The 144179-nt window shown below is 33.4% G+C and overlaps 1 protein-coding gene across 1 annotated transcript; it reads left to right on the top strand.

Moving 5' to 3' along the window:
* Nucleotides 1-27102: 27102 nt before the first annotated feature.
* On the top strand, nucleotides 27103-132201 carry LOC139498900 (uncharacterized). Its single transcript, XM_071287490.1, has 22 exons — nucleotides 27103-27246; nucleotides 52130-52250; nucleotides 53237-53307; nucleotides 54077-54152; nucleotides 54496-54814; nucleotides 55536-55615; nucleotides 62484-62507; nucleotides 64130-64214; nucleotides 72802-72900; nucleotides 73242-73340; nucleotides 73967-74074; nucleotides 76605-76676; nucleotides 85781-85832; nucleotides 91152-91382; nucleotides 96258-96797; nucleotides 97990-98096; nucleotides 104933-105386; nucleotides 107103-107878; nucleotides 109861-109891; nucleotides 114240-114511; nucleotides 126528-126555; nucleotides 131662-132201. The coding sequence occupies exons 9-22, from the start codon at nucleotides 72823-72825 to the stop codon at nucleotides 132066-132068; spliced, it is 3255 nt and encodes a 1084-aa protein (XP_071143591.1). The 5' UTR covers nucleotides 27103-27246; nucleotides 52130-52250; nucleotides 53237-53307; nucleotides 54077-54152; nucleotides 54496-54814; nucleotides 55536-55615; nucleotides 62484-62507; nucleotides 64130-64214; nucleotides 72802-72822; the 3' UTR covers nucleotides 132069-132201.
* The last annotated feature ends 11978 nt before the right edge of the window (nucleotides 132202-144179 follow it).

Here is a 144179-nt window from a genome sequence, read left to right as displayed (position 1 = left end):
TAAAAAATTATTTTGTTTAAAGTATTTACAATAAGTTAAAACGGGTCTCATTAAAAAGTATTGTGCATGGTGAATTGTTTCAACAGCCCCCAGATAGCTTCAACTGGATGAAAAAGTTGTGTAATTTTAGAATTTATCCGGTATGGAATAAATAGCGATTAGGTGTATTGACATCCACGAAAAAATATAGAAAGTAAAATACATGTATAACTCCCCTTTAGGTTTTGATAAATATTGAATGACATTAAAAGTTATAAAACTTTATTCTTTGAATATGTTTCTAGCGTAACATGCACGCTTAGTACTGCTTTTTATACGTCCGTCAAAGACGTGACGTATTATGGTATACAAATGTCCGGTGTCCGTCTGTCTGTCCAGCGTAAACATGTGGCACCGTAACTTGAGAACGACTTATCCAAATTTCATGAAACTTAATATTGTTGTTTCTTATGATGGTCACATGATCTGTATACTTTTTGGTGAAAATAAGATTAAAACTTTTTGAGTTACGACACATTGCAACTTAAACAGGGGTGTGTTTTTTTCACATGTCATACCGTATCTCAAAACCAATTCTTGATTATGGCTTAAAACTTTAAACACTTCTTAGTTACATTAATCTTAATATCTGTATACTTTTTGGTGATGATTCAAAATTTCATTTTTGAGTTATTGAGTATTTATCATGTTTTTTCCAAGTCCGGATCCATAATTAGTATCAAAAACCGGAAGTGTGCCATTTGGCCACAGACCACAATTAATTTCTCTATCATTTCTTTAGAACATTTTGTATCATTAAAAAAATTGCACCATGCACTTTTGTCAAATTTTTTGTGTGTCTTATGTATAGCACTAGTCCAAAAATATATCCAAAATTCAGAAAGATTGAAGCAATCACTTTTACAAATTTAGCCAATATACATCCATACCCCTATGGACAAGTCAAGAGATGTTCCGAAAACTGTAAATATGACCTTTTTGCACTTGGCCTAATCACTCATTCCATATCAAAATCAGTTTAAATACAACATCCAAAAAATTATTTCACCTCTCATCTTTCATTTCCACCCAATAAAATCTAAGAAATGAGTGGGGAAGGGAAAGAAAAAAAATTAAGGAAAAATACACTCTAATTAAAAGGAACTACGAAAAGCGGGGTCATTAATTGTGGTCTTGGGCCATTTGCAATGTTTATGAAGCACCTGCTGTGCAAATTTCTTGGATTTTAACCTATTTGGAATACCTTTTGACATTAATAAAATGTTTTACTGCCTTTCTATGCAAGAGGAAGCAAGAGAGAAAAAAATATGTCATTTATCAGAAGCCTGTGTCAAAAACAGGGTCGATTGATAATTTTTTTTTAATTTTTTTTTTTGAAAGATCCAATAAAAAAGTTAGGGTCGGGGTTTAAAAACAGGGTCGGTCATGTTACCTGAAACAGGGATCTTTTTTTTCTCGGCCCAAGGAGAGTTGTTCAAATAATGTGAATACACAGAACCCCCATCCAATTACGGTTATTTTTGGAAAACAAATAGTGTGATTTGTCAAATTCAGCTGATTTTTTAATCGTCTGGAAAAAAGTGTACATTTTATGAGGGGGGATAATCCCAAGCTTAAAAACACCCGATCCCGGAGTCCCGATAAAGGTCCTATCCCCCCCTCTTTTATGGTCATGTCTAAGAATTACTGTTTAATCTTCATTTGGCAAGAATACTTCAGTAAAATACCCCCATTTCTACCCTCATACATGTATATGGACAGATCATATGTTATCCTATGTCATTTGAAATTGTGACGCTAGAATGCATTGAGGTCAAGGTGAATTCCGAGTATTGTCTGATAAGTTAAAGTCCGAGAAACTCGAAAAAAGTAAATAAACAAGAAGGAGGAAAATAAATCTTTCTATATATTTCTTTCGCCAAATTCTTAAGCAAATGACGAATTTTTATCGCCACAAGTATTATTTTTCGCAAATTTGGGAAAATGGCGACCGCCAGTGGAAACCCTGTGTGAGGACACCCTATCAAGCTTGCGCTCGTGTTGTGTTAAAACATTTTTAGTATGCTGAAAAATAAACAAATAATCGATATTGTAAAATATCATTGGTTGAAGAGCCAATGATTTACATACATGTATATACATAAATATATCAACCATAAAATACAACTAATTTAATTTACACCACAGTCCTGTTGGAAAAAACCTTTATGTCTATCATGTACATGTATATAACTTATCTCATTCTAGTCCATTCAACTGACAGAATCAGTGTAAATTTCATGAATTCTTTAATATCATGCAGAGCTCAGATAAGCTGCGTATTTGCGTGATCCCGCAATACAAATAATAGAAAACCCAATGCAATTGTCCATTGAAGGGTTCAACAACCCAATTAATTCAACGGAAAACCCAATTATGCCAAAACCATGAGTTCTCAACCCTTTTATTGGCTACCGTTTGTGTTATTTACCCTTATCTGTTTACAGTCGTCGCTTAAACTTTTTTTATTACCGTATGACCATGGTCATACGGTCTGATTAGTCAGAGGCTAAACGTCAGGTTCGGGTAAATCTGTTAACGATATTTCTGTTATTTCATTGGTTATAAATACTGCTTCGCGGATGTTTCCGGAATGATTTTTTGGGAAATGAAGGTCTTTTTAACGTCTGATTGGCTATTAATGAGTGGCATGCATTATATGTTCAACGCGTCCGTAAGTGGGGTCGGATTGAAATCATGATACTAGGTTATATGTACATATTATGATAAAGTGTTCATTTGCTATAGTGATTAGTTATGATGATAACTCACGACAAACTGTTAATTTGGTGCAGATTATATAATCTTGTGACAATGTGGTGATTTAATCTTGTAATTATGTTGCTATTTTGTTAAGAAACTGTACATTTATGTATTATTGCTATTCTCTAAAAATAGAACAGTAATGCGTATAATTTACACTTTAATCTGCGTATTAAAACGGTTAAATGATTGAGATCGACGAGCATTGAGATACTTTTGTGTTAGATTTCTTCGTAAGCTTAGATTTTAAATAGTAAATACATAAAACGTATGCTCTATGTATAAAAATAATAACGATTTATTTTTCATTGCTTGGACATATTGATTAGAAAATATTAGAATCATGGAATTTACCGAAGATGTAATTTCGTTTCCAGCATTCATCGCTTCATTGATTTCTGGTGTATCCAGGTGTAATGATAAGTCGTTATCCTAAGGCTAATTTTTTCTTATTTTTTTCTGTACACTTAGCTTTCATTTTTTATTACCATGCATTGTCAAGCTTGGTAACTCATAATTATTTGTCAGTAACTAAATGTACGATGCTGTCCCATACTGAACCTTCTGACCTTGTTTGTTTACATTTAAATTTCAATGGCGTCAAAATCACGTGATGTCAATTCGTTCTACCCAATCAAATTGCTCTACTGTCAATTAGGGGATTTTCCAGTCTACGGCAATTACGTTATTTCTTTGTGGGATATTGCTTCAAAATAGTTTGCAATAATTTTGGGTTTTATTCAACAGGAAAACTCTTTTTTTGCCATCCCTTTTGACATCAATGGAATTCTGTATGAATATTTATCTACAGTCATGATGGTCAGAATATCGATCTTTTTATAATGAATAAAAAGAAAATTCTATGAAAAATAAATGTAAATTATTTTTCATTAACCTACTCTATATTCCTGTACAAAATTATGGCACGGGCATCGTTTTTTCAATTAGTTTTCCTTTCATTTTGGTTGGGCTTTTTTCGCGGGAAAATCGCGAAAGACGTAAGGAGCATGTCATTTTAAAATTCCTAAAAATACGATTTGCTTGACCTGTATTGCCTGCCACAAGATTGATGACGCTGAATGGAATGTACACAAAACAATGGAGGCCGGAAGTGGGATTTTGTGAAGTTCTAGAATGTTTTTAGACATTCGGAAGTCGGGATTGAAACGGGCATTAGAAATTTGGCATTTTTTTAGCAATAATTGAGAACAACAATGAAAACTTACCTTCAGAAATGTTTTTTTATTCAAAAGTGCAGAAAAAACGTATTCTACATTGTTTTTCTACGCCGGAAGTAGCGTAGTGACGTCAATGCGGAGTTTCCCCGTGTGTTAAGTTCAAACACAAATACCTAACGAACTGACAAGATGAACGATTTTAGACTACGGTAGGATAAATAAACAAACCCGACGATACTTATTAGAAGAATATAAAAATTACAAGGTGAGCAATATGGTTTCTTATGTGCAAAGAAGCCTACACCAAGCACCACTGTATTGTTATTTGCAAGGGTTTCAGTGCACTATATGATACTATAGTGTCAGCTGTTGCAAATTATATAATTTATCTTTAGCTCTATATTTTGACAATGACCCCCAATGCAATCATTTATACGATCCTTCGAACCCCCAAAAAAAACTTGCAATACAGTGAACTCCCAAATAGATGTTTGCATGTGGGGTAGATAGTTTAATGATTTTTGATGTACTCGTACCTGATAATTTATTCTTTGTAGCTGTCAGGAGACTGATTTAGAAGGGGGCCAGGGGCATGCAATCCTTTTTGGGGAAATTTGGTGGGCCTGCACTCATGAAAATTTCTGGATCCGCCACTGGTTGTTGGACCATAATAGTCCCAGTATGAACACAGTGGTGATCAGCAGTCATTATAAAAAAAGAAGATGTGGTATGATTGCCCATGAGACAACTGTCTACAAGAGACCAAAATGACACAGACATGAACAACTATAGGTCAATGATGATCAAAATCTATACAACATAGTCAGCTATAAAGGCCCTGATATGACATGTAAAACAATTCAAACCAGAAAACCAACGGCCTTATTTATATACAAAAATGAACGAAAACAAATATGTAACACATAAACAAACAACAACCACTGAGTTGTAGGCTCCTGACTTGGGACAGACACATACATAAATAATGTGGCGTGGTAAACATGTTAGCGGGATTCTGATCCCCCCCAAACCTTGGACAGTGGTACATGTATAACAGTACAACATAAGAACGAACTATAAAAATCAGTCAAAAAAGTCTTAACTCATCAGATTGCCCATTGATATATCAAAAGCACTGAAAATTTTATTTGATATGTCTGATTTCAATTTATTCACATCATCAGGTCTTACACTTAGTATATTTTTTCGTAACAAACATTACTATTTGGTTGATTATCTAGGGAATCACTGAAGCATGACTGGAGAAGTCGTCCCCTTCCCCCTTATTGTCCCACCTGACCTAAGAATCTGTCCGTTCTTAAACCATTAACGTCATACATGTACAATAATTATCTTCATTGTGGCATCATATATTTTGTATTAAAACATCAAAATTTTACATGGAATATTTGTGATGTACATGTACAGTTTGTAATGGTGGACATATTCATATTGTAGCAATAAGGTGTATTCAAAGCAAAATAATTAATAATAAATCAACTCAATGGATAGAAGCATACTGTTTAGTCAATTTTTTTTCACACAGCATCTGCATAGAGTGATGAGATATAAATCAGGAGATCAATCACTGGTTTTGGAGGCAAGAATTTTCATATTTTACTTATTTGGATAGATACATGTAACACAACATTTATCTCGTCATTATACCTGTACGCTCAGTGTTCTTCATGAAAACTATCACACTGATTTTAAATCATTATAGGAAAGCAAAGTGTATAAGCAAACATTTCAGGAGGCTGACTGCAATAGTCTGTATATTATCTGAAAAAGCTTATTTCTTGTCAACTTTCTTATTATTTCAAACATTTTAATAGATGTCTCCCAAATTTGGTGTCTTTCTATAAGCTTTTTTCAAAGTCATTTTCATTTATTTTTCAACCCGGCCCAGAAATATGTGGTTACCTTTAATATAGCTGATTTAGGGAAAGGCGACCTGGGTGAAACAAAGGCTATATTTATTGTCAATGCAAACATTTTACCTGTTCAACACCAAATGCTGTCAAGTTTGGGGTCTGGCCATGCCATGACTTTTTTTTGATAATAATAATTCATGTTACATGTACTTGTACATCTCCTTTGAATTTGTTTGCTTATTTGTTCTATGGTCTCTTTATGCATATCTATCTATATACCCCATTTTCATGGTCCTACAAAAATGTTTAAAATGTATACATTTTACTTTTTTCTAGCTTCTCTCATGTGATAGCTGTACCTTTTTGGTCACTATTTATGTGTTGCGTTTAAATAGGAATTGTAACACTTTACAGTGACTGAACAGGTAAAAGAAATACTTCTCAAGAAACAGAAAAAAGAAAACTACTTGGAACAGCACCAGACTACATGTATGTATGAATAGAAACTAAGATCGGAATAGCATGGAGGATATTATATGTCCTTGTGAATAAGCAAGGAAAGCTTTTAATAATAGTGCCTATTTTTTAATTTACTCTATTTTTCATTCATTATCTGTCATGTCTGTGCAAATTTCAACATAATATGTCATAAATTCTTATCTAACTATACTCAAACTTTTAGTGGTGGATCCAGAAATTTTCATAAGCGAGAGCCCACTGACTGCCTAAGAAGGGGCCAACTCCAGTCATGCTTCAGTGATTCCCTATAAAAAAACAAAATTTTCCTACAAAAGGGATGGCCCAGGCCCCCTGAAAAACCCTCTTAATTCCACCCCTGACTTTAATTTAATATGACAAGTGTTTCATTTACCAAAATTCTGGTGCGTTTCTGTGATAGATATCATGCACAATTTTATAAATGAGAGGGGAAAGAAGATCCACATGTGGTGTACCTGCACATGACAATTGCAAACTGCCCCATTTTTTCTATCACAACCAATCAACTGATCATGCTGAAACTGACATTACCAGAGAGTACACATCAAATGAAAAATCACAAATAACTGATACATATTATCAGATATTATAGAAATAATTATCTTTTAAATTTATTACAAAAAAAATGTGTGCTCAATCTTGTAGATAGATATAACTGGATCTCATATACATGTATGTAAGTACCAAAGACAACTGTCTATCCAAGTCACAATTTATAAAAGTAAATTATTAAAGGTTGGAGTTTAGTCTTCAACGCAAAGCAGCACTTTTATATATTCAATCAATCATGACAATGGCATTTGGGGTTAAACATGTTCTCGTAGGTAAATAATATTGCCTCAGAATTTTTTCATGAGAGTGTTATAGTCTATAGAGTATTACTTCCTGTTCGGTGGAATAGTTAAATAGAAGTCAATACGTTCTTGCTCAATCCTATGTCGCTTTGAAGGTATCATGATTGTCATCCTCAGACTTAGCAATGTGTTACTGTAATTTGAATTTCAAAACAACTGAGTGACGTTTTTCGAAGCACTGGTCAACTCTACCATAGCGAATCACATTACTTTGACAATCAGTAAATTCCAGCCAAAAATATCTTTATAAGTAAGGAATTGTCACATAAATATAAAAAAATAGAGTACACAGGAAATCGCAAAGTTCACATAGTCTAGTATGATTAGTCATTTAAAAAAAAAATGAGCAAAAAGGGGGGGGGGGGAATGGGGTGTACGCCTTATACATCCCCCTCTGGATCCGCCACTTCCTTCTGTTGTTGTCCATTTTGTCAAGTAGTAATCCTCAAAAGTACTTGTAGGTTATATGCTATTTTTATCAAGTTGATTATAGACACAAAATACATTTTATTATAATATCATTCCCCATTTCCATTCTCAACTTTATAAAATCTCCTTCCATTATAACATGGGTAGACCAATAATACACCAAAAATGACAAATTAGTAGAAAAAAGCGCATGTTTTCATATTTCTTGAAGTGCAATATTCCAATAAAAATAAACTACTCACAAACCACTGATCTCAATATAATCAGCTAAAATACGGCAAGCTTTTTAGAAAAGCTATTACTTGTAATATTTATAATTGGAAATTTCCTGTCGTTCTAAAAATAGATCCCTGCATCAAGTAGCTGTAATGGGTCCCTGTTTGAGTTTTCCGTTGCTTGATAGGTACACGTGTTTTTGTAAATATTTCGATCTTCTCGTTATACGACCGCAAATTTTGAAAAAAATTTCGTCGTATATTGCTATCACGTTGGCGTCGTCGTCGTCGTCGTTGTCGTCGTCGTCGTCGTCGTCCGAATACTTTTAGTTTTCGCACTCTAACTTTAGTAAAAGTGAATAGAAATCTATGAAATTTTAACACAAGGTTTATGACCATAAAAGGAAGGTTGGTATTGATTTTGGGAGTTTGGGTCCCAACATTTTAGGAATTAGGGGCCAAAAAGGGCCCAAATAAGCATTTTCTTGGTTTTCGCACTATAACTTTAGTATAAGTTAATAGAAATCTATGAAATTTTGACACAAGGTTGATGACCACAAAAGAAAGGTTGGGATTGATTTTGGGAGTTTTGGTTTCAACAGTTAAGGAATTAGGGGCCAAAAAAGGGCCCAAATAAGCATTATTCTTGGTTTTCGCACAATAACTTTAGTTTAAGTCAATAGAAATCAATGAAATTTGAACATAATGTTTATGACCACAAAAGGAAGATTGGTATTGATTTTGGGAGTTGAGGTCCAAACAGTTTAGGAATAAGGGGCCAAAAAGGGACCCAAATAAGCATTTTTCTTGGTTTTCGCACCATAACGTTAGTATAAGTAAATAGAAATCTATGAAATTTAAACACAAGGTTAATGACCATAAAAGGAAGATTGGTATTGATTTTGGGAGTTTTGGTCCCAACAGTTTAGGAAAAAGGGGCCCAAAGGGTCCAAAATTAAACTTTGTTTGATTTCATCAAAATTGAATAATTGGGGTTCTTTGATATGCCGAATCTAACTGTGTATGTAGATTCTTAACTTTTGGTCATGTTTTCAAATTGGTCTACATTAATGATTAAGGTCCAAAGGGTCCAAAATTAAACTTAGTTTGATTTTGACAAAAAATGAATCGGTTGGGTTCTTTGATATGTTGAATCTAAAAATGTATATAGATTCTTGATTATTGGCCCAGTTTTCAAGTTGGTCCAAATCTGGGTCCAAAATTAAACTTTTTTGATTTCATCAAAAATTGAATAAATGGGGTTCTTTGATATGCCAAATCTAACTGTGTATGTAGATTCTTCATTTTTGGTCCCGTTTTCAAATTGGCCTACATTAAGGTCCAAAGGGTCCAAAATTAAACTAAGTTTGATTTTAACAAAAATTAAATTCTTTGGCCTCTTTGATATGCCGAATCTAAACATGTACTTAGATTTTTGATTATGGGCCCAGTTTTCAAGTTGGTCCAAATCAGGATCTAAAATTATTATATTAAGTATTGTGCAATAGCAAGTCTTTTCAATTGCACAGTATTGTGCAATGGCAAGAAATATCCAATTTCACAATATTGTGAAATAGCAATTTTTTTTTTAATTAGAGTTATCTTTCTTTGTCCAAAATAGTAAGCAAGAAATATCTTATTGCAAGAAATTTTTTTAATTGGAGTTATCTTTCTTTGTCCAGAATGAACTTAAATCTTTGTTATATACAATATACAATGTATATTCACTTTTTACTACCATTTTTACCATTCAGTGATAACAAGCAGTTATTTACATCTCAATATTTTATGATGTATTTAAATGAGTAGTTATTGTTGCAAACTCCATTAGAATATTTTAATTGAGATTAGTTTTGGAATAAAGGAAAGGGGGATGTGATTAAAAAATTGGGTTCAATTTTTCTCATTTGAAATTTCATAAATAAAAAGAAAATTTCTTCAAACATTTTTTTGAGAGGATTAATATTGAACAGCATAGTGAATTGCTCTAAGAGAAAACACAAATTTTAAGTTCATTAGAACACATTCATTCTGTGTCAGAAACCTATGCTGTGTCAACTATTTAATCACAATCCAAATTTAGAGCTGAATCCAGCTTGAATGTTGTGTCCAAACTTGCCCCAACCGTTCAGGGTTCAACCTCTGCGGTCGTATAAAGCTACGCCCTGCGAAGCATCTGGTTTATTCATTTTACGGTTAATTAATGAATACACACACCATGCACACAGCCACTGATCAGGCACTGGTCTCAGAATTTATCATATAAAGGTATAAGACGAGTGCCTGTGAATACACATATCCTTTTTTTGAAAAAAAACTGTTTGAACTGGACACAAATTTAACCTACAATTGCTTCTCAGTGAATAAACCAAATAAAACAGCTAGCAAATAACCCTAACCAAAACCCTAAACCAAATAAAAGAGCTAAACAAAGACAGAAACATATTAAATGTATTAATTTAAGATGGAAAAAAATTGGGGTTGATATTGCCTAAATATTCAATATTGTGTTGATGAAAAAACCCAATACATGAAGGAGCTTGGTGGTGAAAAACCCAATTTGATATTAACCTGAGGGGTGAATTGGAATTGATAATGCAATTAAAAAACTTTATCACCCAATTATATAAGAAAATGGTGGGTAAAAACCCCAATTTATGAATTCTTATCTGGAGCTCTGATCATGTACATGTATAATCATGGACTATTCTTTTATATAGCAATATCTGTTAGCCATTTAGAGGTCTTTTGCATTTAAAGTTCAGTTTAAGTGGGCTTATTTTGCGAAAACGAAGTCAATTTCCAGATCATAGTTTACATTTTCTTAATTATATTTTGCTGTGTCAAAATAACCTCAATATCAAGGACAATATATAGACCCAAAAACCATCTATCACATTCTACACATGAGATTTTTAATAGCAGGAAAGACTGTGATTGGAGTATTTAACCATTGCAACTTTTTAATTTGATCTCCTCCACTAATTGAAGTAGAATATTTAATGAAGGTGTGTCCACAATTTAGAATATGTTTATATATGTTTAGAAATGATGTTGAGCCTGTTTTATAAATTGAAAAGGTTACATTTTCCTCCTTATTTCAAAATCTAAGCTTGAACCTCTGCGGTCTTACAAAGTTGCCCCCTGCCGGGAATCTGGTTGTAACATGTACAACAATCAAAGATCAACCCACACTAAACTGAATGTAATTGAAAGACATCTAGAGGTTGATATCAGAGGCGGATTTAGGGGGGGGGCCTGCTTTTTGAGAAAAAATTTGTTTGCTTATATAGGGAATCACTGAATCATGACTTGAGCGAGCCCCCTCTTAGGTCAGTCAGTGGGCCCCCACTTGAGAAAATTTCTGGATCCGCCACTGGATATACAGTATCTAACAGAAGATGAAAAAGGGAACAATATGGTGAATTTTAGAGATTTATATTATTTCATGTACATGCATTTGAAATATATCAGATATATTGTTTCGATTTTTTTTAGTTCTAAGTTCCAAGGTGACCTAGCTTCCATTTTAGAAATCAGATTTAAATGCTAGTCTATCAGAGGGATTTTTCCTTTTAATTGGTTGTAGATATGGAATCTTATTTTACCATGAAGTCAGATTTGAAAATGACTTTGGGAATGAATGTCAGTTTTAGTCTTATATACAAACATGTATGTACTTTATAATTTTAGTCTTGCATGTATATAATTATGTGTACAATACATATATCACTGATTCAGTGGCAATGGTAAATAGACACTGACAAGTCTTAGATCTATAATATTTTATAGTTTTGAATGTTTTGTCCATTGACTAAAACTAGGTGGAGGTTTGTGTGTTCTTATTTCCAACAGAGGTACACTCAACATATATCAATATGTGCATTAAGCAAATTGATAGTTGCTAGATACGGAATGATTATACAACAAGAAAGTTTAAACCTGTGTTTATATACTTAAAATATGATAAAAAAAATCATGTCTTTTTCAGGACTTCAGAATCCAACCATGTAGTATGGAATGTTGATGAGATATGGTTTTGGTCAATGGATGTTAATGAAGGACCTGTAGTACAAAGTATATCACTGAATTTAGCTCTTTGTCTAAGTGTATTATTAAAGTACTTTGCTTTGAGCTCAGTTCATTGTTATGCAATTCATTCTTTGTGAAATAAAGATTTGACAGAAAACTCTCATGTACAAGGATTTGTCAAAGTAGTACCACCTCTATTTACAATGTAAGTATTAGGGAGATAAAAGCATTCTATTTTGATTTGAACCAAACATATTATAAAAAAAAAGAACAAATTTTCCCGAGAATGCTACTCCCACTACTAGCAATATGATGCTAGGTTGTTTTAATACATCTGTAGACTGTACTGCCTACTTATGACTCGGTCCTGAGTGTAAATGGTCCTTCAACTATGTGGGGGAAAATTATAAGGCCTATCTAGGCTTATCAATTTCTAAAACTCTATTTCATTGTACATATTTGAAATTTTTATACAACCACAGAAATTTTTGCAGTTGAAATACATGTAGGTATCCTGTCGTCGTCTTCCCAAGACGGATGGTTTCCAGATAATAACTTCAGTATAAGTAAAAAGGAAGCCATTTAATTATAACATAATATTTATAATCATAAAAGGAAGCTTGGGATTGTTTTGGGGCGGTTATATATATATATAGTCCCTAAGGTTTATGAATAAAGGTTCCAAAGGTGCCCAAAACAAGCATTAATCTTGTGTCAGTACAAAAAGTTGTGTATAAGTATTTCAATTGTTCTGAAACTGTACCATAATAATTAATACCATAAGTAGAAGTTTGGGGTCTATTTTGTGGGTTATGGGGCAAACAGTCGAGGAATTGAGGGCCAAAAACAAACATTTTTGTAGATTCAAGACAATAAATTGGAGTTATCTTTCTTTGTCCAGAATGGTTGTTGAATTAATATAACCTAAAACCATTGCTTTATGAAATCTTCTTTGAAAATTGGAGTTATCTTTCTCTGTCCAGAATAGTAGTTGAATCGACTAAAAATAATGCTATATATACAATATACAATGCAAAATTCACTTTACTACCAACTGATAAATTTAAGCAGTCTTTAATAGCCATTCGGTGATTACAAGCACTTTGATTATCATTCTAGGGTTATCCCCTTTCACAAATGGAAAAATTTCTCAAGTTTGTCTCAACTAAATTTAGTGAAATGTGTATATAATGCTTATTACCGGTACCTCAAAACTCGGTTTAAGTTCAATTTTTAGCAGCTTCACTTTTACAGTTCTTGATTTATGTACCTTTATAACGTTATATGCTAGCGGAGGCATCATCACCATGACTATGACATTTACACTTAAATACTTTATGATGTATTAAAATGAGTAGTTGAATAATTACTGTTGCAAACTCCATTAAAAATTTGATTTGAGATCATTTTTATACAACCGCAAAAATTGAAAACTTTTTGGTTGTACATTGGAATCACGTTGGCATCTTCGTCTTCATCCAAAGACATTGGGTTTTCGCACTCTAACTTCAGTAAAAGTAAAATAGATATATATGAAATTTAGACACAAGATTTATGACCATGAAAGGAAGGGTGGGATTGATTTGGGGTATTTTGGTCTCAACAGTTTAGGAATAAGGGGCCAAATAAGAATTGTTCTTGGTTTTTGCTCTATAACTTAAGTATTAGTAAACAGAAATCTATGATATTTTAACATAAGGTCTATGGCCACATAAGGAGGGTTGGGATAGATTTTGGTAATTTTAGTTCCAACAGACAGGCCCCAAATAAGCATTTTTCTTGGTTTTTGAACAATAACTTTAGTATAAGTTAATAGAAATCTACAAAGGTTTATGACCACAAAAGGAAGGTTTGGATTAATTTTGGAGTTTTGATCCCAAGGAATAAGGGGCCAAAATTAAACTTTGTTTGATTTCAGCAAAAAAATGAATTACGGTATTGTGCTTCTTTGATATGCCAAATCTAACCATGTCCAAATTTTTTATTTTAGGTCCTGTTTTCTAATTGGTCTACATTAAAGTCTAAAGGGTCCAAAATTAAAATAAGCTTGATTTTAATAAGAATTGAATTCTTGGGGTTCTTTGATATGGTGAGTCTTAACATGTACTTAGATTTTTGATTATGGGCCCAGTTTTCAAGTTGGTCCAAATCGGGGTCATAAATTATTATACTATATTGTGCAATAGCAAGAAATTTTCAATTGCGCAGTATTCTGCAATAGCAAGAAATCTTCAATTGCACAGTATTGCACAATAGCAAGAAATATCTAATTGCACAATATTGCGCAATAGCAAGAAATTTTCAATTGCACAGTATTGCCAATAGCCAGAAATATTCAATTGCACAGGATTGTCCCGTTTTCAAATTGGTCTACATTAAGATCCAAAGGGTAAAAAATTGAACTTTATTTCATTTCAACAAAAATTGAATTCTTAGGATTCAAACGCATTGATCTCAGCAATTTCTTCACTGTCGTTCCCTCAATAACTGCATTAAACAGTTTCTAATCATTATTCATTCAAAACCTTTTTATTATACCAATGTCTCACACACAACATATTATAGTATACTGTTGTCTATCAGTCCATCATCCACACTTCAGACAATAACTAGAAAACACTTCCCCTACTTTCAAGAAACTTTGTTGAAATGCTTATATCTATTGACATTAGCTCCACATCGATTTTATAAATTTTAGAATTTTCGTTTCCATGTTATGAAGAGAGATTTTATCCTTAAAAAAGAGAGAATTTTCCAATTTTGAACAATAACACAAAAATGCATCCATCACCTTTAATTAAACTTTGGTGAATTGTTTAAACTATTGACCTAAGGTCCCTTTTGATTGTAATAAATTTCAGATTATACATTTCTGTGTTATGAATTTTTATATATGCTTAAAAAAAGAAGGGATTTTATAGTTTTTGGACACCTATAAGTGCAGGAGTTTCTGGCTACATTGAAAACCCATTGGAGACATATCATGCGCTTACTGTGCAGCTATTTATTAACAAACTCCATATTCAAACACTCAAACAACTTATTCATAGAGAGGGGTGGAAGTTGAAGCCCCCTTTTTTATCAGTCAATGCATTTGAATGAAGACATGTACACATCAACTCAATTTGTTAATACACATTTCCAGTCTAGCTTTCAATACATTTGTAACGACTTTTAACCCCACTGACAATTTGTGTCTGTGTCCATACTTGTATCATATAAACATATAAATTGAGTGAATTGGACGATTTTCAAATGTATTTGACATTTTTTTCAATCTTACCGTCAAAGTATTTTACATTTCTAATATACATCACCAATAGTAAATTTTAACAAAAAATAGTGGAACAACCAATACTTAAGAAGTTTTTATATATAAAAGTTTGATAGAACATATAAATCAACTTTTACGAGCAATTTTATAAAAGCAGTATTATTACTCAATTTTCACCTCAATAAGTCATGTAACGTTCCCCTTTCCTATTTTCCCCTGTCATACGAAACGCAATGTTTTTTATGCATTTTCTTAAGTTTTATAAACAAGAATATATAATTGTATCAATAGTTGTGTATAGATGTTTGAATAAGTACAGATGCTAAGGTTTAATAACTTTTGAGGTGCTTTTTTTCTTGTTTTTCGAAACTACTAATTTTAAACCACATTGGAACACATCCGAAAAATTCCGGAAAATTATTGTCAGTGCTAATTCCATTAAATAAGAACGAGTAAAGTAGCTTAGATCGTGTAATTAAGCCTTTACATGTCCAAGAAGAAAACATGATCACCGATTGAATGAGCGAGAGAGAAAACAACATGCGTGTAAGGCAGCACTAGGGGGGGGGGGGGGGGGGGGGGGGGGGGGGGGGGGGGGGGGGGGGCTATGGTTTTTTTGGAAAAAAAGTTTGTTTCCATTTTTTGGAGAAAAAAATAATTTGTTTTTGATTCTGAGAAAAAAAAATTGTTTGTTTCACCCTCAGCTGCCACTATATGTAATGCTAAAATTGAAAGAAAAAAATTGTTTTCGACTTGTCGCGAAAAAAATTTGTCCAGAAAAAAAACCCAATAGCCCCCCCCCCCCCCAGAAAATCAAATGGTTGCTGCCTAACGATGAATCAACTTTCCTTAAAACACGCTTCATGGCATTACCATGACTGGTATAAAATGTCTATTCTGGAGACAAAAGTCATACAACAAGCTAAGCAATTAAGGCCTATCGAGTCATTTGAGTGTGCCGATATTGTTTTAAATGACGCAAATTACCAGGTAGCCATCTAGTGGTGAGTTTACTCGTTACAAATAACTTCAAGGACAAGGCGCTTCAACATTTAGCATGCATTGCTAACTATTTGATGAAATTAAAAAAAAATGCTTCTGATGCTTCATATTAATGGTATGATTGCCAATTAGACCAATCGCTACAAAAGACCAAAAATTACACATACATTTACAACTATAGGTCACCGTACGGCCTTCAACAATAGGCAAAACCCTTACCGCATACCGGTAGTAAGCAATAAAGGGGCCGAATTGACAAATGTAAAACTATTCAAACGAGAAAAAACGGCCTAATTAATGTACAAAATAATAAACGAACAACAAAAATGTAACAGCAACAAATGACAACCACTGAATAACAGGTCCTGACTTGGGACAGCCACATACAGAATTTTGCGAGGTTAAACATGTCAGCGGACGCCCAACCCTCCCCTTACATCAGACATTGTGTTTATAAAGAGAAGATGTGGTAGGAATAAATCTTCACATGAAACAAAATTACACAGATATTTACAACTTTAGGTTACCGAACGACCTTTACAATGAGCAAATCCCATACCACAAAGTCAGCTATTAAAGGCGTCAAAGGGACAATAAGGTTTAATTCAAATGGTGGTAGGTCCAAATTGTTCTTCAAGTCATTGAATGCAGATCAATTAGAGATTGTAAGAAATTTCTTTGCATCTGAAAATAAACATGGATTGATAAGATGTGTAGGTACACTGTAACTATGCACTATCGTACTTCAATGATTTTGATTTGCAAGAACATGACGGAATATTTTCAGCGGAATCTTTTCAAAATCTATAGACTGTGAAGCAATTTTGTGTAGGATTTGTAAGTGACTGAAGTGACAGATATAAGAATTATTCTGTCGCCTTTTTTTGCCATAATACTGAAAAGTTATTCCAGGGGTTGCATCCTATTAAAATCATGGCAGTTATGCCGATCCTTCCGCCTAAGTTCGGTCATGAGTTGGTCATTTAGACCAAAACTGCGTCGTCTTTGTGGACAAAGCTATGATCTTGTCCACCATCTCCTTTGTCTTCTCCTTCTTCTCCTTTCAACAGCTAGTAGGTTTATATTTGCAATATTCAATTTCAGTCTTGCCTGAATCAGAGCTGCTTGATAGTGAAGATGTGTCTTACTCCAAGAATAATAAACATTCATGACACTAAAGAAATCTGATGTGAAATTTTCAATTGGCATTTATCCGTTTTTATTCGGTACGTATCCGTTTTAAACGTTATCCTTCTGTTCATGTCCTTTTCATATCCGTTCATCATTCGTTTTATCCGTTAAACGTCAGGCAGAAAGTCCGTTGGTTAATTGGTCTATCGGACCTCCAATGGATGAATAACGGACAAGTAACGGATACAAAACGGAAACGATTTTCGATTTAAAAAAAAACAAACCTTTTTACCTTTGAATGCAGTTTTCAAAAATCTGCACCACATTGGCACTCTACGACATGCCTTAATCAAAGGATATTATATGTATCTACAAAATATGACCAAAATTAGCCGTGAGGTATGTCGGTCCATTAAATTTTCAAATTTACCTTATTTGTCACCGTACTATGTAAGATATATAATTTCTTATACTTCATTCTAAAATACTGGTTTGTAATACAATGGTTACGTTCATCTCTAACAGATGGCTCGGTGGGTGACTATTTCTGTTACCATCTCGTTTAAAATAACAGAAACCAGAAACTGGGAAAACTAAATTATTAATGTTAAAGATAAAAACCATTCAGTGTACTAAATTAAACTAGAGGTTGGCTGTAAGAAAAACTCACAGAATCATAATAAAGAATTGTCAAACACGTGATCTATTTTGGAATTCTAAAAAATAATTCGGATTAAAAAACATAAATTAGAACATACATAATAGTATTTAATGCAACAAAAGTTTCGACAAATTCTAACAAGGGGTTTTGGATGATAAGTTGCGGGTACAATATCGGTACCCCATAAACAAGTCAGTAAAGACAAACTTCGGGATTTGCTAAGGATAATCCATAATATGATTTGAATGAATAAAGAAAACAGGAGATTCAAAGTACATATGAGTAAGATTATTTAACGGTTTACAAGATTCTGTCGAGCGGTTAAGGAGCGGATACAAAAAAGTGACAGAATGACGAACGGAGGAACATAATGGACGGACGGACAAACTATGTACCGCCGGAGAGAAAATAACAAATAACTGAGAGGGTACATAAGACTGCTAACTTCCCTTGCATGAAAAAATTGCCAGCATCGGCTTTGCCTCAATTTGGAAATGTTTTTTCTCTAGTGGAAACGACCTACTCTATTACCCTATCATCTTTTTTTGTTCAGCTTTGCCTAGGTTTGACAATGTTTTTTTTTAACCGGGACCGGTAACTTCCTGTTCTATTACCCTAACATCTGTTATTGTGTTACATTAAGCTGTGGTCACACCTTACCGGATAGCTCAAACGGACGCCGAACGGATGAAAAACAATGTTTTCCGTTGACAAAATGCTTATCCGTTGTTGTACTGACTAAATAAAACGGACGCGTAATGAACGCCAAACGGACACACACAGGATATGCAGCGTACGAGAAACGAAAACGTACCGGACAGAACGGATATCGAACGTACATCCATCGGACGAGTACCGCATAAAACGGATACCTAACGGAAGCGTACCGGATAAAACGGATAAACAAGATAAGAGCAAAATTAAAGGCAGCAATAATAATACATATAAATCACATACCCGTGCCCTTAAAATAATTTAAAAGTTTCCTTGTAACTGTTTTTAGTGGGGCCAGTAGGACAAAGTTCAAGGTCACACGTACCAAACAAATAGAACAACTCATCCGATTCACCTTGGTGCACTTGTTTAGTTGATTTTATTTTTGTATTCTGTTTTGTTTTGCATGACATGTGTGCAAATATAGCGCTACTCTGATTCGAAAATTTTTGAAGCAATGTAGTAATTCATTCTTTTAAAGTTGAAGTTGATATTTTAAATCTGTTAATATCATGTAGCTCTAGTATGAAAACGGATATGGTGTTATGCGAAACTCTCCATCCTTACTGCATGCTACGATATTTTGCTCCAGAAGGAAGATGTCTAAGTGTAATTGCTAACTTGAGTCCTGGTTCTAGTGGATTTCTGTAAAATGTGTTCTGCTTTGCTATGCGAAGGCCGACACGCTGCAATATCTCGTCAAACATCTCTGGGGCATTCGAAGAAAGTGAACAAATGACTGCCGATCCTTCCGCATAAGTTCGGTCATGAGTTGGTCATTTAGACCAAAACTGCGTCGTCTTTGAGGACAAAGCAATGATCTTGTCCGCCATCTCCTTTATCTTCTCATTCTTCTCTTTTCAACAGCTAGTAGTTTTATATTTGCAACATTCAATTTCAGTCTTGCCTGAATCAGAGCTGCTTGATAGTGAAGATGTGCCTCACTCCAAGAATAATAAATATTCATGACACTAAAGAAATCTGATGTGAAATTTTCAATTGGCATTTATCCGTTTTTATTCGGTACGTATCCGTTTTAAAAGTTATCCTTCTGTTCATATCCTGCTCACATCCGTTCATCATTTGTTTTATCCGTTAAACGTCAGGTAGAAGTCCGTTGGTTAATTGGTCTATCGGACCTCCAATGGATGAATAACGGACAAGTAACGGATACAAAACGGAAACGGAACAGACAAGTACGGCAAAAACGGACGCCTACCGGACGTTCAACAGACACTTCATCCGTTGGACATCCGTTCAAAGTTTTGAACATGCTCTAAATTTTCCACCAGACAGAACGGACGTCGACGGATAAAAACAACACTGAACGGACATGAAACGGATAAGAACGAACGTCTAACGGACATGAATGTATTGAAAAAAGGTTATCCGTTCGGCGTCCGTTCGCGCTATCCGGTAAGGTGTGACCGGGGCTTAACATTAATACAAAAGGGTCTCAATATTATGATGGTAACTTTTGGTTTTCGTACTCTTTTATGTTTTATATGAAATGGGTTATTTTCATTTTGTCTATCTTAATCATACATTCGGTCATCCCTACGAGAAGTACTTATCAAGTATGAATCACGAAGTGTTGAGTATATGTTTTAAGACAGCAACCCAACTACTAAAAAAAACATCTAAAGGTCAATATACGACGTTTACGATGATAGCCAAGTGGCGAAACAATATGCCAAAGACTACAGAATTTGTAATTTGTGGTATCAGCATAAGTAAAATTTTGTTCAACTTTTATGAAATATAATGCTTTCTGAATACATTTGCATATTAATGTCACACATATCTGTCACAATTTTTTTCTTCTTCAGACAAAGGAAAAAGAAAACTAGAAGAAAACGACACTGTATACATTTAAAACGAATATTTCAAAAATATTTTATCTATGAGACTGCATTAAGAATAATAAATGTGTAAATAAAATGTAAAGGACTTAGAAGGTTCGCCGCCAGCTAACATGCTGAACCCCGCCAAATTCTTTTTGTACCTGTCCAATGTCAGAAGCCTGTACTTCGGTTTGTTTTTTGCTTCTGTATATCATGTATATTTTTCGTTTGTTGTCAGTTTGTACAAAAATCAGCCCGTTAGTTTTCTAGCTTGAATTATTCTATATGTGTCATATCGGGGCCTTTTATAACTTCTTTGAGGTATGAGTTTTGCTCATTGTTGACTTACTATAATGGCTAACTTCTACGTAATTTTGTCTCTGGTGGAGAGTTGTCTCATAGGCTATCCTACCACTTCTTTTTTTTCATATTGTCTGTGCTTTTTTTTTATGTTGTTTGATAAATAAATTGCTTTAATTTTACGTTTCTATGATTTTCTTTTCCGCTATAATAAGAGCTATTTTTCATGGAAAACATGATTGCTTCTAAATGCATTGTTCTTTTGGGTGCTATAATTTGTATAAATAAAAGGAATACTTCAATAAGACAGCAACCCAACGACACAACAACCAAAAGACATCTATAGGTCAACATTGGGGTCGTCTTCAAAAATAGAAAGTTGTCTTTACAGTTTGGTATAAAATAACCAATAAACGTACTGGAAGTGTTGCATCCTGTTCTGGAAACAGATAACATTTCTAAGGGTACTATGTATTGTATAGTAAAACGAATCGGTCAACATTTTCCCGGTTTTTTTTTCAAAACTAGTTATGCATGGATCTGTTTAGTAATTACCAATAAAATTACTCAGCTTTTCCATTTGACGATTTATTTTCCACAGCTCTATTATTTTACGAAACCACAAAAATTAGTAAAATACAAACGATTACAAAGATGGATGTGGTTTATTAGTTCATCATGTTAATGAGAAAGCAACCGAACGACACAAATATACAAAAATACATCTATAGAGCCAGAAGTCAGCATACAGTCTTCAACAAAACGTTTGTTGTTTTGTACATACATGTACATTAGGCCTTTGGTTTTCTCGTATGAATTGTTTTACATTTTGTCATGAAGGAGCCTTTTACATGTAGCTATAGCTTGCTATGCGGTATGGGGTTTGCACATCGTTGTAGGCCGTATGTTTGTATCTGTAGATAGAATATCATGTACTTAATATATTTTTAATCGTTATTTTAGGACACTGAGGAAGATTAGTTTTTATAAACGAGGTTATATCTTTCAAGTATTAAATAAAGATTATTCATTTATCTGTTTATTTATACAGTGTAAATAAAGTGCGAATCCAGTCAGTTCATTTTCACTGTTGTATGCGAGTATGTTCATTGTAGAATAAAGGATCATGGGAAAACTTTATTTGTTTACGTTTTGAAAATACCAAAATAATTGATTTGAAACTAAATTTTAACATATTTTCATTATGATGTGTCTTTCAAGTTAATGTAAAATAACAGTATTAAAGTTCAAATATGTGTTATAAAAGCAACATAACATAGAATATCAGAACATTATGAAAAGCGGTCCATTTTCACTATAGATGCGATGAACTACCACTGTATGGCATTCATTTCTGATGTAGAATTTTCAAAAATGCGATGAATTTTTATTGTAGATTAATGTAATCAATAAATTAGACTTGCAACAAATGAAAAACTTATTTGATTACTTTAATATTTATATCTATTTATAACTTGTATATGTCTATAGAAACTGGCTGGCCATTTATACGTTTTCCCACAGTATTGACATGTGTGAACTGTAAACTGAAATGTTTCCCCGCAATGTTTTTTTTCTGGTTCGTATATTGCTATGATGTCGTGATCGTCTGCGTCGTCCGAAGACCCATTTGGTTTCCGGACAACTTTAATTTAAGTAAATGGATCTATATAAATTTTAAAGAAGGTTCAATACCACAAAAGGAAGGTTGGGATAATATTGTGGATGATGGTTCCAACCGTTTACGAAAAAGGGGCATAAAAGAAGCATGTTTTTAGTTTCAGGATAATTACTTGTGTATAAGAATTTTGATTGTTCTGAAATTGTACCACAGTGTTCAATACTACAAGTAGAATGTTAGGTTTCATTCATTTTGGGGTTATGGTACTAACAGTTAGGAATGAAGGAACAAAAAGGGACAAAAAACAATCATGTTTGTAGTTTCCGGATAATTACTTGTATGTACGTTTTTGGATCATTTCGCATTATCAAAAATGGAAGACTGGGAATAATTGCCCCAAACATACAGAAATTAGGGGCAAAATAAATGGCAAAGCAACCATTTTTCTAGTTTCCAGACAATATCTTGTGTTCAAGTGAATGGACCTCTCTAAAATTGTACTACAAGGTTCATTACCAGAAAGGAAAGACTGGGATTTGGTTTGATGGTTATTTATCCTAGAAGGAAAACAAAATGTTATGGGCGGGAAGAAACCTTCAGTTGCACAGTATTGCACATACGATTTAAGATCTTCGACCACATTTACCTTGTGTCAGAAACCTATATTACGTCATAAATTTGATCACAATCCAAATTCAGATAGTATCAAGCTTTAATATTATGTCCAAATTTGCCCCAACTGTTCAGGTTTCGATCTCTGCGGTCAGCGAAGCATTTTTAATGTTTTACTATAAAACGAGCAGATGTGATTAAAAGTTCCTGTTGCTTTCTTCATATGTAAGCTATGCCAGCATAGGCGTATCCAGGGGGGTCTTGGAAAAATTTGTTTGATTATATAGAGAATCACTGAAGCATTTCTTAGCCCCCCCCCCCTTTTAGGTCAGCCATCGGGCCCGCCTTACAAAAAGTTCTGGATCCGCCACTGCCCAGTTCTGCTTTTGAAGTGTTTGGAACAATGGGTACAAATCAGGCTTTCTCCATGCTATCAGTTGTTATGCTTATTGAGAAGTCTTAAAACTTTAATTCACACTTGTCACATTTGTTTAACCCATCAGTGTGGATGTTCTTATTCCTGGGAAAACTAGCTACCCATTTTGTCTTGAAAGGACAATACGTGCATTGGTATGAAGACCCCTCCTTAACTTTAGTTCTTTTTTTCTGTGATTCATCTTCACTTGCCTCCCCTATTGTTGAGCCCCCAAATGCATCAACATCCATATTCTGAAGGAAAGATAGTTTTTAGCGACAATGTGACATATAATTATCCAAAGTCATTAAAGCTTGAAATGCAAGTCAAGTTGTGTAGGGCAAACTTTATCTGTCAAAAACATATACTGATCAAGTTGCATTGGAACATAATGTACGTGATGTAGAGCACCCTTGATACTACCGCAGAGGTCGAACCCTGAACAGTTTGGGGTAAGTATGTACACAACATTCAGGCTAGACTTCATGATTTTTGATGAAATAAAAAAAAATGTTGAATTTCGGACCCTTTGGGCCTCAATGCGGACCATTTCGATAACTTGGCCCAAAATCCTAAAATCCCAAATTTAAAAACACGGTAAGATTCAGCATTCCAAAGTACCCCAAATATTCAACTGTTGTTGAAATCCAAAAGAATTTATTTCTTGACAGTTTGGACCCCACAAACTTGTTAAATGGACCAAAAATTAAAAAAAAAAATAAACACAATCATGTATGGATTCAGCCTACCAAAGAACCTCAAATTTTATTTTAGACCCTATGGGTCAGTTTAAAACCGAACCCAAAATCAAAAATCTTACTTCAAAACCTCATTGAAATTGGTCAAGAAGTGATTTATAAAAAAATATTAGAAAGTATTGTTGTTTTTATCCCTTTTTATCCCATTCTATTTCGATAGACATGCGAGATGTACGTATTCAGTGATGAAGTTTCAATGCATTGGATAAATATAACTACACTTTAAATAAAGATTCTGATGAATTATAAAAAAATTCTATGACATGCTTCTTCTGATTGGTAAATAGACCCATACTCGAAATCCAATGATAAAATTTGTTTGCACATGCATATAATGACTACTGCAGAAACATGAATTTTATCAAATTGGCATGCATTTGAAAATATTTAGCATTAATCTAAGAACACTTTCAACTCTGAAATGATCCACATATTGTTATATTATGACAACGATGTGTTTTATTTGAAATAAATATTAATTCTATTGAATTTATTGGAATGTTCAATCAAACTTTTCATCTCAAAGTCAGCACTATCAAATCCTTTTCTTACTTTAATTATTGTTTGTGCAAGTCAGCTGAATTTGGAATTTAATGCATAAAATTTTTTAAAAATTCATACAGTGAAAATGCACCGCATATACAATACTAATGAATCGCTCTACAGTGAAAATGAAAATAAAGTATCATTATTCAACAGTAAACATAACTCGCATAAAGATGGCATCATAGTGGAATTCAATACAATATGGGCAAACTGAATAACAAAAGCTATTCTACGTTATACAACGTTAATAATTGTGTTGTCATGCATATTTTTTTGCAATTACATCTTTCCTGCTAGTTTTTAATCACCTGCACGATTTGTTCGTAAAACGTCTTAAATATTCACCTATTTCGGTATATATTTCACGTATGGATGGCTCTCGGCGCGATAAAAACCCGTTCCCATCTCTTACTTTGTATAAATTGTATTATTTATTACTAAATATAATACATGTGAACAATTTTTTTCATTTTCTTCAAAAATCATATTTTTTTTCGTCTGTTTATTTATCATTCTACATCAGAAATGCATGGCATATACAGTGAAAATGATATTTTTGGATCCGCACTTTACATACACTGAAGTTCGAAAATGTATTGCATATACAGATTCCGCGATGTCTGTGTATGATTGTCTTGGATTATTAAAATTTATTTGTTTATCTATCTTGGTTATTTGTTATATGATCGAATGCATGTCTTTACGTATTGGTCACCTCGTGTCATTTCTAGGTTTCTAACTCGGCCATCAGTTTTTTCTGTGTTATAATTAGTTCCGAGGATTGACAGTAGGTTGTTCCAAGAAATGGAGCGAAATCACCTAGTAACAGTAACGTAAATGGCTGAGCTACCGTGGTATAAATACATGTACCGGCGGACCACTTAAGAAGTTGTTTCCAGGTCGGTGAGTTCACGTGCAGAGAGCCAATGTTCTTTCTCTATAAGAGGCATCGAATGTAACGTTATAATTCTAACCGGACATGGCTATGTATTTATACATTTGCACAGCCAAACGGATACCTCACTTTCGCAAGGGTTTGAGTTTCTGCCGGAATTGGAGAAGTTAAGGTGACCATATTTCTATTCCTCAGTCAACATGATCATCCCTTGAGAAGTTCTTAGTTATGTCTCAGTACTATGTGCAATAAGTTTAAGTAATCATACACTATGCGTAGTGATTGAATAACACAGTGGTTTTATTGCAATGTCGTTGCATCGGTATCGCAGACCCCCCTTTTTGAAATTCATGACTACGGGACTTACTGAATGATTGTAATGCAATAAAGGACAATGTTGGTGCCTGTTCTTTAAGACTTGTACAAATTGTAGTTTGTCAAGTATGAATTTTACCGTATAATACAAGTCGTAGCTTGTAGGATACTAAAATGTACCATTAGGACAAGTCGTCGTAGCTTGTAGGGTACTAAATTGTACCATTATGACAAGTTTGACCAAGGACAAATTGGTACATGTACAAATTTGTGTATAATTTGTATAAAATATGATTAATAAAATTGAGAATGGAAATGGGAAATATGTCAAAGAGACAACAACCCGACCAAAGAGCAGACAACAGCCGAAGGCTATCAACCCCGGAGGTGGTCCTCAGCTGGCCCCTAAATAAAATTGAGTACTAGTTTAGTGAAAATGGACGTCCCACTAAACTCCAAAACACATAAATGAACTAAAATTAAAAAAAAATACAAGGCTTACAAAGGCCAGAAGCTCCTGATTTTGGACAGTCGCATAAATGCGTTGGGGTTCAACATATTTTGTGAGACCTCAACCCTCCCCCTATACCTCTAGCCAATGTAGAATAAAGACAAACATAGCAATACGCAGAGTAAAACTCAGTTTAAAAGAAGTCCGAGTCCGATGTCAGGATAGGTAACAAAAGAACCTAAGCAAAATGACTGCATGATACATAAATTAACAAAGGACTGTCACTACCAGCAGTTACTGACATGCCAGCTCCAGACCTCAATTAAACTGAATGAAAGATTATGTCTTCATCATATGAAAATCAAGTACAATCCATCACGTTATGTATAGATAAATTGAACTGTTAAAGCAAGAGCATTTGTATATATTTTAGTTTGTTTACATAATTTGATGAATATAACTTATTTGGTGAATAATTCATATATACTTTGTAAATAGAACATTTCGTATCCAGTATCAAACTGGTTACGAACCTGGTATTTTAAAGTAGAAATAGACACGCTTACCCAAACTCCGAAACAGTGGTGACATCTGGCTACGCTTCTTTGTAGAGAAAGGGAAGTATGACCCGAACGATAACGCTGTATGGAGTTTGACGCTTACCCTGTGTACACGTTACACATTTGAATGGTATTTTATTGCAAACTAGAGACCCGTATGTAAAAATGACTTCGCGACAATCGGTTATGTCTGTGTGATTATATATGAAACAAAAGTGGAAATTCTTTTTAACAAACAGGACACTATTTTTAAAACATTTAAAAGGTAATTTTAACTAATTCTGTTATGTATATTTATATATAATGATAAAATATCCAGACAGTAATTGAATTATCGTATATTCTTTATTGTTTTTATTTAACGTTATATGATACAGATTCGTTAACATGGGCGTTTCCGTTATCAGAGTCGGATTTAGAGGGTTATTCAGGGGGCCCGCCCCCCCCCTTTTGTGGGAAAAATTTGGTTGATTATATAGGAAATCACTGAAGCATGACCCCTCTTATGCAGTCAGCGCCTTCCCCCCCCCCCTTTTATGAAAATTTCTGGATCCGCCACTGGTTAAAGTAAAAAATTGTCTTTCTAGTATTTTTTTTAATTTTTAGCTGCCGGGAACCCTGCTGTTATATGAGTCTCTCTGAACCCCCACCCTTTTCGAAAGTCTTGGATCCGGATCCAGAAATTTTCAAGAGTAGGGGCCCACTGACTGCCTTCGAGGGAACCCGCTCAAGTCATGCGTCAGTGATTCCCAATACAATCAACAATTTTTTCCAATAGAAGGGAGGCGACCTCCCTGGCCCCTCTAAATCCGCCTCTGTGCCACTGGTGAACGGTCTCATATGTTACACATAGATGCCACACCTTTTTCAGACCTCGTTAGGAAATTAATAGTAATGCATTGTTAATCGCATTTGTAACAAGTAAGCATACTCTTTTGACCAATTTTTATACGTTTCGAGTGATTATTTTACTAAGTTATTTAACTCAATTCACAATAAATCAAATAAAAAAGATGGACTTCTTAATACAACCTGTTTTGCAAGATGCACACATTTATTCGTTTAAAGAAACTTATTTATAAACTAGTTTAACAGGTTTTTCAATCGTGTTTGGTTACCGTCTCGTTTAAAAAATGATTCGATTGGTTAGTACATGTAGTAATAGCTATTAATTTAGTATTCTTTCAATCGGTATTGCTTACAAACTGAGGTAATTTGATGGTCCATCTAACAAAGAAGTAAACATAACTTCCTTCTGTATTGTAATGTACACGCACAGGTATCTATTGATTATAACATAATTATAAAAATGATCCAGTCAGGTGAACTAGTAAGACACAAGTTATTGGTTTATTTCTATATGACAAAAGTTAAACACCTATTAAAATTACACAAGAAGTAAAACTTTCGACACAGGTAATTATTCGTTTCCTAGCTTAGGAAGGACAATGACAAAACAAAACTTAAATTTTTGCCGAGCGTATCGAGGCAAGGACGTATAACTAACTAATATACGTCCTTGATCGAGGTGAAAAAAAAATTGAGGTAAAATTATCGAAATATTCTCTATTAAGCTGAGGACAACCCATGCTTTGCAAATTTAAGGGGGTGCGCACGCCGGCCACGCCCGCCTGAATCCGTCCTAGGTCTTTTGTCTCATTTTTTGGTAAAATTGGGTCAAAAACTGAGTTTAGAAAAAAAGTGTGTTTGTAAACGTTACATTAATTTCTGGACCTATGGCCGGTCTAGCTATGAAAATACGGACAGTCAAACTCATCATAGATACCAGGATTGAAATTTCATATTTACGCCAGACGCGCGTTTCCTTTACAAAAGACTCATAATGGACGCTCGAATAAAAAAATGTTAAAAAGGCCAAATAAAGTACGAAGTTGAAGAGCATTGAGGACCAAAATTCCTAAAAGTTTTGCCAAATATAGCGAATGTAATCTATTCCTGAGGTAGAAAAGCCTTATTATTTCAAAAATTCAAAATTTTGTTAACAGTAAATTTATAATTATGAACGTATCAATGATAACTCAAGTCAACACAGAAGTGCTGACTACTAGGCTGGTGGTTCCCTCGGGGAAATAAATCTCCACCAGCAGTGGCATTGACCCATCATAGATACCAGGATTGAAATTTCATAATTTACGCCAGACGCGCGTTTCGTCTACAAAAGACTCACCAGTGACGCTCGAATAAAAAAATGTTAAAAAGGCCAAATAAAGTACATATTTGAAGAGCATTGAGGACCAAAATTCCTAAAAGTTTTGTCAAATACAGCTAAGGTAATCTATTCCTGAGGTAGAAAAGCCTTAGTATTTCAAAAATTCAAAATTTTGTTAACAGTAAATTTATAATTATGAACATATCAATGATAACTCAGGTCAACACGGACGAACAGACGGACGAATGGACGGACTAACGGACGAACTAACGATCGGATGCACAGACCAGAAAAAATAATGTCCCTCTACTTGGGCACAAAAAATACATGTGTTTGGAAAAGGCGGGAGGGTAAAAAAAAATGCCCAATGATATTCCGGAATTCGCCTACTAATACCACTTTGATTGCTGATTAAAAAACTCTTTTGTAACATACACATTTAGGAGTGTGGTTTCGCATTTTGGTCCCTGTGGATTTTTCAAATATATATGGAAGTTAGTGTGCAATAAAATTCATTTTTAGACAGCTGAGTAGTAATTTAGCCTTCAAAGTTGGTTTATAAGAACATCAAGAATATGTTTTAGATTTATTTCCCCGAGGGTATCACTAGCCCAGTAGTCAGCACTTCTGTCTGTCCCGCTTCAAGTTTAAGTTTTTGGTCAAGGTAGTTTTGATGAAGTTGAAGTCCAATCAACTTGAAACTTAGTACACATGTTCCCTATGATATGATATTTCTAATTTAAATGCCAAATTAGATTTTTGACCCCAATTTCACGTCCAACTGAACATAGAAAATGATAGTGCGAGTCGGGCATTCGTGTACTATGGACTCATTCTTGCTTTTCTTTTAATTTAAATTACTTTCGTGTTTTTATGTGTTATACTTGCATAGGTATACTAGAAACAACGTTCGTTCAGGAGCCTGTAATTCTGTGGTTACCGTTGTCGTTTGTTTATGTATGTACCTGTCCCAAGTCAGAAGCCTGTATTTCTGTGGTTGTCGTTTGTTTATGTATGTGCCTGTCCCAAGTAAGGAGCCTGTAATTGTGTGGTTGTCGTTTGTTTATGTATCAGGAGCCTGTCATTCTGTGGTTGTCGTTTGTTTATGTACCAGGAGCCTGTAATTCTGTGGTTGTCGTTTGTTTATGTCTGAGCCTGTACCAAGTCAGGAGCCGGTAATTCTGTGGTTGTCGTTTGTTAATGTATGTGCCTGTACCAAGTCAGGAGCCGGTAATTCTGTGGTTGTCGTTTGTTGATGTATGTACCTGTACCAAGTCAGGAGCCGGTAATTCTGTGGTTGTCGTCTGTTTATGTCTGTACCTGTACCAAGTCAGGAGCCGGTAATTCTGTGGTTGTCGTCTGTTTATGTATGTGCCTGTACCAAGTCAGGAGCCGGTAATTCTGTGGTTGTCGTCTGTTTATGTCTGTACCTGTACCAAGTCAGGAGCCGGTAATTCTGTGGTTGTCGTCTGTTTATGTCTGTACCTGTACCAAGTCAGGAGCCGGTAATTCTGTGGTTGTCGTTTGTTGATGTATGTGTCTGTCCAAAGTCAGGAGCCTGTTATTCTGTGGTTGTCGTTTGTTTATGTATGTGCCTGTCCCAATTCAGGAGCATGCAGTTCTGTGGTTGTCTTTGTTTATGCATATGTATGTGCCTGTACCAGTCAGGAGCCTGTAATTCTATGGTTGTCGTTTGTTTATGTATGTGCCTGTCCCAAGTCAGGAGCCTGTAATTCTTTGGTTGTCGTTTGTATATGTATTTGCCTGTACCAAGTCAGGAGCCTGTAATTCTGTGATTATCGTTTGTTTATGTATGTGCCTGTCCCAATTCAGGAGCCTGTAGTTCTGTGGTTGTCTTTGTTTATGTATATGTATGTGCCTGTACCAGTCAGGAGCCTGTAATTCTGTGGTTTTCGTTTGTTTATGTATGTGCCTGTCCCAAGTCAAGAGCCTGTAATTCTTTGGTTGTCGTTTGTTTATGTATATGTATGTGCCTGTACCAAGTCAGGGGCCTGTAATTCTGTGTTTGTCGTTTGTTAATGTATGTGCCTGTTCCAAGTCAGGAGCCTGTAATTCTGTGGTTGTTTGTTTATGTATGTGTCTGTCTCAAGTCAGGAGCCTGTAATTCTGTGGTTGTCGTCTGTTTATGTATGTGCCTGTCCCAATTCAGGAGCCTGCAGTTCTGTGGTTGTCTTTGTTTATGCATATGTATGTGCCTGTACCAGTCAGGAGCCTGTAATTCTATGGTTGTCGTTTGTTTATGCATGTGCCTGTCCCAAGTCAGGAGCCTGTAATTCTTTGGTTGTCGTTTGTATATGTATGTGCCTGTACTAAGTCAGGAGCCTGTAATTCTGTGATTGTCGTTTGTTTATGTATGTGCCTGTCCCAATTCAGGAGCCTGTAGTTCTGTGGTTGTCTTTGTTTATGTACATGTATGTGCCTGTACCAGTCAGGAGCCTGTAATTCTGTGGTTGTCGTTTGTTTATGTTTGTGTATGTGTCTGTACCAAGTCAGGAGCCTGTAATTCTGTGGTTGTCGTTTGTTAATGTATGTGCCTGTTCCAAGTCAGGTGCCTGTAATTCTGTGGTTGTTTGTTTATGTATGTGTCTGTCTCAAGTCAGGAGCCTGTAATGCTGTGGTTGTCGTCTGTTTATGTATGTGCCTGTCCCAAGTCAGAAGCCTGTTATTCTGTGGTTGTCGTTTGTATATGTATATGCCTGTACCAAGCCAGGAGCCTGTAATTCTGTGGTTGTCGTCTGTTTATGTATATGCCTGTCCCAAGTCAGGAGCCTGTAATTCTGTGGTTGTCGTCTGTTTATGAATGTGCCTGTCCCAAGTCAGGAGCCTGTAATTCTGTGGTTGTGCGAGTCGGGCATTCGTGTACTATGGACTCATTCTTGCTTTTCTTTTAATTTAAATTACTTTCGTGTTTTTATGTGTTATACTTGCATAGGTATACTAGAAACAACGTTCGTTCAGGAGCCTGTCATTCTGTGGTTACCGTTGTCGTTTGTTTATGTATGTACCTGTCCGAAGTCAGGAGCCTGTATTTCTGTGGTTGTCGTTTGTTTATGTATGTGCCTGTCCCAAGTAAGGAGCCTGTAATTCTGTGGTTGTCGTTTGTTTATGTATGTGCCTGTCCCAAGTCAGGAGCCTGTATTTCTGTGGTTGTCGTTTGTTTATGTATGTGCCTGTCCCAAGTAAGGAGCCTGTAATTCTGTGGTTGTCGTTTGTTTATGTATGTGCCTGTCCCAATTCAGGAGCCTGTAATTCTGTGGTTGTCGTTTGTTTATGTATCAGGAGCCTGTAATTCTGTGGTTGTCGTTTGTTTATGTCTGAGCCTGTACCAAGTCAGGAGCCGGTAATTCTGTGGTTGTCGTTTGTTTATGTCTGTACCTGTACCAAGTCAGGAGCCGGTAATTCTGTGGTTGTCGTTTGTTGATGTATGTGTCTGTCCAAAGTCAGGAGCCTGTTATTCTGTGGTTGTCGTTTGCTTATGTATGTGCCTGTCCCAATTCAGAAGCCTGCAGTTCTGTGGTTGTCTTTGTTTATGCATATGTATATGCCTGTACCAGTCAGGAGCCTGTAATTCTATGGTTGTCGTTTGTTTATGTATGTGCCTGTCCCAAGTCAGGAGCCTGTAATTCTTTGGTTGTCGTTTGTATTTGTATGTGCCTGTACCAAGTCAGGAGCCTGTAATTATGTGATTGTCGTTTGTTTATGTATGTGCCTGTCCCAATTCAGGAGCCTGTAGTTATGTGGTTGTCTTTGTTTATGTATATGTATGTGCCTGTACCAGTCAGGAGCCTGTAATTCTGTGGTTGTCGTTTGTTTATGTATGTGCCTGTCCCAAGTCAGGAGCCTGTAATTCTTTGGTTGTCGTCTGTTTATGTATATGTATGTGCCTGTACCAAGTCAGGAGCCTGTAATTCTGTGGTTGTCGTTTGTTTATGTATGTGCCTGTTCCAAGTCAGGAGCCTGTAATTCTGTGGTTGTTTGTTTATGTATGTGTCTGTCTCAAGTCAGGAGCCTGTAATTCTGTGGTTGTCGTCTGTTTATGTATGTGCCTGTCCCAAGTCAGAAGCCTGTAATTCTGTGGTTGTCGTTTGTATATGTATGTGCCTGTACCAAGTCAGGAGCCTGTAATTCTGTGGTTGTCGTCTGTTTATGTATGTGCCTGTCCCAAGTCAGGAGCCTGTAATTCTGTGGTTGTCGTCTGTTTATGTATGTGCCTGTCCCAAGTCAGGAGCCTGTAATTCTGTGGTTGTCGTTTGTTTATGTATGTGCCTGTCCCAAGTCAGGAGCCTGTATTTCTGTGGTTGTCGTTTGTTTATGTATGTGTCTGTCCCAAGTAAGGAGCCTGTAATTCTGTGGTTGTCGTTTGTTTATGTATGTGCCTGTCCCAATTCAGGAGCCTGTAATTCTGTGGTTGTCGTTTGTTTATGTCTGAGCCTGTACCAAGTCAGGAGCCTGTAATTCTGTGGTTGTCGTTTGTTTATGTATGTGCCTGTACCAAGTCAGAAGCCGGTAATTCTGTGGTTGTCGTCTGTTTATGTCTGTACCTGTACCAAGTCAGGAGCCGGTAATTCTGTGGTTGTCGTTTGTTGATGTATGTGTCTGTCCAAAGTCAGGAGCCTGTTATTCTGTGGTTGTCGTTTGTTTATGTATGTGCCTGTCCCAAGTAAGGAGCCTGTAATTCTGTGGTTGTTGTTTGTTTATGTATGTGTATGTGCCTGTACCAGTCAGGAGCCTGTAATTCTGTGGTTGTCGTTTGTTTATGTCTGAGCCTGTACCAAGTCAGGAGCCTGTAATTCTGTGGTTGTCGTTTGTGTATGTATGTGCCTGTACCAAGTCAGGAGCCGGTAATTCTGTGGTTGTCGTCTGTTTATGTCTGTACCTGTACCAAGTCAGGAGCCGGTAATTCTGTGGTTGTCGTTTGTTGATGTATGTGTCTGTCCAAAGTCAGGAGCCTGTTATTCTGTGGTTGTCGTTTGTTTATGTATGTGCCTGTCCCAATTCAGGAGCATGCAGTTCTGTGGTTGTCTTTGTTTATGCATATGTATGTGCCTGTACCAGTCAGGAGCCTGTAATTCTATGGTTGTCGTTTGTTTATGTATGTGCCTGTCCCAAGTCAGGAGCCTGTAATTCTTTGGTTGTCGTTTGTATATGTATGTGCCTGTACTAAGTCAGGAGCCTGTAATTCTGTGATTGTCGTTTGTTTATGTATGTGCCTGTCCCAATTCAGGAGCCTGTAGTTCTGTGGTTGTCTTTGTTTATGTATATGTATGTGCCTGTACCAGTCAGGAGCCTGTAATTCTGTGGTTGTCGTTTGTTTATGTTTGTGTATGTGTCTGTACCAAGTCAGGAGCCTGTAATTCTGTGGTTGTCGTTTGTTAATGTATGTGCCTGTTCCAAGTCAGGAGCCTGTAATTCTGTGGTTGTTTGTTTATGTATGTGTCTGTCTCAAGTCAGGAGCCTGTAATGCTGTGGTTGTCGTCTGTTTATGTATGTGCCTGTCCCAAGTCAGAAGCCTGTAATTCTATGGTTGTCGTTTGTATATGTATGTGCCTGTACCAAGTCAGGAGCCGGTAATTCTGTGGTTGTCGTCTGTTATGTATGTGCCTGTCCGAAGTCAGGAGCCTGTAATTCTGTGGTTGTCGTCTGTTTATGTATGTGCCTGTACCAAGTCAGGAGCCTGTAATTCTGTGGTTGTCGTTTGTATATGTATGTGCCTGTACCAAGTCAGGAGCCTGTAATTCTGTCATTGTCATTGTATTATGTGCCTGTACCAAGGCAGGAGCCTGTAATTCTGAGGTTGTCGTTTGTTTATGTATGTGCCTGTACAAATTCAGGAGTCTGTAATTCTGTGGTTGTCGTTTGTTTGTGTATGTATGTGCCTGTTCCAAGTCAGGAGCCTGTAATTCTGTGGTTGTTTGTTTATGTATGTGTCTGTCTCAAGTCAGGAGCCTGTAATGCTGTGGTTGTCGTCTGTTTATGTATGTGCCTGTCCCAAGTCAGAAGCCTGTAATTCTGTTGTTGTCGTTTGTATATGTATGTGCCTGTACCAAGTCAGGAGCCGGTAATTCTGTGGTTGTCGTCTGTTTATGTATGTGCCTGTCCCAAGTCAGGAGCCTGTAATTCTGTGGTTGTCGTCTGTTTATGTATGTGCCTGTCCCAAGTCAGGAGCCTGTAATTCTGTGGTTGTCGTTTGTATATGTATGTGCCTGTACCAAGTCAGGAGCCTGTAATTCTGTCATTGTCATTGTATTATGTGCCTGTACCAAGGCAGGAGCCTGTAATTCTGAGGTTGTCGTTTGTTTATGTATGTGCCTGTACAAATTCAGGAGTCTGTAATTCTGTGGTTGTCGTTTGTTTGTGTATGTGCCTGTACCAAGGCAGGAGCCTGTAATTCTGTGGTTGTCGTTTGTTTATGTATGTGCCTGTACCAGTCAGGAGCCTGTAATTCTATGGTTGTCGTTTGTTTATGTATGTGCCTGTCCCAAATCAGGAGCCTGTATTTCTGTGGTTGTCGTTTGTTTATGTATGTGCCTGTCCAAAGTCAGGAGCCTGTAATTCTGTGGTTGTCTTTGTTTATGTATGTGCCTGTCCAAAGTCAGGAGCCTGTAATTCTGTGGTTGTCGTTTGTTGCTGTTTTACGTTTATTGTCTTGTACATAAATCCGTTAGTTTTCTCTTTTAAATTATCTTCTTAAATTTGTCATTCCAGGGCCTTTTAAAGATGACAGTGGATATTTTGCCGGCAGCGGCAAAATAGAAAACATTGTTTCTTTTTGACTCTGATTAAAATAATTCAAGCCGGCAAAATAGCATATTTTTTTTAGAAATGGCCATCTTACCGTCACTGGCAATATAGTGAATTTAAACTGAGACTACTATAACACAAATTTTTATAGTAGTCTCAGATTTAAAGAACTGACTATTATTTCAAAAGCAAATTTAAGTACTGAAACATTTTTGATTTTTGAAGCTTTGTGAATGATTTTGTTATATTGTACATTTAACCTTTTGTTTTGACCCCACTAGACAATATAACCAGACATAGCAATCCACACTCATTTAGGCAGATCTATACAAACATCTAAAGACAGTTATCAATATTCATTTTATCCACGTACAGTTATAGATCGGAATCGCCTGCGTCATGCAGTACAGTACAGGGATTCAAGAGTATGCATGATCCCAGGATCTTCTCTCATCCCTATTTTCTATCCTTATATAATTGTTATCAAATGTATATAAAGTTTGGCAGTGGCTATTTGACCGGCACCGGCCAAATAGCAAATTTGCTATTTAGACGACTCTGAATAAAACTGTTCATTGTTGTGATTAGTAGAGAATAAAAAGCCTAATAATAATAATTTAAAATCATTTTATCACAATATCAAGCATTAATAAAAATACAGTACAGTACAATCAAAAATAAGATATTAAAGATTTTCATAAATAAATAATTTATAACTTTATAATACTAGTTAAAAGCATGAAAACACATTTGTAAATACATTATTAAATATATTTTTTTCTAAAATATTTCTAAAATAGTTGATTTTCAAATCTATGTAAAATTTATGGTTTAAATATCCTGCCAGTGATAAAAATAGTGTTATGAAAAACTACATCATAAGACAGACATGACAGACAATATTAATAGTTGTTTGCTATGAATTTCAAATGGACACATAATTTAACATTTGCAATTGTTCAAAACCAATTATTTGCCTTTGGAAGATTGTTTTGGTCTAGCACAAGATAAATGCTGCCACTCAAAACAGGAACTACACATTACATTGGCTTCCTTTGAATCTACATCGTGTGTGCATATGTTACATATATGTAGATAGGGTTCTTTTTCTTCTCTTTTCATACATTCTAAATAGCCAGGGGTGTAGCTAGGCCATGTATCATACATACATAATGTGTACGCAAGTCCCAAGTCAGGAGCCTCTGGCCTTTGTTAGTCTTGTTTTATTTTAATTTTAGTTTCTTGTGTACAATTTGGAAATTAGTATGGCGTTCATTATCACTGAACTAGTATATATTTGTTTAGGGGCCAGTTGAAGGATACGGAAGCCGATAAGGGCCATTCAAAAAAAAAAAAATTATGTCGTAATTACGACATAGCATGTCGTAATTTCGACATAACATGTCGTTATTACGACATCGCTATGTCGTAATTTCGACATAACATGTCGTTATAACGACATCGCTATGTCGTAATTTCGACATAACATGTCGTTATAACGACATCACTATGTCGTTAAAACGATGTCGTTAAAACGACATAGCTATCGCTATATATAAAAGAATATGTATTATGATTGCCAAGAGACTAAATGACACAGAAATTAACAACTATAGGTCATCATAATGCCCCCAATAATTAGAAAAGCCCCACATAGTCAGCTATAAAAGAGGGAGGAAAGATACCAGAGGAAGAGCCCCCGAAATGCTGTGTGGCAGACAGTGTTATAATTAATTATTAGCTCCCTTGGTAAAACTCCAAATTTTATATTTAATGTATTTCATTGTTAAATAATTTACATGAAGCTTAATAAGTACATATTTGTGAATTGCATAGACTTTGCTATTTGAATTCATTGGTTAAAGATATTTATTTATATTGTAAAGTTTAATATTTGCATCGTCGCAAAATCTTTGGTTACCTTCTTTGAATAGATTCAGTGAGAAACTTATATATTTTATGGATCCCATGTCATTATTATTATACCGACCTGACCGTGTGTGTTAGGTCTAACGATCATTCCTACCAAGGCAAGTCAAGCTGTTCATCTCCCTACAAATAAGTGCAAACTTATAGGCTTTTTGTTAAAAGTTTGAATTGAAGTCTTGATTGCTCTATTTCTACTTTCAAACGTTGGGCACGATGTTCCTACAACGCCTAGGATTTAAAACAGAATCTTCGAAATTTCATTCGCAAAACAAAATAAAAATAAAAATGTTAGAAAACACGAAACAATATTGTAACAAATTCAGTATATGTTTTAAATTATGTTTTTACAGCTCTTGATCATATACTAAGTAATATCTAGTTTATTTGAGGATTAAAATAAGAAAGCTATGTGAAAAAACGGATGTCCAACGTTACATTTAAGAAAAACTGTTTTAACTCTTATGTATAGTGATCCTATTTCTTATTCTCTGATCTTCTTGATTCTTGGCAGGAACAACGACATGTGTTGGTTCTCTGTGCCGTTAAAGCCGTTATTTTGCCAAATTTCATTTGACTCGGTGGCTGCATATTAAGCTGGAATAAGAAAAATGTCCAACGACGTTTTTCATTAACTCAGCATCTGAAAGTGAATTTTATAAGTAGATATAGCAGAAAATGAATTAAAAGAGTAAGACAATAATAATATCTAACAAAAGTACAAATATTTGCCTCATGTGAGTTCAAATATTGCTGATTCAATAAAATCTTCTCTACACAGTCGTTTTTCAAACGGTAGCCATTTTGTCCAAGTTGATATTTCATTTTTCAAATCAGTTAACGCGTATTTTTTATAATTGAAAAGAACAAAAGTTAGATACACGAAGAGTAAAAAATGCCAAGATTCTTTTCTTATTACCTACATATTTGGGTCTTAAAGGAATAAAATGCTTCCACACATTACAAAACGGTAGCCAATTTGTCCAAACGTCTGAAAACGCCTAAAATCCTAAAGACGCTAATTTCCGACGTTACATGTGCTAAAGTTTCAATTAAATGTTCAGGATAATTAAAACAAATCATGTTATGAAATTTGGAAAAAGAGGTTGATGATTGCTGCCGAAAAAAAAAGAATAATGCATGTTGCTATAGACTCCGCCCGGGGACATAGGTTCGACACAGGTTAAATTTTGTAATTTTTATTAATCGTTTATAGCTTTTAACGATTTATTTAAAAGAATTGGGAAATGGGGAAAACATCCCATTACATGAACTTCGTCCAACTTTTGCAAAGACAAATTAGAGACACCAAGACAGTCTCTAAATGTAAAATGCGAATTGAAATTTATGTTACGGAAGTACTCCGAAATAGATCATTTAAAGTCGTCACTTCAGTAAGGTGCAATCACCAATATTAAAAGACTTAATACCAGTTCACGGAATGTTTTACTTCGCGATTTGTCCTGCTATTCATGTTATAACAGTCGTGATGAAAATAATTCCTGTACTAGCGAAGCCGGAACTTTTTGTCAATATAAACTTGTGCATGAAATGGAGGTAATTGAAAGACGAATCCCAAACAGCAACGAAAACCGTTTCATCGAATTGATAAAAACCCGGGATTATATTTGCCGTTTTCGCGGACGATCCAGGAGTAGATTACTATATTTTAGAATGTGTATCAGAAGTTAAACGCTATATATGACTTGGGAAATAATTCTCAAGCCAAGGTTCAAGTAATTGAAGGGGTGTATTTCGACAACTTATTTGCCAGGGAAAATACAAATTTAACCAAGGGTAAAAATGTTCGATTTACTTGCAGAGTGTCAGATATATTTGTATTGATTGAATTAAGATATAGAAATTTTACAATGACAGATGATATGCACCTTGAAAGTTAAACATCCTATGATAAAACAAAAATATGGAAAACCGTATACATGTACTTCCGTCCCATCTTTCCTTCCTACATTACTTGCGACAGTACTGCATTTTTAGTTGAAATAACTTAAAGGGTAAACATTATTAAATCGATTTCCACAACTCGAGGTAATGTTTTATAAAATGACATCACAAAACGAACAGAACCAGAATCAACCAACAATATGAAAAAACCGAATAAAACCGAATAAAAATTAGACGAAGTCACAAACCCTCTTCGACACCGCAATGTGAAAGTGTAACGTCGTGTTGTAGGAATGTCGTGCCCAACGTTTGAAAGTAGATATAGAGCTATCAATACTTCAATTCACCCTTATTACAAGAAGCCATGTAGTTTGCGCTTATATAAAGGGAGATGGAATGATTGGCATGCAATGTCAGTCCTCATATATTTCCACGTCTTATTTGTCTATTTCAAAGTTGTCAGACTGAAGAGCCCTTCCACGGCAGGTATCTTCTAAAACTTAAATGGGATTTTAAAAATATATAAGTTTCTCACTGAAGGTATCCAAAGAAGGTAACCAAAGATTTTGCGACGATGCAAATATTAAACTTTACAATATAAATAAAAAACCTTTAACCAATGAATTCAAATAGCAAAAGCTATGCAATTAACAAATATATACTTATTAAGCTTCATGTAAATTATTTAACAATGAAATACATTAAATATAAAATTTGGAGTTTTACCAAGGGAGCTAATAATTAATTATAACACTGTCTGCCACACAGCATTTCGGGGGCTCTTCCTCTGGTATCTTTCCTCCCTCTTTTATAGCTGACTATGTGGGGCTTTTCTAATTATTGGGGGCATTATGATGACCTATAGTTGTTAATTTCTGTGTCATTTAGTCTCTTGGCAATCATAATACATATTCTTTTATATATAGCGATAGCTATGTCGTTTTAACGACATAGTGATGTCGTTATTATGACATGATATGTCGAAATTACGACATAGCGATGTCGTTATAACGACATGTTATGTCGAAATTACGACATAGCGATGTCGTAATAACGACATGTTATGTCAAAATTACGACATAGCGATGTCGTTATAACGACATGTTATGTCGAAATTACGACATAGCGATGTCGTAATAACGACATGTTATGTCGAAATTACGACATGCTATGTCGTAATTACGACATAATTTATTTTTTTTGAATGGCCCTTATCGGCTTCCGTAGAAGGACGCCTCCGGGTGCGGGAATTTCTCGCTACATTGAAGACCTGTTGGTGACCTTCTGCTGTTGTTTTTCTATGGTCGGGTTGTTGTCTCTTTGGCACATTCCCCATTTCCATTCTCAATTTTACTCAAAGCCGGGTGTAAGTCATGCGTCGAGGGTTCTTTGGGCCGCTCAAGGCCCCCAGAAGCTCTGGTGTTAATAGTGAAAATTCCTGCGTTCTCGCGATTTCCTTGAACTTAACATGACCTCACAAAAATCATATTTTCAGCAGTTAAAAATCAACTTTTGAAACTTAATATATGATAAATAAATTTGAAGAATATTTTTTTTTAGAGAAACACAAACTTCTAATGTATATTGGGTTGAACTAGATTGGATAATAAAGAACAGCATCTGTGCAACTTACATGCTATTTTATAAATGAGAAAATACATAAATATAATTCTAAAAATCAAAAACCATTTCCTTTCCTTTCTTATACAGAAAAAATATGTGTCTGGTGATTTTTTGATTTTTTTACAGTTCATGTTCAAAAGACCAAACCAGATAATCGCTTGATTATAATTGTATTTCTCAAGTCTTCTCATGGTACTAAAAGACAATAATATTCTGCCATTGCATCGGCAACACAATCACATCTGGTTCTGTAAATGAAAAGAGTATACTAGTTTCCCGAATGTAGTATAGCTACAAAGTGACTATTATCATATTTGTAATTTTTTTTTTAAGTTTAAGTGTTTATATGAACAACAGTAACAAAAGTTTTTAAATAGAAAATTTTGATATTTAATTGTTATTCTTAAATTTTAATTCCAGTGAGATATAATAATTTAATCAGAGCCGGCTAAGTAGCAAATTTGCCATTTTGCCGGTGCCGGTCAAATAGCCACGGCCATATGTATATGTATGTATGTACTCGAGATTCCGTCAATTAAGACGCACCCCTTGATTGACTGCAAAGGTACAGCGGATCCATGTACACACCCTTAGGATTAATGGAGATGTGTTCTTTACAATATTATCCCACCACCCGAACAATCCCCACTCAACACCGTCCGCCCAAGGGAGCGTGTAGGACACCGGGAAGTCTATTATTATGGTGGAGGAAGCCGAAGTACTCGGAGAGAATAACCGGGCCACTCGTCGGAAACAGACAACCAGAGAGATATCAGAAGATCAAGTTGATCTCCAGGTCAAAGTAGGGGACAACTTTGACCAACCGAGGCCCCCAAAGTACCCATTCTAGTTTAAACTCCGGTCTGCCGGGGTACCACTGACTGGATGTGTGTGAGAGGGTGAAAATTACCCTTCTGATGTACTGATATTTTTAGCACCCCGAGTGAGAATCGAACTCGGGACCTTCAGCACTGTAGCCATCGGTCTTAACCACAAGACCACGAACTCACACAGAGTTTTATCTAAATGTTATTTTTCAAATATTACTTTATTTGTACATACATTATATATATATTTTGATTTTTGGTTTTGTTTGATTTTTTTCTGGTTACCTTGTAAATTATAGAAATTTGTATAGTCGACTCCCGGCGAATAATCTTCAATAATTGAAAAGGTGGGGCGCGCGAGACCATTTTCAGGACGCCGGGATTGGCCGATTTTAGCAACGGGAAATTGGGATTGCCTTGTTTAAAAGATCGGGAATTCGGGATAGAAAAACACCGGGATACGGAAAACCCGCTTTTTAGCCATGGGAAATCGGGATTTTTATGTTGAAATATAACGGGATTGACAAAAAACTGTACCTTGGACAGATAAAAGTGCCATTTTCATTATACTTCAATCAGAATCGCATCTAGAAACATAGTAGATCCCGATCTTATTGTTATTTTCTGCTCGTTTTTTTTTTTAAAGTAACCGTAGCAAGTGCCATATTTAATATCCACTGTACGCGAATGAAATGCTAATCAAAATTCATGATAAATGTCTAATCTCCTTGGTATTAGTGTCGCTCTGATTTAGAGGATCCGTATACCCAAAGAGGGTGGTCAGTAAAGTTTTTTTTTCGTGCAACATGTTTTGCCATTTTTAATTTCAACCTTCCGTAAAAAAAGTGCGTGCTTCACTGTGAAATTGGTAAAAACGGCAACGTGCAACGTGCAAGCATTTTTTTATTTTTCGTTCATCGTGAAATTGGAATTTTATTTCGCGTTTGTCCGTGAACATACTAATGCCTGTTTACAACCCTTCCCAAAAGTTACTTGATTTGGATATTTTCAATAAGAGTAAGATTATGTAAGACCTAAAAAAAAACACATGTGTTTCCGGTACCCCTATACTAGTATATACCTTCCCTACTTTTAAGTACCTATAATCTAACTCTACTCTTAAAAGGTTTTTGGATGTTATGTGGACAAGCACTTATAAAGTCAGAATTTTTCTCCCATATGAACCAGTCAAAAACGTTTGAAAAAAAAAACTATTTTGCTTTCCTACCGATCCTAATTTTTTAGGGGATGTTACCTGAAACACATGTATTTTTTTCTTGGTCTTACTACACAGATAATTTCACAGACACAGTCTTCTCTACACTACAAACCATTAAAAGTCTGAAATGGCCTATATCTGTACTCGACTGTACTGATTTTTACTCGACCAGTCTGAATTCGTCTGAGATTTACTTGATAATACTCGACTGTAGTCTGAACCATACTTAACAGTCTGAATGTGTACTTGACCAGTACTTAACCATTTTATACTAGTCTGAACCGTACTCGACCTAGTCTGAACCGTACTTGACCTAGTCTGAACCGTACTGGACCTAGTCTGAACCATACTCGACCAAGTCTGAACCATACTCGACCAAGTCTTAACCATACTCGACCTAGTCTGAACCATACTCGACCAAGTCTTAACCAACCTAGACCTATTCTTTGTATCTATCAACTGAATTTTATCAATTTAGGATTTTTTTAAAATAAAAATGAAATTTTAACAACAAATTGAAATTAAAATTTCAATAATCAATCATAATATAACGTCAACACAATATTAATCAACACTTATGTAAAAATATATATCAACTTTTAAAATATAACTAAAACAAGCTGATCACATAATCTAAAAAAATGAATTGTGACTTACAAATGACTAATATTTTCAATATTTATTCAAAATTTTATGAATACTTCGGAAGTATTTTATGGTAACTGGACTATTTTCACCATTAACTTAAACCTAGTAAAGATTTAGTTGAGTTGAATTAATAATGCAGTGAATGTTTTTTTTTATTAATATATATATAAAATAGTATATAAAACAACTTAATAAATTTAAAAAAAATGAGAGCTTAATTGTTTTGTTTTATTAAACCAAGAATTTAATGTAATCATGATAATAGAATTTCCATAGCAATCCTTGATAACCTTTTTAAAAAAAGAAATGTATTCCAAAGTAACAGTAAAAATTTATTTCAATTAATTTAAGTAATTTTTTTGTCAAATTAACATGGCATACAGAAAGTACTTTAATATGTTCTAATTACCTCAATACATGTGTGTTTTACAGGTAAATAGAAAGCCCTATTTTCTTAAATTCGTGTATTACTTTTCTAGTACATACATGTATATTTGAAAGGCCTTGTTATTTAACTTAAACAGGATGTTGCAATTTTGAATCAATGTTATTTAGAATTTAATACCTTTGACCAGGTGTGATCTTATTTATGAGTTTGCCACAAGCAGAGGTTATTCTTTATATTTCACCACTAATCAGAAAAACAATTTTATTCATTTATTTAATATTATCCCTTTTTGATATAAGTTTTATATAATATATTTTTTTCCATCCTAAATATAATCATAGATATATTTCTAATATAAGGTTAATTTTTTTTATAAATTTTGTTGGCTGTTGTTGTTGTATATGTCATTAAATAGAAATTTATTTTAACAGTTAAAAAAGTAGAGTTTTTTGGTCTAGTATGGTTCAGACTGGTCGAGTACTGTTCAGACCTTTGGTTAAGTATGGTTCAGACTGGAAAAATAGGTCGAGTACAAGTCGAGAATGGGTTAAGACTGTTTCAGACTGGTCTACTAATAGTTCAGACTATTTTCAACGGCAAAGATAAGGGTCAAGTACGATTCAGTACAGTCAAGTATGGTTCAGACTGGGGTCGAGTAATGTCAAGTAAAAGTCAGACCAATTCAGACTGGTCGAGTAAAAATCAGTACAGTCGAGTACAGATATAGGCCATTTCAGACTTTAATGGTTTGTAGTGCTATGATCGAATATCATATAAAAATATTGACGGCATTCTGCAATTTTGAAGAAAACAAATACCCCAACTTGACGTGTTTAAAATGTACGTACTGCATATATTGGTCAAAACGCACAAATTGAAAGCAAATAATTAAGAACAATATTACTCAGAGGGTTTAATTTTTAAAGTTTACCAGGACGGCCTCCTTTAAAAGTTGTGTCAGATGTGTCTATTCGTTACCTAAAATTGTGGAGGACCTCTTTAATAAATAAATGATGATTTCTTGTTTATCGGGATAGGGATTTTTAACAAAATATGTCCGGGATTTCGGGATTTTCTGATATTAAAACCGGGAAATCGGGATGAGACCCCCTCTAGCCCCCCCCCCCCTCATTGAAGGATCGCTAGAAACTGAAAGAAGAAGACTGCCATATCGTAAGAATTTCCGGAAACAAGTCCCGAAACGAGCTGTATATTATGCGCATTAGTTTTCGCGCCCCCTGTCACAAATATATGTTTCCTGTTACAAAATACGAAAGAAAGGACAACGGTTTGGTCAAATATACTCAAAGACATAACCATGATATTGCGACAACTCTAAGAAGTAGGTTTAAATAAGACGTGTATTTTGAAAATGGTCCCAGCAAGCAGTGGCGGATGCAGGAATTTTCGAAAGGGGGGGTGCTAGCCCAGGGCAAAGGGGGGATGGGGGGGGGGGGGTGCAAAACATATGTCCCGATTCAAATGCATTGATCGGCCAAAATAAAGGGGGGTGCGCTCCCCCGGAACCCCCCCCCCCCTCTGGATCCGCCACTGGCAAGGTCCCCACAAGTGTGGATAGGCCACTTCACGGTTTTTAAAATAGTGCAGCCATGTTGAATAATGGGTAGATTTTCATAAGATAAATCTGAGACTACTAGAGAAAAAAAAATGATTTGGAAAATACGGAAAACATCATTTAAACTGAACAGTTGGTTGGAAACATGCATAGGATTTTCTGTACTTCCATCTCAAGCTATCAGACTTGGGCATCTGGCAGTCATCTGAACTATTGTGGTTCATCATTACAAATGGACAAAAATAGCTGTATTTACACCTCAAAAACTACTCTTGAGTGCAGACTAACCTGTCCAGTTGGAAAAGTTGTAAGGCCTAGGCCAAGTAAAATAATATGTGTGTTTCCTGTTGCATCTTTGAATAAAATAGGGTACAAATTGGAAATTAGTATGGCGTTCATTATCACTGAACAGCAACTAGTATATATTTGTTTAGGGGCCAGCTGAAGGACGCCTCCGGGTACATGATATCGGGATCGTTCGCCCTGATTACATGTTCGCCCTAGTTTCGTTCGCACTGAGTTTGTTCGCCCTGGTAATCTGTTCGCCCTGGGTTCGTTCGCCCTATTTTCATTTATGATATGTACAATGTATACGTTACATTAATGAAAGAAATATATATTTTTATACTGCAATCAGCTATTTTACTATACAGAAAAAGCTATACGTATAAACGTTAGCTTTATACGTCAATGACCTCAACTAACCTATAATTAGCCCTGCCTTCTTACCAGAACTACTGTATTTCATCAACAACGTTACGTCACAACAATGACAACGTGTAGTAACAATGGTCAAACTTTTATGAATTTAAACTTGTTATGTCTTTTTTAATTAATCAAAGTTTTATTGCACTTTTGCTGTTAACAATTTACTCAATCTGCAGCTTCAATTAAGTATCCCTTAAATTAGTCATTGAATATTTAGGGAAAAATATTCAATAAGTATATCTATAAAGTTAGTTGTATTTATTACATACATAATAGCAGTTCTACATAGTATAATTTCATACCGGAATACGGTACGTTTCTTAACCTAAACTGTATATGATTTATTTATTGAAGCTTCACTGAACCGTAAAATTGATGATGATCGGATCATCCTTGATACTGACAGCATGACTTTTCAGCCGACAGTAGAATTTCGAAATTTTTTGTTAGTTTACTCCGTGTAATTATGAAAAGGAGTCTTAAATGATTAGGTAAGACCGTTGTTTTTTCCACACATTATTTGAACAACATATTTTTTTCAGTAAATGGTATTTTTTGCGATCAAACCAAAGATCAAGAGAAAAGATCAAAATTACACGTGGTATAATTAACGATACATGAATGCAGTATCCAAGCATTGTATTGTGTAAACTAATAACAGTATTAATTCAGTGTAGCTATAATAGATATGATAAATTATATATAAACATAATAAAAGAGTAGAATAGCGAATTTCATTTGATGCATAAATTGTATCACCTGACCGGACACATGCATGTCATGTGCAGTCATGAACTAACTAGGTCACAGCTTGAATTCATTCACAATTATAGAAATTCGAAATATTCCAAAGTTTTAAGTATGATTCTCTTATTTTTTTTTCCTCTAATTTTATTTATGTTAATTATGTCCCTGATTTCATTTTGGAATATTTTAAAAATATCAATGACCTTGTCTTTCTTGTCAGACATGTAATATGCTTTATAAATTGAAAAGTAAATTATAGTTAATAAATAGTTCATATCAAAATAATCTTCATCTTCAATTTTATAGCCAGTTACTAAACTTTCAAGACTGAATATATGCTTTTCAACTTTTAATAGTGCTAAAAGCTGTTCAACTTTGTGCCAATACTGAACATTATATGAACAGGAAAAAAAGAAGTGTTCATAATCATCATGTTGTTTACAATGGAAGCACAAACTACTCGGTACTATTTTCCATTTATAAAGTAATTCATTACAGGCTAATATATAATGCATTATTTTCCATTTAAACATTTTAAATTTGTTGTTTTCAAGGTAGTTAAAAATAAAGTTGAATGTGGATTTAAATTTTGTTGACATTTTTTTATGCAGAATTCTTTCCCATATTAAAAATCCTGTTGGTTTATCATTTGTAAATTGACTTTGTAGGGACGTGTATATTTCTTTGTTGCTCGAGTCTGGTGAAATTTCATGTTTTAGTAGGATATTTAAGTTTACTGATTTCTTTATATTGACATCAGTTTTATAAAAGCTTTCTTGTTTTAAAATATTTTGCCAGTGCTTTGGTATAGCATTTTTTACTAAAGAAAATTCTCTAATCCAATCTTGTTTATTCTTAAGATTTTTTAATACAGTTTTTGATGAGATGTGTCCGTTTTCGTCTATTATATTATTGATGTACAAAATATTACTGCTAATCCAATTTTTAAAAAACAGACATTTCCCATTTTCTTTGATAAGATTATTTGCCCATATAATTTGTTTTCTAACTTCAAGAAAGTTTTTAGGGGTGATAGTTTGACCTCCTTTTACTTCTACCTAAGTTTTAATTAATTGTTTATAGAATTCTGGCAAGAATATATACTCTATTTTATTAAGCAAATTTACATTTGTTAAATTCATTCTGAATAAAAGAAAATCTTTCCCAAATTTATTAAGATAAAATCTTGGAATAATTTTCCAGTTATCATTTTCGTTTTTTATTAGTTTTGAAACCCATCTAATTTGCAAGGATTTTATATAGGAGTCTAAATCAATCATTTTTAATCCTCCGTCAAGGTATGGCTTACATAATATAGAGCGTTTAATTCTGTCTTTTTTCCGCTCCATATAAAATTATATATTAAATTTTTGAACTTTTGTTTTATTTCATGTGTTATTATCATACATGATGCTGTGTATGTTAGGTTTGGTAAAATTAGGGACTTTACTACAGTAATTTTTCCTATTAATGTTAAGTTTCGTTTGTTCCATCCTTGAATCAATTTTTCACATTTATCTATTTGTTTCTCTGTGTTTAATTTTTGACATTCTTGATAATTGTATCCAAAGTATATTCCTAGACTTTTAATGTGGTCTTGTTTCCAGTTTATATTTTCAAATTTATCTTTTGACTTTTTAAATTTGCCAAGCCATAAGCCTTCTGTTTTGTTTCTATTCAGTTTGAGCCCAGAAAGGCTTCCAAAAGTTTCAATGATATTAAGGGCAATACTTATATCTTTGCGTGTTTTTAAAAACAATTGAGTGTCATCTGCCAGTTGACATATTTTTAGTGAGCAAGATTTTCCATCTAATTTGATTTCAAATCCTTTTAATTCTTTATTTTCTCTTAATTTTATTGCCATTATTTCAACACACAATACAAAAATTAACAAGGATAACGGACATCCTTGTCTAATTTCACGAAATGTATTGAAGGGGGCAGACACCCATCCATTATTTAAAATACATCCTTTTATGTCTGTATACATAGTTTCAACCCATTTTATGAATTCTTTTTTAAAACCAAATTTTTTTAAAGATTCAAACATAAAGCACCACTCAAGTGAGTCGAAAGCTTTAGTAAAGTCTAAAAATAAAATTGCACCATCTACATTAAATTTTTCAGAATAATCAATAATGTCTTGGATTTGTCTTATGTTAAAACCTATGTATCTGTTTTTTATGTAACATTTTTGATCAGAGTGAATAATTTTTGGTAGTACTGATTTTAATCGTTGCGCTAAGGCATAAGCTAGTAATTTAACGTCATAGTTTAATAATGTAATAGGTCTATAGTTATCAAGGGAGAGGGGATCATTTTTTTTAAACAAAAGAGATATGGCTCCAATTTTTTGGGAATTTGTTAATTCTCCTTTTTTATAGCAATAGTTGAAAACTTGTACTATGAAATCTTTAATCTGTTCCCAAAATTTTCTATAAAACTCCACGTTCAGTCCATCCAGCCCTGGGGCCTTGTTTAATTTCATCTTAAATATAGCCTCTGTGCATTCACTTATAGTAATTTTTCCCTCGCATGTATTACTTTCAGATTCATTTATTATTTTACTTTCTTTGATAGTTTCAAAGTATTGTTTTACCTTTTCTGTATCAGGTTTTGTTGAAGTATATAATTTAGTATAATAATTGACTTCCAAATTTAGTATTTTGTTTTGGTCATATGTTACTTGATTATTTTTATCATACAGTTGAGTTATAGTTTTTTTACTTTGTCGCGTTTTTTCTAGACCAAGAAAAAAATATGTGTTTTTCTCCCCTTCTTCTAGCCATTTTACGCGTGATCTAATTTGATTTCCTTTAATTTTTTCATTATATAAACTTGCTAATTGTTTTTCAATGTTTTTTTTTAGGTTGACTTTCTTCTTATTTATATAATTATCACAATCAATTTCTTCAGATAGGGTTTTTAATGTGTTTTCTAAGATTTCAATAGTATCTTTTTTTATATTCGCCTTTAATTTACAGTATTGGATGGTATAATCCCTTACCTCAACTTTAAAGTTATCCCATAAAATATCTAGGTTGAGAGATGTTTCTGATTTTATTTTATATTTATCAATCAATTTTGAAATAATTTTTTGGTACTGTTCATCATCCAGGATGCTGCTATTTAATTTCCAGTAACCTCGCCCTTTTGAGTTTCTATTTATGTTGATTTTTAATGAAACAGCGTAATGATCAGTGTGTTGTAGAACTATTGGTCTTATGTCGCATGTAATGCAATTTTTTTAACTTCATCACTTACTAAAAAGTAATCAATTCTTGTAGATTCTGATAAGTTTTTGCTTCTCCAGGTAAATTGGGTTTTATTTATGTTTTTTCTTCTCCAGACATCAGTGAGTTTAAGATTCTTGATTAACATTTTAAGGTTATAAACTTGTTATGTCTTCCAATTGGTAATTTATATACCATGTTTATTAAATGTTATTAATTAAGTTCTTTTTCCCTTTCTTATTCCTTAAAATGTCAATGTCTTTCCGCCGGGACTACGCTCATAGGGAAATAGTTAATACCCCAAAATGGTACCCCATGAGGGAAATTCCAAACACTTTTTTTTAACAACAATTTGTTACATATTTTTTTTATTTTTTAATTTTTTATCGATTTCAGTATATTAAGGACAATATACCTATAGTGTCTTGTAATATGAAATTAATTTGTTTTCGGCACGAAACGGGAAAATGCTCGGTACAACCTCGCATTTCCCCCGTTTCTAAGCCTCATACAAATAAATTTCATATTTCAAGACACTATACGTATATACATGTATATATATTGTCTAAATATATATATATAAAATTTATGTATATGGACCATAATTTGGTATTCGGCCTTTGGTTTCTTTTTGTATCCTTTTTTATAAGTTTTAAAACTTTAACTTTTATTCTGTGGGTTGTGTTGGTGTTAGAATAGTATTAATGGAACAATTGAGTTTTTCAAGAAAAAATTAATACATTTTGATTCACCGTTTACGTGACAGGAAACCACACAGGAAACCAATCTTTATTTTGTTTATTTTGCACAATATATTTCAAAAGACATAAATGAACACCATTACTAGTGTTACTTGCTTCATGTTAATATTTAAAATCTATTTTCAATGTTAAATTAAAGTTTTTTTTAAACGCGACAGGAAACCATAAGAAACCGAAAGCATTTTTTTACTATGAAATAGATTACGGAATATAATATCTGTAAAATATAAATGACTCATAATTATGATCAGGTATATATTAATTGCGAGTACCTTACATAGTAGAAAATGGGACTCTATTTCACAAGGTTCTGTGAAATATGAAACGGTAAATATATACTGGTAAACTCTATCCGCATAAGACAGATAGAATGTTACTCCTCTGGATAAAATCTACCTGTGAAATACCATGTCTGGAAAAGAATAACTGTGACAAATTATCCCCAGGAAATATAACAGAGGAAGAAATAAACTGTTACAAAAGCAAGTCTTATTTTCATGGTCCTGCAACTTGCGTTAATCTTCTTGACTTGAGACAGACACATGTCTAATGTGTTTGTAAAGGGGGCAACTATTTTATTTTAGATTGAAACTGAAACTAGATTTGTTATTTTTCAACACACAAAAAATATTATTTAGATACTCTTTTTTTTTAGGTCTAAAACATAGTGAATGCTGAAGAAAAGAGTACAGAAATATAAAAACAATAATGTCCTGTTAGATATATACATGTGGCCTACGTAGATCTGTTATATAGAAAGGAGGAAAGTGATTCAGGTAAATTGTGCAGTTAATTCAGAATATTATGAAACTTTAAAATTATATAAACACAGTCTGCACCAAAAACTTTTTCAACTACTAGTCAGAAGACCAATATTCTGACATTTTTCTTATTCAACTGGCCCGGTCAAACAAAGTTTTTTAAAAACTTACTAGTCCGAATGAAATTTTACTAGTCTGGGGCATCTGACTAGTGGCTAACCGTGCAGACTGTAAACAGTATTTATTTACATAAATAAATATATACATATAAGATATAATAGGGTTTTCTGTCTAGCATAAAGCAATACATTATTTCATATCCATGTTGTTGAAATATTCATACACTGTAGCTGTAAACTCATAGTAGAGAAACTGTAAATGTGATTAATTACTAAATGTAGTTTATCAGGCAATAAACAAAAATCATATTAAATGTGTTGAGTACATTCACTACAAACTAACAGCTCAGAGTCTGAAAAGTCCATTTTTTTGCTCAACCAGTAATGTTGAGTACAGATTTTAATTGACATGCTTGCCCAAACTTGTCAGGGTTCGACCTCTGCGGTCGTATAAAGTTAAGGTGACTTGTGTTTAAATGTGTCGATCTCTCTGAAATTGTACTGCAAGGTACCATAACAGGCAGGAATTGAGTTTGGGGGTAATTACTCCAAGGGGGGTTAAAAGAAAAAAAAATTGGGGGGGGGGGATTTTTTTCTTCATAATTTTTGGGTTTTTATACTGATATGGCAGGAGATACACACCAAACAGGATGTGTAAATTATTATATTAAGTATTGTGCAATAGCATAGGACACAAAATGACTTCATGCTATAATGAATATGTCCTAAAAACTTTTCCACTAATTAGCTTTGTATGGTACATGTACCTTTTCTTTTTTAATTCATGATCAGGTACATAAAAATTCAGGGAAAGTTTTACCAATATTTATATAAACGTGAAACAAATGAAATTGAGCTACATGTATTTTTTTATATTTTCAGTTTGAAGATCTACTATTAGCATGATTAGTATTTATTGTTTCAAGGTCCAGTCAAGTTATTACTATCTATAGGTCAGTGAACATTACATTGATATTATATTGGAACGTTTAATGATTTTTTTATCAAATGAAAATCAGAAATATATTGAATTGTAAATGTGAATTAAAGGGGAGATAATCCAGAGCTATAGGATTCATTCTAAATAGTACTAGACCAGTGTTTGTATTAAAGGGGAGATAATCCAGAGCTATAGGATTCATTCTTAATAGCACTAGACCAGTGTTTGTATTAAAGGGGAGATAATCCAGAGCTATAGGATTCATTCTATATAGCATTAGTCCAGTGTTTGTATTAAAGGAGAAATAATCCAGAGCTATAGGATTCATTCTAAATAGCATTAGTCCAGTGTTTTTTTTCAAAGGGGAGATAATCCAGAGCTATAGGATTCATTCTAAATAGCATTAGACCAGTGTTTGTATTAATTCTTTTAGAACAAGGTTAACATTTTGCACTTAGCAACTTTTGTGACGGGATACAAAAAATAAACTGACACAATAACAAAATTAATTGTACTTGGAAGTTGAAACTAATTAAACATTTGCAAGCATTACAAAAAGAGTTGTTAACTTAGAACATGTAGAAATCAAATTGTTCTTTATGATTGTAAGATGGGAGGTCTAAGTCAATGAGACAGCAACCAATCAACAAAAGAGGTCAACATTTTATTTAAAAATAGATTAGTGTCTGTAACGTGTTGTTTTTATTTCATTTATATTTTCAGTTTGAACATCTATAATGTCTATTATCATGATTATTGTTTTTTATTTGATAATTGTCCAGTCCTTGTGTTCAATGTCCAGTCCTTGTGACCATTGTCCAGTCAATGTGATCCTTGCCAGTTGAGTTCCTATTATAGGTAAGTTTAATTGTATGTGAACTAGATAGCATCATTTACTACTGAAATTTGTTTAAAAAAGATGTGAATGTAGAATTTTAACTCTGACAGGGGGAGAAAATTAACAGATATATTGTACATTCAAAATATCACAACACTAGTTTTCATTTATGTAAAAAACAAGACCCTAAAACATCTTGTAAAAGTGAAGGTTAAGAGGTCTATATCAATGAGACAGCAACCAATAAATGAAAGAGGTCAAATTTGTATCAAACAGTAGACAAGCATCTTTGTAATATGTTATAATTATATTCCAACCTGAAATAAAAACATTCATATTCTCATTTTAAACATATATCATCAGTATTTATTTGATCCCTGTCCAGTCAAGTCAATCCCTGTCCAGTCAAGTTGATCCCTGTCCAGTCAAGTTGATCCTTGTACAGTCAAGTTGATCCTTGTCCAGTGGAGTTGATCCCTGTCCAGTCAAATTGATCCTTGTCCAGTCAAGTTGATCCTTGTCCAGTGGAGTTGATCCCTGTCCAGTCAAGTTGATCCTTGTACAGTCAAGTTGATCCTTGTCCAGTGGAGTTGATCCCTGGCCAGTCAAGTTGATCCTTGTCCAGTCAATTTGAACCTTGTCCAGTGGATTTGATCCCTGTCCAGTCAGGCTGTTGTTATAGGTAAGTACATCATGTGTGAACTATATAGGATCATTTTAATACTGAAATTTGTTTCAAATGTAAAATATTCAAACTCTATAAGGGGAGATAATCAACAAAATAGTTTTTTAACATTCATAATACCAAGGACCAATATTTTATAGTAAACAATACACACACGAACATCTGAATGACATCACTGAAAAATTATTTTCCTTCAAAAATAGAAAGGTTAAACTTATGTGTGAACTTTGGGTAAAGGAAAGAAAAAAAATGAGTGCTAAGGCTACATTGTGTACATCACACTGATATCAACCCTATATTAAACAGATACATCACAACATTATAACTCCCGCAATATTTTAACAGTATATATCTATGAGAACGCAACCCAACAAAGCAAGAACTATATAAAGCAAGGAAATATGTAGAGGTCAATATATAGTCAATAAATACAAAATATCTTCAAATGACAAGGTCTAGTTTTTCATGACGCTGGCCATACAAGTAAGGGTTTATTCATGTTAATGAAATAATTAAAAAATATATCTTTTTATTGTTCATAGTTATTTTATTGAAACAGGAGATGACAGTAAACACACAAACATTGATATGTTTATAAGGAACATTCATATAGTTACAGAAAAATAAGAAGTACTAATAAAGTATTATTAAGTGATACATATATATTTAACATATATCATGGTTAAACAAGTAAATATGATTTATTAATATTTTTCAGAGATGCTTTAGATGATGGCATTTTATTTCTGATAAATTAAGCTGACCTCAGACGTACTCCCATCAGTTTTAATCAAATTAGTATGTATTGTATAATATATGTTTTTAACTTGCCTGGCTATTCTCATCACTTCACGTCCATCGTCCATTGTTGTCGTTGTTAACTTTTACAAAAATCTTCTCCGCTGAAACTATAAGGCCCAATTTAACCAAACTTGGCCACAATCATCATTAGAGTATCTAGTTTAAAAAAGATGTTAGATGACCCCGCCTGCCAGCCAACATGGCTGACACAGCTAAAAATAGAACATAGGTGTAAAATGCCTATTACGTGTCAGCGGCGTAAAATATTTGTATAAAGCTTTATATTTCAGAAGGTTCAATATTAAGTTTCAGTAGTAAAGTCCTTTTCTGAAATACTACTAGCAATATGTCAGCTGTAGTTGTATGGAATTAATTTAAGGTGTACACGTCGGTCAGGCAGGGTTCATCTGACCTTGAGCTCATTTTCATGGTTCTTTCGTCAATGATAAGTTTTCCTGGTTAGTTCTGTTTCTCAGATACTATAAGCAATAAGGTTTACTATATTTGATGTATAGATGATTGTAATGTGAACATGTCTGTCAGGCAGGGTTCATATGACCTTGAGCTCATTTTCACTGTTCATTGGTCAATGATAAGTTTTCCTGGTTAGTTCTGTTTCTCAGATACTATAAGCAATAAGGTTTACTATATTTGATGTATAGATGATTGTAATGTGAACATGTCTGTCAGGCAGGGTTCATATGACCTTGAGCTCATTTTCACTGTTCATTGGTCAATGATAAGTTTTCCTGGTTAGTTCTGTTTCTCAGATACTATAAGCAATAAGGTTTACTATATTTGATGTATAGATGATTGTAATGTGAACATGTCTGTCAGGCAGGGTTCATATGACCTTGAGCTCATTTTCATGGTTCTTTCGTCAATGATAAGTTTTCCTGGTTAGTTCTGTTTCTCAGATACTATAAGCAATAAGGTTTACTATATTTGATGTATAGATGATTGTAATGTGAACATGTCTGTCAGGCAGGGTTCATATGACCTTGAGCTCATTTTCATGGTTCTTTCGTCAATGATAAGTTTTCCTGGTTAGTTCTGTTTCTCAGATACTATAAGCAATAAGGTTTACTATATTTGATGTATAGATGATTGTAATGTGAACATGTCTGTCAGGCAGGGTTCATATGACCTTGAGCTCATTTTCACTGTTCATTGGTCAATGATAAGTTTTCCTGGTTAGTTCTGTTTCTCAGATACTATAAGCAATAAGGTTTACTATATTTGATGTATAGATGATTGTAATGTGAACATGTCTGTCAGGCAGGGTTCATCTGACTTTGACTTCATTTCCATGGTACATTTGTCAATATTTAGTTTTCATGGTTGTGTCTATTTCTTGTATACTATGGCAATAGTTCAACTATATTTGGTATATGTAATGAGTGTAGAATGTACATATGTCTGTCTGGTTTGGTTTTTCTGACCTTGACCTCATTTGCATGGATCATTGATAATGTTAAGTTTAAATCCAGTGATATTGTTTGCCTCAAATAACAGCAGAAATTCGGCCTTTTCTCCTAGAGAAAATTCCCAATTACTGAAAAAAATGGCTTAAAAATCTTCCCAAAAAGTTTTACATTTTCCCCAAACAGTGATGGCATTGGTAGTAATGTTTGTAAATATCGTATTCATGTTATTATTTTGATATTAGAAAGCACTTTTGAGATCTAGTTTTCTGATCAGAATCATCATGGTGTTTGTAACACAGGTAGTTTTCAATGCATTAAGGAGGCTCGAGGGTATAAAAATTTCAGAAAAAAATCAAACATTTGTTTTTCATTACAAATTTTATTTATTTCCTTTTGTAGTTGTTACTTTATCATATGGTACAAAAATCATTCAAAACAATCAATTCGTGTTGGCCCCAGATGACTTTCAAAATGTATACATCATTGAAAAAGTTCCAAATTATCTCCCTTTGGTGGAAAAATGCCATTTTTTGGCTCTAAAATTGAAATATCTTTTTCAACTCATCGGTGACCTATCTTTTTTAATATAATTTCCATATAAGCTGTACTTAAACTAAATTATTGTAAAATTTTAGCGATTTCTGTAATAAATTTCTTTTTTTTATTTCGATATTACTTTTATTTCTCCTATATTACTTCAACAGAAAAAAAACACCTTTACAAAAATGTATGCTTCTTTCGAAGGCAGATTGTGAGCGCAAATGAACGGTGACCCCACTTTTTTATTTTATTTTTCTATTAACTATAAGATAAAGTTCATTTATAGAAAAATATAGAGAAATCCTATATAAATGATTTAGACCCGCGAACCCCCTTAAGTACCATCATTGCTTTTGTTTCTTTCCCCTCTCCGAAAAGTATTTTTCAGGTTGAAAATGTCTGACAACCAAAATATACATGAAAAAACAGTGCAAAAAGGCAGCAAAGGTCAGCAAAAAATCGGAGATGTGTTCAGAATAAAATATACAAATTTCCCAATTTCAATAAAAAATTTGCATTTTTCCCAATAAAAAACGGTAGAGGTAGTTTTGAAAAAAGACAACAATATCACTGAAATCATATTTGTAGTAAAGCTTCGTTCATCTTTATGTCACTTATCAACATACAGTAAATCATAAAAAGTAAAGCAGGCAGGACATTTCAGCATGTGCATTCTTATTTTATTAACAGTAGCGTGTGTTTGAGGGGTCAGCAGGAGGATTCATATATGTTTTTGGAAAGTTTGCTATAGCTTGCTATTGCTACTTTCCTTAGGCGTCGGCCTCAAACTTCCGGTTGACAGATTATCGCAATATATTCTGCTCCTAGATAGTGTAGTACTAGTGTTTGAGTTCTGATTCTTGGAAGATTCTTTTAAAATTTTGAGTAACTACTGTTTTGACTGAAAAGATTACAGCTTGAATAAAACTGAGAAATGAATATTCACCGACGATGCAGATGAATTTAACTTCATTTTAAAAATGAGTATTACAAACACTACTTCGCGGATCTGCCATGCGCTGTAGAGAAAATCACAAGAAATCTACGCGAGATTGCCTTTTCATTCATTCATGAATCATTCATGAATATTTCATGAATGAACATTTCCCCGCTCTACTTTTACCTGTTTACTATATGTACGTACGTAAACGTGGTAAAATCCCGAGTGTATCGAAAGAATCGGGAATGACTGATTAAAATGTGAGAACAAGTTGACATTTTGACCAAGCCGTCGGATAATTGAAAAGTGATAATGGTTTGTTTAAACAAAACACAGGTGAAAGAATATAAAATAATCGATAATTATATTATATGTCTAACGTCTCACGCCAAGGACGAGTAAAGGTAAAAATGACCGGCTTTAATAAAAAAAAAAATTAAAAAAAAATGCATTGTTTTTGTCTAAACATCGATCGGAAGATTTTGATGCCAAAAATCATTTGAAAACTTAATTCCGTTATTTAAATACTAATTGTTTCACATTCCAATGTGGATATAAGGAACTTTACTCGTTCAGCATGCTCAAGTGGATCAAACTGACAGCAGAAAAACATTGACCCAACGTCAGTTCTTCTTCAGTCTTCTTCCAATAATTTACATCATACCACTTCTGGTGTGTTATTGTAAATTTGTATCATATAGCATCCGTATTAAAAGCAACCGAGTCAGCATCCACTTCTTCGAATATTATAGCTCAGGGTATCAAGACAAGTTCTATAGAAATGCATGATTATAAGGTTCATGATGTGTACCTTTTGGCTAAAATGGCTGCATTTTCACCTCAAAATTTAGATAGATTACAGACAAACAGCGGCCTGTGCATCTGGAAAAGTTTTAAGGCATACCATGCCCTATATTAATAGATTTCAATTGCTTTGTCACCCAAACACAGAGGCAATGATTACCGTAATATATCAAAGTATGGCTTAAAACAAAAATTCGCAAATGTTCTTAACTCACAAGACAATGCTTAATTTGACAACAGCAACTAAATGTGTTACAGGTTATAAGCACCTCTATGAATCTAGTGTATATAAATTTTTTATTCCTGTGGTCATACTGCTGTTGTTATGCTCCCACCGTATTGAGTTTTATCCTTGTTCTGCTGTAAGTATGTATGTCTTTCCCTAATTACTTGTACGTACATGTACCTCCGTACATCCCAAAATTCGTTTCTTTTCTCTTACTTTAGTTTGCCTGAACCAAATTGTATGAAACTTACACGCAATGCTTATAACCACAATTCACAAGTCAAGTTTGAATTTTAGTTGCGTCACTTTTACCATTCTAGCATTTTATGCTACTTTACAAAAAGGAAAGTTGCTTGAAATTTTAGTTTCTGTTCTATAACTTTAGTTTGTCGTAACCAAATGCTATGAATCTTATACACAATGCTCATTACCACAAACACTGATCAAGTTTGAATTTTGGTGGCGATAGTTATACCATTTTAGAGTTATGCCCCTTTACATATGTAAAAAATTGCTGACTATTTTCGTTTCAGTTATCTAACTTAAGTTCGCTCAACCAAATGTTATGAAATTTATACAGTGTTAATACTTTTAACAATAAAACAAAGATCAATCTTGAATTTTGGTGGAGTAATTTTTACTGCTCTAGGGTTGTGCCTCGTTACAAATGGAATCAGATGCTCCGCTGGGCACATCTTTATACGACCAAAGAGGTCTAAACCCTGAACAGTTCGGGCAAGTATGGACACAACATTCAAGCTTGATATAGCTCTGAATTTGGATTGCGATCAAATTTTTGACATAATATATAGGTTTCTGACACAAAACAAATGTCAAGATCTAACAAATCTATTGCGCAATATTGTGTAATTAGAATGTATACACAATGCTTATTACCCCATAACTTTAACTCAGATCAAGTACACATTTTGGTAGCCTCATGCACATTTACAGTTCTTGAGTTGTGACCCTTTATAACATTAATGCTAGCGGGGGCATCATTTGTGTCCCATGGACACGTTCCCTATTTTAGACAAAAGCCTTTAATATAAATTCACTTTCATTACATTTGTATTGATTTAAGTTACTGTAACTGTCTTATTTATAAAAAAGGATGTGGTATTTTTTGCAAAGAACCAATGCTATCCAAAAGAGTTCAAAGGAGGAAAATGTATTAATAACTATAGGCCCCCATATGGTCGTCAATAATGAGAAATATCTGTACCATATACATGCAGAAAGCTATAAAACTTAAAGGCCCCGATAGGAAACATGTAGAGCAATTCAAACAAAAAAACTTACGTGTTAATTTACTAAAAACAAATATGAAGGATCTAAACCAATAGAAAAATACTATATCACAGGCCCTTGATGTTGACATGGCATGGGTACTTAAAAAGAAATTATCAGAGCTTTCTGTATATTTCAATATTTTAGATCTACAGTTTTAGGTTGCAATAGAAAAATATCAAAACTTTTTATGACGAACATGAAAAAAGTGATTTTTGATAGTTACTGACAAGACAATGGTTTAGTTTAAAACATCCAAGCTGTGATGAAATACATTTTTGAAATAATACACGTCTATAACCTTTTTGGAATAATACACAGCTACAGTTGCGAAATTTCCAGAGGTGCTATCCAGCACTTTGATTTAATGTCCCCACTGTAGCAGAGGGGGCATTAAGTTTTACTCTTGTCCGTCTGTACATTCCGAAATCGGTTTCGGTTCTCTAATTTTAGTTTGCCTCAACTGAATGTTATGAAACATACACAATCCTTATTACCACAAAACACAGATCAAGTTTGAATTTTACTTGCGTCACTTTTACAATTCTTGAGTTATGTCCCTTATAACATTGTATGCAAGCAGGGGCATCATCTGTGTCCCATGGACACATTCCCCATTTATTTATTTTACTTATTCTTATAAATATAGATTAATGTTCAGTGCAATTACTAGTACCTATAGATATTAAACTTTTTCTTGCAATTGTTTAGTTTGAAAATTTATAAAGATTGGTTCAACAGATTTTATTTCACTTAATTTACATATTTAATGTCTTTTTTTATTTTAAGTAAGTAGGTTTAATTTAAGACTTAAATTATTTATTTAATAAGCAAAGCGGTGAAACATGTATTTTTACACTTCAGTGATCATGCTGGTTTGAACTAGAATTTTATTAGTATACTCTTGCATTGAAATCTATTCACTAGCTATTTTCACTCTTGTCATTGAATATGTAAATTTCCTTTGTTGTTAAATTCTTATTTATATTATTGCAAAGTTTTATCTTTACTTTTTGAATTGAATATTGATTCAAAAACAAGAATGTGTGGTATGATTACCAATTAGACAACTTTCTATCAGAAAAGTGAATGTCATGTATGATCTCTTGTCACCAAAATGAGGTAAACAATTCTCCTTGACAGGACTATGATAGTGAAAATAATAGCCATCAAATAAAACTGTGGTTGAAATGATTTATTGTACATTACAGTGCAGTGTTTTTGATGTATGTTAGGCTATGCTTCAAAGGTTCATATACAGCACCTTCATTATCATGATTATGTTAACATTGTAAGCATATTATAATGATGTAATTATGAATGTGAATGTCCAAAGTCAGTGTTATTCAGTTTTTCAGTGGTTGTCTATTGTTTCTGTATATCATATTTCTTCAATCTAATTAAAAACCAATCTCTCATCGCTCCCGTTTTCTGATATGTCGCGTTGGAGATCTAACAAAACCCTTTTTGAGGTCACATGTGAGTGAACTATAAGTTATGAATTTATAATTAATTATTATATTAGGTAAGTATTTACAAGATCAAAATTGACAAAAACAGTTTTTGTTTTTCAGTTGTATGTAACAGTAACAATAATTACTCTGACAACAGTTTATAAATTTTTTTTTTCTATTTTAGGAAATAATGGAAGATTGGAATCATGTAAGATTTTTTCTTCTTTCAAGTCAAAAAATTCTAGTGCTTTTTATACCCCCGCTTTGAAAAAAAGGGGGGTATACTGTTTTACCTCTGTCTGTCCTTCCGTCAGTCCATCAGTCTGTCAGTCAGTCCGTCCGTCCCATGAATATTTTTCGTCACATTTTTCTCAGGAACTACACTACCAAGATTTCTGAAATTTGGTTTCAGGCTTGATATAAGTCAGCTATACCGTGTGATGCGTTTTCAGATTCATCACTCGACAACTTCCTGTTTACCGAACACTTGTATCATTTTTACACCTGATAGCCAAGTTGAAAATTTTTCGTCACATTTTTCTCAGGAACTGCACTACCAGGATTTCTGATATTTGGTTTCAGACTTGATATTAGTCAGCTATACCGTGTGATGCGTTTTCAGATTCATCACTCGACAACTTCCTGTTTACCGAACACTTGCATATTTTTACACTATTAATATTATCCACTTGCGGCGGGGGTATCATCAGTGAGCAGTAGCTCGCAGTTTCACTTGTTGTTTATCTGATAGAAAATATAAGCATGTGATAATTTGTAGGGATATCAACTGGTACTCGAATACTCCAAAATGATACTCTATTAATCGGTTTCTTGGACCAGCACTTTTGGCTAATATAAAAATTTAAGAAGATGTGGTATGATTGCCAATGAGACAACTCTTCACAAGAGACCAATGACACAGAAATAACAACTATGGGTCACCATACCGCCTTCAACAATGAGAAAAGCCCATACCACATAGTCAGCTTGGAAGGCCAAAAAATTATAAAAGTAAAACAATTCAAACGAGAAAAATAACGACTTAAATTAATTTATGTACAAAAAAATTAACAAAACACAAATATGTAACAAACGCCAACCACTGAATTACAGGCTCCTGACTTGTGACAGGCACATACATACAGAATATGACTGGGTTAAACATACATCTGTTTTGTTCGTTTCCGCAGCAAAGGTTAAGTCAGAGCAAATAATTTCGGTTTGTATGGCTGTTAATTACAAAGTTGCAAAACAGAATTTCCCCTGAAAACTTTTTGAATACAAACAAATATGTTGCACTCTTCGATATCTCTCAGTGAATAATTGAAATATCATTGACCAGTCTTTTGTTTACATTGAAAGTATATGTATAACATCTATAAGATTCAGCAGTTTGGTGTTATTTCAAAAATTTCCTCTTCAAATTGTAAATTGAAAGTAATTAACTATGACGTCATATACATAACATCGTTACAGTTATTAGAAAAAACAACAAAAGTGAAGCAAGATGTCTTTTTGATGTTGACAGACTACAAAAAGGTGTGAGGTCGAAATGTAGAACTTGAGCATTATCTTTAAAATTATTTATGTAAATTCAGTTTTGTTTTTGTTTTAAATTATTGATGTTTGATTGGTCTGCACAAAAAAGTGACATTCAAAAAATGGTCTCCAGTTGAGCCATGGGATAGTGTAAAATGTCTCCCTTGTATTAACCAATAAAAATCTGTAATTTTAAAGTGTTTGATAATTATTATTGTCTGGTGTGAAAACCATTTCAGTTACTACACTCTTTACATTCTGTTAAATGTAAACTCTATTTCTTACTTACAGAAACTTATTGAAGCTGCTAAAAAAGGAAGAGTAGAAGAATTGAAGCTTTGCCTAGCGAACGGAGCTAACATTGATTACCAAGTAGGTAAACTTGTAACATTAAATATCAAATAGGTAAACTTGTAACATTGAATATCAAACAGGTAAACTTGTAACATTGAATTTTAAGTAGGTAAACTTGTAACATTGAGTATCAACAGGTAAACTTGTTACATTGAATATCAAGTAGGTAAACTTGTAACATTGACTATCAAGTAGGTAAACTTGTAACATTGACTATCAAGTAAAATGTAGGTAGACTTGTAACATTGACTATCAAGCAGGTAAACTTGTAACATTGACTATCAAGTAGGTAAACTTGTAACATTGACTATCAAGTAGGTAAACTTGTAACATTGACTATCAAGTAAAATAAAGGTAGACTTGTAACATTGACTATCAAGTAGGTAGACTTGTAACATTGACTATCAAGTAGGTAAACTTGTAACATTGACTATCAAATAGGTAAACTTGTAACATTGACTATCAAATAGGTAAACTTGTAACATTGACTATCAAATAGGTAAACTTGGAACATTGACTATCAAATAGGTAAACTTGTAACATTGACTATCAAATAGGTAAACTTGTTACATTGACTATCAAATAGGTAAACTTGTAACATTGACTATCAAGTAGGTAAACTTGTAACATTGACTATCAAGTAGGTAAACTTGTAACATTGACTATCAAGTAAAATGTAGGTAGACTTGTAACATTGACTATCAAGTAGGTAAACTTGTAACATTGACTATCAAATAGGTAGACTTGTAACATTGACTATCAAATAGGTCAACTTGTAACATTGACTATCAAATAGGTAGACTTGTAACATTGACTATCAAATAGGTAAACTTGTAACATTGACTATCAAATAGGTAAACTTGTAACATTGACTATCAAATAGGTAAACTTGTAACATTGACTATCAAATAGGTAAACTTGTAACATTGACTATCAAATAGGTAAACTTGTTACATTGACTGTCAAATAGGTAAACTTGTAACATTGACTATCAAATAGGTAAACTTGTTACATTGACTATCAAATAGGTAAACTTGTAACATTGACTGTCAAATATGTAAACTTGTAACATAGTAGGTTAACTTATCATGACACAAGAATGGTGTGCAACTCAATACATGAAACATTATGACTAAACACTGATTTTCAACACAGAACATGAGACACATCATGACACAACACTGGTGTAAAAAAACAGAGCATGTAACACATCAGGACACTACATTGATAAACATGTAACATAGAAGTTAACTTATCATGACACAACAATGTTGTTTAACACAAAACATGACATTATGATGAACCACTGATGCTCAACACAGAACACAAGACACATTATGACACAACACTGATGTTCAACACAGAACATGAGACACATTATGACACAACACTGATGTTCATCATAGAACACGAGACACATCATGATATAACATTGATGTTCAACACAGAACACGAGACACATTATGACACAACACTAATGTTCAACACAGAACACGAGACGCATCATGATACAACACTGATGTTCAACACAGAACATGAGACAAATCATGACACAACACTGATGTTCAACACAGAACATGAGACATATTATGACACAACACTGATGTTCAATACAGAACATGAGACACATCATGATATAACATTGATGTTCAACACAGAACACAAGACGCATCATGATACAACACTGATGTTCAACACAGAACATGAGAAACTTTATGACACAACACTGGTGTAAAACACAGAACACAAGACACATCATGACACAACACTGATGTTTAACACAGAACACAAGACACATTATTACACAACACTGATGTTCGACACAGAACACAAGATGCATCATGACACAACACTGATGTTCAACACAGAACATGAAACACATTATGACACAACACTGATGGTCGACACAAAACATGAGACATTTCATGATACAACACTAGTGTTCAATACAAAATAGGAGACACATGCAACAACACGAATGCATTTAAACACAACATGTGACAAATCATGACACAACACTGATGTTTAACACGGAACATGAATCACATGACACAACACTGGTGTTCAACACATGACATGAATCACATGACAGAACATTGATGTTCAACATAGAACATGACACATATCAGGACACAACACTGATGTTCAACACAGGACATATCATATCACAAAACATGAGACAAAACAGGACACAACACTGATGTTAAACACAGAATGTGACACATATCAGGACACAACACTGATGTTCAACACAGAAAATAAGACACAACACTGACACATACATGTAATCAGAGTACTGCACTAAATCTGAACAACATATGTTCTGCACCTGACAACTGAGAGTAAATAGACAAACAAATATAACAACAAACAACACATGGTCTGGACCTGACTAATCAGAGTAAATAGACATACTAATAAAACATCAGACAACACATGGTCTGGACCTGACCTGACTACTCAGAGTAAATAGACATACTAATATAACAACAAACAACACATGTTCTGAACCTGACCTGACTACTCAGAGTAAATAGACAAACAAATATAACAACAAACAACACACGGTCTGGACCTGACCTGACTACTCAGAGTAAATAGACAAACAAAAATAACAACACACAACACATGGTCTGGACCTGATTACTGAGAGTAAATAGACAAACAAATATAACAACTAACAACACATGGACTACTCAGAGTAAATAGACAAACAAATGTAACAACAAACAACACATGATCTGGACCTGACTACTCAGAGTAAATAGACAAACAAATACAACAACTAACAACACATGGTCTGGACCTGACTACTCAGAGTAAATAGACAATTAATATAACAACAAACAACACAGGGTCTGGACCAGACTACTCAAGAGGAAATAGACAAACAAATATGACAACACACAACACATGGTCTGGACCTGACTACTCAGAGTAAATAGACAAACAAATATAACAACTAACAACACATGGACTACTCAGAGTAAATAGACAAACAAATGTAACAACAAACAACACATGATCTGGACCTGACTACTCAGAGTAAATAGACAAACAAATACAACAACTAACAACACATGGTCTGGACCTGACTACTCAGAGTAAATAGACAAACAAATGTAACAACAAACAACACATGATCTGGACCTGACTACTAAAGAGGAAATATACAAACAAATGTAACAACACACAACACATGATCTGGACCTGACTACTCAGAGTAAATAGACAAACAAATATTACAACAAACAACACACGGTCTGGACCTGACCTGACTACTCAGAGTAAATAGACAAACAAATATAACAACACACAACACATGGTCTGGACCTGACTACTGAGAGTAAATAGACAAACAAATACAACAACTAACAACACATGGTCTGGACCTGACTACTCAGAGTAAATAGACAAACAAATATAACAACAAACAACACATGGTCTGGACCTGACTACTCAGAGTAAATAGACAAACAAATATGACAACACACAACACATGGTCTGGACCTGACCTGACTACTCAGAGTAAATAGACAAACAAATATGACAACACACAACACATGGTCTTGACCTGACCTGACTACTCAGAGTAAATAGACAAACAAATAAACAACTTACAACACATGGTCTGGACCTGACTTCTCAGAGTAAATAGACAAACAAATATAACAACACATAACACATGGTCTGGACCTGACTACTCAGAGTAAATAGACAAACAAATAAACAACTGACAACACATGGTCTGGACCTGACCTGACTACTCAGAGTAAATAGACAAACAAATAAACAACTTACAACACATGGTCTGGACCTGACTACTCAGAGTAAATAGACAAACAAATACAACAACTAACAACACACGGTCTGGACCTGACCTGACTACTCAAGAGTAAATAGACAAACAAATGTAACAACACACAACACATGGTCTGGACATGACTACTCAGAGTAAATAGACAAACAAATATAACAACTTACACCACATGGTCTGGACCTGACTACTCAGAGTAAATAGACAAACAAATATAACAACACACAACACATGGTCTGGACCTGACTACTCAGAGTAAATAGACAAACAAATATAACAACAAACAACACATGGCCTGAACCTGACCTGACTACTCGGAGTAAATATACAAACAAATATAACAACTTTCAACACATGGTCTGGACCTGACCTGACTACTCAGAGTAAATAGACAAACAAATACAACAACTAACAACACATGGTCTGGACATGACTTCTCAGAGTAAATAGACAAACAAATATAACAACACACAACACATGATCTGGACCTGACCTGACTACTCAGAGTAAATAGACAATTAATATAACAACACACAACACATGATCTGGACCTGACCTGACTACTCAGAGTAAATAGACAATTAATATAACAACACACAACACATGATCTGGACCTGACCTGACTACTCAGAGTAAATAGACAAACAAATATAACAACAAACAACACATGGTCTGTACCTGACTACTCACAGTAAATAGACAATAAATATAACAACAAACAACACATGGTCTGGACCTGACTTCTCAGAGTAAATAGACAAACAAATATAACAACACACAACACATGATCTGGACCTGACCTGACTACTCAGAGTAAATAGACAATTAATATAACAACACACAACAAATGATCTGGACCTGACCTGACTACTCAGAGTAAATAGACAAACAAATATAACAACAAACAACACATGGTCTGGACCTGACCTGACTACTCAGAGTAAATAGACAAACAAATATAACAACACACAACACATGGCCTCGACCTGACCTGACTACTCACAGTAAATAGACAATAAATATAACAACACACAACACATGGTCTGGTCTTGACCTGACTACTCAGAGTAAATAGACAAACAAATATAACAAACAACACATGGTCTTGACCTGACCTGACTACTCAGAGAAAATAGACAAACAAATACAACAACAAACAACACATGGTCTTGACCTGACCTGACTACTCAGAGTAAATAGACAAACAAATATAACAAACAACACATGGTCTTGACCTGATTACTCAGAGTAAATAGACAAACAAATATAACAACACACAACACATGGTCTGGACCTGACCTGACTACTCAGAGTAAATAGACAAACAAATATAACAACACACAACACATGGCCTCGACCTGACCTGGCTACGCAGAGTAAATAGACAAACAAATATAACAACACACAACACATGGCCTCGACCTGACCTGGCTACTCAATAAATAGACAAACAACACATGGTCCAGGTTGTCTGATTTGGTACGGGCACAAAATGTTGAGGGCTTAAACCATATTTGCTTTTGTACCATTCCCCCTTGGCCTATCTAGACCATTGGTATTAAAAATAAAACACATAATAATAAAACCTGCACTATTCAATTACCATTGGTCTGTATGTTAACTTATACTTAGTCTTTATACTGAGTCAAGATTAAATCAAAATTCTGAATTAAATTAGACAGTTTTAATGGAAAAATGCATGGATGGTTTGATTTTTAAATATTTCTCTTTTTGTTTGCGTTATGGATTGTGAAGTTCTTATTTTGCTTCTTGACATGAAACAATTTTTTACACTTATGTTTCACTTGATGTTGTGTTAACAACTTTGGTCAGGTAGTGATATGTGTAAAGATCTAATGTAGAAATATCTTGTAAAAAGGACAAATAGTCGTTAGATTCATATAAAATGTAATTCCGTTTTACTCCTATAATTGTTCTGAATCTGAAAATACTACTCTTTTTATGCCCCACCTACGATAGTAGAGGGGCATTATGTTTTCTGGTCTGTGCGTCCGTTCGTTCGTTCGTCCGTCCGTCTGTTCGTTCGTTCGTTCGTTCGTCCGTCTGTCCCGCTTCAGGTTAAAGTTTTTGGTCAAGGTAGTTTTTGATGAAGTTGAAGTCCAATCAACTTGAAACTTAGTACACATGTTCCTTATGATATGATCTTTCTAATTTAAATGCCAAATTAGAGTTTTGACCCCAATTTTACGGTTCACTGATAGAAAATGATAGTGCAAATTTCAGGTTAAAGTTTTTGGCTTCAGGTTAAAGTTTTTGGTCAAGGTAGTTTTTGTCGAGCCTTCGACTTTAGTCGAAAAAGCGAGACTAAGCGATCCTACATTCCGTCGTCGTCGGCGTCGTCGTCGGCGGCGTCCACAAATATTCACTCTGTGGTTAAAGTTTTTGAAATTTTAATAACTTTCTTAAACTATACTGAATTTCTACCAAACTTGGACAGAAGCTTGTTTATGATCATAAGAAAGTATACAGAAGTAAATTTTGTAAAAATAAAATTCCATTTTTTCCGTATTTTACTTATAAATGGACTTAGTTTTTCTGCGAGGAAACATTACATTCACTCTGTGGTTAAAGTTTTTAAAATTTTAATAACTTTCATAAACTATCCTTGATTTGTACCAAACTTGGACAGAAGCTTGTTTATGATCATAAGATAGTATCAAGAAGAAAATTTTGTAAAAATAAATTTCCACTTTTCCGTATTTTACTTATAAATGGACTTAGTTTTTCTGCGAGGAAACATTACATTCACTCTGTGGTTAAAGTTTTTAAAATTTTAATAACTTTCATAAACTATCCTTGATTTGTACCAAACTTGGACAGAAGCTTGTTTATGATCATAAGATAGTATCAAGAAGAAAATTTTGTAAAAATAAATTTCCACTTTTCCATATTTTACTTATAAATGGACTTAGTTTTTCTGCGAGGAAACATTACATTCACTCTGTGGTTAAAGTTTTTAAAATTTTAATAACTTTCATAAACTATCCTTGATTTGTACCAAACTTGGACAGAAGCTTGTTTATGATCATAAGATAGTATCAAGAAGAAAATTTTGTAAAAATAAATTTCCACTTTTCCGTATTTTACTTATAAATGGACTTAGTTTTTCTGCGAGGAAACATTACATTCACTCTGTGATTAAAGTTTTTAAAATTTTAATAACTTTCATAAACTATCCTTGATTTGTACCAAACTTGGACAGAAGCTTGTTTATGATCATAAGATAGTATCAAGAAGAAAATTTTGTAAAAATAAATTTCCACTTTTCCATATTTTACTTATAAATGGACTTATTTTTTTTGCCAGAAACAAAACATTCACTCTGTGGTTTAAGTTTTTAAAATTTTTATAATGTTCTTAAACTATCCTGGATTTCTACCAAACTAAGACAAAAGCTTGTTTCTGATCATAAGATATTATTCAGAAGTAAATTTTGTAAAAAAAAAATTCACTTTTTCCGTATTTTACTTATAAATGGACTTAGTTTTTCTTCCAGTTAACATTACATACAGTCTGCAGTTAAAGTTTATAAAACATTTATTAGATTCATAAACTATCCTGGATTTTTTACCAAACTTGGAAGCTTCTTTCAATCAAAAGACAGTATCGAGAGGGAAATTTTTATTGATGTTTTTCCTCAGTTTTGTTGAGTCTGCGATTAACAGCAAGTGTAGGCGAGACACTGGGTTCCGTGGAACCCTTACAAATTTTTGATGAAGTTGAAGTCCAATCAACTTGAAACTTAGTATACATGTGCCCTATGGTATGATCTTTCTAATTTAAATGCCAAATTAGAGTTTTGACCCCAATTTTACGGTTCACTGAACATAGAAAATGATAGTGCAAATTTCAGGTTAAAGTTTTTGGCTTCAGGTTAAAGTTTTTGGTCAAGGTAGTTTTTGATGAAGTTGAAGTCCAATCAACTTGAAACTTAGTATACATGTGCCCTATGATATGATCTTTCTAATTTAAATGCCAAATTAGAGTTTTGACCCCAATTTTACGGTTCACTGAACATAGAAAATGATAGTGCAAATTTCAGGTTAAAGTTTTTGGTCAAGGTAGTTTTTGATAAAGTAGAAGTCCAATCAACTTGAAACTTAGTATACATGTTCCCTTTGATAAGATCATTCTAATTTTAATGCCAAATTAGAGAATTTATTCCAATTTCACAGTCCTTTAAACATAGAAAATGATAGTGTGAGTGGGGCATCCGTGTACTGTGGACACATTCTTGTTCACTTTTCTTTGTTTTGTTTTTTTAGATTAATGATTATACTGAATCTGCACTAAATCCTGTTGTTAATTAGACATGTTTAATGGACAACAAATGCTTGTATGAATAATAATAATGATGATAATAATAATCTTTATTTAAACATGTTAAAGAGGATCTCAACTTCTTTATGTTGTACTAAATCAGGAAATAAAACTTTTTTCATGCTTTTATGAATAATTTATTATTAATGGAATCTACACTAAATCCTGTTGTTAATTATACAGGTTTAATGGACAACAAATATTTGTCAGAATCATATAAAGTGGGGTCTCATTTTACTTATAGTATTGTTCTGAATCAGAAAATAGAATTTTTTTCATTTTTCTTTGAAAAATTTACTTTTATAAAATTTATGATTTTACTGAATCTACACTAAATCCTGTTGTTAATTAGACAGTTTTAAATAATGTGACTATTTAATTTTGTTTATATTTATTACACAACATTGTCCAGTTTATCAGACAAGTTTTGATGTCAGTTGTATTATTCCAGGTTAATGGATGGACAGCATTTATGTTGGCAGCCTTGTATGGACATGTGGAAGTGTCTCGACTACTTCTGGAGAACAGATGTAACAAAGATATCACAAATGTATGTTATCTACTAAATCTGATTACATTACTTTTAATCAACACAAAATCATGTTGTTTTAAAATTAAACAGGTTTAATGGACAACTAATATTTGTAATAATTATATAAAGTGGGGTCTCATTTTACTCATAGTATTGTTCTGAATCAGAAAATACATATTTTTTTCATTTTTCTTTAAAAAAAATATTTTCTTTAAATTTATGATTTTACTGAATCTACACTAAATCCTGTTGTTAATCAGACAGTTTTAAATAATGTGACTATTTAATTTTGTTTATATTTATTACACAACATTGTCCAGTTTATCAGACAAGTTTTGATGTCAGTTGTATTATTCCAGGATGGTGGATACACAGCATTAATGTTGGCAGCCTTGTATGGACATGTGGAAGTGTCTCGACTACTTCTGGAGAACAGATGTAACAAAGATATCACAGATGTATGTTATCTACTAAATCTGATCACATTACTTTTAATCAACACAAAATCATGTTGTTAATCAGACAGTTTTAATGAACAACAAATATTATTTGTTAGAATCATATAAAGTGGGGTCTCATTTTACTTGTCTCCTTGTACTAAATCAGGAAATGTAACTTATTTTCATATTTCTTTCAAAAAGTTTTTTTTTTAAATTGATCATTATTCTGAACCATGTTAATCAGACAGATTTCATTATTATATCAACAAATACTTGCTATAATTATATAAAGTGAGATCTCATTTATCTCTGTGCATTTTACTGAATCCATTGATATAAATATTTTATGCATTTCTTGAAAAAAGGTTAACATGACATTTCTGATGGAAGTTCTGACATCCCACAAAAAAAAACTTGTTGTTTATTTGTTGTTTTTATGTACAATATGAATACACGTGTGACTGGTCATTTTGTTCAGTTTTGACCACTGATTCATGTGATATACATTTTGTTTTTATTTATTACACAACATTATTCAGTTTATCAGACAAGTTTTATATCAGTTGTAGGATATGTTGTATACTATTTATATTGGTAACAAAGTAGTATCCATAATATTTACATGTAATTTGGTATTATTATAGAGAGATGGTAAAACAGCTCTACATCTGGCTGCTGAGTATGGTGGTCTACATGTCACAAGATGTCTAGTAGAAGAAGGAGGCATCAGTCCCTTCGTTAAAACACATGAGGTAATATATTATAGTAAAGGCTCAGTATTCAACTAGTAAATAATGCATCACAACTTTATAGTTACATATATGTCATATGATACTTTAAATTGAACTAAAAATATGAAAGTGTTTTATAGACTTGTATAGCTTAGTTTTACTATAAAACACATGAACATAGATGATCATATAATAGAAATCCAGTATTTGTTTTCAAAATCTTCAAAAATAAAATGATTTTGTTTATAGACCACTAATACATTTTGGGTGATTAGTTATACTAAAAGGGAATAATTTTATTATTCCATAATTTGTAAGCCAAAGTATATGAATATCTCAGTTTTAGGGAAAAGAAGCAATAGTAATAACCTATAAGTAAATGGATAAAATAGTTTTTGATATCAAAAATAATAATTTGTATTGATTCAAAGTTAGACCTGGCAATATCATGAATATGGCACTTGTTGTCATTAAACAAAATGGAAACAAACAAACTGTCAAAAGACCCATACACCAATCCATTGTCCTAACAATGATAACAAAATTATTAGATAGTATCAAAATAGTCTTGAGCAATACATTAAATGAAGGCAACTGTTACAGTAGTATACCGCTGTTCGAAATTCATAAATCGATAGAGAAAAAAATAAATCCGGGCTACAAACTAAAACTGAGGGAAAAGCATCGAATATAAGAGAACTACGATACAACAGAAACACAATATTAAAATGTTGAGTATAACTCGAGTATAAGTCGATCCGCTTATAAGTCGGATGCCCTTTTCAGCTTTAAAGTCTTGACCCGCCTATAAGTCGGTTTAAATTGGGACTTTTTTTTGCAGCAGAAAGTAACTGATCATCGGCAAAATCAAGAAATTAAAGAGATTCATGTATTGAATGAATGTTTGTTTCTTTAAATAAGTACATGTAGAATAGTTATCAAAGGTACCAGGATTATAATTTAGTACGCCAGATGCGCATTTCGTCTACATAAGACTCATCAGTGACGCTCAAATCAAAATATTTATAAAACCAAACAAGTACAAAGTTGAAGAGCATTGAGGATCCAATATTCCAAAAAGTTGTGCCAAATACTTGATGTTCATCCTGATAATTTATTCTGTTGATAATAATAAAGATGTATTCAATTCTTGTTTCTTGTTTTGTTCACTGTTTTGCCTCATATTGTTTACGTAATGCATCAGTGATTTTGTAGTGTATGACCAAACACCTATTGTTTGAGAAAAACGAATATAAACCAACATAAACCTTAACAAAATAAAAGTCAAACGAAAAAAATAAATTAATCCAGTTAATCATTCATAACAGACCAGTCATAATAATAAATAAACTGAGACATAGGATAGACACCATCAATTAATGGATTATAAAAATCAAGGGACACTAACTAATTAACCTATTAACATGTCACTGATATTTTTCACACCTATAGTGAATACAACTCTTTGTCACTTAATTAGGGGTTATTCATGGATTAAATTGGCTTGTCAATCAATGTTGTAATTTTTAATAAAACAATAATAACACAATTAGTTGGTTAGATACATTCTTTTTAAATATTAAGTACATTATTATCTTCTTCTGATTTCTGGTTCTTGGCTCTTCCTTTGGGATGATACAAAAACCATGTGACCATGACAAGTCAATACTCAAAACGGAAACTGTGGGAAATTCAACACAAATGTTAACAGAGAGCAAATAAAACACAAAGACAGTTACTGTATTGTAGTCATTTATTTTCCACAAAACCTATTTATTTAGAAATTTATGTAGGTTTGGCTATCACAAAACATAGATTTAGTCAGGAAATTCACATCTGACCACCTTTCTTGAGCTTGGATTTTTCCTCTGGTCTTGGGATCTCGCTTATAATAAAATCGGTACCCTTCTCTGGATTCTGAATTTTACTCCAAAACTTCCAACTTATAAGCGAGTACTTACGGTAATTATGTATTTCCTTATTTATACAATGTCAGTGTTAACACTAAAAACTATGAAATCTGTAAAATAACAATAAACAGTTATAGGAGAGTATGGATAGGATATACAGAATAGAAAATCATGAATGATAGAAAAAAACTTCAGGAATAGAGAGAATTGGACAAAAAAGATGATGAATAGAAAATAATGGAGTGCTAAAATATATAAAAAAAAACTTGAGAATAATTTGTCCCAAAAAAAAACCAAATCCTACAACCCTCATCTAGACATAAGGATGCATTAACAGATTTAAAATAAAAAAAACGCGTAAAAAAAAAATACAAAGACTAAATGCTGACAGATTGAAATTCTTTCATAATTGCTTTTAAAAAAGTTAAAAGCCTTCTTAAAGGCTACAGAAAAAGTTATAAAAATAATCAGAATGTTGTTCATGAGTTATATTTTATAATTGAAAATAATATGGTTAGCACCTGTAAAAACAAAATAACACACCACTCAGCTGCTACTGGTCTTGTTTATTGTATGATATGTGTAACAAAAGTCTTCTTTGTAATAATCAGATAAAGGCAATATAAAGATTTGTATTTCAGGGTGAGACTCCATACGATCTGGCAGCAACAGGAGTATTCGGGCCGCATAAAGAAGTGATGGAATACTTACAGGTACACATACTTTTAATTACAAATGTTTACACTTAGAATAAATCAGGTACAAAACCAGAATACTCTAGGGGACATTCTTTATGTCTTGAAATAAAAAATTCAAATTCTAATGCAATTTATTTGTTATTACGATTTTGATTGGCCAAATTCATATATTTGAGACGTTAAATTCAACTCTTTACCAGCCTTTCACAAAGCTAAGCCACCATTTTGAATTCAGGAAATTATTGCTTTGTGATTTCGTCAATATTAAACAAAATTAGTAGATGTCTTTTATTTCATTCAAGAGTGTTAAGGCGAAAACAAGCTTTGCAAAATTCTATTTGAGATTCTTACACAGACAGTCTGTCTATAACCTCCTTTTCATGGTTAACTAGTCTCTTCTCAGATCAGGTTTGGGGTAAATGTAATTGTAATCATTAGTCAGCTATAATTGATTTTAATTTTTATGCCCCACCTACGATAGTAGAGGGGCATTATGTTTTCTGGTCTGTACCTCCGTTCGTCCGTCCGCTTCAGGTTAAAGTTTTTGGTCAAGGTAGTTTTTGAAGAAGTTGAAGTCCAATCAACTTGAAACTTAGTACACTTGTTCCCCATGATATGACCTTTCTAATTTTAATGCCAAATTATAGTTATAGTTTTGACCCCAATTTCATGGTCCTCTGAACATAGAAAATGATAGTGCGAAGTTCAGGTTAACATTTTTGGTCAAGGTAGTTTTTGATGAAGTTAAAGTTACATCAACTCGAAACTTAGTACACATGTTCCGTATGATATGATCTTTCTAATTTTAATTCCAAATTAAAGTTTTGACCTCAATTTCATGGTCCACTGAACATAGAAAATGATGGTGCGAGTGGGGCATTCGTTTACTATGAACACATTCTTGTTTAAGTAATCATTGTAATCATTAATCAACCAAAAATTACAAGTAATTGAATTCAATTACTTTTCAAAACATCTTTTAATCCTGATTTTTTTTACAGTATTACATTCTGATTAAATTGATGAAAAATTAAAAAAATTGCCTTTATTTTCAATATGAAAAAACAAAATATTTCATGTCTTGGATAAACCTTTTGTTATTCATTTTAAATAAATAGGATGACTTTATTTAGTATGTGCATACATGTACCTTGTAACGTCCCCATGCCTGTCAGACAGTTTTCATTTGGCCTCAATCTTATTTCATTGTTCAGTGATCAAGGTTAAGTTTTCATGGTCAAGTCCATATATCAGATACAATAATCAAAAATTATACTATAATTGGTGTATGAAATGATTGTAAGGTGTACATGTCCAACTGGCAGATGTCATCTGACCTTCACCTCATTTTCATGGTTCAGTGGAGTAATTTGATTTTTTATGTTGTTCTTTTTTTCTAATATTATACGCAATAGGTCAACTATATTATGTGTATGGAAGTAAATTACAATGTACATGTCAGTCTTGCAAGTGCATTTGACCTTGACCTCATTTTCATGGTTCATTGCTCATTGTTAAGTTTTTGTGTTTTGGTCTATTTCTCTTGAACTATAATTAATAGGTGTATCGAATGATTGTAAGTTGTATATGTCTGTTTTGTAGGTATCACCTGACCTTGACCTCATGTTCATGGTTTATTGGTCAATATTAAGTTTTCATGGTTAAGTTTCTTTCTTGGATTCTATAGGCAATAGGACAACTATATTTGGTGTATGGAATGATTGTAAGGTGTAAATGTCTGTCTGGCAGGTATGATCTGACCCTGACCTCATTTTCATGGTTAATTAGTAAATGGTAAGGTTCTTTCTTATATACAAAAAGTAATAGGTCAACTATATTGCATGCATATATCTATTGTAATGTGTACATCTCTTGTATTGTTTATCTGACCTTGATCTTCTTTTCATAGTTCATTGGTCATTGTTCAGTTTTCCTGGTTGATATGTTTCTTAGAAACTATAAGCAATAGGTCAACTATATTTTGTGCCTTAAACGATTGTGATTTGTACATGTATTTCTGGTTTGGTTTATCTGATCTTGACCACATTTTCTTGGATCATGTAAAGTTTATGTGATATTTGAAGTAAAGCTTTATATTTAGGAATAACAATATAAAATCAGTAGCCAGTAAAGGAGGTGAGACATGTCAGCGTGTGCCCTCTTGTAATGTTTTGGTCTGTTTTTCAATTACCAAAAATTGTAAGGTTTAAATGTCTATCTGATAGGATTTATCTGACCTTGACCTCAATTTCATAGATCTCTTAAAATGTTAAGTTTGTGTAATACTTTTAGTTAAATTTTATCTTTTAGACTTTCATTTAATCAATGGTCAGTAAAGGAGGCAAGACATTTCAGCGTGTGCACTCTTATTATGTTTTGGTCTGTTTTTCAAATACTTTCAACAATATGAGCAATATGTCAGCTATATTTTGTATATTGAATAATTGTAAGGTGTGCATGTCTGTTTCGTAGGTATAATCTGACCTTGACCTAATTTTCATGCATGGTTTATTGGTCAATGTTAAGTTTTTGTTTTGGTCTGTTTTTCAATAACCATAAGCCAAAAGTCAACTATATTTGGTGTATTAAAAAATGTAAGGTGTATATGTCTGTCTGTTAGAATTTATCTGACCTTGACCTCAATGTCAGATCTTTAATGTTTAATTTGTGTAATACTTATAGTTAAACCTTTATCTGTAAGACTTTCAAGAAATCAATGGTCAGTAAAGGAGGCGAGACATTTCAGCGTGTACACTCTTGTTGAAGACATTTGACCTTTTATTTTTGGACCTATTTTTGGCTTGGCGTCCGGTGTCCTGCGTCCGGCGTCGTCGTCGTCCTGCGTCCGTCGTCGTTAACTTTTACAAAAATCTTCTTCTCTGAAACTACTGGGCCAAATTAAACAAAACTTGACCACAATCATCATTGGGGTATTTAGTTTAAAAAATGTGTGGCGTGACTCGGCCAACCCACCAAGATGGCCGCCACAGCTAAAAATAGAACATAGGGGTAAAATTCAGTTTTTGGCTTATAACTCAAACACCAAAGCATTTAGAGCAAATCTGACGAGGTTGAATTGTTTATCAGGTCAAACCTATCTGCCCTGAAATTTTCAGATGAATCGGACAACCCGTTGTTGGGTTGCTGCCCCTGAATTGGTAATTTTAAGGAAATTTGCTGTTTTTTGTTATTATCTTAAATATTATTATAGATAGAGATAAACTGTAAAAAGCAATAAATGTCGGCAAAGTAAGATCTACAAATAAGTCAACATGACCGAAATGGTCAGTTGACCCCTTTAGGAGTTATTGCCCTTTATAGTCAATGTTTAACCATTTTTCGTAAATCTTGGTTATCTTTTACAAAAATTTTCTCCTCTGAAACTACTGGGCCAAGTTCATTATAGATAGAGATAATTGTAAGCAGCAAGAATGTTCAGTAAAGTAAGATAGTAAGATGTACAAACACATCACCATCACAAAACACAATTTTGTCATGAATCCATCTGCGTTCTTTGTTTAATATTCACATAGACCAAGGTGAGCGACACAGGCTCTTTAGAGCCTCTAGTTTTTATTCTCCGCTTGCGTAGATTTTGTCTTTCGTTTGTGCCGATTGTGTACAGGTTAGGTGAAAGTTTTTTTATGGCCGATTTATGGGCATTATGTTTTCTGGTCTGTGTGTCAGTTCGTGGAAAATTATTTCTAAATTATTTTTTGAATCAAAAACTTTTTGTATTTTATATTTTATGTCTCGTTTATTGAAAACACATGAGGTAGTAATAAGCATTCTGCATAAATTTCATAACATTTGGTTGAGGGAAACTAAAGTTACAGAACAGAAATGAAAAATTCAACAATTTTTATACGACCGCAAAATTTGAAAAATTTTTCATCGTATATTGCTATCACGTTGGCGTCGTCGGCGTCGTCGTCGTCCGAATACTTTTAGTTTTCGCACTCTAACTTTAGTAAAAGTGAATGGAAATCTATGAAATTTAAACACAAGGTTTATGACCACAAAAGGAAGGTTGGTATTGATTTTGGGAGTTTTGGTCCCAACATTTTAGGAATTAGGGGCCAAAAAGGGCCCAAATAAGCATTTTCTTGGTTTTCGCACTATAACTTTAGTTTAAGTTAATAGAAATCTATGAAATTTTGACACAAGGTTTATGACTACAAAAGGAAGGTTGGTATTGATTTTGGGAGTTTAGGTCCCAACAGTTTAGGAATTAGGGGCCAAAAAGGGACCCAAATAAGCATTTTTCTTGGTTTTTGCACCATAACGTTAGTATAAGTAAATAGAAATCTATGAAATTTAAACACAAGGTTTATGACCATAAAAGGAAGGTTGGTATTGATTTTGGGAGTTTTGGTCCCAACAGAATAAGGGGCCCAAAGGGTCCAAAATTAAACTTTGTTTGATTTCATCAAAATTTAATAATTGGGGTTCTTTGATATGCCGAATCTAACTGTCATGACTGTGTATGTAGATTCTTAACTTTTGGTCCCGTTTTCAAATTGGTCTACATTAAGGTCCAAAGGGTCCAAAATTAAACTTAGTTTGATTTTGACAAAAAATGAATCAGTTAGGTTCTTTGATATGCTGAATCTAAAAATGTACCTAGATTCTTGATTATTGGCCCAGTTTTCAAGTTGGTCCAAATCGGGGTCCAAAATTGAACTTTGTTTGATTTCATCAAAAATTGAATAAATGGGGTTCTTTGATATACCAAATCTAACTGTGTATGTAGATTCTTCATTTTTGGTCCTGTTTTCAAATTGGTCTACACTTAAGTCCAAAGGGTCCAAAATTAAACTTAGTCTGATTTTAACAAAAATTGAAATCTTGGGGTTCTTTGATATGCTGAATCCAAAAATGTACTTAGATTTTTTATTATGGGCCCAGTTTTCAAGTTGGTCCAAATCAGGATCTAAAATTATTATATTAAGTATTGTGCAATAGCAAGTCTTTTCAATTGCACAGTATTACGCAATGGCAAGAAATATCTAATTGCAAAATATTGTGCAAAAGCAAGATTTTTTTTTAATTGGAGTTATCTTTCTTTGTCCAGAATCAACTTAAATCTTTGTTTTATACAATATACAATGTATATTCACTTTTTACTACCAACTAATAAATTAAAATAATCTTTACCATTCAGTGATAACAAGCAGTTTTTTTACATCTTAATATTTTATGATGTATTTAAATGAGTAGTTATTGTTGCAAACTCCATTAGAAATTTTAATTGAGATTAGTTTTGGAATAAGGGAAAGGGGGATGTGATTAAAAAAATTGGGTTCAATTTTTCTCATTTGAAATTTCATAAATAAAAAAGAAAATTTCTTCAAACATTTTTTTGAGAGGATTAATATTCAACAGCATAGTGAATTGCTCTAAGAGAAAACAAAAAATTTAAGTTCATTAGAACACATTCATTCTGTGTCAGAAACCTATGTTGTGTCAACTATTTAATCACAATCCAAATTTAGAGCTGAATCCAGCTTGAATGTTGTGTCCATACTTGCCCCAACCGTTCAGGGTTCAACCTCTGCGGTCGTATAAAGCTACGCCCTGCAGAGCATCTGGTTCCATTTGTAAAGGGGTATAACTCTTAATGTGACGCCACCAAAATTCAAACTTGATCTGTATATATTTTGTAGTAATAAGCATTCTGCATAAATTTCATAACATTTGGTTGAGGCCGGAAACCAAATTTGGGATGTACGGGTGGACGCACGGACTGACGAACCGACAAATGAAAAGACGGACAAACGGACGAACCAACACACAGACAGATAAACACTAATATAAGTCAAAATTTGTCATTTTTAAATGTCAATAACTCCTGTCGTTTATTTCTTTTTGTCATATTGTCATATTTGTTACATTTTTGTAGATCATGTACAGCTGATAAGTTTATCAAGTGATTAGTAAGCACTTTTTGTTGACATGAATTATTATTGATATTATTATTATGGTCATAATTACAAATTAACTGTTTACAAAACTTTCAGTTTTTAGGAATACTAAGAATTTCCTACCACAGGAATATAATTTTAGCTGTATTTCCCAAAAACTCTCGGAATTATGGGTCCTCCATATACTTTTCAACTTTGTACTTTATTTGGCCCTTGTTATGCCCCTCTGTAGCAGAGGGGGCATTAAGTTTTAGCCTTGTCCGTCTGTATATACGTCCGTCTGTTTGTCCATTTGTTTCCTACTTCAGGTTAAAATTTTTGGTCAAGGTAGTTTTGATGAAGTTGAAATCCAATCAACTTGATACTTAGTACAAGTTCCCTATGATATGATCTTTCTAATTTTAATGCCAAATTAGAGTTTTGACATAGAAAATGATAGTGCGAGTTGGGCATCTGTGTACTATGGACACATTCTTGTTGTCTATTATCTTGAAAACTATTTTAGATAGATAGAAAATGTTATTTGAAAAAAAAATCAGACATGCAAGATCAACAAAAATGTCAATACTAACAAAACAATTGGATAACTCCTTAAGCAGTAATAGCCTTAAACAATATTTTTTTACCTATTGTCTTTGTCCATCTAACAATTTTTCAAAGATCATCTCCTCTGAAAAGAATGTCTATCATATTTATTTAAGTTAGGTTGTTAGTTTTCTCAATTGAATATTTCATATTTTTCATGTAATGGCCTTAATTATAGGTTGAACTTTGTAAATACAGCTGTTTCTCAAAATACGCCTCTTTTGGGGAGAACTTGAATATTCATAGACAATGAATTTTGTTTACATACTGGTTCCCAGTTATGCTCTCTGTGTTCCATCTCACAGAGACATAACTTGGGAATGTTACCAATAAATTTAAATGTGCATATTGTTTACATTGAAATCTGTGGTAACCTTTCATTCGAGGTAGGGGCAGTTAAGAAAATGAGTGTTAGTTTAAACTCAGAGAAGTTCAGGGCATATAAACGTTGAAAATATCCCGCACAGCCCTATATTTTAACCTTTGAAAAAAAAATGGGGTGCATATGTTAAACTTTCAATTCTAGGATAAGATTTTTTTCAAAACTTCATAGTAAAAGTGGTACAGTTTTAGTCGTAAAAGGGGTTCCTATGGGAAATTGCATTGTCCATATTTACAGAATTGCATCCTTTATAGCTCACTTCATCATGTTTATGGTACAGGTTTTTATACTACTGCATAAAATGGTTTCGTATAATACTATCATGTCCTGATGGTTGTCCAAAGACACATTTGGTTTCAGGACAATAACCTGAGGCCAATTTCAGGGGTGTGGAAATATTTGTTGCGAGCACTTGTCCCCGGGGAAGTGAAACCTAAAATTTTACTTTGTCCGGAAAAAAATTTACTTGCCCTGATGATCCCAATAAATATTGAAGTATTTCTTGTTAACTAATATATTATTCTTACTTAGCACTGTTGTGCATCACAAACAAATGAAATCTATTTGTTTATATGTGTAAAAAATTAGGAAAGTAGGAAATGGGTTGACATCAATGGGACAGAAACCTAATAGCAAACCAACCAAATAAATGACATGTAAAGGACAAATTTGCAGCAGTTTTTGAATAAAAATTGTAGCCAGTAGGTACATACTAAATTTGAGGACAGTGATTGAAGAAATGTAAACTAAATAATAGATAAACTATTGATTTTGTGGTGTTTCTCTCAACTGACGCACTTGTTTTTTTCTTGATTATCTATTATTGTCTTGATAGTCAATTTAAGCGTCCCTTTTATTTTCCACTTTGACAACAAATAATGTTGACCTTTTATTTATAAATAAGACAACAACTTAATTTATTTTCCGAATTTCCATAGATAGCCAGAGCCAATCTAATATCCACGATGTCTGAAATTCCCACTCCCGTTTTTTTTTAAATACTCTGTGTCCTCCATTTGCATTAAAGGTTTTCTACTCGACTCATGACTCTTTTTGTCTTGCTTGCCCATCTTTTTATTAAGTATTTATCAATCTGAATCACGATACAAAATTTAAAGAAATGACACTTCCAGTAAATGATGGACAAAACCTAATCGACGATCACGGGTCAATGGACAAAGCCAATGCAATGTTACGCGACTCGGGTTCGCATACTTATTTTTATTTATTTTGGTAATCGATCTATTTCCGGTATCATGTAATATTTATCGTCATGAACATTGATGTTTTTACTTGCTGAACATTGGTTTCTTTTACATAAATTAAACATCTTTATACGTTTTGAAATTAATTTTATGTTTTTGTTGGATTTGAACTTTGTCTTGTATATTTTTTTACTTGTCCACGGGCAACCAAGACAAACATTATTACTTGTCTGGTTGTTCAAATGTACGAGTCGGGCGAGTCAGGCATAGCATTTCAACAACCCTGGCCAATTTAGAGGAAGGCCTGGGGGCCCAGGCCCCCTTTTTTTTGGAAAATTTTGGTTGATTATATAGGGAAACACTGAAGCATGAGCGGATCGGGCCCCTTCTTAGGCAGTCAGTGGACCCCCAATTATGAAAATTTCTGGATCCACCACTGATAACTTTAGTTTAAGTTAATGGATCTATATGAAATTTTACCAGAAGGTTCAATTCCACAAAAGGAAGGTTGGGATTGATTTTGAGGTTATATTAGCTGGTTTATACCCTAAATACTACGTTAAAGGACAATTTTTTTATATGATGGAACATAGGTACTTGATTTACTCGATTTAACATATGCTTAAAATGGAGGTTATCCAAAAGTGGACGGATACATTGTATCAAGACAATTGATAAGTGTGAGATCACTGCGGAATATTGGAATATTCTACAGTTGGAACAATTTTCAATTTAAAGGTGCATTCAAAATGCATTTGCAAATCAACTTGAAGCAAGTTTATGTCTACAAGGGGATGTTCCAAATTCAAAAACCACCTTAAATACACTTTAAACTATATATCTCTATTAATGTCTCTGGGCTACCCTTTTTCCTGAAAAATTTGTTCGAAATGAATATTATATAATGTGAAACATTTGTTTTATAAAGTATATTTTGGGGGGGGGGGATATTTTAGAATTTTTATAGTGCAACAAGTGACATGAGTAAAGATATATTCACAGTGCATATTCCTAATTTTTTAGACTGTCATGTCAAAGAAATCTTCAGGCGTGACTGCTGGACTAGGAAAAGAAGGTAATTTTCTTTAACATTGTTTAACTTTATTTCATTATAAGTTTATTATTACTCTAGGAATTACAGAATAACAACATTTTTTTTTGTACGACGTCATGCAATTAACTGCAATGTATTGATGAGATTTATCACTATAAAATAGATAATAACAAACTATGGAGCTATATAGTGTTAGCAGCTTTCCAATATATGAAATACACCACATAGTAAGTACCATCACATGTATGGTCTTCTGTAGGAAGTTATAGTACATGTTTATCAGTACTTGCAGGCAATATTCTGCCTTTCTAGAATTATTTCCCCAAGAAAAGGGGAAGCCATTATAGACTACACTCTAGTCAGTATCTCAGCTGCTATAAACAGTAGATAAAGTATATTTGATTGATATAGTTGTTATAACGTGAACATGTCTGTCTAGCAGTTTTCATCTGACCTTGACCTGATTTTTATGTTGAATTGGTCAATGTTGAGTTTTTGTGTTTAGATATAAGAAGATGTGGTATGAGTGCCAATGAGACAACTCCCTACCAAAGTCACAATATGTAAAAGTAAACCGTTATAGGTCAATGTTTAGTTTTCATAGTAAGTGTTTGTTTCCCAGGTACTTGAAGCATTAAGTCATCTTGGTATTTAAAACGACTGCACGGCGTACATGTCTGTATTGCAGAGTTGGTGTAACCTTTTTATGTCGGGGAGACTTGTGGCCAAATATATGTTGTGGGTTTTTCTCATCATTAAAGGGGTTGCTATTACCTATTATTTCGTATGTCAAAGTATTTGAAACCTGCTGGATAGTTGTATCATCATGATCATTGAAAATCGTACATCACCGTAATTTTATTTTGACCTCAATTTCATAGTTCATTGGCATGATTGGTCAAAGTTAGTTTTTTGGTTATGTCTATTTCGCAGATACGATAAGCAAAATGTGAACTATATTTAGTTAATGGAATAAAAATAGGATGTTCATATATACAAAACAAACTCATCATAGATAACAGGACTAAATTTTGTATACAAAAGACTCATCAGTGACGCTCTCATCCAAAAAAGTTAAAAAAGCCTAAAAAAGGTACGAAGTTGACGAGCATTTAGGACCAAAATTTCTAAAAGTTTTGCCAAATACAGCTAAGGTAATCTATGCCTGAGGTAGAAAAGCCTTAGTGTTTCTAGAATTCAAATTTTTGTAAACAGTTAATTTATGAATACAACCATATCAATGATAATTCATGTCAGCACAAAAAAGTGCTAACTACTGGGCATAGGACATTTGAGCGAAAAAGAAAAAAGCACATAGGGTCATTTGAGCGCCGACTTCATAGGACATTTGAGCGCCGGGATATTAACCTTACCTGAGTTTTCAGACAGGACATTTGAGCGAAATTTTCCCTGATAATTTTACACGAATTAAGATTTTTTTTTAAAAGTAAGAAAAAAAAGTAAGATTTAGTTATAAATATTTTTTATTTTATTTCACACCCGAGTAATTCGACCGGTTCTGGCTGGTTTATGTAAGTGAAATCCTAAGTTGATCTCTATTTACCAATCAATTCTACTATAATTCATTGGCTATGCAAATTTTCTTTGTTCTAAAATTCTTATATATATATCTATTAAGTGAAATGTCCCTTGGCACTTGAAATCTTAATACTAATAATACATGTACGTGTTAAAATGGATATTATTTTGACCGAGACTAATAAGGGAAAAAGAAGCCTTGTTTGTGACAGTTTCCGATATAGAGTGGACAAAACACTAAAAGGAGAAGAAATATCCTGGAGATGTACAGTAAGTACCTTTTTTTACAAATTTAATGTTAATGTAAACTACTTGTTCGTCTGTTACGCTTCAACTTCCATAACTTCTTTTAATTTTGATTTATATCTATATCATTATATGTCTATCTTATACCTCCTTTAGATTAATTTTTTAACACATTTGAATATTGGGATTTTTATGTCAGAAGCCTGGGATATAAGTTCCAAGCCCGAACAGACTTGTAAATAATGCCGTTGCCGAGTTTTATGTTTTATGACAGTGCTTTGTTTTTAGTGCTTTGTTTACAATTAAAATATGTTTTAATCTTTTTGTTGGTAAACTCCTCATTTAATGAACTATATTCGTAAGAAAATGTGGTATGATTGCCAATAAGACAATTCTCTATCCAAGACTTGTTTTCGCTCAAATGTCCTACGCTTATTCTTATTTTCGCTCAAATGTCCTAAAATTTAGGCGCTCAAATGTCCTATACTTTGGCGCTCAAACGTCCTTTTTTTTTCGCTCAAATGTCCTGTCAATGCGCTCAAATGTCCATTGCCGTAACTACTGGGATAGTGATACCCTCGGGGAAATAAATCTCCACCAGCAGTGGCATCGACCCAGTGGTGCCCCTGAATTGGTAATTTTAAGAACATTTTACTGTTTTTGGTTATTATCTTTATTATAATGATCAGTTGACCCCTTAAGGAGTAATTGCCCTAAATAGTCATTTTTTACCAATTATTCGTAAATTTTTGTAATCTTTTACAAAAACCTTCACCTGAAAGACTACTGGAACAAATTTAACCAAAATTAGTCAGAATCGTTTTTAGGGTATCTAGTTTAAGAAATAAGTGCGGTGACCCAGCCAACCAACCAAGATGGCCGACATGGCTAAAAATAGAACATAGGGGAAACTGTTGGCTTATAAATCTGAAACAAAAGAATTTAGAGTTTATCATGGTGTTAAATTGTTTTTCTAATATGACGTTCTTCTTTAGCTTTGGGTACAAAGCCATGTTCTAATTCGAATAGAACATGGGCTGCACTTGATTGACGTCACAATTGAAATTGCCAAGGTCAGATGAATTTTGAACAAGGCCAGAGATCAAAATGGACATTTTTGTTGGTGTTGCTCGCTAGGAAATTAAATAAAAACATTCTAAAAGTAAGTTTAAATGTTTCTGTTCTTTTTTTATTGATAAACTGTTGATTTTTCTATAACGTTTTTGTTCATCAAATCAAAATGGCGACATTTCGAGCGTCTACTATAGGTCTGCTTCGAAGTACAAAAGTTCAAAATATTCCTATTAGAATCGAAATAATTCTATCATGCCATGCTCTATGTTCATTTTAACATGGGTAGGCATTATATTTGTAAACATTTAATACCTCCCTAACGCTCGGTATTAAGATATTAACAAATATAATGCCTACCCATGTTAAAATGAGCATAGAGCATGGCATGAAAGAATTATTTCTTAAATCAAGTCAATCTATACAAATGCTATATCTGCCGATAAATTTTCAGATGAATTAGACAATTGGTTGTTGGGTTGCTGCCCCCAATTGATATTTTTTGAAGAAAATTTTGCCAATTTTGGTTATTGTCTTAAATACTGTATAATCATAGATAGGGATAAACTGTAAACAGCAATAATGTTCAGCAAAATAAGATCTACAAATAAGTCAATGTGACCAAATGGTCAGTTGTCCCCTTAAGGAGTTATTGCCCTATATAATTTGGTAAATTTTCGTAAATTTGTACAAAATATTATCCTTCTTAACTATAGGGCCAAGTTTATTAATGATAGAGAAAATTGTAAGCAATGTTCAGTAAAGTAAGATCTACAAACATATCACCATCACCTAAAGACAATTTTGTCATAAATCCATCTGTGTCCTTTGTTTAATATGCATATAGACCAAATATGCATATAGACCAAGGTGAGCGACACAGGCTCTTAAGAGCCTCCAGTTTAGTTGACATTAGGCATTTTTGTTAGTAAATATTTTTGTTATATAATCATTGTATATAAATATTGAATATATATTTTTATTAAAGTATGCATAATTTTATCATGTTATCACTTTGCACTTTGACTGAATTTTGAATGAATGGCAAAAAATGAAGAGTAACACTTACAATCAAGCCACAGTAAAGAGCTAAACATCTAAAACTGCTTAACAAATTTGATACAAACTTCGAATGAAAAAATACTTAGTTTGCCAGAAAATAGATTGTTATTCAATTTTTTGTTGATCATCTAGCAAGCATGCCTGCTGAAGCTAAATTAAAACTGGAGTTAAATCAAATAGTTATCCAATATGTTTAAAACTGCAGTATGGTTGAAAAGTTAATTAAAATTGTCAAAAAGTTCCCTATTGAAATTATTTCCCTTTAATAATCAACAGTTTAACTTAAATACAGAATTTGTTTTTAAATGGAATAATACTATTTAGCCACTATCTATTTCTATGGTGTAGACACGAATAATACTATTTAGCCACTGTCTATTTCTATGGTGTAGGCACGAATAATACTATTTAGCCACTGTCTATTTCTATGGTGTAGGCACGGATAATACTATTTAGCCACTATCTATTTCTATGGTGTAGACACGGATAATACTATTTAGCCACTGTCTATTTCTATGGTGTAGACACGAATAATACTATTTAGCCACTGTCTATTTCTATGGTGTAGGCACGAATAATACTATTTAGCCACTGTCTATTTCTATGGTGTAGGCACGAATAATACTATTTAGCCACTGTCTATTTCTATGGTGTAGACACGAATAATACTATTTAGCCACTGTCTATTTCTATGGTGTAGACACGAATAATACTATTTAGCCACTATCTATTTCTATGGTGTAGACACGAATAATACTATTTAGCCACTGTCTATTTCTATGGTGTAGACACGAATAATACTATTTAGCCACTATCTATTTCTATGGTGTAGACACGAATAATACTATTTAGCCACTGTCTATTTCTATGGTGTATACACGAATAATACTATTTAGCCACTGTCTATTTCTATGGTGTAGACCAGAATAATACTATTTAGCCACTGTCTATTTCTATGGTGTAGACACGAATAATACTATTTAGCCACTATCTATTTCTATGGTGTAGACACGAATAATACTATTTAGCCACTGTCTATTTCTATGGTGTAGACACGAATAATACTATTTAGCCACTGTCTATTTCTATGGTGTAGACACGAATAATACTATTTAGCCACTGTCTATTTCTATGGTGTAGACACGAATAATACTATTTAGCCACTATCTATTTCTATGGTGTAGACACGAATAATACTATTTAGCCACTATCTTTTTCTATGGTGTAGGCACGAATAATACTATTTAGCCACTGTCTATTTCTATGGTGTAGACACGAATAATACTATTTAGCCACTGTCTATTTCTATGGTGTAGACACGAATAATACTATTTAGCCACTGTCTATTTCTATGGTGTAGATACAGATTTTTTGGACATCATCAGCAATACATTAATAATTGAAAAATTTGTATTTATACAGATTCCATCCGATCTACCATGTTGAACAAGTTGCTTGGCAGTGGAAGCTACGAATCATTTGACATGCGCTGTATGGTAACCGGCCAGTTTTCGGTTGGGAAATCAAGTTTAGTCAAGATTTTAGTTGGGGATAATGTTCCAGAAGGGCGACATGCAACTGATGGGATTACCCTCATTGAAGGTCGCTGTGGACTTGATATAGAGACAAGAAATTGGATCATGATTGATCCAGGTAGGAATACACATTTACATATATATGGATTTAACATTGTATTCATTTAAAGTATGCATTATAAGGTATTGTTTTACAGGTAATTGAGGTAGACAAGTTATATTTTGTGAAGAAATGGCCGTGGTCAGAAGTTTCAGTTGTATGCCAGTCAACCTTACCTCCATCATCTCTGTATGTTCCTGTTCCAAGTCTGAAATTCAGTGGTTGCTGTTGGTTTCTTTATGTTATTTCTGTTCAGCATTTAATTTAATGTTTTGTCATTAGTTTGGCTGTTGGTTTATTGTGCTCCATCTAGGGGCATTATATTTTTTGGTATGTGCGTCCATTCCTTCGTCTATCCATCGTCAGGTTAAATTTTTGGGTCAAGGTAGTTTTTGATAAATTAGATTATCTTTGCACTATGATTTACTAAGCATTTACTATATATGTAACACTCCCAAATTTGTCCATCCCCCAAATTTAAACGTGTCTGATAATTGTTTTTCGCCAAAACGTGTCCACTATTAAATGCTAGAATGTTATATGTTTTTTAGCGCTAATACATGTTTGTCGTTTACGAAGTGAATACATCACACTTCCATTAGGAAGTTTTATCAAGCACCAATTTTATATTTCAATGATGATATTCACCCCACATTTACCAAGTTTTAGAATAGTTTAATTGTTTTACAAGAAATTTCTTGGTGTTTCTAAACGTAAGGTCATACAGACAGAAGAAGTAATCGTATCTACAAAATGATTTTGAATTTACTTGACGTGTTTTACTTTGATAATACTAATGGCGTATATTTTTTTTTCAAAGCTGATGTTATTCTGAAATTGTTTAGCATTTCACAGGGGTATAATACTTTTACTATAATTATTCATCCCATTTTTTTTTAACTTTGTATTTACATTGTATCATAGATCAAATTTATTCGTTCAGTGTATGTTCATTTGGTCAATACATCTTTTGATTCAGTTAAGTCATTCAAATTGATATTTTATAGTGTGTCTTTCTATGTTGTGATGTTACACTATTGTTTCAGATAAAGGTGAAGGTATGGTACCATTAAAACGTTTAAACTTGCTGCAATTCTTTGCACCTGTCCTAAGTCAGCAATCTGATGTTCAGTAGTTGTCGTTTGTTTATGTGGTTCATATAAAGGTTTCTCATTTCTAATTTTTATGCCCCACCTACGATAGTAGAGGGGCATTATGTTTTCTGGTCTGTGGCTCCGTTCGTTCTTTCGTTCGTCCGTCCGTCCGTCCGTCCGTCCGTCCGTTCGTTCGTTTGTTCGTCCTGCTTCAGGTTAAAGTTTTTGGTCAAGGTAGTTTTTGAGGATTTTCTTACCCCAGGAGTAGATTACCTTAGCCGTATTTGGCACAACTTTTTGGAATTTTGGGTCTTCAATGCTCTTCAACTTTGTATTTGTTTGGCTTTTTAACTATTTTGATCTGAGCGTCACTGATGAGTCTTATGTAGACGAAACGCGCGTCTGGCGTATAAAATTATAATCCTGGTACTTTTGTTAACTATTTACACCACTGGGTCGATGCCACTGCTGGTGGACGTTTCGTCCCCGAGGGTATCACCAGCCCAGTAGTCAGCACTTCGGTGTTGACATGAATATCAATTATATGGTCATTTTTATAAATTTTCTGTTTACAAAACTTTGAATTATTCAAAAAACTAAGGATTTTCTTACCCCAGGAGTAGATTACCTTAGCCGTATTTGGCACAACTTTTTGGAATTTTGGGTCTTCAATGCTCTTCAACTTTGTATTTGTTTGGCTTTTTAACTATTTTGATCTGAGCGTCACTGATGAGTCTTATGTAGACGAAACGCGCGTCTGGCGTATAAAATTATAATCCTGGTACTTTTGATAACTATTTACACCACTGGGTCGATGCCACTGCTGGTGGACGTTTCGTCCCCGAGGGTATCACCAGCCCAGTAGTCAGCACTTCGGTGTTGACATGAATATCAATTATATGGTCATTTTTATAAATTTTCTGTTTACAAAACTTTGAATTATTCAAAAAACTAAGGATTTTCTTACCCCAGGAGTAGATTACCTTAGCCGTATTTGGCACAACTTTTTGGAATTTTGGGTCTTCAATGCTCTTCAACTTTGTATTTGTTTGGCTTTTTAACTATTTTGATCTGAGCGTCACTGATGAGTCTTATGTAGACGAAACGCGCGTCTGGCGTATAAAATTATAATCCTGGTACTTTTGATAACTATTTACACCACTGGGTCGATGCCACTGCTGGTGGACGTTTCGTACCCGAGGGTATCACCAGCCCAGTAGTCAGCACTTCGGTGTTTACATGAATATCAATTATATGGTCATTTTTATAAATTTTCTGTTTACAAAACTTTGAATTATTCAAAAAACTAAGGATTTTCTTACCCCAGGAGTAGATTACCTTAGCCGTATTTGGCACAACTTTTTGGAATTTTGGGTCTTCAATGCTCTTCAACTTTGTATTTGTTTGGCTTTTTAACTATTTTGATCTGAGCGTCACTGATGAGTCTTATGTAGACGAAACGCGCGTCTGGCGTATAAAATTATAATCCTGGTACTTTTGATAACTATTTACACCACTGGGTCGATGCCACTGCTGGTGGACGTTTCGTCCCCGAGGGTATCACCAGCCCAGTAGTCAGTACTTCGGTGTTGACATGAATATCAATTATATGGTCATTTTTATAAATTTTCTGTTTACAAAACTTTGAATTATTCAAAAAACTAAGGATTTTCTTACCCCAGGAGTAGATTACCTTAGCCGTATTTGGCACAACTTTTTGGAATTTTGGGTCTTCAATGCTCTTCAACTTTGTATTTGTTTGGCTTTTTAACTATTTTGATCTGAGCGTCACTGATGAGTCTTATGTAGACGAAACGCGCGTCTGGCGTATAAAATTATAATCCTGGTACTTTTGATAACTATTTACACCACTGGGTCGATGCCACTGCTGGTGGACGTTTCGTCCCCGAGGGTATCACCAGCCCAGTAGTCAGCACTTCGGTGTTTACATGAATATCAATTATATGGTCATTTTTATAAATTTTCTGTTTACAAAACTTTGAATTATTCAAAAAACTAAGGATTTTCTTACCCCAGGAGTAGATTACCTTAGCCGTATTTGGCACAACTTTTTGGAATTTTGGGTCTTCAATGCTCTTCAACTTTGTATTTGTTTGGCTTTTTAACTATTTTGATCTGAGCGTCACTGATGAGTCTTATGTAGACGAAACGCGCGTCTGGCGTATAAAATTATAATCCTGGTACTTTTGATAACTATTTACACCACTGGGTCGATGCCACTGCTGGTGGACGTTTCGTCCCCGAGGGTATCACCAGCCCAGTAGTCAGTACTTCGGTGTTGACATGAATATCAATTATATGGTCATTTTTATAAATTTTCTGTTTACAAAACTTTGAATTATTCAAAAAACTAAGGATTTTCTTACCCCAGGAGTAGATTACCTTAGCCGTATTTGGCACAACTTTTTGGAATTTTGGGTCTTCAATGCTCTTCAACTTTGTATTTGTTTGGCTTTTTAACTATTTTGATCTGAGCGTCACTGATGAGTCTTATGTAGACGAAACGCGCGTCTGGCGTATAAAATTATAATCCTGGTACTTTTGATAACTATTTGATGAAGCTGAAGTCCAATCAACTTATAACTTGATACACTTGTTGCTTATGATATGATCTTTCTAATTTTAAAGCCAAACTAGACTTTTGACCCCAATTTCACGGTCCATTGAAGATAGAAAATGAAAGTGGGAGTTTCAGGTTAAAGCTTTTGGTCAAGGTAGTTTTTGATGAAGCTGAAGTCCAATCAACATGAAACTTAGTACACTTGTTGCTTATGATATGATCTTTCTATTTTTAAAGCCAAACTAGACTTTTGATCCCAATTTCACGGTCCATTGAACATAGAAAATGAAAGTGGGAGGTTCAGGTTAAAGTTTTTGGTCAAGGTAGTTTTTGATGAAGCTGAAGTCCAATCAACATGAAACTTAGTACACTTGTTGCTTATGATATGATCTTTCTATTTTTAAAGCCAAACTAGACTTTTGATCCCAATTTCATGGTCCATTGAACATAGAAAATGAAAGTGGGAGGTTCAGGTTAAAGTTTTTGGTCAAGGTAGTTTTTGATGAAGCTGAAGTCCTATCAACTTGAAACTTAGTACACTTGTTGCTTATGATATGATCTTTCTAATTTTAGTGCCAAATTAAAGTTTTGACCCCAATTTCACGGTCCACTGCGAGGAAAATTTAGAAAGAGCAATTTTGTCCACAGTTGATAACATTTAATTAACTTTACCATTGGTATATAGGACTGTTGAAGTATGAAGAAGCAAATAAACAACATTAAAATTAATTTGAAGGTTCCTTTAAAGATTTTCTAGAACTTTGAGAGCCATCTTTCACATACAAATGTTTTTGAAATGTATGAATTGGGCCGTTGTTTTTTTCTGTAAATTGTTTCACTTTTTTTGTGTTTTTTGTGTGTTTTTGTGTCAATTATTTAACTTTTTGTCTTTTCATGACCTTTTATCATGTGTATAGCTGACAAAATGAAAGATATGTATGGGTTTTACTCAATGTTGAAGACTACAATGATATACAATTCATTAAAACCTGGTCAATTGGACTTTGTGCAATGAAGAGTTGTACTATTTGCAATTACACCACATCTTAATTTTCACAAAATAAGAAGAAATTAACTTTTTTCCCTGCTTCAATGATCAACTTCATTTTATGCTAAAGTAAGTTTTTTGTTACTTTGAGTGATTATGTCACTGTAAAGTCTTTACCAAAGTTTATCTATTTGTATGTAATAAATAACATCAATTTTGTTTTCATACAGCAACTTATAATGCCTTGGATGTTGTGTACAATAAGGTATTAATGACCTCAATAGAAGAAGATGAAAGTAAACAAGCAAAAACACCAGAAAATCAGGAACCAGATGCAAAACCTGTTGATAGTCAAAATACAGAAGATAATCCTTCTCAGAAGTCACAAGGTACCAAGTCAACATCCTGGCCTGTGAACGACTCGAGTGAACCCTCTACACAGCCACAGACAGCCCAATCTTTATCACCACAAACGTCCTCTAGTGAGTCTAAAAAACAGCAAATGAAAAAGAAAATGACAACTAAAATGACCAAAAAAGAAATCAGAAAGAGAATGGAGAAAGTCCTCAAAAGTGGGAAATATAAAATGAAAGTTGGCAGACTCATCTTCTGGGACTTTGGAGGACAGTATGTCTATTATACAACACACCAGACATTCATGACTTACAGAGCTTTATTTCTAGTAGTTTTTGATGGTAGTAAGAGATTGAATGAAGAAGTCCCTGATGTACTGTGTTTTCCAGGGCAGCACATGACTCCAACCCCTGCAGGTAATTAAATTGTCATAACCTTTTTAGCTAACTGGATGAATCTGTCAACATATATTTGTTCCACCTAACAGAAGTTCTAATGGAAACTTTGTTATAAACATTGTCATAATATCTATTCCTGTTGTAATAAATATTCTATACCATTTATTCTGTTAGGAACATATACTGTAATATTTATTCCTGTGGAAATAGTATTCCAGAATATCTTTTCCTTTTGGAACTTATATTAATGATTGAACTTCTATTCCGTGACAATCAAAATGTGCTAACAGGTGTTAATGAAATCGACAATTTCGTGGAATGTGAAAGGCACTCAAAGGGGATTTGTGTCTTTTTGTTGTCGGATGTACAAGTACCCCGCCACGTCCACTTGTATTTTTGTCCATCTTATGAGTTAAGCCTTTTTCATCTGATTTGTATAGTTCGTTCTTATGTTGTACTGTTATACCACTGTCCCAGGTTAGCATGGTTTAGGGGAGTGTTGGGATCTCGCTAGCATGTTTAACCCCGCCACATTGTTCATGTATGTGCATGTCCTGAGTCAGGAGCCTATAATTCAGTGGTTGTCGTTTGTTTATGTGTTGTATATTTGTTTTTCGTTCATTTTTTTATATAAATAAGACCGTTAGTTTTCTTGTTTACTTGTTTTAGATTGTTGAAGGCCGTACAGTGACATATAGTTGTTAATGTCTGTGTCATTTTGGTCTCTTGTGGATAGTTGTCTCATTGGCAATCATACCACATCTCCTTTTTTATATAGACATAAATGCAACATAACAACAAATGTTCACTTGTCTTGTTAAAAGTTTAACGATTGTTGCCAATATCAGTAACTGGTAACTGGTTAGGGGCATGCTAGTATGCACCCAGGTTTTGAGGGGTTCTCAATCTTTCGTGTTCCCTATAGTGTTTTGTTGACAGTTGTTAGATTTTTTTAATTTTGTATTTTTTTGTATTGCCTTTCCTTGGTCAAATGGTACAATTTATACAATTAAGCTTAATTAGTAAAATTATAAAAGAAAAATCTGTTGTTCTACGTGTTGCCATTTTCTTACAACGTGATGTTTTACTCTATTTCTAAGCTTCTGGTTTTTAATTGCCTTCCTTTTTTATGAAAGTGATAAAATTAAAATATATTTGAGACAAATTACACATCTGATTACATTGCATTTTAGTTTTATTATACTTTTAGTCTTCTTACTACACTGGGTGAACTCAATACTGACCTATTGTAAGGTGGTGTATGCTGGCATACCTAGGATCTTGTTTGTTGCCACCCATAAGGACAAGATACCAGTGGTAAGTGAAAAAGATATATGTAGGTCATTTATTGAGGTTTTCCTTAGATCTTGTTTGTATTCACTAAGAAGGACACAGTACCAGAGTGTTCTCATAGTAGCAACATGTAGAACCAAGCTTCATGGGAACATGTTATACTTGGTGATGCATCATCAGGTTCATAGATAAACCATTGTCTATTTTACAGGTACTTTATACATGTGTTATATGTTTAAACATAATGGCTTTTAAAAACACAGGGTGATATATTTTGTGAAATAAAATTGAGAAAGGAAATGGGGAATGTGTCAAAGCGACAACAACTCGACCATAGAGCAGACAACAGCCGAAGGCCACCAGTGGGTCTTCAATGTAGCGAGAATGCCCTCACCCCTAGGTGTCCTTCAGCTGGCCCCTAAAAATATGTTTACTAGTACAGTGATAATGGACGTCATACTAAACTCCAAATTATACACAAGAAACTAAAATTAAAAATCATACAAGACTAACAAAGGCCAGAGGCTCCTGACTTGGGACAGGTGCAAAATTGGGGCGGGTTAAACATGTTTATGAGATCTCAACCCTCCCCTATACCTCTAGCCAATGTAGAAAAGTAAACGCATAACAATACGCACATTAAAATTCAGTTCAAGAGAAGTCTGAGTCAAATGTCAAAAGATGTAACAAAAGAAAATAAATAAAATGACAATAATACATAAATAACAACAGACTACTAGCAGTTAACTGACATGCCAGCTCCAGACCTCAATTAAACTGATTGAAAGATTATGTCTTCATCATATGAATATCAGGCACAATCCCTCCCGTTAGGGTTTAGTATCATACTATCATAAAATATATGAAAAGAACATAACCCGTGTCATGCCAATAACTGTTTTTGTTGGTTTTTTTTTGTAAAAGCATACATTCCTTTACAAACTAGTTTGACTCCAGAAAATAACATACTAAAAGAAAGATGGTAATGCTGACTGTACTGATATTGCAAATATTGTGATTAAAAATAACTCTATTCCAATGGTCAAAAATAAGATAAAGAGGACAAATGTGATTTGCTAAACATATATGTTGATTTAATATCCACATGAAGAAATTTCATACCACACTGGTGTGTTTGTGTATTAATCCTTGATAATTTTGTTGACTTGAACAGTTGATGATGTGTCTTAATACTTTTTTTAATAATTTGACAATTAAAATGTCATTCCTATTTTTGTCCAAGAGGGAACCACCAGCTAAGTAGTCAGCACTTTGGTGTTGACCTGAATATCAATTATATGGAAATTTTTATTATCTTACTGTTTGCAAAACTATAACTTATTCGAAATACTAAGGATTTTTCTTATCCAAGGCAAAGCCATATTTGGCACAACTTTTTGGAATTTTGGATCCCCAATTTTCTTCAACTTTGTACTCCTTTGCTTTATAACTAGTTTGATTGGAGCGTCACTGGTGAGTCTTATGGAGACGAATCGCATGTTTGGCGTAACAAATAATAATTCTGGTACCTAAATTGATGATTTTGTCACAATCTTCATATTTTCCATGGTTTAATTAGACTTAGTGTAGGATATAAGCTCAAGAAATACCTGATAACTATAATCTATATATATGTTACAGTAAATAGGTGAAATAGGGAATTACAAGTAATTACATGTACTAAACAATTCAGTAAATACCTGAAATTACTACTTAATTTAGGAATTACATGCATATATATATATGTATTTACTGTTTGTTTCAGTGATTACAGGTATTCAATGATTTTTTTAGTAATTTTTACAGCTATTTACTAACTTAAGATATAAAATAAGGAAGTAACAGGGTAGGGATTGTTGGGATCAGTTAAGGGTTAGGGAATCAAAGCTCCTTCAACACTGCATGCTCTTTAGTTCTGCTTGAGAATTGAAACAAGAAAATGATTGTTATATAAGTTTTGAAACTCACTCAAAATCTTTGCAACATGCATGCCAATGATATAAATTTAAATATGAGAAATACATTTGTAAGAAGTTTTGAGGCAAATTCTGCTGTTCTTTTTGGTGATAGACATTTGATTATGCCAAATTTGGTTAAATGATCTTGATAATTCATAATAAAATTAAAATTTCCATTTGACAGACTTTGCATATCATTTAGAATAATTTTACATATGAGATGATTAAATTCCTTTTACAAAATAGGTTTAACTACAACTTCTTTTGTCAGAACTTTAGGATGAAGTGGACATTCGCCATAAATAAAATTATATTTTTATGCCCCACCTACGATAGTAGAGGGGCATTATGTTTTCTGGTCTGTGGCTCCGTTCGTCCGTCCGTCTGTGTGTCCTTTCTTCCGTCCAGGTTAAAGTTTTTGGTCAAGGTAGTTTTTGATAAAGCTAAAGTCCAATCAACTTGAAACTACATTAGTACACTTGTTGCTTATGAGATGATCTTTCTAATTTTTAAGCCAAATTAGACTTTTGACCCCAATTTCACGGGCCACTGAACATAGAAAATGAAAGTGGGAGTTTCAGGTTAAAGTTTTTGGTCAAGGTAGTTTTTGATGAAGCTGAAGTCCGATCAACTTGAAACTTAGTACACTTGTTGCTTATGATATGCTCTTTCTAATTTTAATGCCAAATTAGATAATTACCCAATTTCACGGTCCATGGAACATGGAAAAGGACAGTGCGAGTGGGGCATCCGTGTACTTTGGACACATTCTTGTTGTCTCTTTTTGATGACTTTCTCTAGACCTCCTAGAATCTGCAACAAAATTGTATTATACAAGTCATACAGCAGTTATCCCACCTTTTGTGTAGCAAATATAAATATCTATTTGAAATTGAAATACATGTATAAATAAGATAAGATAAGATAAGATATTACTCCAATTAAAGAGTCAATGAAGAGCATAGTAATTTATTAGAATGATTTTGGTAATTGACAAAATAATGTTGATATACATCATGTATAAATTTATTCCATATTTAGTGGCTATTGACATAATGATAGTGTCGCATAATAAGCAGAGAACACCTATCCTTACAAAGCACCTGGTCTTGATTTGCAAACAGACAGACACAGATGGACATTATTATTTCTGGGAAGGTTTGATGCTTTTTTGGTGGAGTTTTACAATGTTTTTACTGCTGAAGGAATGTCAAAACTAGTCAAAGACAAAAAAATGACAAGGACAGTTAAACGCCTTTTATGGAGACAAAAATTATATTGATAAAAATGCTTTGGGTTTTTTCAATTGAAATAATAGCACGCTAAACCTTAAAATATAATAAATAGAGATAAATCTCGACTGTACTAGCCAAATTTTACAAATTTAAAGTTGTTTATAAAAAATGATATCATGAATGGTGGTCAATTACGTTTTTTGGGTAATTAGGTGTACCGCATGGTTCTATTATAACCATACGAAATCACCCGAGATGTCCCAAAAATATATAGATGCTCCTGGCCCAAGACCACAATTAATGACCTCGCTTTTCGTTGTTCACGAATATAGTTCCCTTTAATTATAGTGTATTTTTTCTTTCCCTTTCTCATTCATTTCTTAGCTTTTCTGGGTAGGAAATGAAAGAAGAGAGCTGAAATAAACTTTTAGATGTTTTATTTTAACTGATTTTAATAAGGAAAGAGTTATTAGGCCAGGTGCAAAAAGGTAATATTTACACTTTTCGGATCATCTCTTGACTTGCCTATAGGGGTATGGATGTGTATTGGCCAAATTTGTATGATGTAAACATGCAATTTTTCTGAAAATTGCATATATTTTTGGACTTGTACTGTTCATTACAAACACAAAAAATTAGACAAAAAGAATAGGCAAAACTTTTTTAATGCGAAAAAACGTTATAAAGATATGATAGAGGAATTAATTGTGGTCTCGGGCCTAAGAGGTGCATTTCAGCAAATTTTGAATTTATACTTTGACAACTTCTCTGAATGATCTATTGGTATTAATTTGTCAAACTATATAAGAAGAAATGATTTCCACTTTTATTTGATAGAAATTTGTAAAAAAAAAGTCCCTTTTCAGCTGATATGCCCGAAAAGTAGCTTTTTCACTTTTTTCAATATTTTTGCAAAAGCAGCATCCTTAATTTTTCTCTGACATTTTTTTTTTTATATCTATTTGTATTTGTGGTATTTATTTCACGTGTTTTACTCATTTGTGAACTCTGAACACAAAGAAAAGTGGATAAAAGCATAAAAAGAATGCAAAATGTGCTGTTTTAATAGTCTAGGTCTAACGGTCCGTACGAAGCAAGTGAAATATGAAGTTCTATGCACTTAAAAATTGTATTCCTTTAACCAGATTGCACTGAATCTATGTCAAAAGCACTTAGTACTGGTTGTTTAAACTTGTCTGTTTCACAGAATACCTTTATTTTCTTCTGTTGGATGGCTGGTGGTTAAAATATTGGCATTTTAAGACTGAAATTTCATGCAGGTTTAAACAGAAAATTGAAAAAACTTTGCATCAGACCATACTGTCTACATATATAGTTAAAAGCAACAGTCTTGTTACATCCAGGCTTCATATTTGATCATATCTCAGCAAGGATTTGAGCAAAAAGAAGCATATTTCCATCTCGAATATCATTTATATGCAATTTTATACGGAGATATAGGGAACGGCCAAAATGGCAACTTGTTATTTTAAGCTTGACATTGCTTTAGACCATGTAAAACTCATTTGTTATGATATTTGGAACTTTTATTTACATGAAAAGAACATGTATGATATGTTAAATGTTTTGTTTTAACTCAACAACTTCAGAAAATTGTTGTAAGTGGAAAATATTACATTTCATATAAGGCCTCGCTTCATTTGAAAACCTCTATTTTTTGGCATAGGCACATATGAAATTAACTTTTGTCAAATATTTATAAGTCTCATACATCAAGTATGCTATAAATGACTTTAAATAGATAATATCTTATACATTGAGACATTAAAAAGTGCAATTTGGTGGGTTTTTTTTTTATTTTTGATGCCAAAATTTGAAAGTTGAAATTGTTGTATTTCAACGTCACAATTCAGCAACAAAAGTTGAGGTATAAAAAATGCCACATTTTCTATAATATATATCATATGGCTTTGAAATTTTGTAAACTGACTCTTAATCATGTTAATACACTAAGCTTAAATCATGCCAAGTTTTATTGGAATTGGTCAAGTTTTTGGCCCCTAATAGGCCCAAGACCACAATTAATGACCTCACTTTTCGTTGTTCACGAATATAGTTCCCTGTTATTATAGTGTATTTTTTCTTTATTTTTTTTCTTTCCCTTTCTCATTCATTTCTTAGCTTCTCTGGGGTGGAAACGAAAGAAGAGAGCTGAAATAAACTTTTAGATGTTTTATTTTAACTGATTTTAATAAGGAAAGAGTGATTAGGCCAGGTGCAAAAAGGTAATATTTACACTTTTCGGATCATCTCTTGACTTAATTGCCTATAGGGGTATGGATGTGTATTGGCCAAATTTGTATGATGTAAACATGCAATTTTTCTGAAAATTGCATATATTTTTGGACTTGTACTGTACATTACAAACACAAAAAATTAGACAAAAAGAATAGACAAAACTTTTTTAATGCGAAAAAACGTTATAAAGAAATGATAGAGGAATTAATTGTGGTCTCGGGCCTCCTAGCATTGGAGGAACATTACACAGTTGTGTACATATACATGGCGGCACACGATAAGAAATCCATTTGACGATATCTAAACGTTTCGAAATGAAGTGGAAAATATTGTGCGCCACATGGGCGCTTACATTTGATACTCTATACACCATTTCTGGACGATATGCGCTATAAGTCAGAGTGCATGTCCTTTCCGATCACTGCTATTCAATGGGGTCGAATTTTTCACTTACAAGTTAATAACTCATCAACCATGTTTTTTATAAAGTACCAAAAAAGGGAACTAAAATCTCATTCAACAACAAAAACTCATATCTAACTTTTTGTATTATAGAGCAAATGCCCCTTTAACAAAAAAGTATATTTAAGGATTATTTACTGAGTTTTGATCAGCTGACCGTGGGTATCACAAGCCCAGTAGTCAGCACTTTTTGTGCTGACATGAATTGTCATTGATATGGTTATATTTATAAATTTACTGTTTACAAATGTTTGAATTTTTTGAAATACTTAGGCTTTTCTACCTCAGGCATAGATTACCTTAGGTGTATTTGGCAAAACTTTTAGGAATTTTGGTCCTCAATGCTCTTCAACTTCGTACTTTATTTGGCATTTTTAACTTTTTGGGATTCGAGCGTCACTGATGAGTCTTTTGTAGACAAAACGCGCGTCTGGCATATACTAAATTTAGTCTTGGTATTTATGATGAGTTTATTTTGATCAGCTGACCATATTACATACAACATTGATTCACTGTTAGTAAATAGGTGAAAAAATTCATTTAAATATTAGTTATTATTGGTAATAACTAGGCAGTTTAAGGAATTACTTGTATTAACTAAGTGCATCAGGAATTATAATAAATTCCTAAATTTTAGTAATTACATTTAGTTCCTAATTTCAACTATTTACTGTAACATATACATTATTTTATTTACATGTATTTAGAAACAAAGTAACACAAGAATATGTTACCAGTGTAGTTCTGTTACTGTCAATGACAAATATCCATAAAAACAAAACAAAAAATAATTATACAACAGTCTTTTGTATTTAGCACTTAAACCAGTTCTTTGAAAAATAATTATATCATATTCCTCTACATAGACAAGTATGACGTCAATCATTTGCAACAGCATCCTATTCAGCCTTCACATGTGTACTTAAAGATGATTATTTTTTGACAGGAGGATGTGGAAACGAGACGTGCACTATTGTACAGCGAAGTAGAGGAATTATTTAAGGATCACGAGGGAAGAAATCATCTTGTCCTTGACAAACAAATATTTGTCAATGCAACTGATAAAAATGATCAAGAAATTGAATCCCTGAAGAAAGCCATCACAGAGCTTACTTTCGATCATCCATGTTGGGGGGAGAGGATGCCAAATGCTTGTGTCCCCCTAGAACTGGAGATTGCTGAATTGGTAGCTGCAGGAAAACAAATCCTGTCATTGGTAGAACTTAAAGAATTGAATTCAATCAGCAAGGTGTCCGTCCTGGATTCAGTACAACTTCATGACTTCCTACACTTCCAACATTCTCTTGGGAAGCTTATCTACTTTAATACTATTCAGCTCCAAAATTATGTGATAATTAACCCGCTACTCATGGTGGAGGTCATGAGATCCTTTGTGACAGGTATTAATCAATTACGTCTCTAATGTTGTTATAACTTGTGTCCAATCCCTTTTGCTACTTTTGCAAATAAAATATGTTTAAACTATTAATCAATTGAAAACTAAGAGTTACTGACTTATTTCATGCAGATGTCATTGTTGTACATAATGAGGCCATTGAGCAGAACTGATGTATGGCTTTTATTTTGTCTTCATGCTGTTTATTATTCTTTCTTTGATCTCCTTTTGCATTCTTTATGATCCTCCGACGTTGCCTAGCTATGTAAATGACAATTGACTCATCAGTGAGTGTATCTGTCCATTCGAAACACATCAGTATTCAGAGACTGTTTGCCATAATGATTTGTTATCACAAGCCCCGTAGTCAGCACTCTTTGTGCTGACATGAATTGTCATTGATATGGTTATATTTATAAATTTACTGTTAACAAATTTTTGAATTTTTGGAATTACTTAGGCTTTTCTACCTCAGGCATAAATCACCTTAGCTGTATTTGGCAAAACTTTTAGGAATTTTAGTTCTCAATGCTCTACAACTTCGTACTTTATTTGGCCTTTTTTACTTTTTTGGAATAGAGCGTCACTGATGAGTCTTTTGTAGACAAAACACCCGTCTGGCATATATACTAAATTTAGTTCTGGTATCTATAATGAGTTTATTTGACTTGTTAGGATTAGCTGTCGTAATATTCTCTCCATCCTGTTCTATTATCACTTTTATTGGACCATTTTTAGCTCACCTGACCTGAAAGGTCAAGTGAGCTTTTCTCATCACTTGGCGTCTGGCGTCCTTAAACTTTAACAAAAATCTTCTCCTCTGAAACTACTGGGTTAAATTTAACCAAAATTGGCCACAATCATCCTTGGGGTATCTAGTTTAAAAAATGTGTCCGATGACCTGGCCATCAAACCAAGATGGTCGCCATGGCTAAAAATAGAACACGGGGGTAAAATGTATATTTTGGTTTATATCTTCAAAACCAATGCATTCAGATCTATCTGCCCTGAAATTTGCAGACGAATCCAACAACCTGTTGTTGGGTTGCTGCCCCCTGAATTGGTAATTTTAAGGAAATTTTGCAGTCTTTGGTTATTATCTGGAATACTATTATAGATAGAGATAAACTGTAAACAGCAATGATGTTCAGCAAAATAAAACCTACAAATAAGTCAACATGACCAAAATTGTTAGAGAAACCCTTAAGGAGTTATTGTCCTTTATAGTCAATATTGAACTTTTCATTATTTTTGTAAATTTGTACAAAAATCTTCTTTTCTAAAACTATGGGCCAAATTTAACCAAACTTGGCCACAATCATTACTAGGGTATCTATTTCAAAAAAGTGTCTAATGACCCTGCCTACCAACCAAGATGGCCGACATCAGTAAATACAGTAACAGGTGAGCGACACAGGCTCTTGAGAGCCTCTAGTTTTACAGGAGCAAAGGGACTTTTACATAGTAAGATTAGTTGCTGTCATATTCTTTCCACCCTGCTTTATCATCAGTTTTATTTGACTAGTTTTACAGGAGTAATTAAAGGGACTTTTACCATTTATTTTAATAGCTTGACCTAAAACATTTCATCATATTGTGTGGGTATCATTCTTTTTGTTTAATTTGATGTTACACAGCAGATTGTTGTCCTATAGGAATTTTTTCAAATTAAAAAAATTATCAATGAGGGAAAATAAAAAAAAAAATTGTTTATTTTTAGATGAAGGATTTTGGCCAAAGAAAAGAAGAATACAGGAAACTTTCAGGAGAATGTCAGAAAGTGGGATCATACATCGAGAAGACTTGTATCAGATATGGAAACAGAAGGACTTCCGTGCAGTTTTACCATACAAAGAGTTTATATTCAACATACTCATTCATTTAGATATTCTGGCAGAACAACGGAGGTATGATACAGCTTCAGGAAGTCGGTTACCAGTAGAGATGTTCTTTGTTCCCTGTATGGTCACACAACGAAATACCACCAGCTTTATGGACAAAGAGTGTACACCAGTGAGAGCTATATGCTTAGCATTTGTTTTTAAAGGGACTGTCATACCACCAGCTTTGCCTAATCGTCTGATCAGTGCCTGTTTGAGCATGTGGACTCTGAAGCAATATGAAGGTAGAAAACTCCTCTTTTCAGGATTTGTTGTAGTCTCATTTGACAAGTCACATGATATTGTAGTTTGTGTTGAAGGCAACAAGATTCTTCTGTATATTGTCCATAAAACCTCGGCTGGACTTATAGTACGAGATATAGCTACTGTAGTTAAGGAATGTTTGGTTACAACACTGGAGAGAATTTCGGATTTCTATCAGTCCACAATCCATGTAAAACGCTGTCAACAATTACCGTTCCATCTTGAATATTCATGTTCTGAGATGAAATGCTTCATTGATGAAGAGGAAGCTTTACAGTCAAATGAATGGGTTTGTGACACACATAACATAACCCATAGAGCAGGAAACTCCACTATTTGGAACCAAGAAAAGGTATATATTAGATACATTGTATGGTCATTAAGAAAATCACTGATAAATTCAAAGGAAAAATAACACCAAGATTTAAATCTTAGGACAGATGATGTTAGATTTAAAAAAAAAGGTAAATACAAAAAAATAAATTGTAATCTTAAATAGGTAATGCTTGAACTTTGCAAAACTCATTTGGTTAATGAAAACAAACAATGAGAAGTGTTTTATTTTCTATTTTGTTTTGGGTAAGGTAGGCGCTGGTAAATGACACTACTTGAAAATTAACCTCTAGTAATTTATGTGTTAAATTATTTACTATTCAAAGTCTGTTTGCATAATTATAATTCCAATGAAATTTATTAACAAAGTATCAACTAAACAAAATCCCAGGAATACAATTTAACTTTAGCATTCTACCAAAAAGTATACCCCTTTTCTAAATAAGTAAATAGAATTATGAACTCAGTAAGTTATGAGAGTTACGGACAATACATTTCTCTTATGTTTATCATTTACTCAATCTGAATAAAATTTCATGGGTAACAGATTAAGTGTGTGTTTTTCTTTTGTATCGTTTACATGTTTTAAAAACAGAATGGCATCTGTTGATCAATTTTTTTGGCAGTCAGGAGGGTATAAGAACATTCGTTGTTCGACCTGCTAGTTATATGTGTTTTGTTTATAAGGGAAAAGTTGTCTGCTTAGTTTAAACATATTTATTTATAGTGGATTGGGAAACAAGTTTTGCAACTTAAATTACTCCCTTTCCACTTTGCGGGTGCAAGTGCTGCCTTAATTATAGGGGCATTAGCCTACACTTTTTCGAAATCTACAAGGGCGTCTTTAACGTGCAAGAGATATGGCTCTCTCTTAACACGGGTCAGCCATTTATCGTCTACTTCCGACGGACTATTATCGTGTCCTCAAGACCATACTCACAGATGGTGTCAAGGGAGAGCCGAAAATTGAGTTCCTGAAATTTTCATCCCAAACAGGAATCGAACCGCAAACCTTTGTGTTAGTAGTCCGATGCACTAACCACTACAAAACGGCTCTCTTGTCTGTTTAATTCAGATCCCTCTACAAATACATGTGTTTTGCATTCATATGTATAAAAAATGCGTTTTTTTAATTTTTTCGTTTGGGCTTGCATTATATTTGCCCTCTGGTTTAAATGAAATGTTCATCCTATGTCGACTCTTCAAAATTAAATAGTCTAAATTGAGTACTAAACTAGGGTAAATTGTATGGCCTTCTAAAAACGATAATAATTGTCCAAATCCCGATGTGGTGTACTCATATTTTTGCACCTTTTCATTGCGGTATAACATCTATTCCATAAGTTTATTGTTTTCTGTTTGGTATTAAATTAATAATCAAGATCCATTTTGTTACATCTAATGATCCTTTTATTTGGCATGATTGCCAAAAGCTGTCAGCAGAGGTTTATGCACATCCGCTGTTCGATATGCTAGTCAAATGCGTTTTACTAAATTAGACTCATCTACTTTTGTGGTATTTAGGAAAATGTTTATATAATCCAATTATCCTATTTCAAATCTTCAAAATTTAAGAGTCCATCCTAAATTGAGGTAGATAATATGGCCTTCCAAATACCGTGTCATTTTCTAACATCACTGACGAGACATTAATTGATGATATTAGGATATAGTGTACTTTTGCACCTTTTGTTTGCGGTATACCATCTTTTCTGCAAGTTTATTGTTTTCTGCCTTTTAGTATTACATTATTAGTTAAGATCCAACATCTGGTGGTCCGTGTATTTGACAATCGCCATTGACAGTCAGCAGGGTTTAAGAATATCCGTTGTACGACCTGCTGGTCAAATGCGGTTTTGTTTTTAAATATACATTTTCGCTTTTTTTTTGCCTTTAAAAAAATGTTGTTTGTGCTGTATTCAGACGCCTCTACCAAGAAATTTATTTTGCATACGTATTAAAATTGCGTTTTTTCATTATTTATATATATTATTTCTACAGGAGAAAGAACAGTGTGAGCCGAATTGTCCAGGTAAGAATTCTTTAACTATGTTAAGAATTTTCCAATCTGTGGTGTAAGAAGGAAATATGAGAATTATATTTAATACTGTAATTACACTGAATTTTGTCTTTTAATTTGTGACTTCTTTTTCAAATGTGACGCATAAACATACTGTTTAGTCTTTTAATTGTAATCATAGTAATAGTAAGGGAGTTTTCTATTTTGTTTCACAATAACAAGCTTTGAAAAAGATTGTAATAAATTGATTGTATATTATTAATGGAACTAAAATAATAGAAAAAAATTGAAGGGTCTGTTTCCTTGTTTTTGAGATATAAGCATTGAAAGATTGGCAGGAAATGATTCTTTCTAGATTATTCACACTTTTAACATAACAATGATAAGCAACTTTTTTTCTATCCAAAACTGAAAAAAACGGATTTATCGCTATTTTGTGCATTTTTCTTTTGATGTTTTTTTGTGATAATTTTCATATCATGCCTCTCGCTTGAGATGGAAAAATTATCGCTAGAAACTAAGGAGGCCACGTGGCGTTGCTAACGAAATTGACATGAAATTGACAACGTCGTCATAGATAAAATAGCGATAAACAGATTATCATTGGTCATCTCAACTCGATTGCTTTTCTCACTTTCGCTGTACCAGCTCAAGCGAGAAAATCAATCTCGTTGAGATGATCAACGATAATCTATGATTATAAGATTTTCAAATATGACTGTTAAACTATGTGTTAACCTATAGCTGTACACCAATGTAGATGTGCATCCATCGCTGTCGAAAAATCTTGTCCAACTGATGTTCCCGCTGTTTCAGAAGCCCTTGCTTATTTCAGAAAGTAGGCGGAGCTTAATGTGTAAGGTCCAAAAAGGGTAATTTGACTGATTCGTATTATAGTATTTTTAAAGTAAACTAACAAAAATATATGAAATACACATTTTTAAACAGCAATATATGCGATAGGTTAAAACAGATATTTCATATATTTTTGATAGTTTTGTGGTGTTTCATGAATTATACCATAGCTTTTGTTGAAACCTCTCGGCAACCTCACTCGACTTCGTCTCGTGAGGTTATTGCCGGGAATTTCAACAAAAGCTATGGTATAATTTATGAAACACCACAAAACTATCCAAAAGATATGAAATATCTATAACTTATACAACAATACACTGGTACTGCGTGGATAAAACCAGAGAACTTTGATTGCCTAACATAAGTTCAAGAACAAGTGACACTTAACTTATGTAAAACTATTTGTTAACCAACATTAATAAAATTAAATTGTTCTCTGAACAATTGAAGGCCTTTCCACATCAAAGAAATTTTGAAAAGAAGCTACTTTCTTCAGACTGATGCGATAAATAATGGTTTTGATATATTTGAACGTGAACTAAAGTAGATAATATGCTACTTCCGGTTTTAATATATATATATACTAGAACACACCCGCGAAATCGCGGTCATTCAGAGCGTAGTTTAAAGTATGTAAAGTGTTGTTTTCTGGTTTGAATTGTTTTACATTGTCAGTTCGGGGCCTTTTGAAGCTGAGTATGCGGTATGGGCTTTGCTCGTTGTTGAAGGTCGTACGGTGACCTATAGTTGTTAATTTCTGTGTCATATTGGTCTCTTTTGGAGAGTTGTCTCAACATGGAAATCATACCACATCTTCTTTTTTTTGTAATCAATGAATTTTGTAAAAGATTTAATGACTGGAGAATTTCAGAAAAGGTATCAAAAGTGTATCACATGAATATTTTTAGCGCTTATCTGTATATTATAAACATTCATTACTATATAAATATAGTGTATTTACTTTCAATTCTAAGTTTACTAATCGATCCATGGTGGTCATTGATATAGTATACAGACCCTCTCTATTTAATAAACTCTGTGACCGCCGTGGATAGTAAACTTGAAAGTGATAGCAGATAGAATTCTGAAAATACACTTTATTCTTTGTATATGTATGTTCAAAGTATACAGAAAAACGCAAACCGGAAGTCTAATCTGACTTAAAATTTTGTCCAATGACGGGACAATATCCGGATGCCTTTTTTCTCGTTTTTCTCCCAAAATAACTTAATCTGAATAATCATATGAATGGATGACAAATGCGACTATGCACTGTACCTATAGGACACAGAGGCGTGTTGATTAATTTATTGTGGAAAGAAGAGAAGCGACACCAAAAATGAGGTCTTCTCGTTTAATAGTATAGAAGTAAATGTTACTTTTGGTCTCATATGATAGCTTTTTTCACACTGATTCCAAAAATATATAGTTTCTATATACATGATATACTTTTGCCTGTAAACCGGGATGTAATTGACCACTTCCGGTTTACAGAAAGTCATTTCTAGTCTTTAGTGATTGATAAATGTATTTAAATTACAAAATGTATGGATTCTGAGCACTTTGATATGAAAAAAGTGCAAAAAAGCTACTTCCAGTTTTCTCGAGGTCACTTCCAGTTGTCATTTTTCAAGGTCATATGTCACCTAACCTTTTGTACAAGGTCATAATGGCTTTATAATGAACTTAGTTGAAGTTTATATCAAATAACTATATATTGAGATATTTCAGGGGCACTAACTCCTATAAGATGCACTTTAATTGTATTAGATCAAATGTAACATATCTTCATTACAATAAAGCAAACATTTTGCGCTTGTTTTTGTCGAGCCTGCAACTTTTGTTGCAGAAAGCTCAACATAGGGAAAGTGATCCGTCGGCGGCGGCGCCGTTAGCTTACTTCTTAAAAGCTTTATATTTTAGAAGGTAGAAGACCTGGATGCTTCATACTTTGTATATAGATGCCTCATGCTACGAGGTTTCCGTCAGTCACATGTCCAATATTCTTGACCTCATTTTCATGGTTCAGTGACCACTTGAAAAAAATGTTTGGATTTTTTGTATTAATGTTGAATTCTCTCTTATTATAGGTAGTAGGATAACTATATTTGATATGTGCGTACCTTGTAAGGTCCTCATGTCTGTCAGACAGTTTTCACTTGACCTCGACCTCACTTCATGGATCAGTGAACAAGGTTAAGTTTTGGTGGTCAAGTCCATATCTCAGATACTATAAGCAATAGGGCTAGTATATTCGGTGTATGGAAGGACTGTAAGGTGTACATGTCCAACTGGCAGGTGTCATTTGACCTTGACCTCGTTTTCATGGATCAGTGGTTATAGTTAAATTTTTGTGTTTTGGTCTGTTTTTCTCATATTATATGCAATAGGTCTACTATATTTGTTGTATGGAATGATTGTAAAGTGTACATGTCTAGCGGGCAGATGTCATGTGACCTTGACCTCATTTTCATGGTTCAGTGGTCAAAGTTAAGTTTTTTAGTTTTGGTCTTTTTATCTAATACTTATGCCATAGGTCAACTATATTTGGTGTATGGAAATATTTTATGATCTTTATGTCAGTTGCGCAGGTTTTATTTGACCTTGACCTCATTTTCACAGTTCATTGCACAGTGTTTTTTTGTGTTTTGGTCTATTTTCTTAAAATTAAAGTAATAGGTCAACTATATAGGTTGTATAGAAGCATTGTTAGCTGTACATGTCTGCCTGGCATGGTTCATCTGACCTTGACCTCATTTTCAAGGTCTTTGTTTAGTTATCTTGGTTAATGTTAAGTTTATGTGACAGTTGTATTAAAGCTTAGCTTTATACTTACGACTATCAACATAATATCAATGATTAGTATAGAAGGCGAGACATTTCAGCGTGTGCACTCTTGTGTTTTAGTCTGTTGTTCAAGTACTCTAAGCAATATATGTTGGTGTATGACATGCTTGTGTAAAGGTGTTAATGTTGTCTAGCAGATATCATCTGACGTTGAACTCATTGTCATGGTTCATTGATCAATGTTAAGTTTCATTTTAAGGTGGTCTGTTTTTCAATTATAAACAATAGATCAGTTATATTATGTGTATACAAATTGTAAGTTGTAAATGTCTGTTTGACATGATTTATCTGACCCGTGATGCTTTAAGTTAAACTATATCTTTAAGACTTTCAACATCTATGTAGATGTTTCGGTCTGTCACTCCAGATTTATGGAACATTAATTGTCAGATTTTTAACAAACTTTTACCAAAACCTTAGTCTACTTCGATTGATTTAGTAGAAACTTTAAATACTATTGAAATTGGTGAACATAACAAACTGGTTTAAACTGTATCATCTGGCATGCTTGTGTACATATCTATTTAATGTGCCTTCGAAATATCCAATATTAGCTTGCATGAATTTCAAAATGCACAACAAGGGTGTACTATGTTCTCCTAGTGTAACTTTGTGTTGTTTTCTGTAAGTGGGATGCTATTTGTATTATTATTTTCAGGTTTAAGTGATGATGCTTTAAACCAGAGACCAAGTGATATTGAACTGTTGCGTTTTTCAATCAAATGTGCATCAAGCCATATGCATGAGTTAGTGACATTTCTGGAAATGTCTGATCAATGGGATACTATCACAGAAAATTATCCCACAAATAAAGAAGTTGCGAAATTTGTTATTTTATTAAAATGGAAGGAGAAGAAAGAAAAGAACAATTTTAGAGCATTAGCAGAAGCTCTGACAAACATGGAAATATCATCACATGTTTTGTGTCAAGTAAGTGTATACCCGTACCTATTGTGTAATGACTAAAACCAATTTGAAAATTTGACATTGTGAACATGTTTAAAAGTTTTATATATGGACACTTTTAATATGTATTTATTTGTGTCATCAATCAACATGAATTCAACATATATTTAGATGACGTACTCACTTGTAAGGCTTGCTAGAGGCACTTGTCTGTTTTACACACTGTATTAGCTCTTATGTGTCCTCTGTGGTCTTTAGTCTCTTCTGCAATGAATGATATACATATTTAATATTCATATACAGTTGCACATATGACAACTTTTTGTTTAAGGCTTGATATTTCAAAGAAATGATTGTTTGGTGTAAATGTTGGTCTTCTAAGTATTGAACATGACCTATTCCCAAGTATAACTGTCTTGCTCAATGTTATTAGACGTGTCTCAGTATTTATACATCCAACATTAATGAATTCAGTTATGATGTCTCATTTGTAATTCTGGTTTGATGTTGTTTTATGTCTTATCTTTTGTGGTTTTAAATCCATTTTTATTTTCTTTATGTTTGTAAAAGTAAAGATATTAATCACCTAGATCATGTATATGATTTTTAGGTTTAAAGCAACTATATGCACAGGATGTATTCGTGTGTTTGAAAGTTTTAATTTAAAAGGAAATCAAGGTTATAACATACAAATAATTACACTCTTACTACACAATTTTATCTTAATATTCTTGTAATGTTTAGGAAATACATCCTTACAAACTGAAACCCAATTTCATATTTGGAAATTTAGCTGGGACGTCATTTTTTGTAACGTTGAAAAATTCATGTGAGGCACATTTCATTTATTTATATTCTGTTGTGCTTTATTTGTAATATGTCGTAAATTAGTTGTAGGTGTTTGTTGTTATTATGTGATTTACATGTTGAAATGGATTATTGTATTGTTTATTTATGTACTTGTGTGTACTGAATGTTCTTGCATGTATTTGTACTTTATTCATGTCACATACCGTAGTCAATTTAGCAGTATTTTTAACATTGCTGTATAAGCGGAAGGTTTTGTTCGTTAAAAAAAACAAATGCAACCTACCATTTTTATACGACCGCAAAAATTGAAAATTTTTGGTCGTATATTGGTATCATGTTGGCGTCGTCGTCGTCATTGTCCGAATACTTTTAGTTTTCGCACTCTAACTTTAGTAAAAGTGAATAGAAATCTATGAAATTTAACACAAAGTTGATGACCACAAAAGGAAGGTTGGGATTGATTTTGGGAGTTTTGGTCTCAATATTTAAGAATTAGGGGCCAAAAAGTGCCCAAATAAGCATTTTCGTGGTTTTCGCACTATAACTTTAGCTTAAGTAAATAGAAATCTATGAAATTTTGACACAAGGTTTATTACCACAAACGGCAGGTTGGGATTGATTTTGGGAGTTTTGGTTCCAACAGTTTAGGAAATAAGGGCCAAAAAAGGGCCCAAATAAGCATTATTCCTAGTTTTCGCACAATAACTTTAGTATAAGTAAATAGAAATCAATGAAATTTAAACACAAGGTTTATGACCACAAAAGGAAGGTTGGGATTGATTTTGGGAGTTGAGGTCCCAACAGTTTAGGAATTAGGGGCCAAAAAGGGATCCAGATAAGCATTATTCTTGGTTTTTGCACCATAACTTTAGTATAAGTAAATAGAAATATATGAAATTTAAACGCAAGGTTTATGACCATAAAAGGAAGGTTGGGTTTGATTTTGGGAGTTTTGGTCCCAACAGTTTAGGAATAAGGGGACCAAAGGGTCCAAAATTGAACTTTGTTTGATTTCATCAAAAATTGAATAATTTGGGTTCGTTGATATGCTGAATCTAACTGTGTATGTAGATTCTTAATTTTTGGTCCCGTTTTCAAATTGGTCTACATTAAGGTCCAAAGGTTCCAAAATTAAACTTAGTTTGATTTTAACAAAAAATGAATCCTTCGGGTTCTTTGATATGCTGAATTAGATTTTTTTTTCATTGGCTCAGTTTTCAAGTTGGTCCAAATCGGAGTCCAAAATTAAACTTTGTTTGGTTTCATCAAAAATTGAATAGTTGGGGCTCTTTGATATGCCAAATCTAACTGTGTATGTAGATTCTTTATTTTTGGTCCCGTTCTCAAATTGGTCTACATTAAAGTCCTAAGGGTCCAAAATTAAACTTAAGTTTGATTTTAACAAAATTAAATTCTTGGGCTTTTTTGATATGCTGAATCTAAACATGTACTTAGATTTTTGATTATGGACCCAGTTTTCAAGTTGGTTCAAATCAGGATCCAAAATTATTATATTAAGTATTGTGCAATAGCAAGAAATTTTCAATTGCACAGTATTCAGCAATAGCAAGAAATCTTCAATTGCACAGTATTGTGCAATAGCAAGAAATTTTCAATTGCACAGTATTGCGCAATAGCAAGAAATCTTCAATTGCACAGTATTGTGCAATAGCAAGAAATATCTAATTGCACAATATTGTGCAATAGCAAGAAATTTTCAAATGGAGTTATCTTTCTTTGTCCAGAATAGTAGTTGAATCAACTTAAATCATCGTTTTATACAATATGCAATGTATATTCACTTTTACTACCAACTGATAAATAAAAACAATCTTTACCATTCAGTGATATTTTACATTTTGATATTTAATGATGTATTTAAATGAGTAGTTATTGTTGCAAACTCCATTAGAAATTTGAATTGAGATCAGTTTTGGAAAAAGGGAAAGGGGGATGTGAAAAAAATGGGTGGGGGGGGGGGGGGTTTAAATTTTTCTCATTTCAGATTTCATAAATAAAAAGAAAATTTCTTCAAACATTTTTTTGAGAGGATTAATATTCAACAGCATAGTGAATTGCTCAAAGGCAAAACAAATATTTTAAGTTCATTAGACCACATTCATTCTGTGTCAGAAACCTATGCTGTGTCAATTAATTAATCACAATCCAACTTTAGAGCTGATCCAGCTTGAATGTTGTGTCCATACTTGCCCCAACCGTTCAGGGTTCAACCTCTGCGGTCGTATAAAGCTGTGCCCTGCAGAGCATCTGGTTTTAAATGTCCTGTACCAAGTCAGGAATATAGCAATTGTTATCACATAGTCTGTTTCTATATATATGGGCATTTGTTCTTGTATCAGTTCAGTGTTTCTGTTGTTTCATTTGGTTTCTTCTGTTTTTGCTTGTGACCCAATTTGTTTCATTTACATCAATTTTTGACTATTGAACAGCGGTATACTACTATTGCCTTTATTTACACCTCATTATCATTTCATCTGACCTTGACCTCATTTCAATGCTTCATTAAAAAGTCCTCATGAAATAATTATCCTTAAACCTTTCTTGAAAAAAATGATTGTTAATTTTTTTTCAAACATTTTAAAAGGCCCTATTGTTTATTGTTTAAAGTCAAACAAGGATAAATTTGGTAAATTGCCTATCTTTTCCAGCTTAATTTCTGACAAAATGTTTCGACAATTATCATTTACATCTAAAGTAGTCAGCAAAACAGAAGTACATTTAAGGGAACTGTTCGGTGAACATCCAAAAGAATCCGCCAGTCAAACTTTATGCTTTCAAGGCCATTTTTAGATCTTTTTTTTTAAATGGGTATGTGTTTTCTGAAAGCTTTTAAAACCATTTTTGTCATCAATAACCTTGTCAAACCTTCATGGAATTTTATAACATTTGGACTGAAGATTGATTTGTTTAATTTGCAGTATCTAAGACAAAATCTTGAAAGCTTTAATTTATGTTCTTTTCATGTTTAGAACACAAGGCCTGAAGGACACATGTGAGTTCATGCAATCACTCGGCGTCAGTCATCTGTCATCGTCGTCGTGAACTATTTCAAGAATCGTCACTCTAAAACTACTGTACCAAATATCTTTTAACTTTAACTTAATGTTTCTAAGGGTAGTTTCTGATGAACCGAACAACCAATTGTTGAGTTGCTGCTTCTTTATTGGTAAATGGTAATTTCTAAGGAAATTTTGCAGTTTTTTGTTATTATCTTAGTTAGTATGACCAAAATTGGCAATTGAGCCCTGAAGGAATCGTTACCCTTTAAAGACAATTTTAATCACTTTGTTCATCATGCTTGATAACATTAAAAACATATTCTTCTCTGAAACTACAAGACCCAAACACTTTTTAACTTTATTTGAATGTTCCTTATGGAAAATGGTTTATACATTGTATTCAAAGTTTTGATCATTTAACAAACATGGCCACCATGGCTAAAAATAGGACAAAAAATTAGGGGTCCACTGCTGTTTATATGAAAAAACACTATAGCAGTTAGAGCCAAGTGGTATGGAGTTAAAGTGATGAATAAGTCAAGATCTATCTGCTATGACATTTTAAACCAATTGAACCACCTTTTGTAGGTGAAATTCTAAATGGCTATAAATGTTCAACTAAGTTAAATCTACAAATAAGTCACAACGATAAAAATAGTCAATTCACCCTTTCAATAGTTGTTGCCCTTCAAACGTTTTACGTTTTACATTTTTTAGGTCTTTCCCCTATGTGAGGAAAGACCTTATTGTTTTTCTTATGTTTTTTTTTCTTCCAACATTTTTTTGACATGCCCTCCCCCGGTTTCTATTGAAGTCATCAAGACCAAATATTGACCATCGATAGATCTCATTATGACGTATTACCAGATGAGGCTGTGTAGGATTTCATCATCCCCTTTGAGAGTTATTTTCCCTTGAAGCATTTTTTTTATTTGCATTTTTCTTAAAAAGTATTAGAGATAGAATAGAATTGAAAATGGCAGCATGCACAGGAACAGATGGCAATGTTAATAAACATAAACGATTAGTAGGTTATTTACCCTGGTAAGGAGTTATTCCCCTTGAAAAATTATACATTTTGGAAAATTTTTATTTCGAGAACTGGAAGTCGTAGAGACTTGGGACCTGCACCAATATTCTTTAATTTGCACTCAAGGTCAATGGTCACTGAGTGCAAAAAAAAATATGCTGTAATTTCAAGCTTACATATTAAGAAAACGATAAGAGTTTGCTGCATACATACTGTGTATTAAATGTTCCTCTCGACGAGCTCTACATTTTATACACACGCTCAATAATGTCTGACCGTCTGTTCAAAAGTTGCATCAAGATAATTAAAAAAAGTATAGTATTGTGTGTATATCTTTGAAAAGGTAACAGATATCAACCTACTATAAGCTTCAAAAATGAACAGTATTTTAAGACCTTCAATTTGAGGTCAATGTCAGGTCATGATGAAATTTCACCTTGACCTTCAAAGAGTACTATGACCTTGACCTTGTGACATTTAACAGATCAAGTGGTCCTGAGTTGAATGGTAGTAGTCCAATGTCTCTACGACTTCCGGTTCTCAAGTTTGGTATTGCATCATATATTTGATGATTCATTGTGACCTTAATGAACTTTGAAATTGTCCCAATTTTTTTTTCTACAATGATGTCCTTTAAGTGCAGATCATTTATCATTTATCAGATTTGAGATATCTATTGTCGTTTTAGAGGTAATGCAGTTTGAAATTTTGCGAGGGGAGGCATGTATTTCTGAATCAACAACAGGTTACCACCTAAAATGTTTTAGAAATTGAAGAGGTTAACATTGTTATATGTTTGACCAAGTACAAAAAACTTTCCGTGGAAAAAAAACCCAAAAAATCAATTTCAAATTTTCATGTTTTGCATTGACTTTTTACGTTTCATAACTTCTATTTATATAGTTGATATTGCATCATTTTTGGCACTTTGTCAAATGAGGTCATTTGATATATCAAATTGAAGGTCTCAATAAACCCTACTCTAAAATGAAAATTTTAAACCCATTTTTCATCCCAGGGGTAAGGGTGGGGTCATTTAGTGCAAAAATTCAATTATTCAGATTGTAAGGTTGTCGCATACCAAATGAAAGAACATAAAGTCTACATTTCAAATTTTAGATTGAAGTCCCCCAAAAATTTGTTGGGTGGGGTCATTGAGTGCAAAAAAAATTTCTTTTAAGATAAGGTTGTTGTATATCAAATGAAAGGTCATGATGTACACATTTGAAATATTAAATTCCTGACCTCCAGAAATGAGTTGGATGGGGTTATTAAGTGCAAAAATCAAACTTTCTAGAACATTGCGTTGTCGCATATCAAATGAAAGATCATCAAGTCTATGTTACATTTATCATACTTCAGATCTCGAAAATGTAGGCGGATGAGGTCATTAAGGGTAAAAATCGAAAAGTTTCAGAAGGTATGCTTGTCGTTATCAAACGAAAGGTCGTACAAATTACATTACGAAAACATCACTTTTACAGGAAAGACCTTTCAGTTGTTTTACAAACAATTGAGATACTAGTTGTGAAAGTTTTTCTTTTTAAAAATTATCTTTTTCTGAAAATACTTAGCCAAATGCTTCAACAGTTTGATTTAATGGTTCTTAGGCTATTTAGTTTATATATTGTATTCGGGGATTTGATCCATTTAAAAGCATGGCGGCAGTTTTTGAAAATAGATCATAGAGGTCAAATGTATTTTTTGGCTTTCATCTCAAAAACTTAAGTAGGAATTGCAAAACTGACATAGGTGAAGAGTTTAACATATTTTGGCGTTAATATTGATTCACTTATAGGGTCTTTGCATCGTAACTAAACACATTTATTATTAATAAACCAGTTGTTGGCATGACACGGGTTATGTTCTTCTCATATTTGTTATGATGGTATGATACTAAACCCCTCAGGGGGAGGATTCTGCCTGATATTCATATGATGAAGACATAATTTGTAAATCAGTTTAATTGAGGTCCGGAGCTGGCATGTCAGTTAACTGCTATAGTAGTCTGATGTTATTTATGTATTATTGTCATTTTGTTTATTTTCTTTGGTTACATCTCCTAACATCAGACTTGGACTTCTCTTGAACTGAATTTTAATGTGCGTATTGTTATGCGTCTACTTTTCGGCATTGGCTAGAGGTATAGGGCAAGAGAAAATAAATCTGGAATTCCACTGGAATCCCGGCTGGAATTTTGATGGGATTCCAAGTGGGATCCCACCTAATTCCACCGGGATAAAATTTCGGGAATCCCGCCAAAAGTCCGGGATTCCCGAAATTTTATCCTGGTGGAATTAGGTGGGATCCCACTGGGATAAAATTTCGGGATTCCCGCTAAATAAGCGGGATCCCGATGTAAAGGTATTGGGATAAATTTCGGGATTCCCGTAAAAGAAGCGGGATCCCGATGTAAATCCCAGTGGAAATATACTGGGATTCCCGGAAAAAAAAGCGGGATCCCAAAAATAAATACCAGCAGGATATACATGCACCAATTTAAATTGCACTGCCACTGGGAATCCTGGGTTATTTATGCAAAAGGATACATGTCATGTTTTCCTTTCTGTTAATCAATTTGCTGTCTCTGTACTTCCAACTAGAATTGCCGAGTAAATTATGGTAACTGGAATATCTGCATGCAATCTGTTTCGTTGGAAGCTCCATTTAAAAAGATCAGTATATCCCCTAAAAGTATCAAAAAAATCCACAAAGAATCATTTGTTCAATACGTTTTGAAGCAACAAATTCAATAGAAATATTATTGCATGTTTAATGTTTATAGAATACAGTAGATTGGAAGCTAGTCCAAATAATTATGAAGTCTTGGAAGGTTATTTTAATTTTTTGGCAAATTAATTACCTTCCCCCTTTTTTATCCCCTGACGATAAATAACTATAGCGACTTATTATTTTCACCAAATAAACATACACACAACTGAATTAAATTTTGACATACCTACTATTTATGCCTGTTATGTGACAAGTTAACAAGTTTATTCATTGTAAATGTTAAAAATAAATATATTTTCAGTTTATGCTTTCAGACTTTCTGATGTTGATTTGCTCAGATAAAAACCATACAATTCATAGTTCCTCAATAAATTATTTTTATAATCATTATATGCACATGTACACATGTTAAAAATAAATTATTAATGCACTTATCTGAAAACATCTTCCTCTTCGTCCTGTCCATAATTCAGCGTAAACAAATTTTGATGACGTTTTTACCAGTACACAAACGTCGACGTGACAATCTCGCCCCAAATCATATCGGCCAGTTTTTACTAAATATAAGAAAATTATACTTTATTAATCGGCACATGGTGCATGCGGATAAGATAGTGGCCGCATTATTTAGGACAGTAGTCAGTATTTTCTAGGGTCGAACTGTCCCACGGCAGTACAGTTGAAAACAAAGCACGTGGTTATGATTTTTTTACAGTTTACATAAGTTGAGAAATCAAAGTTTTACGATGTCGATCATTATCTTATCATTGATGACGACAACTAATAGAAACGCACTTATGGGAACTTGGGGAACAACAGAAACGCCCAAGCTTTTCTGGCAAAACACTCGTTGACATTTCTCGGACGCCCTGCCATTTTTATCGCGAAAATCTCGGCATTTTTCTGACTTATTAATATCTGTCAAACTGAATATTAAGTGACACTTAAATGTGATTGGCTTCAACTGACAGCTTTGGTGTCATACGCATTGTTAATTAACACCAATAAAAATAAAATGGAAAATGGAAGTGGGGAATGTGCCAAAGAGACAACAATCCGACCACAGAAACACTTACATATTTTCAACAACATAATATATGGTTCATACAATTTCCCGTTTTAACTAGACTGGGATCCCAGCTTCAGACAGTCATCCCGATTGGGATCCCGGCTTTAAACAGTTCCGATTGGGATCCCAGCTTCAGACAGTTACCCCGATTGGGATCCCAGTGTCCGATATTTATCCCGTTTCATCTTGACTGGAATCCCGGATTCAGACAGTTATCCCGAATGGGATCCCAGTTTCAGATATTTATCCCGAATGGGATCCCGCCTCCGGATGCTTATCCCGGCTTATCCCGACAATTTCACCGGGATTGCATTGGGATCCCGGTGGATCCCGTTTTCGTTTTCTCTTGGGGAGGGTTGAGATTTCACAAACATGTTTAACTCAGCCGCTTTTTTGCGCCTGTCCCAAGTCAGGAGCCTCTGGCCTTTGTTAGTCTTGTATTATGTTAACTTTAGTTTCTTGTGTACAATTTGGAGTTTAGTATGGGGTTCATTATCACTGAATCGGTATATATTTGTTATGGTGCCAGCTGAAGGACGCCTCCGGGTGCGAGAATTTCTCGTTGCATTGAAGACCTGTTGGTAACCTTCTGCTATTGTCTGCTCTATGGTTGGGTTGTTGTCTCTTTGGCACATTCCCCATTTCCATTCTCAATTTTATTATACCCCCGCTTTAAAAAAGGGGGGGTATACTGTTTTACCTCTGTCTGTCCGTCCGTCCGTCAGTCAGTCCGTCCCATGAAACTTTCGTCACATTTTTCTCAGGAACTACACATCCACCCTTTCTGTAATTTGGTATCAACATTTATATATGTCAGCCATACCGTGTGATGCGTTTTCAGATTCATCACTTGACAACTTCCTGTTTACCGAACACTTGTCTGATTTTACACATGATAGCCAAGTTGAAAATTTTCGTCACATTTTTCTCAGGAACTACAATACAAGGATTTCTGAAATTTGTTTTCAGGATTTATATAAGTCAGCTATACCGTGTGATGCGTTTTCAGATTCATCACTCGACAACTTCCTGTTTACCGAACACTTGTATGATTTTACACATGAAAGCCAAGTTGAAAATTTTCGTCACATTTTTCTCAGGAACTACAATACAAGGATTTCTGAAATTTGGTTTCAGGATTTATATAATTCAGCTATACCGTGTGATGCGTTTTCAGATTCATCACTCGACTACTTCCTGTTTACCGAACACTTGTATGATTTTACACATGATAACCAAGTTAAAAATTTTCGTCACATTTTTCTCAGGAACTACAATACAAGGATTTCTGAAATTTGGTTTCAGGATTTTTATAAGTCAGCTATACCGTGTGATGCGTTTTCAGATTCATCACTCGACAACTTCCTGTTTACCGAACACTTGCATATTTTTACACTATTAATATTATCCACTTGCGGCGGGGGTATCATCAGTGAGCAGTAGCTCGCAGTTTCACTTGTTATATCTAACTGCCAGGGGTCTTTAGGCAAATATGGCACCTTATTGTCAGGTTACTGTTCAAAGATAGTTAGTTTTTAAGAAATTTTACAGTTTTGGGTTATTTAGTAATTTTAATATTATTAATTGTCAGACAAACCCCTTAAGGAGTTATTGCCTTTTATAGTCAATTTTAACAACTTTTTCGTCATTTTTTGTAACTCGTACAAAAATCTTATTCTCTGAAACTACTGGGCCAAATCTAAACTAACTTGGCCACAATCATAATTGTGGTATATAGTTTAACAAATGCACCTGATGACCTGCCCCACCTACCAAACAAAATGGCCGACATGGCTAAAATTAGAACATAATGGTAAAATGCAGTTTTTGCTTCATATCTTTGAAACTAAAACATTTAGAGCAAATTTTTTAAGATTTAAATGTCCATCAGAATAAGATCTATATCCTCAAAAATTTTCAGATGAATCCTACAACCCGTTGTTGGGTTGCTGCCCTAAAATTGGTAATTTTAAGGCAATTTTGCAGTTTCTGGTTATTATCTTGAATACTATTATAGATAGAGATAAACTGTAAACAGCAATAATATTCAGCAAAGTAAGATCTCTGGATAAGTCAACATAACCAAAATTGTCAGAGAACCCCTTAAGGAGATATTGTCCTTTATAATCAATATTGAACAACTTTTCTTCATTTTTGTAACTTGTACAAAAATCTTCTTTTCTAAAACTATGGGCCAAATTTAACCAAACTTGGCCACAATCATTACTAGGGTATCTATTTTAAAAAAATGTGTCTAATGACCCCGCCTACCAACCAAGATGGCCGACATCAGTAAATACAGTAACAGGTGAGCGACACAAGCTCTTGAAAGTTTCTATTTATAGAAAGAGAGAAAGTGTAAATAACAATTTTGTTCAACAAGTAAGATCTACAACTAGTCAAATTCCTTAAACTGAAATTACAGGTGAACGCTATTATGCTTTAATAGGATCTACAACTAGTCAAATTCCTTAAACTGAAATTACAGGTGAACGCTATTATGCTTTAATAGGATCTACAACTAGTCAAATTCCTTAAACTGAAATTACAGGTGAACGCTATTATGCTTTAATAGGATCTACAACTAGTCAAATTCCTTAAACTGAAATTACAGGTGAGCGCTATTATGCTTTAATAGGATCTACAACTAGTCAAATTCCTTAAACTGAAATTACAGGTGAACGCTATTATGCTTTAATAGGATCTACAACTAGTCAAATTCCTTAAACTGAAATTACAGGTGAACGCTATTATGCTTTAATAGGATCTACAACTAGTCAAATTCCTTAAACTGAAATTACAGGTGAACGCTATTATGCTTTAATAGGCGTCTTGTTTAATGATACATGAACTTAGTTTATTTCGGTTAAAAAGTAGAAACAGGATGGGGTTAAAATTTGTTACACTTCAAATACTTTGTCAAACCTTCATAGAAATTTATAAAAAAAATAATATTTAGAGATAACGTTTGATGCAAAGTTTTGAAAATATTTTTCTCATTAGATGGACTAATTATTTGTGTTTACAATTAGAATGTACAGACCGTCTGCGATTACATTGTTATGACATATAAAAAGGATGTAAACCGTCATGATGTGTTCTGAAACTTGGACAAGACCCAAATATAGCATCTCAAGGAAAAGTTTGATTTTTTTTAAATTCTGAATTCTTATGATAAGTGGACTCTTTGTTAAATCAACTTTAAATTATAAACCTGCCAGCAGCAATAATAGGTGATCAGCGGGGATACGTGGAACCCGGCCTTATGAATTTTTATGGTTCAGTGACTGCTTGAAAATAACTAGTTTTTGTAAATCCAGAAAAAAATTGTTTTTAAACACACAAACTTTATATAGTGTATAATTTTCATTTTTTCAGGTAAGAAGAATCAGAATAGCAGAAACAGGTATGTAATTAGCATCTGTAAATGACAAATATAGTAGATTCTTCTGAATAGATTCTGATGTAACTTGTTGGAAGTTTTAAACATAACTTAATAGCTGTAAATATTTTTGTTAACCTAATAGGTAAATACTGTAAATTCAGAAATTATCGCAAGGTTTTTATTAATGAGAATAGTGCGACTGGGTTAGTATTGCAACAATTGTAACTTGTATTCTGATATCTGATATATGGCAGATTCCAAAAAGAAAAGAAAATTTCCGTCAAAAAGAACAAATTAAGAAAAATAATACAACTGTTATTTGAATGATAATATGTGAATGTTTTATTGAATAGTAATGTTATATAAAGCAAGCAAACCAATTATTGGATATGATTGTTTCCATTAAAAGTAGAAATGATCAAAACAAGTTGAAAAATGTGAAATGTTTGTCGCAAATTACTTTCCATTTTTTGACACAAGGTTCATGTTTTACGAGGCTTTAAGTTGACACTGATATAATGGTTTTTGTCGAACCTGCAAATTTTGTTGCAGAAAGCTCGACATAGGGATAGTGATACGGCGGCGGCGGCTGTGTTAGCTAACTTCTTTAAAGCTTTATATTTTAGAAGGTGGAAGACCTGGATGCTTCATACTTTGTATATAGATGCCTCATGTTACGAAGTTTCTGTCAGTCACATGTCCAATGTCCTTGACCTCATTTTCATGGTTCAGTGACCACTTGAAAAAAAAGTTCAGATTTTTTGTAATGTTGAATTCTCTCTTATTATAAGTAATAGGATAACTATATTTGATATGTGCGTACCTTGCAAGGTCCTCATGTCTGTCAGACAGTTTTCACTTGACCTCGACCTCATTTCATGGATCAGTGAACAAGGTTAAGTTTTGGTGGTCAAGTCCGTATCTCAGATACTATAAGCAATAGGGCTTGTATATTCGGTGTATGGAAGGACTGTAAGGTGTACATGTCCAACTGGCAGGTGTCATCTGACCTTGACCTCATTTTCATGGTTCAGTGGTTATAGTTAAATTTTTGTGTTTTGGTCTGTTTTTTTCATACTATATGCAATAGGTCTACTGTATTTGTTGTATGGAATGATTGTAAGGTGTACATGTCTAGCGGGCAGATGTCATGTGACCTTGACCTCATTTTCATGGTTCAGTGGTTATAGTTAAATTTTTGTGTTTTGGTCTGTTTTTTTCATACTATACGCAATAGGTCTACTATATTTGGTGTATGGAATGATTGTAAGGTGTACATGTCTAGCGGGCAGATGTCATGTGACCTTGACCTCATTTTCATGGTTCAGTGGTTATAGTTAAATTTTTGTGTTTTGGTCTGTTTTTTTCATACTATACGCAATAGGTCTACTATATTTGGTGTATGGAATGATTGTAAGGTGTACATGTCTAGCGGGCAGATGTCATGTGACCTTGACCTCATTTTCATGGTTCAGTGGTCAAAGTTAAGTTTTTGAGTTTTGGTCTATTTATCTAATACTATATGCCATAGGTCAACTATATTTGGTGTATGGAAATATTTTATGATCTTTATGTCAGTAGCGCAGGTTTCTTTTGACCATGACCTCATTTTCACGGTTCATTGCACAGTGTTAATTTTTGTCGAGCCTGCAACTTTTGTTGCAGAAAGCTCGACATAGGGATAGTGATCCGGCGGCGGTGTTAGCTCACTTCTTAAAAGCTTTGTATTTTAGAAGGTAGAAGACCTGGATGCTTCATACTTTGTATATAGATGCTTCATGTTACGAAGTTTCCGTCAGTCACATGTCCAATGTCCTTGACCTCATTTTCATGGTTCAGTGACCACTTGAAAAAAAAGTTCAAATTTTTTGTAATGTTGAATTCTCTCTTATTATAAGTAATAGGATAACTATATTTGATATGTGCGTACCTTGCAAGGTCCTCATGTCTGTCAGACAGTTTTCACTTGACCTCGACCTCATTTCATGGATCAGTGAACAAGGTTAAGTTTTGGTGGTCAAGTCCATATCTCAGATACTATAAGCAATAGGGCTAGTATATTCGGTGTATGGAAGGAATGTAAGGTGTACATGTCCAACTGGCAGGTGTCATCTGACCTTGACCTCGTTTTCATGGTTTAGTGGTTTTAGTTAAATTTTTGTGTTTTGATCTGTTTTTCTCATACTATATGCAATAGGTCTACTATATTTGTTGTTTGGAATGATTGTAAGGTGTACATGTCTAGCGGGCAGATGTCATGTGACCTTGACCTCATTTTCATGGTTCAGTGGTCAAAGTTAAGTTTTTGAGTTTTGGTCTTTTTAACTAATACTATATATGCCATAGGTCAACTATATTTGGTGTATGGAAATATTTAATGATCTTTATGTCAGTCGCGCAGGTTTTATTTGACCGTGACCTCATTTTCACGGTTCATTGCTCAGTGTTAAGTTTTTGTGCTTTGGTCTATTTTTCTTAAACTATAAGTAATGGGTCAACTATATATGTTGTATAGAAGCATTGTTAGCTGTACATGTTTGCCTGGCATGGTTCATATGACCTTGACCTCATTTTCAAGGTGCATTGCTCTTTGTTTAGTTATCTGGTTAATGTTATGTTTATGTGACAGTTGTAAATAGCTTAGCTTGTAAAGTTTAGCTTTATACTTAGGACTATCAGCATAATATCAATGATTAGTATAGAAGGCGAGACATTTCAGCGTGTGCACTCTTGTTGATTATTGCTTAAAACGATTCAAAATTTCATTTTTGTCGAGCCTGCAACTTTTGTTGCAGAAAGCTCGACATAGGGATAGTGATCCGGTGGTTACGGCGGCGGTGGCGCCGGTGTTAGCTCACTTCTTAAAAGCTATATATTTTAGAAGGTGGAAGACCTAGATGCTTCATATTTTGTATATAGATGCCTCATGTTACGAAGTTTCCGTCAGTCACATGTCCAATGTCTTTGACCTCATTTTCATGGTTCAATGACCACTTGAAAAAAAAGTTCAGAATTTTAGTAACGCTGAATTCTCTCTTATTATAAGTAATAGGATAACTATATTTGGTATGTGCGTACCTTGCAAGGTCCTCATGCTCGTCAGACAGTTTTCACTTGACCTCGACCTCATTTCATGGATCAGTGAACAAGGTTAAGTTTTGGTGGTCAAGTCCATATCTCAGATACTATAAGCAATAGGGCTAGTATATTTGGTGTATGGAAGGACTGGAAGGTGTACATGTCCAACTAGCAGGTGTCATCTGACCTTGACCTCATTTTCATGGTTCAGTGGTTATAGTTAAGTTTTTGTGTTTTGGTCTGTTTTTCTCATACTTTATGCAATAGGTCTACTATATTTGTTGTATGGAATGATTGTAAGGTGTACATGTCTAGCGGGCAGATGTCATCTGACCTTGACCTCATTTTCATGGTTCAGTGGTCAAAGTTAAGTTTTTAAGTTTTGATCTTTTTATCTAATATTATATGCCAAAGGTCAACTATATTAATTTTGGTGTATGTAAATATATTAGGATCTATATGTCAGTCCCGCAGGTTTTATTTGATCATGACCTCAATTGCAAGGTTCATTGGACAGTGTTAAGTTTTTGTGTTTTGGTCTATTTTTCTTAAACTATAAGTAATAGGTCAACTATATTTGTTGTATGGAAGCATTGTTAGCTGTACATGTCTGCCTGGCATGGTTCATCTGACCTTGACTTCATTTTCATGGTTCGTTGGTCTTTGTTTAACTATCTTGTTTAATGTTAAGTTTATGTGACAGTTGTAATAATGCTTTATACTTAGGACTATCAACATAATATCAATGATTAGTAATGAAGGCGAGACATTTCAGTGTGTGCACTCTTGTTGAGTTATTCAGTATTTTGTAAAAAGGGGGAGGGTATTTTTTTACATGTCGCGCCGTATCTCAAAAACAATTTATGATTATTGCTTAAAACTTTACACACTTCTTTGTTATATTAATCTGAAGATCTGTATACTTTTTGGTTTTGATTCAAAATTTTATTTTAGTGATATTTAGTTTTTTGTATAAAAAAAAAAGGAGGGGTTTCACATGTCCTGCCGTATCTCAAATCCAATATATGGTTAATGCTTAAAACTTTCTCAGAAACCATTTATGATTTTATATAAAACTTCTACACAAGACGACGGGCGTATCATGCGCTCATGGGGCAGCTGTTTATTAACAATTTTCATAAAATTTGTAAATTTTTACTAACATTTTTCACTGAAACTACTGGGCCAATCATTACAGATAGAGATAATTGTAAGCAGCAAGAATGTTTAGTAAAGTAAGATCTACAATCTGAATCACAATCATTAAAACACAATTTTGTCATGAATCCATCTGTGCCCTTTGTTGAATATTCACATAGACCAAGGTGAGCGACACAGGCTTTTAAGAGCCTCTAGTTTATATAAATTAGACAGTTGGTTTTCTCGTTTGAAAGATTTTACACTTGGGGTAATTTATTACCTTGCTGTTTGTTGTGAGCCAAGGCTCCGTGTTGAAGGTCGTACCTTGACCTATAATGGTTTACTTTTATAAATTGTGACTTGGGTGAACAGTTGTCAAAGTTACCAGACATGGTTTGCACTGCGGTCGCCATTTTTGCATTTTGCAAGAAAAAAAAAGAAACAATCGTTGAACTTCGAGACACATTTACTCTAATTTCCATATCTCACAATATTCATATTAGTAGTCCAGTTGTCTTTGTAAACTCATATGATATTCTGCCATTAAGACAGTATCATCAGTGTTCAAAATGACACAGGTGCACGATCCTTTTATGTTATTATTCAGTAAAAACAATTTAAGATCATTAAGATAATAGAAAAAAGCAAATGGAAGAGGTGTTCTCCCTGTCTTACTCAAAAGGAAAGGAATAAAAGAAAAATCTGAACAATCTGATCAAAAGTGAATTAGAAATCTGTCCGTTAATCAAATGTTGTTAAAGTTTCAACCAGACACCAGGCAGCCAAACAGTTTTCTAAGGCGGCTATATATATTAGTTGGTCTATAATATATCATCAAACTACTGGTTTTCCTTATTTTTCAAATAGGCTATATTGAATTATTTGTGTTAATTTATACTGTCATTTCAGACATTCCGTCAGAATACCTAGATTGTATTCCAACAGATGAAATTTTAGATGCTTTAGCTCCAAAAATTGGTCAGGTATTTTTCCAACTTGGCACTGAAATGGGGCTCGCAACTGCAACACTAGAAAGTATTCAGTATAAATATCCACGACAGCTAATAGAACAGAACAGAGAAGTCTTGTTCACTTGGAGAGAAGACAGAACAGTGACACCTACAATACGGATACTTGTACAGGCATTAGCAAACATTGGAAAAGGAACACTTTTACAGAACGTTTTTGAGAATGTGGATCCTAATACCCTTAGAGGTTCAGAAAACGTGACAGGTATCGGTGCAAAACCAAAGAAAAAGTCAGAGCAAGTACCACTGAGTCAGCAAAAGATGTCAAAGAAATGTTCAATAGCTTAAAAGGCAGCACAAAGTATGGTCAGATCCTACTTGAGGAAATATAAACTGTAATAAAGACAAGAATTGAACATCATGAATTAATCCAGCCGCGTTCTGTCTAACATGAATATTGTTAAATAAATTGTATCTTTGTTTTGTATGTTATGTTTTTATGTGAATAGAGAAGGTTTGTTTCTTGTCACTACAGTTACCATTTAATTCCTATCTATTGTTCAGGTTTTTTTCAAATTATTGTTGTAACTGCATATAATAATTATAGTTTTATCTTTTTAAACCTATGTTTTTACCTAATGACTACATGTAAGTCATGATTCAAATATTTCGAAAAATGATATATGATTTAGATTGCAACTTGCATTATACTCTATACACGGCCAAATATTTCTATAATTTTGAATAAACATTGAATAAAATAAAAGTCAGAAGATGTAGTACGATTGCTAGTGAAACAAACATCCATCAAAGATCAAATGACTTGGATGAACCTGACTATTGGTCACTGTACGACCTTCTACAATGAGCTGAAGCAATACCATATACTGTAAACATGGAAGTTTTTGCGCAAGGGATTTTTTTGCTTAATTTGTCAAATATCCCAAGCATAAATAGTTTGAAAATAATGCAAAGAAATAATTCATATATCCCAAGCATAAATAGTTTGAAAAGAAAGCAAAGAATTAACTCATCATAAGAAGCTCTACCTTTCATTGAAATCCCAAAAATATCCATTGTAGTCGGCTATAAATGTGCCCGAAACAAAAAGTAACAAATAAAACTAACTACTTTTTATCTCACCTTTCAAAAGGAAATGTGAGCTTTTATCATCACTTGACGCCCTTCATCACTTGACGTCCTTCATCACTTGACGTCCTTCATCGTTTGTCCGTCGTCATCTCTCCTGTGTAAACTATTTTAAACATCTTCTTCTCTGAAACATTACTGAACTAATTCCAACCAAATGTAAGCTGAATTATCCTTAGAATATGTAGAATAACACTAGTTTTCTGATTCGGCAAAACATGGCCGCAACGGCTAAACATAGGACATAGGGGTAAAATGCAGTGTTTCAATTGGCGTATACGTGTATCTCAAAAACAGAAGTCTTCAAAGCAAACCAGACAAGAAGTTTAAGTTTTCATTAGGTCAAGTTCTATCTGCCCTGAAATAATCAGCCGAATCGGATTTTTAAGTTATCGCCCTCTGAATTGATGATTTTCAGGACATATTGCAGTTTTAGGTTATTATCTTGAATATAATTATAGATAAAGATAAACTGTAATCATCACAGATGTTTAGCAAAGTACCGAATTATACTACAGACCAGATTTGTTATAACATGAGCAACACGACAGGTGCCACATGTGGAGCAGGATCTGCTTACCCTTCTGGAGCACCTGAGATCACCCCATGTTTTTGGTGGGGTTCGTGATGCTTATTCTTTAGTTTTCTATGATGTGTCATGTGTACTATTGTTTGTCTTTTTCATTTCTAGCCATTGCGTTGTCAGTTTATTTTCGATTTATAAGTTTGACTGTCCCTATGCTATCTTTTGTCCCCCTTTTATCGTGTATGCCTCCTTTTGGTAAAATGGCACATTGTCGGGGCCATACGGTTTTAAAAAATGTTTTATTTTCCTTGAATAGTCTAGTATCCCTTGTTGTTCTGTTAATGAAACACTGGTTGAAATCAATTATATTCCTTCCTTGTCGTTCTGTTAATAAAACAAAGGTTGAAACCAATGGCATCCCTTCCTTGTAGTTCTGTTAATGAAGCAAAAGTTGAAACCAATGATATCCCTTCCTTGTCGTTCTTTTAATGAAACAAAGGTTGAAACCAATGATATCCCTTCCATGTTATTCTGTTAATACAACAAAGGTTGAAACCAATGATATCCCTTCCTTATCATTCTGTTTATGAAACCATGCCTCGACAATAACGCTTGTCCGATGGCCCGGTACCAGAGGGAAAAAAGGTCGGGCAAGTAAGAGCTGTATCAAGCTTGTCCGTTGGGACAAGTGAAATTATTCTAAAAAAAAAATATATATTCCAATTTTGATAAACAAATAATTATAAACAAAAAACAAGAAAACAAATATTAATTTGACATGTTTCTGTATTCTGTTCATTCAAATGCAAAACATTTTTCTTCAACATGTTTATCTTGCAGCCGATACTTTTTAACTGGTTCTTTGTCAAGTACTTTTTTAGCAGGTAAAAGGTATACTATTCTCAGAAACCAGTCTTACTAATCCGAATCAATGATGCGCTTTGTAGATCGGGTAACTTTACAGGACAGTAAGTTTGCCACCTCGGAAGATTCAGCTCCAAGTTTAATAGACAGTTTGGCACCGTAGGAAACATATTTAGTAGACATGATTGATGGACAGTTTGTCATCGTAGAAGACATATTTAGTAGACAGGATTGATAGACAGGGCGGGAGACATTTCGGGACCAAGACAAATCAGTACCGAGTCATTTCGTTACCTTATTCTGTTCCTTATAATAAATACCATACCCGTAATTTTTTCACAAAAATATTTTTTTTCATTTACCATAAAAATTCACAAAATCATATTTGATCATGAGAAGAAAAAAACAATATTTGCAATATGGTGACCTATAGTTGTTAATCAGATGGTGCCTCATGTTTAGAGTCTGATAAGACTGGCATTAATGAAAACTAGAAATCAATGGTGTCCCCTCGTTTTCCATTATTTATAAAAGTATTGAAGTTGTGAAGATTTGGCCTATTTTTTCTTTTAATTTGTTAATGGTGGGAAATAGTTGTGTAATGGATAGAGAAGTCAAATACGCTATAATGATAATTCACTTTTTAAGAGGCATGGGTTGCATTTACTTAGATCTTTGGAAATTTGAGTATCCACATCTGATTTACATGAAAATTAGAGGGTGTAAAACTGACTTTTCATTGGACGAGAAGAGGTGAGTCTGTTCTAACAATCGACTCCTTATATGAATTTTTGATTCATTCCAATGTTAATTTTGGGAGATCCTTCACTTCATGTTATGTGATGCGAGAACTGACATACAGAGAGATGACCTGACAATTAAAAACAAGTACACAGTAAACTGTAAACCAAGGCAAAACAGATGGTTCCAACATCTTAGTATACAAATATAAATTTTAGCTCATCTGGCCCGAAGGGCCACGTGAACTTTTCTCATCACTTGGCGTCCGCCGTCCGTCGTTGTCCATCGTCGTTAACTTATACAAAAATCTTCTCCTCTAAAACTGCTGGGCCAAATTTAACCAAACATGGCCAAAATCATCATTAGGGTATTTAGTTAAAAATTGTGTCCGGTGACCCGGCCAACCAACCAAGATGGCCGCCATGGCTAAAAATAAAACATAGGGGTAAAATGCAGTTTTTGGCTTATAACTCAAAAACCAAACCATTAAGAGCAAATATGACGGATAAAACTGTTAATCAGGTCAAGATCTATCTGCTCTAAAATTTTGAGATGAATCGGACAACCCGTTGATAGGTTGCTGCCCCTGAATATTAGTAATTTTAAGGAAATTTTGCTGTTTTTGGTTATTATCTTGAATATTATCATAGAGATAAACTGTACACAGCAAAAATGTTCAGTAAAGTAAGATCTACAAATAAGTCAACAGGGCTAAAATGGTCTGTTGATCCCTTTAAGAGTTATTGCCCTTTATAGTCAATTTTTAACCATTTTTCGTAAATCTTAGTCATCTTTTACAAAAATCTTCTCTGAAACTACTGGGCCAAATTAAACCAAACTTGGCCACAATCATCATTGGGATATCTTGGTTAAAAAATTGTGTCCGATGACCCGGCTAACCAACCAAGATGGCCGTCATGGCTAAAAATAGAACATAGGGGTAAAATGCAGTTTTTGGCTTATCACTAAAACCAAAGCATTTAGAGCAAATCTGACAAGGGTAAAATTGTTTATCAGGTCAATTTCTATCTGCCCTGAAATTTTGAGATGAATTGGACAACCCGTTGATAGGTTGCTGCCCCTGAATTGGTAATTTTAAGGAAATTTTGCTGTTTTTGGTTATCTTGAATATTATTATAGATAGAGATAAACTGTGTAAACAGCAAAAATGTTCAGCAAAGTAAGATCTACAAATAAGTGAACAAGACCAAAATGGTCTGTTGATCCCTTTAGGAGTTATTGCCCTTTATAGTCCATGTTTAATCATTTTTCGTAAATCTTAGTTATCTTTTACAAAAATCTTCTCCTCTGAAACTACTGGGCCAAATTAAACCAAACTTGGCCACAATCATCATTAGGATATTTAGTTAAAAAATTGTGTCCTGTGACCCGGCCACCCAACCAAGATGGCCGCCATGGCTAAAAATAGAACATAGAGGTGAAATGTAGATTTTGGCTTATAACTCTGAAACCGCAGCCCTTAGAACAAATCTGACACGGAGAAAATTGTTTATCAGGTCAAGATCCATCTGCCCTGAAATTTTCAGATGAATCTGACAACCCGTTGTTGGGTTGCTCTCCCTGAATTGGTAATTTTACGGAAATTTTGCTGTTTTTGGTTATTATCTTGAATATTATTATAGATAGAGATTAATTGTAAACATCAATAATGTTGAGCAAAGTAAGATTTACAAATAAGTCAACATGACGGAAATGGTCAATTGACCCCTAAGGAGTTATTGTCCTTTATAGTCAATTTTTAACAATTTTCATAAAATTTGTAAATTTTAACTAACATTTTCCACTGAAACTACTGGGACAAGTTCATTATAGATAGAGATAATTGTAAGCAGCAAGAAGGTTCAGTAAAGTAAGATGTACAAACACATCACCAACACCAAAACACAATTTTGTCATGAATCCATCTGCTTCCTTTGTTTAATATTCACATATACCAAGGTGAGCAACACAGGCTCTTTAGAGCCTCTAGTTACAACATACAACTCCATCATGTTAAGAAAAAAAACCAGCACGTATTGATAATTGACAAATATTCTGCATACCCTGTTTTATGCTAAACAAAATAAGGTATTGGTCATTCTATTCTTCCTTTGAAAAATATAAGCTTGGAAACTAAAAAGGAAAAACTTGTAAATTTACTAATTATTGGGTTATGTACATTAAAATCATGTGCAATATTATTACTATACAACATCAGACAATTTTAGAAGAAACAGTAAAAAAAACCCAGTAAAACTAGAGGTAATGCGAGTAAAGATCCCAAAATGATATCCTAATCTCATATATATCAATGGCAATATTCAAGATATTCTTAGGGAAATCTAAAACAATACTCTGATACAAAACGAGAGGTTCTCAAAAAGATTTTTGGTAAGGATTCTCAGATAGTTTAAATATATTCCAATTATTTGTGTTATAGTGGAAACAAAAATGTATTTAAGATATAGACATGGCCATTGAAAGGGAAAAAAAACACCATGTAAGTGCAATTACTTCTATAAAAAGTCGTCTGACAGTTTTGACCTCAATAGACAATAGGTACAGCTCAACATTCTAAACTCTTGTGACCCCTTAAAATATTTTTATTTATGGCGGTTTTCAATATGATAGGCAAAACCGACATTTTCCTCCCATCTTCTTTTTTTAGCCCTGTCGACCACCTTGATTAGTAGGCGGATCATCGGACATATTTTTTTCAAATTAATTACAAAAATGATGATTTTTTTTTAAGTATCGTTCAATTTGACCCAGTAGTTTCAGAGGATAAAACTGTAAAGTTATCAGAAGACGGAAGACAGACGCGAAATAATAATAAAAAACTGAATAGGTATTTCTACCAGGTGAGCTAAAATTACTAGTGTACTAGAACTGAAGGAGCACACAGTTCATGCATTCACAGTTTAGGAATGATATTCAGGAGACGGATGACAGATGCAAAATGAATTCAATTTGGTTTTTCTGCCAGGTGAGCTACAACGTGTACTAGAACTGAAGGAACACACAGTGCATGCGTTCACAGTTTAGGAATGATATTCAGAATAACAACCATGTTGATAACAAGCACAAAAATTCAAACATAAAAAGAAGATAAGGTGGTTTGTTTCTATAAATATATTTAGTTTGACGTTGAAATAGTTATTTACATCATTGGCGAAAATGGTAGCCTTTTTTGGTTCCATAACTTTCGAAGAAGTATGAATGAAAAACTGTCCTTGCTTATAGAACGTATTGTTCATTATATAATTGAATTAAATGAAGCCACTAGCGTACGTTGCTTTTGTTATATGATGTAGAATTTGAACTTTCTCACTCGCAATACTAAAAAACGTGATTGCAGCATCTGTTTACAGACCCGTTGATTATCAAATAATTATAGGGAAGCAGAACATAAATTTACTTCTAGCTATTGTCTATGAATCAATAGACTATGTTGTACCAGTCATATTTGCTTACTACTTTTACACATGTTTTGTTATCTTCTTTTACACAACATACAATATATCAGGTGTTTTTCCACACCATATGTTTTCTCCACAAAACTAAGTCCTTTCGCTGCTTTAATATGTTTTAGAGCTACCATAAGTCGGTATACTGTTAGTTTCAGCATCTTGGATTCATTGCAATTCTTCCATTTAATGAGAAGATCATGAACCTGACCATTCACATCCCTAGGAAAATTGTATAAAGTACTCCTAATGTTCCTAATGCTAAGACACAAAGTCCTAAGTGAACAACGCAATCACCAATCAGGTTCTTTTCTGTCAAAGTATCAATTACAGCATCTGACGGAACATCTTGTAAGCGGCTATAAGCTTGTTCTGAAAATTTTTTTAAAGTTAGTTAAGCTGATTGGAAATGACACAATATAACAATATATCAAAAAAGTACTAAGTCTTGAATCATTATACATATATAACGTCAAAAAAGAGCTAAATTACACAATTAAAGTCTTGTCCTTAACATAAGTCTCTAATGGACATACTTAAATTACCAACAGTTTTATGTTCGTGCGTACTCAAAGAAATGGAATTTTGCATAATATGAATTTAAAAGTGATGTCCATGAATCAGCAATTAAAACAATAAGAATAGATCTTCCTTATAAAGTATGATCCTCTCTGTGTATCTGAAATACATCAATGAGTAGAAGTCTATGATACCATCAAAGATCAAAGAGAAACATACACCCAAAAAATGGTAAAAGACAACGTATGATAAGGTCACTTTTTTATCTTGAATATTAAAATTAAGATTAAACGAAAAACCATTTACAATTCAAAAAATCTAGTTTAGAACGCCACACAACCATTATAATATACTTTATACATTACTTTATGATTTATACCCTGTTTGACCCCCGAACACGATAAGTAGATATTAAACAATGTCAACTCGCCACTTTTTGAAGAAGAAAAAATCGCCCACTCTTGTTTACCGACTCGCCCCACTTTTAAAAAAGTGTAAAATCAAACTGAACAATTCCGAATTGATTTTCCTCTGAGTTCAGTATTTTTGTGATTTTAATTTTCACTGACAACTCGCTTATTAACGAAAGGGGTTTAAACCCCACTGAATAAAGGTCTGCCGACTCGCCCCACTTATAAAAAAACATCTTGCTTCCTTTAAGTATGTTAAATTACTGATAGTTCATATCCAGTCGTCCTGGTGTAGTGGTTGTGTTGTGGCTTGATATGCTAAAGGTCTTGAGTTCGAATCCCAGCATATACACTAGATGTTTTCTACGTTAATTTTGATAGATAGTCTTTTCCGTATAATTGTATATTTAATTATAAGTTTTATAGTGGATTTGACATTCCCGCCAAAATGTTACAGAACAAAGGAAAGCATGCATAACAAAGAAACTCAAACTAGGGTGATCTGGTACGGGTGATCCGGCTCAGATCACCCCTGTTAGAACTGGTATGCAAGACAACAGATTATAAATGCAACCTCCAAAATATTAAGATTTTCCAAATAACTAATTGAATCCCGTATCAATGAACTATGATTAGTAATTTGATTTATATTGAATTTAGGTTTATCTAATTTTTTTTATTTTTACATTTCTGGTATCCAAACTAAAAAAGTGATAAGACCTTAATCATGTTAACATATTCCAATCAAGTTGTTTAGTCGTTGCACACTGAACGTTTATAGAGGGGGGCAAGGGGGGTCCCAATAACAGCAAAACAGCAAATTGATTTGGCTCATAACAGATAACAAGGAATTAAAATGGACAAAAACAGATAACAGTAAATGAAATATTAAAATAATTCGGTCTTGAACAAATCATTATTTCTTATTACCGATATAATCCTTTGTAATCCATTCCATTTTCTATGACTTTGTTTTAGTATTAATTGATGTATCTAGAATGTGTTTAAATTACTACTCAATATATACTATTTTTTATACGCTCGTTTACGGAACGTATTATGGTATACTGTTGTCCGTCTGTTGTCAACATGTTGGACATTAACTCAAAAACTCTTTAACCAATTTGCATTAAACTTTGGGAAATTGTTTATATCTATTGACGTGAGCTCCCTTTTTTTTCTTTTTTTTTTTATAAATTTTAGATTTTAAGTTTCTGGGTAATGGGTTTTCATTCAATAAAATTGGTGTTTTTTTCAGTTTTCTGATAATATCTCAAAATGCTTTCACAAAGCAAGGAATTTTGGTGAATTGTTTATATCTATTAACATGAGGTCACTTTCAATTTTTATAAAATTTAGATTTTACGTTTCCGAGTTAACGGGTTTTATTAATTAAAAAGGGGGGATTTTCCAGTTTTCAGACATGAACACAAAGATGTTTTCAGCAGTTCTCATGAAACTTTGCTGAAATGTTTATATCTATTGTTGTAAACTCCCTTTCGATTTTTTATTAATTTTAGATTTTATGTTATTGAGTTAAGGGATTTTATTCATTGGAAAAAGGTGGTATTTTCTAGTTTTCAAAAATGCTTTCAGCAGTTCTCATGAAACGTTGGTGTATTGTTTATACATATATTGACTGAAGCTCCCTTTGATGCTAATAAAAAAATGACCTAAAAGAGTTTGAATATTCTGACTTTTTCTAAATGACCATTTAATGAGGTGTGTGAATTTTTCTTAATAAGACTATAAGGCAAAGTGGTATATAGGGCAACAAAATCAAAAGCACCAATTATAAGCATGCAATTTATCAAGTACTTCGAACGAATTTTGACACTCCAAAAGCAATTTATTCAACTATTTTCAAAGGCCTTATTTCAACAATTTTTTATCAGTTAAGGTTTTTGATTGAACCAAGTGTACTAGTAAGTAGAATACATAGTTTAGTAAGGAAACAATGGCTTGAAACGAAAGAAATCTTTGTTTGTAATGAGTTATGTGCAGCTTCGGACCCGAGTACATGGTTGGAACTTTCATTGTACAATGCATTTGGTTCTGCTTTGAAAAGAATCACAGAGCTGATTCTATGTACCATATTATATAAAAGGTTAACTGGTTGTTAGGACCTAGTCCTTAATTGATATCTTTGTCAGATATTCTTGGTCATATGTTTTCCTTTTTGTCATATTAAGAATTGTTTAAATTTAATATGTTCGTACAGGAAACAAGGAACATTATTCTCATACAAAAAATTAAGATAATTCTAAATAAACATTCATAAAAAATGAAATTTATTACAAAGGGTAATCATAAGATATACTTGAATTGTCCTGGACCTCACTTCTGTGATGGGTAAATGTTAATGGAATCCTTCTCTGAATACGGGACAAACATATTAGTAGTGGTAGACCCCAATGTCCAATGATCTTCAATTTATACCGAATATTGACTGTCAAAAAAATGCTAACATTCCAATTTTCAATAACAGTTAACAGCAAATACATTATCACAATAACAGATAACAAAAAAACCAATAGCCCAATAACAGCTAACAAAGAATAAGACAATAACAGCTAACAGCAAATATATTTTCAAAATAACAGATAACAAAGAATTAAATTACCCCATAACAGCATAACAGTTAAACCCCTTGCCCCCCTCTTTATAGTTAAATATTAAGATAAAACACAGGGCATAAAAGATAATATAGATAAACTGTTATCAGATGATATAAATTTGTTGAAAAATATTAAAACTTTTATATTATCAAGAAAAAGCTTACTTTACAGTGTCCAATTTACATATATATAGTTGATTCATAAGAAGTGTTATTTATATATGCAACACTGAATGTCTATTTTTAGAAAATGACTCATTATATCTTATGACAATATCGCGAAGAAGTATGTTAAAACTCGTCGAAGTTCATGCTTTTATTTGTTTTTTGAAATATGAATTGTAATATAGCTTAACGTCGTGTGTCTTGTACACAATATTATTGTAAGATCTTAACTTAAGATTGTCTTATACGCAATATAATTATTAAGTAAGATGAATACATGGTCATATTACAGAATAATGCTGTTTGTTTACAAACAACGTCCCACGTGTTTGTGTGTCATCTAGACGTAATATGATTGGTTATAAATAGAATATATTAGAATATAATAGAATGGAAAAGAACAGGATAGAAAATGATAGGATATAAAAGAACCGAAAAGAATAGATGATAGGATATAAAAAAAAACAGATTTTAATAGAATAGGATAGATTATATCAGGAATAACATTATACTAGTTATAAACTTCTTTTCATATCAATGGGCACACATGGGCAATATGGAAAAATTACAATAATTTACATATATATACAATTATCGAAGAACAATCAGACTCTTGATTGAATGATTATTTCATAAATGAAACAAATAGGTAACACTATATTTATAAAGTATGGGGGAAATTTGGATTCAGTTTTTTTTTCTTGTTTTGTCATCTGTTTAATCACAATATATATTATCTCCAAATTGGGGGATCACAACATTTTTTGGTAAAGAAAAAAAAAATTTGAAGTTAAATTATGGTCGTTCCATAACAGTCAGAGATTGTCTTATTTATTTTTATTGGTTGTTTTCTTTCTCGAAACATTTTTTTTAGAGATTTGTATCCCCGCCAAACATTATTAAAATAATTATTATAAAATAAACAAAATAAATTGAAATAAAATTCATTTAAATCAGATAATTTGGTAATGAATGATTGAGAAAAAAACTTAAATTCGAAACGAATGGAATAGCTGAAACACGCTATTGGTACACGTTTTCACCGTATTATAACTCATTACCATATATTGCATCAGTTTTGATTTAAATTTAACTTACCTTTGACACCACACTAAAGGTGTATGCATATGTCGATAAAATAATGTATCTATATTTATAGAATGCTAACGTAGAATTTTTTTTTCGGATGACTTATAAATAGATCGGGTATTTCTTGGGATATAACCTTGTACGTTGTGTAACATTTTTTAAATATACACATTATAAAGGTCTGCATATATAAATTCTGAAAAACTAAAACGTGTAATGAAATCAAAATATAAGATCAGAGTTCAATTTTTTTAATTGATTTTATCGTATCCGACGAATAATTTTCAATTATCGGAAAAAATAGAAATGTTGTTGAAACAAGGATTGATATAGTAGTATAGATTTATATCCCTTTTGAAGTAATGAGTAACGGAAACGTCTCATTATAAATTATAATCAAGTACTTTTCTTAAAGCACTTCATTACTTGTCGTTAAAGTTTAACACAACAAGAAACCAGCATCGCCAATTGTCGCCCACTGCCTTAGCCTTACCTTTAATTTCAATATAAAATTTCACAAAATTTGCGATGCTGTTTTTTATATCTAGATTTTTCAAAATGAGGAAGAAGCTGATTATGTTGAGTTCTGCTTAATGCACTAAGTAAACTTTGGTAATAAATTGTGACACATGTATCAGGAAAATTTATTTAAAGAGGTAGGTCCCTGAAATGTATTTCATTACAATCAGTCTTAAGTCGATTCCCATCTTTATGTATTACTGAGTTCTATTAGTATATCTATATTTATCATATGTTATTGTTTAAATTTCATATGAGCAAATTTCAATACGTTAATTTGTTAAATACATGTAGTACAATCATTTGCCTTGTAAAGGCCGATAATTAATCCGTTCATTTTTAGCTGCCTTTTTCTAATTTATTCTTTAAAAAAAAAAGTAACAACATATATGA

Source organism: Mytilus edulis, chromosome 12 (genome assembly GCF_963676685.1).
Source record: "Mytilus edulis chromosome 12, xbMytEdul2.2, whole genome shotgun sequence".
Taxonomy (NCBI): domain Eukaryota; kingdom Metazoa; phylum Mollusca; class Bivalvia; order Mytilida; family Mytilidae; genus Mytilus; species Mytilus edulis.
Note: the sequence above shows the minus strand (reverse complement) of the source record. Positions and strands in the feature narration are given on the sequence as shown.

What these genes read in the sequence shown, in the direction of transcription:
- LOC139498900 (XM_071287490.1), top strand. Translation starts at nt 72,823, where the DNA reads ATGTTGGCAGCCTTGTATGGACATGTGGAAGTGTCTCGACTACTTCTG. An exon ending in TGCTGGACTAGGAAAAGAAG is followed by an intron (nt 85,833 to 91,151) that starts GTAATTTTCTTT and finishes GTATTTATACAG; the next exon opens with ATTCCATCCGATCTACCATG. An exon ending in CATCACATGTTTTGTGTCAA is followed by an intron (nt 114,512 to 126,527) that starts GTAAGTGTATAC and finishes TCATTTTTTCAG; the next exon opens with GTAAGAAGAATCAGAATAGC.